Raw genomic sequence first — 144,179 nt, forward strand, 5'->3', positions numbered from 1 at the left:
AACAGTAACACTGGAAATGAGAGCTATCTGAATACGTTTGCAGATGATGCAAAAATACAAAGGAGAATTACTAACACAGACTCTTGTAAAGAGCTACAAGAAGAATTAAATAAACTTCATGAATGGAGTAGTACATGTCAAATGGAATTCAATGTGGACAAGTGTCATGCAATCAAGTTTGGTAAAAGTGGAAAAAGACCTGATTGGGATTATAAGTTAGGAAATAAAACCCTATACACATCAGAAAGAGAGAAAGACCTAGGTGTGATTATCAGTAACAGACTATCTCCGGCTGACCACATCAGCGAGAAGATACGGAGCATGTATACACTGCTTGCAAATATGAGAATAGCATTCACATACATAAATGAAGACATGCTAAGAAGGATAATAACATCATTCATTAGACCAACCCTGGAATATGCATCAGTAGTCTGGAGTCCTCATCTCAAAAAGCACATAGACAAGATTGAAAAAGTTCAAACGGCCGCTACAAGATGGATACCAAGCTTAAGGGACCTAAGCTGCAAAGAAAGACTAAATAAACTGAATCTACCAACACTACAGGAGAGAAGGAAAAGAGGTGACATGATAATGCTATATAAGTGCAAATCAGGGAAGGAGAAAATAGACATAATTGGCTACTTAACATATGGAGAAGCATCAGCAAGAGGACACTGCAAAAAACTGCATAAGAAGAGAGGTGATAAAGACGTAAGGAAATTCAGTTTCCCAAACAGAGCAATTGATCAATGGATTGCACTACCGAATGAAATAGTGTGTGCCAAAACAATTCACAAATTTAAGGATATGTACGATAAATATGGTCTGAGACACGGGACAGTACGAGCTTGACTTATTCCTGTAAAGATACAATTAGGTAAGAACAATTAGGTAAGGTAAGAACAAATACGCAAAGACAGACAGACAGAAAGGCAGACAGAACACACACACACACACACACACTGCTCGCTGGCGCAGTGGTTAACGCTCCTGCCTGCCAATCTGGTAGACGGGAGTTGGAGGCTCGCTCGGATGAAAAAGTTTCACTGAAGAAGCGAGTGGTTGCTGTCTCCTTTGAGCAAGGAGATGGGTGCGTGCGTGTGTGCGGTCTTACGCTTTTAACCGTCGATTATGGGCCAGGCATCTCTCTCCTCTGCTATGCAGATGATTTGGCCCTGGTCTTCACACGCCGAGATTACTTCTCCCAGGCGTACTATGCCCTGTCTCGACTCCGTGCCAAATGCAATGAGCTTGGATTGAAAATCAATCTGGAAAAAACAAAGTGTCTGCCATTCGGCCTCTGTCCCCCAGACTTTCCATTGCTTCTCGGGGGTCATCAGCTTATTCTTGTCACTACACACCAGTATCTGGGGGTCTGGTTTGACCAGGGCCTAACCTTTGCAAGCCACGTCAGATACCTGCGGGAACGTGCTTCCACCCGCCTCGCTGCTCTCCGGTACCTTTCAAAAAGGAGCTTGGGGGCATCGTTTTCTGTCCTCTGCACGTTTTACATTCACTCCATACGATCCCTGGTGGACTACGGAGCAATCTGTTTGACTGGTCTTTCCCCACCTATCTCCAAGTCCTTGGAAGTTCTACAAAACAATGCTCTACGTATCATGCTCGGAGCTCCGCCTTGGACCCGTCTAGTGAATTTGCGTTTGGAGAGTGGGCTGCCATCACTGACGCACCGCATTGCGCTACGCGCAGCAACAATCACACTCCAGCTGGTGCAGCGCCGGCCTGATCTACCTGTCTCAACCCTGCTCAAACAACTTTTGGGCCGTCCACCTGAGGCGCTCCCTCAACGTGACTGGGCCCGAACCACAGCTGCCACCATTCACAATTTGGGAGCTGCTCCAAGCTTGTGCCAAGACCCTGATTCTCCTTTCCCTGGCTTTGAAGATCCACCACCTTGGACTCCACTCCCTTTCCATATCATCAGTCCATCAGAGGCCAAACCTCGTTCTTCTATTCCTGCCATGATTCGTCAGGATGGTCTTAGTCGGGTGGCTGCTTTAGACTCCCCGGGTTCGGCCAGCTACTTTACTGACGGTTCTGTTTCTCCTCATGGCTCTGCTGGATCTGCTTTTGTCGTGGGGAATTTGGTTGAATCATGGCGCCTCTCCCCAGGAGTGTTTGCCTTCCAAGCAGAGCTTGCAGCCATTTTGGGTGCATTGCGCCATGCTCATCACCACTATTATAGACGTGCCATTATCCATACGGACTGTCTTTCCTCCCTTCAACGGCTACGCTCTTTCTCCCTCCATGATAATGTGTTCCTCCTAACAGCAATTTACACGGTTGCAACTCTTCTTGTCCACAGGGGAGCCACTATCATACTTCACTGGCTCCCAGGTCATGTCGGGATTACTGGCAATGAAAGAGCTGATGACACGGCACGCGCTGCCTGCTCTCATCCAGAGATAACATTCCCCCTCTGCCCCAGCCCCTCATACATTCTTGGAGCACTAAGGGCAACCATAGGCAGGCTGTCCCGGGAGGAATACCAACTCTGCATCTCGGGGGGCTCTAGCTCTGCAGACTGGTATGCCACTGCTACATCATACTCTCCCCTCCTGCCTCCTAAGGGCCTGCCTAATTATTTAGTAGTGAGAATACGGAGATTGCGCCTGGGGTTCCCCTGCTTCAAACAGATCGCTGGTACGGAGCCTGATCCGTGTCCTCATTGCTTGGCCAGGTCCGATGTGCCTCTCGTACATTACCTCCTTCACTGCCCCGCTACATCTCTGCTAAGGTCTTGCCCCGATGGTGGCCATGCCCGATCAGGCGATGAATTTAGGGATGCTGCTGGCATTGTTGCCAGGGCACCTTTTAATGTTTTACTTAACATGGTTAGGGACTACCCTCCACCACATTAATTTCGGAATGAGCACTATATGTGCATCTGTGACGGGCTCTTTGTTTGCCCGTGTCCCAGTTCAACTGGGACGAATATCTCCCCCCCCCCCAAAAAAAAAGCGGTCTTACAGCCTTACCCTTAGATCGGACAAAGTGAGCTATGAGCTCTCTTCCGCGTGGATGAAAGCTGACGATCATTCTCCAATCACGTGATCCTGACCGACCCGGTGAATTATATACACACACACACACACACACACACACACACACACACACACACGTATGCATGCACACGCACACACGGAGAAGCATACAGTCAGGCACGCACACAAGCACATGCTCTCTCTCTGTGTTTCTGTGTGTGTATATATATATATATATATATATATATATATATATATATATATATGTGTATGTGTGTGTGTGTGTGTGTGTATGTGTGTGTGTGTGTGTGTGTGTGTGTGTGTGCGTGTTCAAAGCAGTGCGCTCAATGCAGGAGGCCTGGGATGGCCGCTTTTGTTTTGCTGTCAACGTTATAAGCAGAATTACTTGCTGCAGCGTGTTGATAGTTAAGTAATATGTATTTTTACATACCCCAGTGGTTTATGTTTGTGTATTAGTAGTGTTAACTTGGGTGTTAACTATAAGGACAGCATGACATGTTAAGAATGACGTGTGGGGGTTGCGTTGGGGTGGGGTATGGTGAAGGGTTGGGAGCTGGGGAAGAGGTGTTTCGTCCCTCCTCCGCCTCTTCCCTCGCTATACAGGCGTAGGAAGGGGACAGCCCTGAGCAGATTTTAGTGCTCGTGAGTGCAATACGTATGAAAGAGATCCGACTGCAGAGTACCATAACACAAGCGAAATGGAAAAAGCAATAGGTGTTATACTGGCTTCAAATGTAAAATGTTGAAATTTTATCCTTAACATTCAAGATCGCTTGGAATTCTGTCTGGCTGAGAACCATGTCGCTGAATAGAAGACATCTTCAGAGAGGTAAACAGGGAGACAGAAAACTGACAGAAAGACAGGCATATGCCATGGAGAGAGTCGATATTTTTGTTATTTTATTCTCAGTATCAACAAACACATTTACTAACCCAGGATGAATACGAGTATAAACAATTCCGGCAAGGAAAAGCAATCACACAGACAAACACACGCTATATGAGATTCAGGGTGTGTGCTATTTTATTCTTGCTAAAGACAGACGATTACATCTATCTTCGGAACGAAATTGTCACATAAGTAAGATAATCAGACATATAAACAAACAGAGACAGACTTTAGATTATTGATTCATGTCTTATTTCATTTTTGGTTCCACCATATGACATGAGTAAGATTACGTGCTAAAAGACCTATCTCGTAGAGGAAGATGTAAACACACTAGGATAGACGGACAGGGGGAAAGACAAACAAACATAGTTTCTCAGTTATCATTTCACATTGGCTGTTATTGCACTCCTGCTAAAGGCAGACGATTTTACGCACCATAAGTGAGAATAAACTCTCTGTAGATGCAGATGTGATTACAAAAAGGTTGAATAAACAGTATTACAGTGCGGCAGAAAGTTTCCGAAAGATTATATCAACAGTAACTGGAATTATCAGTTTATATTAATTGGTAATGCATTATTGTAACTGCCAGATGAGTTTATTTAGCTTAATGAAACTACGATTCGCCCGACTTCGACGTAAAACATACAGTATGCAGATATACAGAATAACAGACACTCTCCAAACACCGTAGTTCATTCATGAAGTAAACTGCCATTTTATTCCTGCTACTTGCTGACAGTTTTATGTAGCTTAGGGTAGAACACGCCTTGCCTAGGTAGAACACGCCTTACCTGTGACAGAGATATGTCTGCCTACTGACATATTAATGACAATGACGGTCTGAAACACAGACCAGCCGTTATTTATTTATTTATTTTTTTTTTTTTTGGGGGGGGGCATGATTGAGTAAGCTTGTAATGACCAGTCTTCTTTCCTGTTCTTATCATACATTTCTGTGTGTGTGTATGTGTGTTTTTTTTTTTTTCATACCACGAAGGAGGGAGGGGAGGGAGGGGCTTAAAACTATGTCCAAACACCAGACTATTCGTAGATTTCTGGTCACAGCATCGACCAGGCCTGGATACATTCTCTGGATCGCTTGCAATCCAAAGTATGTATCCATGCCTCGACGACGTCTGGGTTGGAGCAGGGCCGAGAATCCGCACGTAATGTCCTCCACTCCCCTGAATATAATAAATACGATCACAGGATCATCGTATCTTATCGGGTTCATGTTATTTGGATACTGTAGGTCATTTCAAACGCTGCTGTTATTAACTACTGTGGTAGTATGTATACACCGCAAAGTGGGCATGTTAAAAAAAGAGTGAGTTTTTATATTAGGTATCCCAACAAGTGGAACTAAGGCAATTATTAACTGTTCGACCGCATTGGAAGCTTAGCTGAGGTAATTTTACTTCTCCAGACCGGGCTACAGCTCATATGGCAGCCACGGAAGGCATCAACAAGGCAGAGATTAAGGTAATACGAGCAGTTTCATTTGTTTATTTCGGATAATAAATTTGATATTCATATGACACCACTGTAGTTAAATGCTTATCAAATACTCGATTATTCAGTGTATACATTGGTTGCTGGCAATGTTTTAAACGATAATAATAATGGTTAAAGCATTAATGTCAACTTATTTATTTCCCAGTTGCACCTGTTCCTTTTAATTTACGTTCTCTTCACTCAACAGGTCTCGCTTGCATAGCCTCCCAGAACGTGCCTTAGCTAGCGCCCACCTAAGTCTACTAATACCAAGTCGGTTCACTTCCTTTTAAAATAGCTCCAAGCGCGCGCAGGGGGCGGAGCATTGGAGTGACGTCGACTGGCTCTGGCACGAAACACTAGCTCAGTTGACTCTTGACCATGATGAAGGGTGGATGTTTGTTCCACTACTCAGACCATGATTTTTTTTTTTTTTTTTTCGGTTCGGTGTAGTGAGGGAAGGTGTGGGGGTGTGATGGAAGGTGTAGGGGTGTGAGGGAAGCACTTCTTCCCCTCCCTCGTTTTCCCTTGTTATAAATGTTTAATTTGAGTCTGCGGTATTATACATTTTTTGTTACTGAAGCCAACTGACGCCCTGCTGGAAAGTGAACCGACTTGGTATTAGTAGACTTAGGTGCCCACCTTCTGGAGTTGTCGTGCCCGTTCATCACTTGCATGAAGTATTTGGTTACGACTAGTATATATTACATAAGTTTATGAGAATTTGCGAGATGGATTTATATTTTACTCGAGTCCAGCAGTCACCTACCCACACCGAAAGCTGAATAGCAACAGATTACACAATGTTTTACTTGATTATGTGTGCGTTGCAGAGAGTGTAGAGGATGCATAAGTTTTATAAGCAGAGGTATAACATGTAATAATTATGTTCATTGATGTCGGGTAGTTTCAGCTGCCAAAATGAAATTAATAAACAATAAAGTGTAGACTTGAAGGTACTACACATTCCCCTTAAAATAACTGAACAACATCGAAGTCTAATACGTTACTTTATTAAGTACTCTTACTAAAATATTCCCTGCGAACATGATTTTCTGCCGTGAAGATAATGATCACCGCAGTACTAAAGAGATGTTTACTTCAAATTACTTGGCTGATGATTTTTCCATTGTTAATACCATATTCCATGTGTCTGGGATCATCCTGAATGAGGAATGTGTATTACAGGAAAGGGAGGACGCGGAAGAGCTCAAGATCGGCCCACAAGCATCGATGCCATTGCCAATAGACCGGAAGTGATATACAGGAGGGCGATGATAGTTGGCTGCTAATTAGTGGGGCAAACCATAAGTGAAATAAGTCACGCTATGGGCATCACCCGGAAAACCGTAAAAGTATGGCTGAAAAGACATGAGGAGGAGGGACACGTCAGAACCAGGCATAGACCAGGATGGCCAAGGGTGACCTCTCCAGAGGATGACAGGAGACTGCTGGGGGCTGCAGCTGGGAACCCACAAACAACGGCTATTACCCTGACGCTGGAGGTGGGAATGCCCCGCCACATTGTTACTACACGAAGACGACTGAAAGAAGGAGGCTTACGTTGTCATGTGCCAGCTGTGAAACAACAGTTAACCGAGGACAATAAATTAGCGCGTCTACAGTTTGCACAATGGTATGTTAATGAAAATGTTGAATTTTGGTGGTGTGTTATCTTCTCAGAAGAGAAAATTTTTACATCTGTGTCTGCAGAAGTGTGTCATTGTTGGCACACCACTTGCATGAGGTTTGACCCTCAACACATCCAGGAACGAGCTAGGAGTGCCCGTGTCAATGTGTCCTTTCACGGGTGGATGTGGGTCGGGGGACCTGGTGAACTAGTAACAATTGAGGGTCATTTAAACAGTGAGGAATATGTGAATATTTTGGAGACCTCTGTTCTACCAGCAGTGCGAATGTATGCCATCCCAGAGCCACTGCTAATCTGGTTTGTTCAGGATCGATCGCCGATTCACACCAGCCACAACGTGAGGGACTGGTTCTCTCACCACCCTGAAATCAGACTGATCAAATGGCCCCCAAAAGCTCCAGATGTCAGCCCTATAGAAAACCTTTCGGGGATTATGATGCAGGAATGGGGAGTGGAGGAGAAGACCCGGGAGGCCATGGACGGGAAGGCAAGAGAGGTGTGGGAGAGGATTCGGCGGCTGCCAGAGATTTGCAGCAAACTGACAGGCTCCATTTCCGAACGGCTAAAGAACGTCATTGCGGCACAGAGGGGGTTGGACTAGGTATTGATTAATGTTTAATGTTACTTATATGCAGTCATATATAGTTCAGTATAAATATTTCCTCAATGTTTTATTGAATTCATATCAGTTACTGTCACTTGTCACAGACTGCTTAGGTTACTGTGACGCATGATACCTTTCTTCTTTGAGGCTATTTGTGGAAGTGGAATGATTTATTGCACATACTTTGTAACTTAATTTTGTCATATCTGTAACGTCAACAAATAAAACTCGTAATTATATCACTCATCACTGGTAACATAATTGCTTCTCCCACCAGCAATAATATATCCGAAAACCCCGTTGCCCAGCACTGCCCCCTCTCATCACTACCTCCAACCATGAATTTTCACTGCTATGCATTATGAAGCATATCAACCATAAACGCCCATCGCAATCACCACACATCGACATTACAACCTGCAAACTACTTTAACCATCAGTACATAAATTCCGTTATCTCTTAACAGTCTATACTTAACTCATGATCTACATAAAGATCTTTATACGTAAACTATACTTCCCGGATACTAACACTCATGCTACATAGATGTTCATTAGCTTCTACTGTATATAACTTCAAAGGAGTGTGTATATCTATCGACAATTCTTTTTTCATGTTCATTACTTCAAATAAAACTGTAATCCCAAATTCAAACAAACATTCACCCAGCAATTGTCTCGAATCTTCTCACTGAGCACTGAGCAACGTTCTACCACTCACGGCACGAATGACTGGGAGAATGAGCCGGGAGGGTGCCGGGGATGGATGGGGGGAGAGGGTAATGTTCGGACGCACAGACCTGCTCGGGCCCCGGCTTTGACAAGTCCTGAATACATATTTTGGAGTACGAGTGTACATTCAGCGTTGTAAACAGCTTCCCTATATATTCAATAATTATGTTCCATTACGATATGATTGAAACCAAACCACTGCAGCTCCATGCAATTGAGATTTGAAGGTGAAGCCTAAGAGATCTCTCCAGGAGCAAATGCACAGCGGCAGGGCAGGGCAGGGCCGTGATGAATTTGTTGAAGTGAAAAACGATGTTAATCGAAAGAGGCTAAGAATGTTGATTCAGTTAACTTCTTTACCATGGTGATCTCAAAATTTAGCTTTTTTTTTTTTTTTTCATATCTTGTGACAGTATTGTTCAATTTAAGAGTGGCCCATCCAGTTTGAATGATTTATTAAACGTTAATTTGTAGACCAATCTAGATTGCTTTAAATACTTGAGAGCATCAAGTCCGTAGTAAATATTTATGAGAACATATGAGCTTCAGTTGACAAACGTAACAGAATCATCATTCTGCTCCTTACAGAACCTCTATATCAGAACATACGTATTATGACATGCCTTTTGGCACCCACTTCCTCTCTGCCTTAGAAATTTTCTGTCACATCTGAGTACAACTAATATATAGCACAACAAAAAATAAAAAGCAGAGATTAAAGATGATTCACTGGTACTTTATTTCAGGCAATGGACTAAGCTATGATAATAAATTTATCAGTATAATACAAGACTAGAATAATAAAAACGGAGCACCCACAGAGTAGAACGTCCGCACCCAGCAATCAATCCAAAGGCGAGACCTTTGATCTTTCTTTGGACTTTGAAGTCTAACTAATTGTCCCCCCAAACTGAATCACTTCAAATTTCCTACCAAACAGATCAAAACCGGATAAAAGTTGAGCTGACCTTGGCTTATGACCTTAGCCTTTGACTTATTTTCAAAATGACATTACTTCTCGAAAACTGATGACTAAGTTTGATTCAGATCATATTTAATGTGAGCTATAATGCCGAACATTTGACCATTGCTAGCGACCATGAATATAGCCCAATTATTTTCAAAATCGAACCATTTCATCATTGCCAGACCCTCAGCCCTTTCATGAGGACTGATTTGCATTTAACATTTAAAGATGACCTTGCTTTGTAAGCTTCACATTTGAAAATTGTTCTGAAAATTCAATTGCATGCTCCTTACTCGATCCTCAATCCTCCCATGAAGTTCGGTCCATATGATGTTAAAACTGTTTTAAACATAATGTTCACATATTCACACAAGCTCATAGCCACACCTACACGCGCTGATCGATGCAGTTTAACCCGCCCCGTCCCGGAGACGTGAATTCATGTCCTCACATGATGTGCACTCATATCCCGGAGACGTAAATTAATGCGGCAACATTGCAAGGTCCCTACTTTGCACAATTTTCAATTTTCGCGAGTGATTTCGCGAGTGATTTTTGGCACGTATACACGGGACACCTTCCTCTATTCCTCTACAAGATGCCAAGCAGGGAAAATGCCTTACACAGCATAACCTCTCCCTCCCCCTTGCACGCCATTGTCTCAGCAATTCACCTGTTACCAGTGACCTGGCCAATAAAGACATTCAGGGCCAGAGTGATTCCCCAATCGATGACAATGTGGAGAACAAAGTTTACACAGCATTAGAGGAAGAAACAGTCAGAAATGATGATCAGGTAATGTGGGAAAAAAAGGTCATGAATGGTGATGAGTTAGTGAGTGAAACAATGCTTATAATGCCTATATTACTGTTTGAAAACCAATATACTCTTGCACTACATATAAATTCGTACCAAGTAAATAAATAAATATTGTTTATGAGTAGATAAAATAGTTACCCTCCCATAGAACTCGTTTTCTTTGGTGCCAGCCTGTTAGAAAACCCAGTCAGGTAAGGAGGTACTCGTACCTGAATCGAGTATGTTAAACCTCAGGTGAGCAATTTCTCTATGAATTTTCAATGTTTCTCACCAAAAGCGAATGTTTGAACTTTAAAAAAAAAGGTCCAAAAATGTCGGGACTGGGGTGTACCACTGCCCAGAAAACGTCAGGATGGGGCGGGTTAAAGGCTGCACTACTGACTACACGGGTGTAAAATGCTTATCGTTTAAAACTGTAACAAGTATCAGGAAATGCTGAGAATGCCGGGGGAAGGAAGATCTGCCTTGCTAAGGAGATGGAAGAGACTGAGTGAGGCACTGGATGGAGAGATTAGATTACGGCGATCGATTACCTGGCCGTGTGTGGGAGCCAGACAGCCTGTTTAACCCAATCTAACAGACTTACCCAAGTTTAATGAATCTAATAGTCTTTCCCAAGTTGTATTACTTCGTCTGAAGGATACTGTAACAAACTGAACCTCTTAACGGCGATTACATAACCAAATGATTTAGTTCATCTGTGATAAAACGTGTAGATGGTGAGGTGTTAACGAATGCCGTGTGTAACCACGGTCATTCAAAATCTCTTCAAAACTAAGTTAAGTCGTTTGCAGCTACCAAGAGTAAACATGAAAGTACGTCACAGGACTGAAAGAGTAGAGTACAAAATTCATCACTGGACTGCAAGAGTGAACTAAATTTATGACACTGGAACCACAACTAAAATAATCACCACCAGCATCACCCCTCCACAAAAATGCACAACTCAACACGCACCAAAAGTGATAGCAACTATCATCACCACTATAAACAAATAGCAACTCACAATCTTCCACCACCGCCTCGTTCATCCACCACCGCAACCACCACCACCATCAATCTCTTTATTGATCTGCATAACTTTTCCAGCCTAATCTAATAACCTGTCTCCCTCCTACACGCAAAAAGAGAAGACTTAGGTTTAATACCAGTCTATTACCAGGGGGTTATTATGACCTTCGATAAAGTTTTACTCTCATAATCTTCCCCTAGAATGCTACAGATAAAATTAGATTTTTGTCCAGTTCCACAGGAAATGTGGATGAGTAAGAACAAGGGATACAGGGAAAACAAGCAGTGTCCAATAGTCTGACCGGACCAGGAAACGATTATGAATTGTTCATTTGTGGGCTGAATGTGCTAACCATTACACCACTGGGTCCTCCTACACCCACAGTGATAGACTCAGTTTGGCTACCCTTCTCCACCCAGCAGTACAAATGAGGGTCTCGAAGGAATTTCAGATGAGTGGATGGTGCTCACCCTTTCCTGCTCCTATAGTTATCTGCCTTTATGACATTATTCAGTCAATAGGCGTGAATCCATTTCAAGTAAGTATCTACTGTAAAATATCTTTTAATTCCTTCAGAAACTGTCGTAAACTGGGGGTCTTGTCTTTCCGTTAGTCACAGATTTTTCACACTACAGCCGACATACTCTTATTGAGGAAGTTGAATTCGGCGAACAGAATTCCAACCAACTTTTTCAGACTCTCCAACGATCTACTTTAGTGGAAAACAAGCAAAAAATGGACAAACTGAAAGGCCTCATCGAAATTTTAGACAAAACACAGAAAATACTTAATATTTAAAATGAGACCGTGACCAAGATGTATGGTAAAGTTTTTACCATGAAGTCTGCATATGTAATTCCACTGCAAAGGTAATCGTAAGTATGACTACGTTATTGAGTATTGCAAGTTACGAAGCTCAAGTTTATGCTCTTCACAGTAAATAGTAAGTCTGGGGGGGTGGGAAAGGTTAGACCTATATGAAAGCTACGAATGTGACAAATATAAATGATGAATGGAGTATTAACAAAGTGCTATCCTGGCCAAAAGCTGGCAGATGACGGGAGATCTGAAGACGAGAAATGATCACGTTTATTTTCACTGCTTGCTAGCTATATACTGTTGGCTTGAAAACACAGCCTTTTTTTCCACTGTAGTTTTGGCACTGTTTTGAATACTTTAAATGAAATGCTGCTTGATTCTCGGTTATCGATTTAAATTTTAATTTAGCAGAGTAGATCTAGCGACCTGCCATTATATTTTGGAATGGAAAAAGTGGCTGCCTGGACCTTGCATGATGGGAACTCCAGTGGTGGAGGCAGAGGATGAGTAAGGCTATGCCCTGTCATGTCATTTACTGCTTTGACAGACTGATAACTTGCACTAATTTGTACTTCTTCTTATACGCAATAATCATAGTCACATTTTAGTCAATGAAACCCCTGCTTGGTAAGATAATTGTCTTTTTTTTTCTTTTCTCCGTAATTGCTGGCTACTTTGTAACAATAATTTATTACAAACTTTTCGAATAGTAATCGCAGTAAATTTCACCGCTTTATGGGTGGAATCATAAATGTAATCATGCTCTTCGTAGGTATTGAATTTGTAATAGATTCCATGAATTATGGAATTATAACAAGTCTCATAACATATACATTACACACACACACACACACACACACACACACACACACACACACAGAACAAAAACAAACAAAAACACTAAAACAAACAAAAACACAAACACGTAGAGAGAGAGAGAGAGAGAGAGAGAGAGAGAGAGAGAGAGAGAGAGAGTTCGCATATTCTTAATGTCGTTTGTAAAAAAGTAATTGGTATGCCTTAGTTATTCAGTTGCATTTAACCCCTAAAGTACTGATCTCATCGATCGGGCTTTTTGCGCAACTTCTTAAATGGACGAGCAACACCGATCGTGCAACATCCACAAAAAACTGGCGGCAGCTGGCTCCACCCCAACTGTGACGCAGATGGCTTCTAACCAATCAGAACTAATTGTTGGACACACCGGAGAGGGGACCTAGGCCCTTACCCAGGAGGTGGGGGGTGTACCCCCCACCTCCCTCTCGCCACGTCCCTCTACCCCACTACCTTGTTGCTACCCTACCTCCCACTGCTCTTACCACCACCACCACAACTCCCACACTCTCTTCATGCATCCCCTCCCCTCCAATGTGGATCCCCCCATGACTGGGAGAGGGTATTTCCCCCCTACTCTCCCTCCATGTCCCCGTACTCCACTGGGCCCCTTCCTTTGTGTCTTGTGGAGGTCTCCTCCCATCCCTCCATCCCCATACTCCCCCTCCTGGCCTTACCACCTCCCACCACCACCCCCAACCCCCTACCCCCACCCCAACCCTAACTCCCACCCCCTAGCACGTAGTATCTTTACCTCCCCAGCCTCGAATATTGTGTATTTTTTCCGCTTTATGGCGCGTGTTCTTGAATCATTACCTGTAATTTATTCGTGTCTTTACATACAGATATGGACACCACAATTATTTTAGATGTTATTATTCGAAACCCACTCGAAAAAGACATTTTATTTTATGCCGACGCATGCAAACATATTGGAGCCTTCATAAACGACACGAAACGAAACGAAAACTAGCTAGATTTAACAGCTCGGAGGGGAGGGGAAAGGGGGGAGGGGAGATTAGGCGAGGGGAGGGAAGGGAAGGGAGGACTTCAGACAGTTTATCGAGACAAACAGTTATACATACATATATGTATACAGGTATATCTATATATTACATTATCACCTCAAAAGGATGAGGAGGCTGACTACTCGTCACCCTACTCCGAGATATACTAACATAAAAACATAATGTACTTTTCACCCTGCTCTGAGATATTACATAAGAGCATAATATACTCCTCACCCCACTCAGATATTTTGTTCAGTTACTCTTACATCACAATATAGCAACGTCTACTTAAGTATGTCTTTGATGTTTTTACAATTCAGTATACATCCTATTTTATCGTTATTAAACATCCAAACGGCTTGTTTGGTCACTGAGTCTAAAGCAGGATTTCTAAACTGCGCTAATTTTCAGCAGTGAAGTACATAGTGTTGCAGGGAGAGGGCTCTGGGTTCATTACACAGTCTGCAGCACGTTTTATAATCGGGCGTATCCACACCAAGCTGCCAAAAATATTTATAGCCTAACCTCAGTCTAGTGCACACGGAATCTTTTCACTTATTTCTATATTTTCCATATGTAAAGTGGGTTCTCAGAGCAAGATCAGTATAGCATAGTGATATATAGTTTCTCTATTAGAATGTTGCTGCTCCATTCTCTGATTTTCCTCTTGATCTTGTTTTGTTCTTATTATAGTTTTAATCTGTTTCAAGGTTAGTTGGCATACTACATCTATGTCTTCTTTTTCTGCTGCACTCTTGGCTAGTTCATCAGCTCTTTCGTTACTTGGTATTCCAACATGGGATGGTATCCATGTGAATGATATGCTTCTACCAGACTGCTTGAGCTGATGCAGGACAGCTCTACACTGGAAGACTACATCTGTCAGTGCAGGTGCTGTGCTATTAAGGGACTCCAGTGCTCCTCGGCTGTCAACGAAGAGACACACGTCTCCTTCACCTCCTAAGATCTCCCTGAGGCCGTATAATATTGCATATAGCTCTGCCTCAGTGGAACATACGTTGTTGCTTATTCTAAATTTTATTTCGCTCTGTACACATGCACTGTTTGCTTTATCTAATATTACGATCCCACACCCTGATCTGCCATCCTCTCTGACTGAACCATCGCAATAAACGTAAGCAATGTTTTCATTGTAGAGTTTATATATTTGGTTTTGTCCATGTGTCCTTAACACACCTACAGCATAACATTCCTTCTTTTTCTGTAGTGGAGAGATGCTTACCTTTACCTCTTCCTCTTCCCAGGGTGGAGGCCTAGGTGCCTGCTGTATCTCCTCACAAAAGTTTTGTACCTCGTATTTAAGTACGTTCCTCACAAGCTCTTTCACATAGCCATTCGTGCCTTGCCTCCAGAAGGTTCTGGTTCCGTTAACCCCTTAAGCGCGGACATGTTTTTGCACTCCTTGCACGTCCCGCGAGGATATTCGCGTTCAGACTGTCTTTTTTTTTTAAATATCTGCCAAAAATCAGTTACTAGTCCTAGAATATTATAATTAAATGTGCATATGGCACATACCTTCAGCTTTCTCCTGGGATGTTTGTTGAGCCTTCGTCGAGTACCGTAGGACTTGGGGAGACTTCTGAAGGTGGGTAACGAATTCTCCACTTTACACTTCCCGACACCCCATAATATGATTACCACAGCCTGATATTATCACTAGAAACACTATTCTATGATTTTCAAGTAGTTTGGAATCCACACACCAAAAAAAAAAAAAAAAACACTGTGAAAGCAATGAAAATACGAGCGCGTATGAGCGTCCCACTTGGGCTCATTCCCCGCTGGTATTCTGTCATTTATTATTCATGAACACACTCACACTTTATATTCCTATTACTTTATTACACTTATATATATATATATATATATATATATATATATATATATATATATATATACACTACTTATCAATAAGTTTCCTTCAGTAATAGTAGTTTATTTTCACTCCAGGCCCATTCTCGTTCAGTAAACTAGCTTAGAGAGCAAAGCTTTGACTGTCATAACTCCAAGTATTTGTACTCATATTCTTACATTAGTAATTATTTACATTTCTATTTTATTTACACTATGTTATACACTGTCACTTCCAGCAACTAAGGGCTCCTTTCCCTTGGAGCCAGGATGTACTTGGGACACTGAAGCACTCGTAGTTTATCACCATTTCCTCCACTGGCTCATCACACGATTCACCAGAAAGATTGTAGTCACTGTCCATCATTATTATGGATAAATTAGCCAGTTCACGCTCCACAGCAGCGTCATTTAGTCCTTTACCCCTTCCCACATGAGGTTTAGTAGGGGTAGAGGTCACAGGGCCTTCTAGAAGCGGTGGAAATGGAGGGGCACGAGTGCTACGTGCTTTCATCTCAAGAAACAACGCTGATCTCAATGACGAGGCGGATATGGGGCCGCCAAGGGTTGACAACGTCAACGAGGTGACAGCTGCTAATTTATATGCAGTGAAATGATTGGCAGGAAATTAGGCAATTCCAGATGAATGTAAATATCACTTAGGCTTCTCCCTTCCTTTCTTATATATATTTTTATTACGAGAATAGATAATACGGCATATTTCAAGGGGAACTTACCAAAGAAAATTAGCGAACAAGTGCATGTGGGATGTTGCCTGGTGATAATTAGCCAACTCCTGGTGGATGGCACTATCAGTTACCTTATTTTTTTGGTATATATTATTGTATCCCCCCCCTGTGGTGGGGGGGACACAGTCTGGCCGCACTATGGGTTGGTACTACTACTCTGCGGCCAGGTTGTGTTAAGAAGAATACTGCCACCGTATTCCCTGCGTGTCGTAAAAGGTGACTAAATGGGACGGGGTGAGGGGACTAGGGACACCCCCTCCTCTGTTTTTTAATTCCTAAAAAGAGACAGGCCAGAGAAAGGGATGTGGGATTGAGTTATCCCCGTACCCTGAAGATTGGGTCTATGAATGTGCGTGGATGTAGTACGATTGAGGCTAAAAGGAAGGAGATTGGGAGAAAAGAAAGCTGCATGTGTCAGCTTTGAGTGAAACGAAGATGAAAGGGAAGGGTGAGTCTGTGTTTGGAAGTCTGAATGAAAGATTGTCAAGTGTTGATAGAGGAAGGGATAAGAGAAGGTGTGGCCTTGTTAGTGGGTCCGGAAGTACAGCAGTGTGTGATTGAATGGAAGGAGGTGTCATCGAGTCTGATGTGGGTGAAAGCGAAGTTTGAACATGAGTTGTGGGTGTTTGTGAGTGCATATGGTCCTGGTAGTGAAAGGGATGAAGAAGAGAGGGAGTCTTTCTGGAATGATGTTGATGAGTGACTGCAGAGTTTTAGAGCGAAGGTGAATGTGGTAGAATGCTAGAGTGGGAAATATAGCGGTTGAAGGTGTAGTTGGTATGCATGGTGTGCCTGGAAGAAATGAAAATGGGGAACGAATGATAGCGATGTGTGTTGAGCGAGAGATGGTGATTGGAAATACGCTGTTTGAGAAGAAAGATATTTATAAGTATATATGGGTGAGACAGGAGGGTGGAATGGTTGTGGATAAAGCATTGATGGTCTTATGTGGTTGTGTCTAGAAATGTACTAGGAAGATTGTCGGATGTGAGAGTTCTGAGAGGGGAGGATGGAAGTATGTCTGACCACTACCTGGTGGAGGGAAAGTTAAGAGTAGGTAAGAGATGGGTGAGAGCTAGGAGGGTTAGGTGTGGCAGGGAAGCTTTGAAAACGAGTGTGTTGGATAATAGAGAGAAAATGATAGAGTATCAGATGAAATTGAAAGATGAATGGAACGCAGTGAAAGATCAGGATAATAGCAGTGTGGAGGAGGAATGGCAGTTGTTTAAGAGTGCTGTGGTGGGGCATGCAGAAGAGGTGTGTGGTGTGAGACGTGTGGGTGGTGGTGTATGAAAAGGAAGTGAATGGTGATGTGAGGAAGTAAGTATGGCTGTGGCTGAGAAGAGATGTGCATATGAAGTGTGGCTGCAGAGGAAGGATGAGGTGTCATAGGAGAGGTATAAGGAAAAGAGGAATAGGGCGAGAAGGACAGTGTGTGATGCTAAAGTGGCAGCAGATGACAGGTGGGGTAGGCAGCTGACTGAGAATTTTCAACAGAATAAGAAAATGTTCTGGAAGGAGGTTAAAAGGGTGCGAAAGGAAGAGCGAGCAGAGGATGGAAGGATGTTAACTGAGATTGATGCAGTAAGGAAGAGATGGGCAGAGTATTTTGAAAGATTGTTAAATGTAGAGGAGGAAAGGGTGGCTGAGATTGTGGCAGATGGAAGGGTGCAAGGAATAAATGTGTTGGAAGAGTTGAATGATTCTTTGATCACGAAGGAGGAAGTGGAGAAGGCGGTAAAGGAGATGAAAACAGAGAAAGCTGTAGGTATGGATGGGTATGCTGTGGAATGCCTGAAGGGTGGTGGAGTGACTATTGTTGACTGGTTAGTAAGACTGTTGAATGTGTGCTTTGTGAAAAGTTTTGTGCCAATTGACTGGGCAAGTGCTTGCGTGGTCCCATTGTATAAAGGCAAGGGTGATAAGTATGAATGTACTAGCTTTAGGGGTATAAGTCTCTTGAGTGTTGTAGGTAAGGTGTATGGTAGAGTGTTAATTATGAGAGTTAGAGAGGGTACAGAGGGAGTGATTGGTGATGAGCAGTGTGGCTTTAGGAGAGGGAGGGGATGCGTGGATCAGGTGTTCGATGTGAGACAAGTGTGTGAAAAGTATTTAACGAAAGGCAAGGATGTGTTTTGGGCATTCATGGATTTAGATAAAGTGTATGATAGAATTGATAGGGAGGCTTTGTGGACTGTTTTAAGATTGTATGGACTTGATGGTAGGTTACTAAAAGAGGTGAAGAGTTTTTATGTAAATAGTAGAGCATGTGTAAGAGTGGGAAATGTTGTGAGTGATTGGTTTCCCGTGAGAGTGGGGTTGCAACAGGGATGTGTGATGTCACCTTGGTTGTTTAATATTTATACGGATGGTGTTGTAATGGAGGTGAATCCATGAGTTTTAGGTGGAGGTCTGAGTCTGGTGAATGTTGATGGTGGAGAGTGGAATATGAAGCAGCTGCTGTTTGCAGATGATACTGCACTGGTGGCTGATTCAGAAGAGAGATTGAGACAGTTGGTAGAGGAGTTTGGAAGGGTGTGTGATAGGAGGAAATTGAAAGTAAATGAGAATAAGAGTAAAGTGATGAAGTGTACGAGGTTGGTAGATGGTAGGAGGATGAATATAGTTCTGAATGATGAGTTGCTTGAGGAGGTAGAGTGTTTTAAATATTTAGGGTCACATGTTGCTGTGCATGGAAGAATAGATGCAGAAGTGAAGTTTAGAATGAATGAAGTAGGTAAGATGCTGGGAGGAATGAAAAAAGTGTATAGATGTCATTCGCTTAGAATGGATGTAAAGAGAAGGCTGTATGAGGGTGTTGTGGTACCGACTGTGTTATATGGGGCTGAAACATGGAATATGGGTGTGGCAGAGAGGAAAAGATTGACTGTAATGGAGATGAGGTGTCTGAGGAGTATGTGTGGAGTGACGCGCATGGATCGAATACGAAATGATGAAGTGCGAAGGAGAACTGGAGTTGTTTGGGAGATGGCTGGTAGAGTTGAGCAGAGGGTGTTGTGATAGTTTGGGCATATGGAGAGAATGGATAATGAGCGATTGGTGAAAAAGATTACTAGGTCTGACGTGAGAGATGTCAGGCTGAGAGGGAGACCACGAATAGGATGGATGGACAGTGTGAAGAGAGCACTGGATGCAAGAGGGATGTCTGTTGAGGAAGGAAGAGTGGCTGTGTGTGACAAAAATAAATGGAGAGAAATTGTGAATGAATAAATGATGACGCAGCCCTGAGGGGATATTCTCCCACATTTGATCTGATCAGCTAGTCAGGTTAGGTGCGGGTAAGGGGATGGGTCAATTATGATGTGGCAGGGGTAAACCAGCTCTGCTGTCGGGCCCTGCTGCAGATATCACTGACTGCACCGCATAGTTGACCCGTGTGCAGTGTGGTGTGGTGAGGATCTGTCCCTTCTCCCCTTTGGGGCTAAGATGCAAATGAATGTGTTTGCAAGGATGAGTAAATTGTGAGTGTGTGGTCCTGTCTCGGCTACCTCCCTTTCCTTGGGGGAAGCAGCCTAGGTATATAGATAGATAGATAGAAGAATAGGGCATAGGGCTTATTTCAATGGATGAAATCAGTGGAAAATTCCGGGGAAGATTTGCTTAGCGCAGTGCTGCAGGGCAGGCAAGAGGAGAGGGTAATGGAGGGGATGTAGGGAGGGGAGTCAAGAACAGGGATAAATAGCTAAATTGTCAACAATGGATGGGAGTACAGATGACATTATAGCAGTGCTGACTATTGTTGGACACTGGCAGTACTGATAGATGATACAAGCCACCACTTGAAAGCCTGGGAGAATTGAAACTAACACAGAATCGCAAAAGTGACGCACCGCTGTATGATCCATTGCTCCCGAGCGTCACGAAAGTGACGCCCCGCTATGATCCATTGCTCCCGAGTGTCACGAAAGTGACGCCCCGCGGTTAAGGGGTTAACAACATCTTTAATGCTGTTAAGGAGTCCCAGTCCGCTTTCTGACCGCATGTGTTTTATTGCAGCCACCACATTGCTTCCTGAATTCTATTTTTACACTCTGGAAATTTAGCTCATCTCATGGCATCTATCACGGTGTTCCTTGGGCAGCTAAATATGATCCTCATTGCGGCATTCTGGATTTTTTCAAGTTTTTCCAGCCTTCCTTCACCAAGGCAAGAGAGGACTGGGCTTGCGTACTCTAATACCGATCTGACAGTAGTGAGGTACATCATTTTTAGTACTGGTACACCCACCCCTGCACCACTATAGGCCATTGATCTCAAGGGCTGCAATCGTGCCTTGCATTGCGTTATTATGTGGTTCATCTCAACATCTTTACAGTCTGCTGTGTAGCCGACATACATACCTGGGTACTTGTAACTTCTCACCCTCTCGATGTTTTTGCCATTAATTACTAAACGCTTTTCCCTTAACACATGACACTGGAACTTTGTCTTACCCTCGTTAATTACAAGACCCAGACTTTGATCAGGTTGCCGAACCTGTTCAGTGCAGATTGCATAACATCAAAAGTTTTGGACTGTATCAAGATGTCGTCGGCATAAATTACTGCACTGACCCCGAAACCCAGGTGTTCATGTGCTACTTTGTTTATCAAAATAAATATTGAAGGACTCCTCCCTGTGGTGTACCAAGCTCTAGATGCTTTTCCTGGGAGAGTGTCCCTTGGGTCCACACCTGGGCCTGCCGCCCAGTGTAGCAATCTTCCCTTTACCCCCATGCTAGCTAATTCATATAAAGTTACTTCTCCATTGGCCTTATCGAATGCACCTTTGAGGTCATTGAATACCCTGCAGTAGTCAGTATCTCTAGAAAGGCTCTTAATGATGGCGTCTTTTGTCCCTTTACCTTTCATAAAGCCGTACAGATTCACACTAAGCATGTCACCTATGAGGAATATTATTGTCTCTAGCATGATTCTTTCCATCATTTTTGAAAAGCATGATGTTAGTGAGACTGGTCTGTTTCCTCCAGTCGTTTTGGGGATAGGGATGATAATTCCTTTTTTCCATGCTCTCGGTATTCTGCCCTCCCTGAGACTCATATTGTACAAGTCTAACAGTGGGCCGTCCTCCATGCTGGCCAGGCAGTTAATTATCTCATACATGACTCCATCCTCACCAGGAGCTGTAGACCTTCCATTTTTAACTGCCTGCAGTAACTCATCCCTGGTTATGTCTGTGCTTGTCATGTCTTCAGTGTTTAATGCAATAACAATGAAGCTTCTCCTTTTGTCCTGCCATGCCTCTAATGTCTCCCTCACGTCGTGTGGCAGGCATTCACTGCTTGCTGCAGATGCCCACAACTCCATTAAGTCTTCAGCTAATTTTTCTGGTTGTGGGTGTGCTACGCTTTTCACCTTTCTCCCTCTTACTATGTTAACTTTCCAACTTTCGAGTATGCTCTTACTGTTGCCTATCCTGTTAGTGAAGCGTTCCCAGTACTACCCCCTTAATTCCCTTTTGGCCTGACTGCAAATCTGGGCCAGTTCCTTCATTGCGGCTTTGCTATCGTCACCCCTACCCATTTGCACCCATTTTCTGTGAGCCAGTCTCATCATTTGTGACAGTTGTTTTAATTCTTTATTGTTATAGTATCTGTCTGTATGGTATGAGCAGTTTTTCTTCATGCGCCATTTATGATCGAGTAATTCGTTATTAACCTTCACTAGGTCTTCGTAAAACTGGTCTACACTGCTCGGATGATAGCCACTATACCATTCCCGGACACCATCAATAAAGATATCAACTTTATCTTTGGGTAGTGTTAATCGTTTTCTGCTATGTGTGATTTTTCGTTTTCCCAGTGGTATAGTGATAGCAAGGGAGAAGTGATCACTTAGCAAGTCTGGTGCAATTTCATATTTTCCCTCTAACCCCCTGACCATTTAGAATCACAGCATAGTCTAATCTCCCTCCCTTGATATGTGTCGCCTCCTGTGTCCCCAGTATTTTGGATTCAGGGTAATCTAATATAAACTGTCTAAATCTCACGCCGTTCGTACTGGTCTTTCACTCTGTCTCCATATCTTTGTGACGAGCTTTAAGGTCCCCAGCTACTAAGGTCACTTCACTAAAACCAGTATCAGGCAGAGAGCTAATAGCAAAGCAATTTTTAGAAACATACAGGTTAATTACGTTCAGCACACCCTTACTCAGATATATTTTGACGGAAACTGACTCCACACCTTCACTCCTGTGGGGACACTCTAACAGCTCCAATGGAATGGAATTTCTTACATATGTAGATACACCCCATATACCATAACCCCCCATAAGTTGATATTTTGTATATCTACCGAGTTTACACAGATTGCCATCCCTATCCCCCGTCTCCTGAAGGAGTATTACATCTATACAATGATTTGAAATATAATAGTGAAGGTGTGTAATTCAATTTTTCAATCCATTCACGTTCCAGTATTTTACCCTAAGTTCGCAGGGACCCATATTCCATAGGTGTCTCTAATACCATATTTGATATTTCCTCTAATTCCTTGGAGAACTTGTCCATATGTTTATGCAGTTCCAGCCAACCTTTAAACACCTTACACTTTTCCTCATCACCCTGGCACATTTCCAAAACTCTTCCTATACCTGCAACACCACTGGTCAGAACCTTGTGAGTTTTGAGTGTTTTCTCTTTTACAATTTTACGCTCTGAAGACTTTTTGGCGTGTTCACTCTCACTGTTGCTGTTCACTATGTTGTCTGTGCTCTCACTATTGTATTCAGCATTTTCTGTCAGGTTCATAAGTTTTTTTTCTAGTGCTTCTAGTTTTCTGCCCAGTTCTTTTACGTATATGATTAACTCACTAATTTCCCTGCTGAGTGTTGTTGTTAGGTTGTGGTGTTGTGAGGGATGGGGTGACCACGTGACTAGGATGTGGGAGCGAGGTGTGACCTGCGCTGCTGGCAGGTGGGGCTATCATGGCTATGTCGCCATGACACAGCTCGTTCCTGGGACCCCTCGAGGCATTCCCTAGGGGCGGCCAAGCTGCCTCACCACCTTCCCCATACACGTGAGGCCCTCCCACCCACGCCTGCCCCCTGGTGCAACCTGAACTGGACGGACTATTTCACGTGGCCAACACCTTCATCCATTGATTCTCTCCCTCCCCTTGCCCTCTGCTTTGCTGTCCTTTCTTCCTGCCCTTTGGACCCTCGCGCCAGATAATTTGGTCTTTTCGGACACAGAGGAGACCTGGCATTGTGATTTCCACCACAGTTACAGCACCGAGGTTCGACACGTGTCCCCATCTTGAATTTTTGTCCGCATTCGCTGGAGGAAAGAGGAGGGGAGGGAAGAGAAGGGGAGAGAGGGGACTGGAGGTATGGGGAGGGGAGGATAATTTTTACTATTTATCATATTTTTATTGGGAGGTTCATGACCATTTTCCCTAGCTAGATTTGACAGCTCAGCTGGGAGGGGAGGGGTGATGTGAAGTTAGGCGAGGGGAGGGGAGGAAAGAGGAGGGGAAGAAAGGGAAGGGGAGGGAGGGGATTGGAGGTATGGGGAGGGGAGGGGAGGGGAGGATTATTTTTACTATTTATCATATTTATTTGAGGGGGTTTGTCACCATTTTATTTTCCTCTAAGCACATTACAATGGTTTATAACATCAATACATACCAAAAAAAAATATGATTTTGGTGATTTTTTGCGTATTTTTGTGAAGAAAACAGGTATGAGTGGCGTATTTTCTTTCTCGCCGGGGCCGTGACGGGTAACTATTATAAACTTTGACGGGCCATAGCTCGGTAACTATTGGTTCTAGGAGGGTGGGGTTTGCGTTTTCAGGTGTGTAAATTCAAGCTCAGTAAATCGGGCATAAAACTTTTAACCTTTGAGAAAGTCGAAAAATAGACCTGTTTTTGCATCCTGGGGGGCAGTTGAGGTTGGAGACTTGCGTACCCTAGGGGTTAAGCTTTGTTTTAGGGGAATTATAGTGTTAAGAGCAGATTATCTTTATCAGAGACATGAAACATTTTCAGTATTTTAGACCATGCAGCTAATTTGCTTCCGAGATGATGCTTTGCCAGTGAGAACATGTCTAGGTGTCTTAGCCTTTTCCATAGAATATGATTTTGATAGTGGACGGTAGTTCTGTTTTTCTATGCTGATCAGAGTGTAATATCATTCCTTAAATGCGCAGCAAAGTCCGACTAAGGTCGGGAACGCTAATCATGTCGAGTTATTATATTTTTACCATGTTTAAGAAGTTTTGGCTATTCAGTTCTAGGATTCCTGTTTTCCCCTTAGCTGGTTCATTGCACTGTTGAAATTTTTTTTTTATCATGGGAAGCAATCAGTCAGGGTTCCTGTAACCCGGGGAAAAAAAAATAGCTGTTTTCGGTGGCAACCATAAAACTAAACGGATTAAGCTCTCCCTGTGTCCTCTGATAGTAATATTGTTCGATCTCACCCTTCTGCGCCAGCTATCTACATTTACTCTGCTCATTGCAGTTACATTTTTAAGTTAGTGGGTACATCATTTGTCAGTGAGAATGAAATCTGTGTTTTACTCAGTGGTCCTTTCGCAGACCATTTCATACTACGTTACTTTTTTAATCAGTTACTCATCACCGAAAAGGCTGTGCCATCTGCATTTTGCATCTCGCATTCAGAACACTTATTGCCAAATCCCATGCTAGACTTCACCTAAAATTTTCTTGCCTCCTTTTGCACTAAATTCTCCCATGACGAATGATTACTGATTTGTGCTTTTATTTTTTTAGAACATCCGAAAATTTTATTTTTTCAATGCCCTCTTTACCATGAGCTAAGATTGAAGCATAACCCTGGATTACCAGTATTTTCCATCTCATAATTTTATTACCTGACATTCTACTGTTTGTTTAAACTAAAGAATTGTTTATTGTTGTCAGTATGTTGCCATTAAAATATCATTATCCACCAAGTATCTCACACCAAATTCCTCATTTTCTTGTTTGATTCCATATAACATTATGATCATCAGATTTAATTTACAAATACCTTACATGAACAGCTTACCAAAGACCTACTTTACAGATTCCAGTTCATCATAAAGAACAGCACAGTTAGCTTCACGGGCAATACTTATGATGCTGCTAACCCCAAGGCTTTGCTTCGAGTGGCGGATGAGATACTCCTAGTGATATCCAGAGATTCTTGGCACGCCATGTGCTGCAGCAGGTTTGACCGCTGCCGTGGCCTGTTGCGCCATTACTGCTGGGAACTAAAGGCCATGGCTTCATACACTTGTCATAATGGTTTAGAAGTGAGTTTGAGTTACTGTATTACCCTGCAAATCCGGTTGAGGCACCTGCAGCGATGGGAACATTCTTCTTATCCCTAGCGAGATAAACCAAGATGTAAATTTTTTACTCGTCGAACTGGGCTGCTGGTGATGATATTGGGTTGGGCAACTCAACCCCTAGTGCAGTGTCTCTCAGCTTCAAGTAGATGGTCAGTGTTTACCCAAGAGGATCGTTGACTCATTTGAATAATCCACGGAGACCCATCTCACTGCCCACACCTCTGCCACTTCAACCTACTCTGCCTCAATAGGCTGTATTTGGTTAATGTCTGTCCTTCTGTCTGTTTAATCTGTCTGAAATAAAATGCTATGTACATATATGAGAATCAAAGGTTTAGAAACAAGTACATGTGCAGTTTCTTCCTGTACATTCAGAGAAAACATGGAAACTGTATATCCAGTCCTGGGATATGCATGCCAATTTGAAAAAATTACGGACTAATACTATCGCGCCATAAATGATGCAAGTATCCCAATGTAAAAGCTAAATAAACTCATTGGTGGCATATGTGAAGGAGTAACACCCCAGGATACACTCTGTAGTAGTAGTAGTAGTAGTAGTAGTAATAGTAGTAGTAGTAATAGTAGTAGTATTACTAGTACTAGTACTAGTAATAGTAATAGTAGTAGTAATAGTAGTAGTAGTAGTAGTGGTGATGGTAATGGTAGTGGTAGTAGTAGTAGTAGTAGTAGTAGTAGTAGCAGCACCAGCACCAGCACCAGCGGTAGTTGTAGTAGTGGTAGTAGTAGTAGTAGTATTAACAGTAGTATAAACAGCAGTATTATTAGTAGTATAAACAGCAGTATTAGTAGTATTAGCAATAGTGTCAGTAGTAGCACATTATTCCAGGACACAGCAAGGGATTCTCTCTTGTGACCCTATGTGCATTCGTCCACTTTAATACATCAAACTTTCTCCACCCTAGTACTGCTAATAGTATAAGTGGTGGCGGTGGTAGTAGTAGTAGTAGTGGAGGCGGTAGATGTAGTAGTAGCAGTAGTAGCAGTAGTAGTAGTAGGAACCAGCAGACCTCTACATTGTGGGTAAGACAGCTGCTCACGATGTGGGTGTAATCCAATCCACAGAAGGAACTACCCAGGGGGACCCCGTTGCCTTGGCTATGTATGCCCTGGCGATTACAGCGCTGCAACAACAGATCAAATACGAGGCCACCAATGTAAAACAGGTAGCCTATGTAGATGATCTCACGGATGCTGGCAAGGTGGAGGATGTGAGGAAATGGTGGGACCTTGTAACATCTCATGTCCCTGAAATAGGTTACTACCCTAATGCAAGTAAGCCTATCTTGATCGTGAAACCAGCTTACTATCAAGATGAACAGGAAGCCTTTAGGGGCACAAACATGATAGTGACCAAGGAAGGTCAGTGACATCTAGGTGCTGTGATTGGAACTAAGGAATTCAATGACCAATATGTGAGTGATACAATAAAGACATGGGTAGAAGAAATTCATATATTATCCAGCCACGCAAAAACAGAACCCCATGCAGCATACACTGCATTTACCTATGGTGTAAAGCACAAATGAACCTTCGTGATGAGGACCATACCAGACATCGTTTTTTTTTTTTTTTTTTTTTTTTTTATGTGACCGACTCTGGGCATAGGCTTCAAAGCCTGCTTTCAAGGCCCAGTAGTCCTCCTACGTACCGCACACCTCTACATGTCACCACTTCGGCGCTAACACCCACCGTCCATACTGAATACATGCTAGGGCTGTCTCATACAGGACTGGTGTATTGGTATTAGCGGGGGTATTTTTACGACATGTCGGCGGGCCTTCTGGTAGATGAGTAAAGTCTGATTTTATGAAATTCAAATCCTTAAACTGTTCCCTGCCTCAGCGGGATTTGAACCTGGGTCCGTTAGGACTGCAGGCCAACTCTTTACCGATCGAGCCACCGCCTCCCCCTGCTGCTACAACCACTCGAGGATGCTATTAGGGATTCAATCCCCCCATCTCTAACCAATGGCCACATCCCCACACCAGAAGAGAGGGACCTTCTAGCACTACCACCCAGGATGGAAGGCCTTGTCATTATAAATCCAGCAGCTGTAGCAAGCTACGAACACAGAAATTCACTCAGGCTCACCGAATCCTTGTCACAGAAGATTTGCGCCTAGGTTGAGACGAGTGAAATCGACCACCAAAGGCAGAAAGACATAAAGACAGAGATAAGCAAGGAGCGAGCAGCAAGACAGAAGGATCAGCTGCAGCACATAATCGAACATCTAACACCAAACCAATGCAGAAGAGCTGAATTTGCACAGGAGGTTGGGGCATTGAATTGGCTCACAACACTGCCTCTCGAGGCGAAAGGCTTCCACTTCAACAAACAAGATTTTATTGATGCCATAGCCTTGAGATATGGATGGCCAATAGAGAACCTACCTCAACAATGTGCCTGTGGCACTGCCTTTGATGCAAACCATGCAATGGTATGCAAGAAGGGAGACTTTGTTTGCAGCCGACATAATGAAGTACGTGACCTCACAGCCAAAATGCTGCAGGAAATATGCCATGGTGTCACGACTGAGCCATCTCTGCTACCCCTGGACGGTGAGCACTTCACCCACAGAACAGCAAACACATCAAATGATGCAAGAATGGAAGTCAGTGCTCGAAGTTTCTGGACACGTGGGCAAAGGGCGTTCTTCAACATCAGGATATTCGATCCCATGGCAGCATGTCATCGTGAACTGTCTCTCGAAGTGGCACACAAAAGGAATGAACAAGAATAAAATAGAAACTTTCAAGAAAGGATCCAACATGTGGACCACGCCCGATTCAGTCCCCTTTTGTTCACAACATCAGGTGGGATGGGTCCAGAGGAGGCGAGATTCTATTCGAGATTGGCAGAGGTTCTTTCTGAGAAGAAACATCAAACGCACAGTTCTGTTATGGCATGGATGAGATGTCGACTGTCATTCTCCCTCATGAGGTCTGCACTGCTATGTCTCAGGGGCACAAGATCATCAGCCCTCAGGCCTGTCTTTCTGGCGGGTATGGATTACGAAGCTACAGTGGTCAAGAGTCGCATAGACTCCAATAGTTTAATGTCTTTATTACACTGTATTATCAATAAATGTAAAATAAAATGATAATAGTAGTAATAGATGGTTCGTAACCACAGCCGTTGGTGTGTTTGGGGCCAACGGATTGTAATATGAGGGTTAGTGTTAACCTTCACATTACAACTCCATATAGTGAACTGTATTAGGAAGGTTGGTTTTGATCTTCACAATTCCCCAATGGATGGAGGTGATTTATAAAAAAAAAAAAATGGTAGTAGTAGTAGTAGCAGTAACAGTTGTTGTTGTTACCAACCGTAATAGCAAAGCTGGTTTTGTTTTCAGTTTGTCAGTCTGTCTGCACGTGAGTTTGTGTGTCTGTTAGCACGATAACTTCGCAACCGCTCAAGATATCATCACAAAATTTTACAGATGTGTAGTAGGGATGAAATTCTCGGACGAGTTCGATACTGGTGAGAATAGGTCAAGGTCAAGGTCATATTCCGAGCCGCGCTAGATATGCATAAGCTAGCGAATGGTGTGATTTCCCCCTTGGGGGGCCTCTAGTTGTTGCTGTTGCTGTAGTAGTAGTAGTAGTAGTAGTAGTAGTAGGAGGAGGAGGAGGAGGAGGAGGAGGAGGAAGAGTATGCTACCAGCAGCTTTAGGAGACAAGAGTCCATTCTAGAACATGTACTAAGATATCAATGCGATATCTGCCCTCCTAGCCCTACTGTGCATCCTTTTATGTCTTGGATGGTGGGCTGACCCCCATAAAAATCATGGTTGGAAAACTGTATAGAATGCAACACCATCAGAGTAACCAAACGAACTCAGCTGGGAAATTTCATTCAGATCTATCATACAGCCTAGATGAGTTAAGGCAGAGGCAGACAGACAGAGAGACAGACAGAAAGACAGGCAGACCAGACAGATAGAACAGACAGAAAAGAACAGACAGAACAGACAGACTGGACTGACGGACAGGATAGACACAGACAAAAATGCAGGACAGACACGATATGACAGACAGACAGACAGACAGGACAGACACGGTAAGACAGGCAGACAGACAGACACGATAAGACAGACAAACACAAAACAAACACATATGACAACGAGAGACACGACAAAACCCAGACACGACAAACAGAGACAGACACGACTAGACACAGACACGACAGACAGACCCGAAAGATAGACAGACGAGAGACAGACACGACAAGACAGACAGACATATACAACAGATAGACGGACACGACAGACAGACAGACATATACAACAGATAGACGGACACGACAGACAGACAGACGCGGCAGACTTGACAGACAGACACAGCAGACACTCAGAAACAGAGACAGACATGACAGACAGACATGACAGACACAGACATGACAGACAGACACACGACAGACAGACAGACAGACATGACAGACAGACATGACAAACAGACAGACGACAGACAGACACGACACACAGGATAGACAGACAGACAAGACAGACAGATAGACATGACAGACAGACGACAGACAGACAGACACGACAGACAGGATAGACAGACAGACAAACAGAGACAAACACAGACAGACAAGACACAGACAGACGGACTGGACAGACAGACAGACTGACGGACAGACAGATAGACAGGCAGGCAGGCAGACAGGCAGAAACCGACTAACAAGCAGAGAGGCAGACATATACTGACAGACAGACAGGAAAACATAGACTAAGAAAGACAGACAGACAGACAGGATGGACAGACAGACAGACAGGTCAGAAAGACAGAAAGGAAAGACTAAGGACAGACAGAAAGGGCAGACAAATGAGGGAGAGAAAGTAAAAACAGAAATACAGACAGGACATAGAAAGACAGACAAGACAAACAAGACAGAAGGGACAGACAGAGAAGACAGACAGACTGGACAAACAGACAGGACAGACAGATAGAACACACGCACGCACGCACAAACGCACGCACGCACGCACACACACACACACACACACACACACACACACACACACACACACACACCATTGGGATAATCTGTTGTTCGAGAACCACATGTAAAAAGGTCAAGAACAAAATGCAATGGTCAAAGATTTACCTGAGAAGGACAGGGCAAGCATTTTTTTTTTCTTTTTGGTTATTTAGACCAAACTTCGAAGGTCTGAGCGTAAACCAACATTTAAAATGCTTAACTAATGGTCAAGATCACAAGGCGGACATAACCCGTTTGTCTTTAGGTGAACAAAATAACACTTATGCTTTTATTTGGACAACACTTAGAAAGGTTGACAGTCTGTAAAGGGGCTGACCAGTAATCTTTGAACAAAGGATCATAGGCCAAGGTCAGATGGCAGAGTCAACACAAACAGTTATTATCTGATGTAAACCAAACACTGTGGAAGGACTGAGGGTCAGACAAAAAGGAAAGTATTTCCTATTGGGAACAACTAAAAGTTTAAGGTCTCAAGGGAAGGTCAAACTTGGATTCGTGTGTCTGTGTGTGAAAAAAAAAAAAAATACCTAGAACACTTTTGGTGTAATTTCTACCAAATTTGGATGAACGACGAGGATCAGCCAGGGGGTTTCCTATAGTTCTCGAAAACAACAGATCAAGGATCAAGGGTCAAGGTTAGCTTAAAAGTTTTTAACCAATTTAGACTAAGCTTTGCGGTAAGGTTCAAGCTAAGACGAGAATATAAGGAATTCTATTTGAAAACAACCAGTTAAATGACTCGGCCACAGAGAAAAGTAAAATGTGAAGGTCACATGGCAAAGACGACTGACAGTTTTCATCTGGTTTAAACCAAACTCAGGGTTCAGGAGGGCTCAGTGTTAAACAAGGATAAACGGATTTGGTTTTGAGACCTGCTGGTAAACGATCAAGGGCACAGTGCAAAGTCGAATGTTTGAGCCTAAACAAAATGCTGGGCACACAGGTATTATACTCTAGGAGTGCTACTTGTTGTTCTTGATTTTGCCTCATTTTTTATATTAGTAGTGTCCTTTCGTCACTGAAAGGTAAATGCAACCGCCAACTCTTTGCCGACGGCTGAAAACAATAATTATTATATTTTCTCACTACCAGGTGATTTTATTCGTACTGAAGAGGTAATGAAGGCCATACCTAACTCCCCAGTTCATGAAGTCTCTCCTGAACTAAATGCAATAGTTGGAAGTAACAAGACCACTATGAAAAGGACGTTATCATACTGTAGAGTAATAACAATGCCCTCGCTAATACCATCACACCAGCACTAAAAGATACAGCCGAAGCATGTATTCATTATGGATAGTGGGCATTAGTGCAAAATAAGTGACACGTGAAGATGTAAGCGGCATCAGTTTCACGTAAAGGATTACTAGGCTTCAGGGAACGGTTTGTCTAGTTAGAGATGGGTATGTGATTCATTACACGCTCATCCTTATCTACATAAGCACATGCAAACACACACACACACACACACTCATGCACACACACTCATGCACACAAACAAAAGGGTATGCAGGCACACATGCAAACACACAATGTAAACAAGAGAATGCACACGCACACTCGTACTTGTACACAGGCACATGCGGGCATTTGCATATTGCCCCTCCCCCCCACACATGCTCAGTTGCGCACACACTCACACGAAAAACATAAGCACCGCAAGAACATATGTGGTAACACATACACGTAGCTTACTCAAACTAACATACACACAAGCGCACACAAACAGTCAGAGGCACATCCATACATACATACAAATACATACACAAACACGTAAACATGCACAAATACACACAGTACAGACATGCTCATGGTCAGTCAGTAAGTCTCTGTCTGTCTGTCTCTCTGTCTATCTGCATCTGTGTCTGTCTCTCTGTCTGTTTCTGTCTGTCTGTCTCTCTCTCTCAGTCGCTCTCTGTATGTCTCTGTCTCTGTCTGTTTGTCTGTCTATCTGTCTGTCTGTCTGCCTGTCTGTGTGTGTGTGTGTGTGTGTGTGTGTGTGTGTGTGTGTGTGTGTGTGTGTGTGTGTGTGTGTGTGTGAACAATAAAACTGTCCAGTATATATTTTATGTTCCTGATAACAGTATTTAGGTCAGAAAACAACTAGAGTCACTTCCTCCTCCTCCCGACTCTCTCGCTCTCTCTCCCTCTCACTCTTAATCTCATTCTCACTCAGCCTTACTCTCATTCTCACTCACTCTCATTCTCACTCTCTCTCTCACTCATTCTCAGTCTCACTGTCATTCTCACTCACTCATTACTGACTCATTACTCACTCACCCTCTCACTCATTCACTCTCTCTTACTGTTACTCTCACTCTTTCAGTCTAACTCTCACTCTCAGTTTCACTCTCACTCTCTCAGTCTCTCACTCGCAGTTTCACTCTTACTCTCTCAGACGCTCTTTCACTCCCTCAGTTTCACTCTCAATTTATTACTCTCTCTCTCTCTCTCTCTCTCTCTCTCTCTCTCATTCATTCATTCATTCATTCATTCTCCCCCTCCTCCTCCCCTTCTTCTTTTTTCTCCTTCCATGTCCCTCTGTTTCTCTCCCTTCCTTCTTTTCTCTTTTCCTCTTCCTCTACCCCTGTCTTACCTCTTCTCTTCTTTTTCCACACCTCCCATCTTCCCTCCACCTCTCACTCACTCCACAAATCCTCTCCACCAACAATCTTCTTTTCCTCCCTCAATCTCTTCTTGCCCTCATTTCTTCCTCTTTTTCTTCCTCGCCACACACCAGGTCGTAAGCTTCTTATTCTTCAGGTTTCCCTTTCACTGTTAGGCTGACTAGGTGGAAGTAATTTTCTCTCAGTTTCTGTCTCGAATCTTGGTGCTTCGAGTCTTGCCACTTAGGGCCTCGATGCTTCAGGTCTCGCTACTTCGGATCTTGAAGCTTCGGATCTCTGTGCTTCGGGTCTCCCCACTTCGGGTTCTCGCTACTTTGGGTCTAGGAGTCTCGGTCTCGTCTCAGTTATGGGGTATTTTTCTCGATGTCCAAGAATCAGCTTGTTTCGATGCCTGTCTTGGTGTTTCGGTCTCTGTGTTTCGGTCTCTGTGTCTCAATCCCTTATCTTGATCCCATATCCAGTCCTAAGATGGGATTTTATAACTTATTTATAATTAGTTTTCTGTCGTGATTTGGATTTGTTTTTGCAGGGAGAAGTGAAGACATATATTCTGCACTTCCCTTTACTTCTCCTTTCTGCTACTAAACGAAAATTAATGATAATTATAATCTAGCTCTGGTGATAAATTGTCTCTGTCTCCGTGTCTGTGTCTGTCTTTCTGTCTGTGTCTGTCCTTCTCCTTCCCTTTCTTCTTCCTCCGTCTCACTCTCCACTTCTCTCCCTCTCCTCTCTTCATTTTTTCTCTTCCACTTCTCCTGCCTTCTTACCTCCCCTTTCTTTTTCTTCGTCCTCTCTCTTCTTTCCCCTCTACCTCGCCTCTGATAATCTTTTCCTCTCTCATTTTCATCTTGTCCTCCTATCTTCCTCTTTCTTCCTTTTCTCTTCCTTCCTCCTCTTCCACCTCACTAAACACAAGATGGTAAGCTTCGTAAGTTTCCAACTTCTCTCTTGACTTTGTTTTCGGTAGGAGGAAGTATTTTCTCTGTCTCTGTCTTGGGTCTCGGTGCTTCGAGTTCTGGTGTCTCGGTCTCATCTCAGTGTCTCGGCGTCTCGATTTTGGCACATCCTAATTGTCGTCCTCTCATCGGTTTTGATCTCTGTCCCGGTCCTCTCTCTCTCTCTCTCTCTCTCTCTCTCACACACACACACACACACACACACACACACACACACACACACACACATTAACACACACACACAAACACAAACACACACACACACACACACAAACACACACACACAAACACAAACACACACACATTAACACACACAGACACACACACACACATTAACACACACACACACACACACACACACACACATACACACACACACACACATTGACACACACAGAAACAGACAAACACAGACACAGAGAAACACAGACACACACACAGACAAACACAGACACAAACACAGACACAAACACAAAAAAAAGACACAAACACAAACAACCACAGACACAACTACAGACACAAACACAGACGAACAGAGACAAACACAGACACGAACACAGACAGCACACACAGAAAAACAAACACACACAGAAACACAAACACACACAAACATAAACACACTCACACACACACACACAGAAATACACACACATACACACTGTCTCAAAGGTTAGTCGCCTCTCATAACAATCACCCGTGTCAGTTTTTTATCAATATTCCAGCATTCAATCAACCCGCTTCAACACACGAGCAAGTCTCAATGAAACACTGCTCCTTTCAAACAGGTCTTCATCAAACGAGGAACTAAGCCACGACACCTTTCCATCGAGCATCCTTGTACCAAACTTTTTTTTTTTTTTTCATCTGTTGGGTCTCATAACCTAGTAAAGGCAAAAGAAAACCTTTTGGTGCGAGTCAAAGCGTTTTTCCTGTCTTTCTTTTACCACCCTTGAGGCCTCAATCCGTAGTTAACTAGTTTAGGATGCTGTATATACCTTACAAAATGTGCTGAAACGCGCAAGCGCTGAAACGTCAATGACAATAACTTATATCCGAGCACTTTTCGGCGCGTCGATGTAATCTTATCGTTAAGAAAGTTAGTCATCAGACGTAAAAAAAGTCTTAATTTCCTCATCAGTACATCTAAATCTGAGTAGGATGATCAATCCAATTTATTTTCACGAGTGTAAGTCATCACCGGACAGTGCCGGTAACTTATCATCCTCGTTGAACTGCCAATGATTGATGAATTAAAAAAAAAAAAAGAGGGGGGTATGGATGGAAGTAACAAATGTCTAGTAGCATCATTACTGTTAATAATAAGTGAAATATATCCAATAGCTTCGGAGCTGAATGTGTTAAGAGAAGTATCCATGTTGCAAACTGAATGTTTAACTCTGATTTCACACCCAATTTTAACTTACAGAGTATTGAAAAACGTTTTCTAAAATGAAATGGAATCGGTCTTTAAGAAGAGAGTAAAACTATCTATCTGTAGATATTATAATTAGAACCAAAGATATTTTCTTACAGTCACAGAGGATGGTGGATGAGAAGTTTCTCGCTCAGAATTCGGTGACCGCAGCGTGCCAATTCTCACATTCGCCGTACTGACGGTAATTGAGTTTATCTTTTATGGATGTAGAATAAAAGGAAAAAGAAGTATGTAGGAGCCAAATGGAACAGTAACGTTAAATAAACTCAATAATCCAGGAATTCTATGAGTTTTTGTAGAAATATCTAAACTGAGATGGGCAAAAATTTGTATTTATCGCTACTGTATTCACAGCGGGTTTTACCCTAAAGTATTGAAAATTATTTATTTCTAAACAAGACTCGTACAGCAAAAGTCTTCCTGAAGGGAATACTGTGGCCTCAGTGTTGATAAGAATCAGAGACAGATAACCTTTTACTGCTACTGAGAACTGTGGTCGAGAAGTTTCTCAATCAGCTCAGCAGTGTTTTCCGGCGTTTTCAGAACGGTCTCGTGTCCTCAATAAATTTTTTTTTTTTATCCCGATATATACAGCATACGAAGTATGGATCATGCTTAACACGCAAATGCAAAAGAAAGTATTGCAAGTGGAGAAAGTGGATGTTTGATTCGTGTGAACATAGGATTTTCAAGGTAGATTAAGGCTGTGTTTTCCGGACTTTTTTTTCGCTCCCATTGACAGTGGTAAATACCTGGTGCACTTCATAAACATAAACCTGTCAGACGCTGGCGTGCCTTATATGGAAGTGAGGCCATGTTTCTGTAGTTTGGTCGGATGGGCTCAAAGTCAGCTTCTAAATAAACATCTAAACAGCATTAAATAGAATTTTACTTATTGACCTGCATTTCTCCTGGGCTTCACGCCACCAGTGCATCTGTACCCACCGATATAGCACACAAAATGCCAATAATTATGCAATTTATTTTCACAAGTGGTATTACAACTCGTGCACAATTGCCAAAAAAACAGTAATGACCCACCTCACCACACACACACACACACACACACACACACACACACACACACACACACACACACACACACACACACACACACACACACACACACACATACACATTCACACTCACACACATTCATATTCACATTCACATTCACACTTCACACACACACATTCACATTCACACTCACACACACTCACATTCACACTCACACACACTCACATTCACATTCACACACACACTCACACTCACACTCACACCCACACCCACATCCACACCCACACCCACACCCACACTCACACTCACATTCTTACTCACACCCACACCCACACCCACACTCGCACTCACACTTATACTCACACACATTCACACTCACACCCACACCCATACTCACACCCACATTCACACCCACACTCACAATCACAATCCCACTGACACTGACACTCACACTCACACACACTCACACTCACACACATTGACATTCACGTTCACGTCCACGTTCACATTCACACTCATACTCACACTCATACTCACACACATTCACATTCACATTCACATTCACGCTCATACTCTCACTCACACCCACACCCACACCCACACACACACACACACTCACACTCACACCCACACACACACTCATACTCATACTTATACTCACACATATTCATACTCACACTCACACCCACACCCATACTCACACCCACATTCACACTCACAATCACAATCACACTGACACTGACACTGACACTGATACTCACACACACTCACACTCACACACATTGACATTCACGTTCACGTTCACGTTCACACTCATACTCACACACATTCACATTCACATTCACGCTCATACTCACACTCACACTCACACCCACACCCATACTTGCACCCACACTCACACTCACACTCACACGGACACACACATTCACATTCACACTCACACTCACACATTCACATTCACGTTCACACTCAGACACTTTCACATTCATATTCAAATTTACATTCACACTCACACTCACATTCACACACATTCCCATTGACATTCACACCCACACCCACACCCACACTCACACCCACACCCACACCCACACTGATACTGACACTCACGCTCACACTCACATCAGCACCCGCACCCACACTTGCAGTCGCACTCTCGCACACACACACACACACACACACACACACACACACACACACACACACACACACACACAATGTCTGCATGTGTCTCAAAGGTCTGTTGCTTTTCTTAACAATCACCCGTGTCAGTTTTTGATCAAGTTTGTAGCATTCAGTCAACCTTCTTCAACACATGAGCAAGTCTCAGTGAAACACTGCTCCTTTCAAACAGGTCTTCATCAAACGAGGAACTGCGCCACGACTCCTTTCCATCGCGCGTCCTTGTGTCAGCCTTTAATTAGTTTTTTTTTTTTTTTTTTCGTCTGTTGGGTCTCATAACCTACTGAAGAAAAAGGAAAAACTCCTCTTTCTTTTACCACCCTTGAGGCCTCCCTTCCATATTTTATCTAGTTTAAGATGTTGTACTTTAGAAAACATGCTGAATCGCACGGTCGCTTAAACATAAATCACATTAAGTAACTTATTGTCGAGTACTTTTTGGCGCGGAAATGTTTTCGTATCATTATGAAACTTAAGTCATCAGACGTTAACAAGTCTACAAATTTCCTCATCAATACATCCAACTCTGAGTAGGATGATGAATACACTTACTTTTCTCGAGTATAAGTCATCACTGGACAGTGCCGGCCACTTCTCATCCTTGCTGTAATGCCGCTGGATGCGGAATAAAAAATAAAAATAAATGTATAGATGGAAAGGACAAATGTCTAGTAGCATAATTACACTCAATAATAAGAAGTGAAATAAATCCAATAGCTTCGGAGCTGAATGTTGTAAAAAGAAGTAACCAAGTTGCAAGCTGAATGTTTAATCACTGATTCCACATTCAGTTTAACCCACAGAGTATTGAGAAGTTTTGTAAAATAAAAAGGAATCGGTCTTTACGAAGAGAGTAAGACTATCTATCTGAAGATAATATAATTAGAACCAAAGATATTTTCTTACAGTCACTGAGGATGGTGGATGAGATGTTTCTCGTCCAGAATGCCGTGACAATAGCGAACCAATTCTCACATTCGCAATACTGCCGCTAATTGAGTTTATTTTATATGGGTGTAGGATAAAAAAAAAATGTTTGTAGGAGCCATAGGCAACGATAACGTGAAATAAACCCAAAAGTCCAGGAGATAGATGAGTTTTAATAGAAATATCCTAACTGCGATGGATAGTCGTTTGTATTTATAGGCACTGTATTCACAGCCGGTTTTAACCTAAAGAATAAAAAGTGCTGATTTCTATAGCAGAATAGTATAGTAACAGTCTTCAAAAAGGGAACAATGTGGCCAGAATGTAGGTGAGAATCAGAGACAGATAATCTTTTACAGCTACTGAGAACTGTGGATGAGGAGTTTCTTACTCAGCTCAGCATTGTTTTCGGGCATTTTGAAAACGGTCTCACATGTCCACTATATATATATATACATTATTTTGTATTATACCGATATGTACAATATATCATGAGTATTGATCGAGCTTAACACGCAAAAACCAAAGAAAGTATCGTAAGTGGGAGAAAGTGGATGTTTGATCGGCGTGAACATAGGATTTTCAAGATAGATGATGGTTGTGTTTTCCAGACCTTCTTTTTCCCCCCCCCCCCACTGACAGTGCTAAATATCAGGTATACTTCTGTAATATTAAACTCTTCAAAGGCTGGGGTGCCTTATCTGGAAGTGAGGTCATGTTTCTAGAGTTTGGTCGTATGGGCTCAAAGTCAGCTTCTAATAAAGATGAAAGGCCCTGTCTTCAGCCTTACTATTTTTTAAGTCAGCCTACACCCCACTGACTGAGCTAATGTATGGCCCGGCCTGCACTATAGGTGCAGGAAATCTCTAAACAACAATAACAAGAACAGAACTTTCTACTTATTCGCCTGTATTTCTCCTAGGCTCCACGCCACCAGTGCATGCTGTACCCACCGATATAGCTCATAGAATACCAGTATTTGTCCATTTTATTTCAAAAATTAGTATTACAACTCGTACACAATTGCCTAATAACTGATCTACATTACACACACACACACACACACACACACACACACACACACACATTCAATACCTTTAGAAAAAAAAAAAGTAGACATAAAGGAATACATAACCTACGGGGAAGCATCAGCATGAGGACACTGCAAAAAACTACATAAAAAGAGAGGCGATAAAGACGTAAGGAAATCCAGTTTCCCAAATAAGGCAATTGCTCAGTGGAATGCACTACCGAACGCAATAGTGTGTGATAAAAACTGTTCTTAAATTTAAGGACATGTATGATAAAAATGGTTTAATACACGGGACAGTACTCATTCCTGTAAAGATACAGTTAAGAATAAATAGGTAAAGTAAGAACACACACACACACACACACACACACACACACACACACACACACACACACACACATCCATCCATACACTACAAAGACATACACAAACACGTACATATGCACAAATACAAACAGTACACACATGCACATGGTCAGTCTATGTGTGTGTGTGTGTGTGTGTGTGTGTGTGTGTGTGTGTGTGAAAAAAACTGTGTCAAGTATATATTTTATGTTCCTGATAACAGTATTTCAGACAGAAAACAACTCGAGTCATTTCCCCCTCTTCCCGACTCTCTCGCTTGTTCTCTTCCTCACTGAATCTCATTCTCATACAGCCTCACTCTTATTCTCACTCACTTTCATTCCCACTCTCCCACTCTCAGTCTCACTTTCATTCTGACTCTCTCACTCCCACTCTTAGCCTCACTGTCATTCTCACTCACTCGTCAGTCTCACTCACTCACCTTCTCTCTCTCTCTCTCTCTCTCTCTCTCTCTCTCTCTCTCTCTCTCTCTCTCTCTCTCAATATAACCCTCACACTCAAGTTTCACTCTCTTTCAATCTAACTTTCACTCGCAGTTTCACTCTCACTCTCTCAGTCTCACTCTCATTCTCTCAATCGCACTTTCACTCTCTAAATCTCTTACTCGCACTTTCACACTCATTCCCTCAAATTCACTTTCACTCTCTCAGTTTCACTCTCAGAGGTGGCCTGCAGCCCTACCGGACCCAGGTTCAAATAACAGGGAACAGTTTAAGGATTTGAATTTAATTTAAAAAAAAAAAAGCAGACCTTACTAATCTAAAGACCCACCGACATGTCGTTAACATACCCCTGCTAATACCAGTACACCAGTCCTATATGAGACAGCCCTAGCAGGTATTCAATATGGATGGTGGGTGTTAGCGCCGAAGTGGTGATATGTGGAGGTGTATGGTATGTAGGACTACTGGGCCTTGGGAGCAGGCTGTGAAGCCTATGCCCATTGTCGGACACATTAAAAAAAACCACTCACTCTATTACTTTCACTCACTCACTCACTCATATTCCTCCTCCTCCTCCTCATCTTCCATGTCCCTCTATTTCTCTCCCTCCCTTCTTTTCTCTTTTCCTCTTCCTCTACCCTTGTCCTACCTCTCCTCTTCTTTTTCCACACCTATCATCTTTCCCCCTCTCGCTCACTCTACAGTACATATACTCTCCATCGACAATCTTCTTTTCCTCTCACAATCTCCTCCTCCCCTCATTTCTTCCTCTTTTTCTTCCTCTTCCTCGCCACAAACCAGATCGTAAGCTTCTTATTCTTCAGACTTCCTATTCACAGTTTAGGCGACAAGGAGGAAGTAATTTTCTCTCAGTTTCTGTCTCGGACCATGGTGTATCGGGTGTCGCCACTTCGGGTCTCGGTGTTTCGGGTCTCGCCACTTCGGGTCTCGGTGTTTTTGGTCTCGCCACTTCGGGTCTCGGTGTTTTTGGTCTCGCCACTTCGGGTCTCGGTGCTTCGGGTCTCGTCACTTTGGGTCTAGGTCTCTAGGTCTCGTCTCAGTCATGAGGTTTTCCTCATGATGTCCAAGAATCAGCGTGTTTCGATGTCTGTCTCGGTGTTTCGGTCTCTGTGCCTCAGTCCCTTATCCCGATCCCATATTCAGTCCAAAGATGGAATTCTATAACTTATTTACAAGCAATTCTATGTCGTGACTTGGATTTGTTTTTGTAGGGAGAAGTGAAGACATTTCTCCTGCACTTCCCTTTACTTGTCCTTCCTGCTATTAAAAAAATAAAAAATAATGATAAATTGTCTCTGTGTCTGCGTCTGTCTTTCTCTCTGTGTCTGTCCGACTGTCTGTCTCCTTCCCTTTCTTCATCTTCTTCCGTCTCACTCACTCCACTTTCCTCCGTCCAATCCCTCTTCATTTTTTTCTCTTTCTCTCCTCATGCTTCCTTACCTCTCCTCTTGGTTTTCGTCATCCTCCTTCTTCTTTCCCCTCTACATCTCCTGTCCCCTGATAATCTTTTCCTCTCTCATTTTCATCTTGCTCTCCTATCTGCCTGTTCTCTCTCTCTCTCTCTCTCTCTCTCTCTCTCTCTCTCTCTCTCTCTCTTCTCCTCCTTCCTCCTCTTCCACCTCACTAAACACAAGATGGTAAACTTCGTAAGTATCCAACTTCCCCCTTGACTTTGTTTTCGCTGGCAGGAAGGATTTGCTCTCGGTCTCTGTCTCGGGTCTCGGTGCTTTGGGTTCTGGTGTCTCGGTCTCATCTCACTGTCTCGGCATCTAGATATCGGCACATTCTAATTGTCATCTTCTCATCGGTTTTGGTCTCTGTCTCGATCCTCTCTCTCTCTCTCTCTCTCTCACACACACACACACACACACACACACACACACACACACAGTCTGTCTACCTGTCTGTCTCAAAGGTCTGTTACCTCTCTTAATAATCACCGGTTTCACTTTTTGATCAATTTTCCAGCATTCAGTCAACCCGCTTCAACACACGAGCAAGTCTCAAAGAAACACTGCTCCTTTCAAACGGGTCCTGATCAAACGTGGAACTGAGCCACGATACCCTTCCATCGCGCGTCCTTGTACCAGCCTTTAATTAGTTTTCTTTCCTTCTGTTGGGTCTCATAACCTACTGAAGCCAAAGGAAAAACTTTTGGTGAGAGTCAAAGCGCTTTTCCTGTCTTTCTTTTACCACCGTTGTGGCCCCAATCCATAATTTATCTAGTTTAGGATGCTATACTTTACAAAACGTGCTGAATCGAGTGTTCGCTTAAACATCAGTCACAGTAACTTATTCCCAAGTACTTTTTGGCACATTAATGTTTTCGCATCTGAAACTTAAGTCATGAGACGTAAACAAGTCTATAATTTTCCTCATCAATACATACAAATCTGAGTAGGATGATTACAATTAATCAACTCGAGTGTAAGTCATCACTGGACAGTGCCGGCCATTTCTCATCCTCGCTGTACAGCGGCTGGTTGATGAATTAAAAAAAAAAAAATGGTATGGATAGAAAGGACAAATGTGTAGTAGCATAATTACTGTCAATAACCAGAAATGAACTAAATCCAATAGCTTCGGAGCTGAATGTGTATTAAGTATCCAAGTTGCAAACTGAATGTTTAAACATTGATTTCACAACCAAATTTATCCTACAGAGTATTGAGAAGTGTTTTGTAAAATAAGGAATCTGTCTTTACGAAGACAGTAAAACCATTTATCTGTTGATAATATAATTAGAACCAAAAATATTTTCTTACCGTTACTGAGGGTGGTGGATGAGACGTTTCTCTCCCAGAATGCCGTGACCGTAGCATGCCAATTCTCACATTCACCGTACTGCTGCTAATTGAGTTTATCTTTTATGGATGTAGGATAAAAGGAAAAAAGTATGTAGGAGCCAAATGGAACAGTAACATGCAATAAATCCAATAATACAGGAGTTAAATGGTTTTTAATGGAAATATCCAAATTGCAATGAGCAATCATATGTATTTATCGCTACTGTATCCACTGCGGGTTTTAACCTATAGTATTGAGAAGTATGTATTTTTACTATAGATTCATACAGTAACAGTCTTAATGAATGGAATACTGTGGCCTGAATGTAGATGAGAACTAGAGACAGATAACCTTGTACTGCTACTGAGAACTGTGGTCGAGACGTTGCTCACTTAGCTCAGCAGTGTTTTCGGGCATTTTCAAAACGGTCTCACATGTCCTCTACATATTTGCTTTATTTTTTTTTTTATTCCGAAATGTACAGCATATGAAGTATGGATCATGCTTAATCCCTTAACTGCGGGTCATCACTTTCTGATGCTCGGGAGCAAGGGATCATACCGCGGGGCGTCATATTTGTGATTCTGTGTTATTTTGAATTCGCCCGGACTTTCAAGTGGTGGCTTGTATCATCTATCAGTACTACCAGTATCCAGCTATACTCAGTTCTGCTAATGTCACCTGTACTCCCATCCATTGTTGACAATTTAGCAATTTTTCTCCTGTCCTTGACTCCCCTCCTCCTTACCTCCCCTCCATTACTCTCTCCTCCCACTTGACCAGCTGCGCTGCACTACACAAATGCTGGACGGATTTTTCCACTCATTTTATCCATTGAAAAGTGCCCTTTGCCCTATTCTTATACAAAATAATATATAAAAGAAAGAGAAAAGGTAATAGATACCGCAATACATCTGGAATGGGCTAATTATCACCTGGCAACACCTCACGGCACTCGTTCCCTAGTTTTCCCTGTTTATTTCCCCTTAAAATATGCCATATGACTTGTTCTCATAATAAAAATATATATAAGAAAGGAAGGGAGAAGGCTAAGTGATATTTACATTCACCTGGAACTACCAAATTTATTATGTATTGTCTAGATTTCCTGCCAATCATTTCATAGCGTATATATTAGCAGCTGTCACCACGCTGACATTGGCAGCCCTTCACTGTCCCTAGGCAACAGCATTCAGTTTACTGTCGTCTTTCAAGGTGAAACCACGTCGGATTCGCGCCTGTCCAATTCCGTCGCTTTTTAGCCCCATGCAAAGGGCCCTGTGACCTCTACCCCTACTAAACCTCGTGTGGAAAAGGGTAAAGGGCTAAGTGACTGCTGTGGAACGTGAACTGGCTAATTTATCAATGATAATGATGGACAGTGACTAGGATCTTTCTGGTGATTCTAAAACAGTGCAAGTGGAAATGTAAATAATGTGTAAATAGCAAGTGAAAGCAATGAATGTAAATATAACTGTACGATGGAAAATAGTTTTATGAGTTGCTGCAAGTGACAGTGCATAACATTAGTGTATATAAAACAGAAATGTAAATAATGTAAATAAACTAGAGAACGTAAATAGAAATGTAAATAAGTACTAATATAAGAATATGAATATATATACTATGAGTAATGAAAGTGAAAGTTTCACTCTAGCATGTATGATTACTGGGAGTTATGAAAGTGAAAGTGACAGATTCATTCTCCACGGTAGTATACAGGACGAGAAAGTGAATGTTACGTATTTTACTGAAAGAGAAATTGAATGCCTACAGTGACAATAAACTACTATTACTGAAGGACACCTATGGATAAAGATTGCAGATATATATGTGTCATATAGTAATAGGAATATAAAGTGTGAGTGTTTATATGAATAATAAATGACAGAATACCAGCGGGGAACGAGCGCAAATGGGAAGCTCGTATGCGCTCGTAATTTTCATTGCTTTCACGGTGTCTTTTTTTTTTTTAGTATGGATTCCAAACTATTTGAAATTCATAGAATAGTGTTTCTAGTGATAATATCAGGCTGTGGTAATCATATTACGGGTTGTCGGGAAGTGTAAAGTGGAGACTTCATTACCCAACTTCAGAAGTCTCCACAAGTCCTAAGGTACTCGATGAAGGCTCAATAAACTTTCCAGGAGGAAGCTGAAGGTATGTGCCATAGGCATATTTAATTACAATATTCTAGGGCTAATAACTGATTTTTGGCAAATATTTTTACAAAGTCTGTCGGAGCGCGAATATCCTAGTGGGACATGCAAGGAGCGCCAAAACAACCCTGCGGTTTAGGGGTTAACACACAAATACAAAAGAAAGTATTGCAAGCGGGAGAAAGTGGATGTTTGATTGGTGTGAACATAGCATTTTCAAGATAGATGAAGGTTGTTTTCCAGACCTTTTTTTTTTTTTTTTTTTCCATTGTCAATGGTCAACATCAGGCACTGTACAATGAGCTTTGTGCGTTCCAAACGTTCCTAAATTCTTGACAATTTGCGCACGTCATACCGATATCCAAACAGGCTGGTCGCCTCCTGAATCCCACTTCATTTCCTCCTGTTGTGTTGGCTTCTTGTCTATAAGGTCATGGAACTAATGGTTAATAATAGGCTTCCTTTTGTTTTAGAGTCGAGAAATTTGTTAAATGATCGACAATGTGGTTTCTGTAAATACAAAAGGTCATTAGATCATTTAATGTATTTAGAACATTGTATTTCGGAGGCATTTGCCAATAAATAATTCATGATAGGGGTGTTCTTGGACATCCATAAAGCTTATGACATGGCATTGCTGCAAGGTATACAAATGAAACCCTATACACATGGTTTAAGTGGTAATCTGCCTCTTTATTTCAAACATATTAAGGGACAGGATTGTCTCTCTCGAACTACCTTGTGACGTATCATCGGGTATATTTATCCAAGAAAACGGAGTGCCTCAGGGAAGCGTGCTTAGTCCCACCTTGTTTATTGTGATCAATGATATTCTGTTATCAGCTACCATCCTGAGGAATCTTAATTACCTTCTCTATGCTGACGATCGTGCAATATGGAGCTTTTCTCTTAATGCATAATTTTCAACTGGGCGGATTCAAGCAGCCATATTCCGTCCGCCAGTGGGCCTTGCAGTGGGGATTTAAGTTTTCCGACCCCAAGTGTGCCGTGTAGTCTTCACCACTCGTAACGTCCCTACTTTGCACTTGACTTTGGTTAATCAAGTGGTACCTTTTCAAAAATTCTGTAAAGTTTTTGGGCCTCCATTTTGACTGTAGAATGAAATTTAAATATCATGCTAATAATTTGCCTGCTCCTCGTGATGAACCATCAAATGTCCTTCAGTTTCGGATATATCAGACAGAAACACCTCAACCACCAGCAAGGTGGTGTCATGCTCTCAGCATCTGGTGACACTGAGAATAATGGATCTTCACCAGGTTTCGTTCGATCGCTAGGACGAACAGAACACAGTGATCATTGCCGCTGTGCGCAGTTATTGGTGGTAATATAATACATATGGAATGCTCCGCCAGAAAATATACTGATAATAGCATGTCATGACTACTGTAAGTTTTTAAAATGTCACACACAACACCTTCTATATAATGGCAGTTATTATGAATGACATGGATTTCATGTGTGGTTTATTTCCGAGTCATGAACCATACGAGAGTTAACAATTCATCATATGTCATAGTCGTCAGCTTCTCCACAACAATCAATGAACAGAGAATTATCGTGACGCCCATCCTTCCTACCGGGAATCTGACATTGGTAGACCTCTGAAATCGAAGCACTTTCTCTACATACAGGAAGTGGCGCCATAGGAGGCGGCAGAGTGTGGTAGGGGACATGGGAGACAGAAGTAAAGTGGGTGAGGAAGGGGGCAATAATGGACGAACTGGGGGGCTAGAGGAGATGGGTGATGGGGTAGGGGACAGTGAACTTTGGTAGACGACAGGAGCTACAGTGGGAGGGATAGACTACAAGGTGATGACTAGGCCAAATCATTGTTCCATAGAGAATATGGAATTTTTCAGTCAGGCCATGAAGCATTATGTTGACTTTGCCACATGTTGTAATTGACCATCATGGTTTGTAACAATTCACGACACACTTTCCACTTGTTAGCTCAGTACCCCTGTATTATGAGTATGGTGACTATTTGTTAATGTGCAAATATATGACACCATTTCAGTTTGTCAGATACTACAGTTACTGTCGTAGTAACTGGGGATTACTCCTGTAACCTAACGTAATATCATCATGGATGACTACTGATACCACAAACAGAACAGGGATAGGCATAGGTAGATTTCTCCTTTATCAACAATAAATATGAACTGCCTGATAGGAATGATCGTCCCTATGGTTCTCATTAAATATCTGTATGGCACTGATGTAAAATTTAGGTGGATTTACTTAACCCAGGTTTATGTTACTGTTTTCTGGATGCCGTGTTTGGCTGTTCATTTTATACTTCGCCAGTGGTTATTAGTTATAATTAAGTTCAAACTGAACAACTCACGTATGTTCCAAACATTCCTTCACATTAATCCTGGAGCCAATAATGGTGAAACAAGGTTGTAATGTCTGCAGTTATCCAGTATGAGCACGTGCATATTTCATCAACTGTGTCATTAGTTACAGAAATCACCTGTATTAAATGAAACACACACATTGTCTGCAGAGTGACTTGTTAAACAACCGAGTAGCGTTCACACTGTACGAAATTGACAGGATAAAGCTAAATACTGTGCAAGAACTGGTGCCAACTCAGCTTTTATGATACAGGCGTCCACGTTAGACTGTCTCAGGTGAAGGATGCATAATGACGAGCATCATGCGAAACCTCAAAAAAACATTGAAATGTAATTAATCCAAGTGCCGCAAATAAAATACTTATATGTTTCTGGAAACCGAGGCAAGACAACACGCATGCGGCAGCAGACGATGACAACCGTGGCCTGCGTTCTGCATAAATTTCTGACTTTTGTAACACTCTGCAACCCCTTATAAAATTATATATCAAAACACACACACAATATATATATATATATATATATATATATTGTTACATAGCCTATGATTTCATCATTCTTTGTATAATTCTAACGTACAGGATGCTGCATGTTTGATCATGATTCGCCTCGTGGCTTCCATAGTGACCAGGCTTGCGTGTTCTACCTCACTCCCCCCCTTCTCCCCCTTATAGTAGAGTAAGTCGTTCTTTCTGTTGTTCAGAGCAAGAGTGTCAACTCTTCGTCGTATATGCCCTCATCTGCGCGTCCTTCTTGTATTGTTGAATCAAGCTCTGCCAGTCCCTTATATAATGAGCTCAGAGTCTGCATTATTGCCACTTAGATCTACTCCTCATTTTGTTCATATCTCTGTCCTCCCCTGTACAATGTATTATTATTTTTGTGAGTGCTCAGTAAGTCTCCAACCATCTAGCTGCTGTATAATTTGAGTATAAGTGTTGTTACCATTTTTCTTGTACTGTATGGCCTAAGGTGTTAATTCGTAGGCCTGGTAAGGTCTTTGTGATTCGTGTGGAGTTTTTGATGTCAGCCATTATTAATAATATTTTGTATCTGTAATAATATATCTTGCATTAACTGAGCATTATTCGGTTTTCTCATTTTATCAGGGCTGACTTAGATAAATTTGTTCTTGCTAAATTCGTGTTAATAGAGGCTATTGCAGTTAACCACATATGTAACCTCTTTTGCCATTACATTATTCTTATGAGTCCTGAATGTTTAGTTGTTAGTTTGAGCATTAAACTTTAACTTGTAATTTTACCTAACTCTTTTGTTTTGAACCTGGAACTTTGCGGGACAGTAGTGATTTTAGTATTCTCACTTGAAGTGTTCATTATCTCTCTCTGTTCCGTAACATAAATTTGGCGACCTCTTATCAGGATATTCAGGATATTATCATAAGGATATTGCTTGATATTTTGTGACTGTGATTTATTCTTGATGTCGACTATTACTACTCTTGAAGCCAAAGATTTTTTGTCAAATGTGCAAACAGTGTGTGATGTGGAAAACAGAACAAAGAATGAACTTAAGCTTGTTGCTCAACAATTGGGAATTGCTGTTCGCTCTCATCATTCTAAAGATCAAATTGTTGACATGATTAATAAAAGCTTGTTTAATGTAACTCCTCCAGATGAGCAAACGCAGATTGAAATAGCTAAGTTACAGCTAGCCCAGCAGGAGGCTCGTGCTAAGGAGGCTGAGTTTCAGGCTCGTGCTAAGGAGGCTGAGTCTCAGGCTTGTATTCAGGAGGCACAGGCACAGGCTGAGTCTCAGGCTCGTATTCAGGAGGCACAGGCACAGGCTGAGTCTCAGGCTCGTATTCAGGAGGGACAAATTGAACTTGCTAGGATTCAGGCAGACCATGAGTATCGCATGAAACAAGGTGGAACTGGATCATATAGCTCTAATGATTTTGATGTGGCTAAAAATGTTCAACTTGTCCCTCCTTTTAATGAATATGATTTAACAAAGTATTTTCAGTTGTTTGAGCGGGTAGCTACAGGTTTTAATTGGCCCAAAAAGTATTGGCCAGTACTCCTTCAAACTGTTCTCACCAGTAAAGCTCAAGTAACTTATACATCTTTGCCTCAGGATCAATCTGATAATTATGATGTAGTTAAGAGCTTGATTCTTAAGGCCTATGAGCTTCTTCCTGAAGCCTATAGAGTAAAATTTAGGACAACTTATAAGCAAGATAAGCAATCTCATGTTGAGTATGCAAAAATCAAAGAAGATCTGTTAGAGCAGTGGTTAAATTCTAAGAATGTAAATTCTGATTTTGATAAATTTAAGCAGATGATTTTGCTAGAGGACTTCAAAAGATGTATTAATAAAGATGTAAGCCTATATCTTGATGAGAGAAGAATAGATAATTTGTCTGATGCCGCAGTTTTAGCTGATGAATATGTTCTCACTCACAAGAGATATTCCAGAGAAAAAAGGAAAGCTGAGAGTAAGTACGTTGCCTCTACTCAGAGTACAGGTAACAGGAAAGAGAATAAAGATGATGTTTCTCAGGAAGTAAATACCAGCTCCACCTCTAGATTTCAGAAAAGTAAATGTACTTATTGTAGTAAGCTTGGTCATACTACGGAGAAATGTTTCAGGAGACAGCGTGATGTGAACAAAAAGGAGTCTTTAAATATTCAGTCAATTGGTCTAGTGTCCACCCTTGAGAGTTCCCAGAATTCTTTAACTGAGTTAACTGAACCTGCTTTGAGGGGTAAATTAAATTCTCATGATGAAGCTCCTCTTTTGAGCAGTAACGTGGGTGACACTCTCAAGAGTTCATGTGCTAATTTCCTGTCTGATGGTTTTGTCAGTCCTCTGGACAGTAATGACAGGAAATCAGTTAAAATATATCGTGATACAGGTGCTTGCCAATCCCTTATGCTGACCAGTGTTCTAGGCTCTAATGTTAATTCCTCTGATGAAACTGTAATCTTACAAGGTGTAGGGAATAATTACTTCTCTGTCCCTCTGTGCAGAGTGAATTTAGAGTCTGGTTTTGTTAATGGTTCCGTTATGGTTGGGTTGGTTGAGACACTCCCAATGTCAGGTGTAACTTTCTTACTTAGAAATGATATTGGTGGAAGTCAAGTGTGTCCAGCTCCTCAGTTGTCTAGTGAATCTGTGACAGTGACTGCGACCCAGGATTGTGATATCCCTGATGTGTTCTCTGCATGTGCTGTCACTAGGGCTAAGTCTAAAGTTACTGGTGACTTAGAGGATAATGATGATGATGATGATGTTATCCTAGCTGACACTTTTCTTGCTAATTTGGACCACTCACCAGATGAGGCAGTACCCCATAGTGTTGATAATTTGTCTCGTCAAGAGTTGGTTGAGTTGCAGGTTGCTGACCCTGAGTTGAAAGGTCTAGCTAACTCTGCTTGCAGTGAGGAAGAGTCAGCTGGTGCTTCTACTTGTTATTATATAAAGTCAGGAGTACTTATGAGAAAGTGGAGACCCCCAACAGCATCAGCCGACTGTGAATGGGAGGTTGTACATCAAGTTGTCATCCCTCGTGTTTGTAGGCAGGGTATCATTAGAGTGGCTCATGATTCCAGTTTGGCAGGACACCTTGGTGTGAGGAAGACTGTGGCACGCATTTTGAAACACTTCTACTGGCCAGGTATCTTCAGAGATGTTTCCTGGTTTTGTAAGTCTTGTCACACCTGTCAAGTTGTGGGGAAGTGTAATCAGACCGAAAAGGTTGCACCTCTAGTTCCCATTCCTCCTTTTGAGGCGCCATTCACCCGTGTGTTGGTGGATATTGTGGGCCCTCTTCCTAAGACTTCTTCAGGATTTTCTTATGTGTTGACCCTGATTGATATGGCTACTCGTTATCCTGAAGCCATTCCACTTAGAAATATCTCAGCAAAGAACGTGGTTAAGGAAATGCTAGGGTTCTTCACAAAGTTTGGTCTGCCCAAGGAGGTACAGTCAGACCGGGGAAGTAATTTCATGTCAAATGTTTTCAAGCAGTCTCTGAAAGAGTTGGGCATCACCCAGATCACGTCTTCAGCTTACCATCCACAGACCCAAGGAGCGTTGGAGAGGTAGCATCAAACACTCAAATCGATGCTCAAGAAATACTGTTTGGAACATCAGAAAGATTGGGATAAATGTCCTCCATTCGTTGTATTTGCCGCAAGAGAATCTCCAAATGAATCACTGGGCTTCGCACCCTTTGAACTACTGTTTGGCCATGGAGTAAGAGGACCCCTTAAGCTACTCCAGGAATGCTGGTTGTCGGAGGAAGATGACGTCAACCTGCTGGAGTATGTGATGAAGTTCAAAGAACGGCTGTCCACTGCTTTACAGCTGGCGAGAGAGAATTTAGGAGCTGCTCAGGAGAAGATGAAGACTTGGTATGATAAGAAGTCCAGGTTACGCCACTTTCAGCCAGGAGATCAGGTTTTGATTCTGCTACCAGTGCATGGGCAACCTCTTCAAGCCAAGTTTAGTGGTCCTTATTTCGTGGAGAAGAAACTCAGTGATGTCAACTATGTCATCGCCACACCAGATTGTAGAAAGAACAAGCAACTTTGTCACATCAACATGCTAAAGTTATATCACAGGCAGGACAAAAATAACCCAGTCTGCACTGTAGCTGTTCCACCCGAGTCTGCAAGTGAAGCTCTCCCATGCAGTAAGAGCCTGAGTGATAGTTTGGGGAAGAATCCTGATATCATGAATGATCTCCAGACTAAGCTTTCTCATCTAGCTCCCGAGGAAAGGCAGGAGTTTTCAACATTACTGCAGGAGTACCCGCAAGTGTTCCGTGCCACTCCAGGAAGAACCACTATGTTGATGCATGATGTCGATGTTGGAGACGCAAAACCGATTAAACTGCCTCCTTACCGTGTGAACCCAGTGAAAGTTCCTCTCATCGAGAAGGAGCTTGGCTACCTGTTGGACCACAAGATGATTGAGCCCTGTCAGAGCGAGTGGAGTTCTCCTGTCACTCTAGTCCCTAAGCCAGGTGGGTCACAGCAGCTTTGCATCGACTACAGACGTGTTAATCAGATAACCAAAACAGACACTTACTCTCTCCCTCACGTGGAAGATTGCATAGACAAGATCGGAAAGGCTAGGTACATAAGGAAGTTTGATTTGTTAAAGGGATACTGGCAAGTACCTATGACTGAACGTGCTAGGGACATCTCATGTTTTGTAACACTAGGAAAGACTTTTGCATGTTCTTTAATGCCATATGGTATGGAGAATGCACCAGCCACTTTTCAGAAGCTCATGAATGTTGTAACAGAGGGTTTGGCAGGGTGTGTTGTTTATATTGATGATGTATTAATCTTCAGTGACAACTGGAAAGATCACCTATGCCATGTCAGTAAATTTCTTGAGCGTTTGGTTCAGGCTAATCTTGTAGCTAATTTATCAAAGTGTGAGTTTGGTCAAGCTAAAGTTCAGTACCTTGGGTACGTAATTTGTGATAGACACGTTGCACCACCAGCAGCTAAGGTTCAGGTTATAAGTGATCTTCCCAGACCTAAAAGTAGGAAAGAGCTACAAAGATTTTTGGGAATGGTTACAGGAGATTTGTTCTAAACTTTTCAATTCTTGTATCACCACTTACAGGCCTACTGAAAAAGGGAGTTAAATTTGTCTGGACCGATAACTGTGAATCCTCTTTCAGCAAACTTAAAGCTATCCTATTGAGTCAGCCAGTGCTCGCTACTCCAAATTTTGCTAAGCCTTTTAAAAAAAAGATGGCTGTTGACGCAAGTGATACAGGAGCTGGGGCTGTTTTGCTGCAAGAGGATGATCAGGGTATTGAACACCCTGTATCTTATTACAGTAAGAAGTTCACTCCACCTCAAAAGAACTACTCAACTATTGAGAAAGAGCTTTTAGCCTCGATTTTGGGTTTACAGCATTTTTCATTTTATTTGTGTTCTGGTTTTGACCCCATAGTCATTTATACTGATCATAACCCACTGAAATTCCTTAGTAAGTTTAAAGATAAAAATCAGAGATTGACAAGATGGAGTCTACTTCTTCAGGAGTATTCATTAGACATACAACATGTCAAGGGGAAAGAAATGTTATTGCAGATTGCTTATCTAGACTTTAGACAGATTGTTTTAGAGTAATAAGAAATTTCCTTTGTAAATTTCTTTTTCTTTGTGGGGAGGTGTTACATAGCCTATGATTTCATCAACCTTTGTATAATTCTAACGTACAGTATGCTGCATGTTTGATCACGATTCGCCTCGTGGCTTCCATAGTGACCAGGCTTGCGTGTTCTACCTCACTCCCCCCTTCTCCCCCTTATAGTAGAGTAAGTCGTTCTTTCTGTTGTTCAGAGCAGGAGTGTCAACTCTTCGTCCTCTGCGCCCTCATTTGCGCATCCTTCTTGGAAGTTGAATCAAGCTCCGCCGGCCCCCTGTATAATGAGCTCAGTCTCTGCATTATTGCCACTTAGATCTACTCCTCATTTTGTTCACATCTCTGTCCTCCCCTGTATAGTGTATTATTATTTTTGTGAGTGCTCAGGAAGTCTCCAACCATCTAGCTGCTGTATAATTTGAGTATAAGTGTTTTTACCATTATTCTTGTACTGTATGGCCTAAGGTGTTAATTCGTAGGCCTGGTAAGGTCTTTGTGATTCGTGTGGAGTTTTTGATGTCAGCCATTATAAATAATATATTGTATCTGTAATAATATATCTTGCATTAACTGAGCATTATCCAGTTTTCTCATTTTATCAGGGCTGACTTAGATAAATTTGTTCTTGCTAAATTCGTGTTAATAGAGGCTATTGCAGTTAACCATATATGTAACCTGTTTTGCCATTACATTATCCTTATGAGTCCTGAATGTTTAGTTGTTAGTTTGAGCATTAAACTTTAACTTGTAATTTTACCTAACTCTTTTGTTTTGAGCCTGGAACTTTGCGGGACAGTAGTGATTTTAGTATTCTCACTTTAAGTCTTCATTATCTCTCTCTGTTCTGTAATATATATATATATATATATATATATATATATATATATATATATATATATATATATATATATATATACCGGTAATACTGCGAAATTGTATGGACAAATGAGTGAAGTGGTGAGCAGAGAGTAGATAGATTTTATTTCTCAGTTCCACCAACGGTCCAGAGTAGACGCTGAAATCTTAAGTGGAGACGAGAATGAGAGACCAGCAACCTAATATACTGTAATAACCTCACAGTGTTCACTATACCGTGACACCAAGCCGCCCAGACACTAACTCACCTGCAGACAGCTGTTTGAAGTCATTTTGGCAAATGTTAGGTATTGATCAGACATATTTAACAAACAGATATGATACTGCTTATAATACTGATTAACTTATTCCAGTTTACATAGTAACATTTCATTTAAACGCAAATCGTATTAAAATACACAAATGCGTATTAACGTGTTTATGAATTACATAGGAAGAAATTTTGGAACGTTTGCTGGTAGAGCACAAAATCACCTTGAAACCTCACTGTCCGGGCGTTTGGGTAATCAGACGGGAACACACGCACAAGCCAACTCTGCATCATAGTCACTAGAGGATATTTCTATTGTATATTATACCCACTATTAATACATTGAAAAAGACAGGTGAATTAGTGTCGTTGATGTATAAACTTGTGATCCGCTGCTCATGGTACAGCAGTCATTACGGCTACCTCCTCTCCCTGTCAGCAACCAAGTCTGAGTGCACGCTCTTGTAGGGAAGTGACAGGGACGGACGGTGAGCTGAATACTGAGGTTGTGAAACAGATTGCTTAACAGTTACACGTCCTTCATACCACGAATAAATTTACTCTATCAGTAATCCAACATAAAGATCATGTAATCCAGCTGGTAAGACATTTCTCTACCCACCAGTCGAGCAGGGTGGTATTCCAAAGGTGGAAGGAAAGCTGATGACAGGGAGAGCTGGACCTCCCGTTTCATCAGCCCTCAGGACTAGGTCCCGACCATCCCTCTTTGCTGAACTTTTTCAGTGTCTCAGTAACACAGAGAGTAGGTCAGCATGCTCTCCAATACAAGCTTCTCTAACTATCAACACCAAACTACGTGCACAGTACGCACTACACTTCCTTTTCCAAAATTTAAAAAAAAAATCATAGCGTGCAACACGTGGCCTCGGAGTCCCCCGGGAGGGGGGACCATAAATGCCCCCACCTTCCGGCCCTCTCCCGGTGACGAATCGAGCTGCCTAGAACCACTGTCTGATTCTCTTCATCTTCATTTCTGCAACATTCGCAGCCTCTCCTCTAACTATTGCTCTGTTGAGCACCACCTCTCCTTCTCTAACCTCACATTCTTTTTCTAACTAACACTCAGCTGCCTGAGACAACTGACAGCAAACCCTTTTCTGTATCCTCCTACTTTCTCTATACTCATTTCAAAGCGAAAGGTGGGTGTTGTGTATATATACGCAACGACTTATTTTGCTCTCGTGCTCCTGAACTCAATTCTTCTGAATTCTCTACACTCTGGCTTCGGCTTTCCTGTCAATCTCTGACTAAATATATCTGCAATGTTTACTTAACTCCTAATTCTATTATCAAAACTTCTTTGACTATCTTACTTCTACGATGGAACACATTCTATCCATTTCTCCTCTCTCTGAAATCTCCGTTCTAGTAGATTTCAATGTCCACTACCACCTTTAACTCTCCGCTCCTTTCACTGATCCACCTGGTGAACAAGCCTACACCTTTTCTATCGTTAATGACCTAGAGCAGCTTGTACAGCACCCTACCCGTATCCCTGACCGCCTTGGAGAGAGCTCCAACATACTTGACCTCATCTTTACAACTAATCCTTCTGCTTACACTGTTAATCTTTTCTCTCCATTGGGCTCTTCCGATCACAACCTTATCACCTTATCGTGTCCTATTGCTCTGGTACGGCCTGTGGACCCTTCAAAGAAATGTCGTCTGTGGCACTTTGGAGCTGCAGATTGGGAGGCCCTCAGGCAGTATTTCTTTGATTTTCCATGGAATGATTATTATTTCCATGACCGGGAGGCATCTGAGTGTGCCCTGTGCATTACGAAGGTTATTTTCGCGGGCATGGAAGCATACATTCCTTTCTCATTTCCTTTGATTAATGCAAAAAAGCCTTGATTTAATCACGCTTGTTCTAATGCTGTCCGCAACAAGGAGAGGGCCTATAAAAGGTACTGGAGCCAACCCACCCTTGAATCACATCTTTTATACATTTCTGCCCGGAATCGTGCTAAGTCTGTTCTTCGCTCTGCTAAAAATAATTTCATCCGTACTAAATGTTCTCAACTCTCCAACTCGAATTCTTCCCGCTCCTGCTGGCACCTTGCCAAAAACCTTTCTAACAACTATACCTCATCATCCTTCCCTCTCTTTTCTACTCTGATGACTCTGTAGCTACTTTATCTACTGATAAAGCAGACCTCTTTGCTCAGACTTTCTACTCCAATTCCACCTGAGACGATTCTGGTGCTGTTCCTCCATCACTTCCCCCCTCTGACTTCCTCATGGCTGACATTAAAATTTCCTCAGCTGATGTATTTTCTGCCATCACAGGCTTCAGTACTAATAAGGCATATGGGCCTGATGAAGTCCCTCCTGTTGTTCTCAAGAACTGTGCTTCTGTGCTTACACCCTGCCTAGGCAAATTCTTTCGCCTTTGTCTATCAACTTGTACCTTTCCTTCTTGTTGAAAGTTTGCTCTTATTCAGCCAGCCCAAAGAAGGGTGGCCATTCCCAACCCTCTAACTGTCGTCCAATTGATTTAACATCCTGTATCTCAAAAGTTTTCGAGTCAATTCTTAACAGAAAAATTTTAAAGCATCTTTCCTATCACAACCTTCTTTCTGATCATCAGTATGGGTTCTGTCAGGGACGCTCTACTGGCGATCTTCTCACCTACCTTTCAGACTTCTGGTCATCCTCCTTTCGGGACTTCGATGAAAGCATTGTCATTGCACTTGACATCTCTAAGGCTTTCGATCGAGTCTGACATAAATCTTTAATTTCCAAACTGCCCTCTTACGGTTTCAATCCTTCTATAGCTGCTGTTGTAGACGGCCATCGTTCTCCTCCTTGATCGATCAACAGTGGTCATCCTCAGGGCTCTGTCCTATCACCAACTCTCTTCCTTTTATTCATCAATGACCTTCTAAGCTGTACATCTAACCGTATCCACTCATACGCTGATGACTCCAACCTTCACCTTTCCATTCGGTTCCCGCAACGTCCACCTCAGCATTTACTTCAACAAACAAGGGATGAGGCTATGGCACACCTAATGTCTGACTTGGCTAGTATCTCTGACTGGGGTAAAAATAATCTTGTTGTTCTTAATGCATCAAAGATAGTTTTTACACCTATCAACCCGACAAAATCTTCCACAGGTATACCCACTAACGTTTGATAATATTCAGCTTAATCCTGCATCATCCTTGAACATGCATCAGGTTTCATTTACTCGGGACTTATCTTGGAAAAATCATAATTCTTGTAAAATTTACCTCCAAGAGATTAGGTGTGCTAAGCCGACTCCGTTCCTTCTTTACCCCTGCACAATTGTTGACTCTATACAGGGGTTTTGTCTGCCCCTGTATGGAGTACAACTCTCATGTGTGGGGAGGCTCCCCATATACAGCTCTTCTCAATAGGGTGGAGTCAAAGGCTTTTTGTCTCATCAACTCTCCTCCTCTTAATGATTCCCTTCAACCTCTGTCTCTTCGCTGCACTGTTGCATCTTTATCTCTTTTCTATCGCTACTTCAATGGTCACTGCTCTTCTGAATTGTCTGCATGCATTCTTCCACCTCTATGACGGGCGCGTATCACCCGTCTAGCAGCAATCTCTCATCCCATTTCTGTCCAACTCTCTAATGCAAGAGTTAACCGTTACCCCCAGTCCTTCATTTATACAACAGGTCAACTCTGGAACTGTCTCCCTCTTTCCGTATTTCCTGCACCCTATGATCTCCCGTCTTTCAAACGCCGTGTGTCCAGACATCCCGAAATGATTGGATCTTGAATTTGGCTTTCTCTTGTATTTTGTTTTTCTCTTGGAAGGATCAATAATAGCCCACGGCCTTTGGTTCCTTCTTCCTTGCATTAAAAAAAAAAAAAAACAGCCCACCCGTTAACCACCTACAGTATGTGCTGGGACCCAGTCCACACCAACCCCTGGTATTTTCGTTTACATAGGTGCCAGGCATATATTAATTAGACCCATAGGCATGAGTCACTACTGGTACCTAACTATTATTTACTGTGACGAGAGACTATTTCTCCCTCCCCCTCCTGTGCTTTCGAAATCACAGTCCTCATCCATGATGTTAATACGAAAACTCATCAAGAATTGCTCCCAGTTTCTATGACAACAGGTGTGACATCAGACAAACGTTCTAGGGTAGTTTCATATATCACTATGTGATGACATAGTCTTCACCATACGCTAATAATGAAGGATTTGTATGATGAGCCATTCCGTGGGCTGTAGGTCGTCGTATAGACCATATAACAAAACATGATGGTAGACTGTGTAACGTGCCAAAGTCTACATAACGTTTAACGGCCTGACTATCAGATTCCATAATCAACGTTAAACTATAACTGATTTGGCACCATGTCATCAACGTATCATTTACCCACCCCATTCTATCTTCCTGCCACAGTCCACTCTCTCCTACCCCATCATTCGTCTCCTGTAGAGCCCCGCCTCCCATCAACCTGACCACTATTGTCCCCTGCTAACCCACCTCCCTCCTCCTGTCTCCCAGGCACCCCACTCCGCCTGCTCCTGTGGCGCCACCTCTTATGAAATTGCGTCGATTAAAAAGATCTACCAATATCAGGTTCACGGTCAGGAAGGAGGGGATAACGGTAATTTTCTAATTATTATGATAGGTATGGGAATTAAGATAATGTTATAATGGCTTATATGCTGGCCGTTGGTAATTGTTGAATGGTTCGTGATGTTTGTCGAAAGTCACACCTACGAAACCTGTGTTTCATGTGAATAAAATGCGAATATGTACGGCATGAAATTATTTCGCTACCATATTCACAAAACGTTGTTATTTTCAGTATACTGTCAGGTGGGACATTGTTTATATACCGCCAGTAACTGCGCACAGCGGCAGTGATCACCACGTTCGGTTCGTCCTACCGACCGAATGAAACCTGTAAAGTTACATATCCATCAGTGTTATCAGATGCGGAGAGCATTACACCACCTCGCTGGTGGACGGGGTGATTCTGTTTGATATGTCTGGAACTGTACAGTGCAATGCTATCAGCTTAATCAGGTTGTCCTGATTAAGATACTGGATCATACCGTACGTAATAGTGTCTGGTCCAGGTCTGGTGTCTTTACAGGATTTAAGGACAAGAAGCAGTTCACTGCTAGTAAACTCTTGGTTGTAAGGGAACTTTACGTCATCTGTGGCCAAGTCTAATATTTGTAGCTCAGCCGTGCGATTATGATGTTGAAAACGCTGATCGTAATTGGCTGAGCTACTCACATGCGAAATACTCCTGGTAAGGATGTTAGCTACGTCCCTGGGATCTTCACATGTGGTATTATTCACCTGCTGGGTGGTTTCAGGAATGTTAGGGTGTTTATTATTCAATATTTTAATAGTGGATCAGACTTCACTTAATGGAGTAAAACGATTCACCGTCGACACAAAAGACCACCAGGAGTCGCATTTAGCTCCTCTTATTATTCGTCTTGCTTCAGCCCTTGCCTGTTTGAATACAATAAAGTTTTCCTTAGCAGGCTGACTGTGAAAAATCCCGTATCTCTTACTGTGTTTCCTTAATGCTTATCAACAATCCAGCATCCTCCAATAAGCACTAAGTTTCGCGTGAAGTGTAGAAGTCTTGGGAATAATAATCTCAGCCCCAAGTAATATGGAATTAGAAAAATTTTCGACTTTTACATCTGTAGTCTTCCCAGATATATTTAAATTGGCGATCCCTGAGAAGGATCTCAAATCTGCTTTGAAACAGCTAAATTTTGGAGGTGGTGAGTCCGAAATAATGCCGCGTATATAAGAAAGAAAGATGGCGAAATAATCACTTCGCAAGGAGTGGTCATAACGGTCCCACGAGAAATCTTGATGTATACCTGGGGAGGCCAGAGACAAGTCAATAGCCAAAAACTACCAGTACGATCATCTACACAAGTCGCTCTACCATTGTTCAGAAGACAAAGGTTGGACTGTAGTATTAGCTCGGCTACTTGCTCCCCATGACCATCAATCCTCAATCAACCACATTGATAGTTATGGGCGTTAAAGTCGCCCAACACTATTTACAGGAATGTGGTCAAAAAGTGAATGCAAAGCATCTCTATCAATGGGGCAATGTGGTGGACAGTAGAGAGAACAAATGGAAAGATACGTGTTATTATATTTTAATCTGCAAGCAACAGCTTCCAGCGTAGAATTTAGAACACTGTAGTTTGTGGGTATGATATGTGTGTGTGTATATGGCAACCCCGTGACCATAATATCTTCTATACGCGTGGTAGTATTTGAACTGTTGAGGGTCAAGTTGGTCAATCAAGTGCGTCTCCTGTAAACAAATAACGTCTGGCCTGTGAATAGACAGCAAGATAGCTATATTATGTAATTTATTCCCAAGAGTCCTACAGTTCCATTGTAACACAGTGAATGCGACGGTTTAACATATGTGAGCAGGGCCCAGTGTGTTTAGTTTTTTTATGGCACCCGCCAACAGGTGAATAACTACCGGGGAACATGTTCTGGTGCTTGCTGACCGAAACCTCCATATTATCGTCAATTACAAGGCTTCCAGACTCCCCCATGGTAAAGCTGATTCTTCTCTCCCTTGCTGGAGCAGGAGCAGGAAGAACAGGAGGACGTGACGGTTTGGTTAGGATGGTCAAATTAATCTTATCTGACTTGTCAGACTTCCATTTAGGCCGTACTGACTGTAAAGCAGCAGCAGCAGCCTGACAGTGGGAAGTAGCAACATGGATGTCAATAAGAGAGTTGGATGTGTACAGGGGGCTGAAGCAAAGAGGTAGAGTGAGTGGGCATGAGGAATTGGAACAGGATCAGTCTGTATCAACAGAGCACATCACAGGACGGTATATCGCCGTCGAAGTATAGGACATAATGTGTGGGAGTTGCATGCAACGTCTTCATCTTTTTCTTAGCTTCATAGTAAAAGATGTCCTCAGTTGCCTTCATCGTGCAGACCTCTTTCTCCTCCTTCCCCCTGGGACAATCCCTTGAAGAAATGGAGTGAGCACCCTTGCAACAAAAGCAGCTTACAGTCTCTGATGTGGAGTATTTAGCATCGTGACCTTGTGCTGCACACTTGTTGCATACTTATTGAATAGCCTGACAAGTATATCATTGTGCCTATACAACAGACGCCTTAACAACGAAGTGGGTTAGGGATGTATGGCTCGGCACTGACAGTTTCGTAGCCATCTTTGGCATGGGCTGGAAGTGAAACTTTGCCAAAGGTCAGTGTAGCTGTTGCAGTCTTTGTCCTGTTGCCTTCCGAGAATCTACTCATAAAACGAGCGCCAGTTATATCCTGCTGAGTAAGTTCTTCCATTGCCATAATGTCCCTGCAAGTAATAACTCCCGTGCAGGAATTCATGGACTGAGGTATCCTCGGCTCAACATCATAGTAGTGAAACTTATGCAGCTAAAGGAGTTGCGACTGTCTTAACACGGTGGTCTTCGTCTTCAAGTGTTTTTTTTTTTATCTGTTCCACTTCAGCACAGCCATCAATCACATCTTGATAATGAAAGGACTGAGACGTCAAGGAGTAGAACCGACAGCATGTAGCCGAACCAAACACGCATTCTTAACGGAAATTTCAAGTGGCGTGCGAGTCTGAGGCTTGTCAGTCTGTCGATCAGTCTTGGGATCGTCAGGACCCCCTTGTCTTCTGAAGGGGGAGGGGGGAGGCGGCAGAAGCGTCGCCATAGCAACCACGTCTCCCTCACGGGGGAAGTGGGAAGAATGAGAAAAATGAGCAAGGGACAAAGTAACGTGGGAATAGCCTAAACACCCAAGTCTGAGGTTACCCTCTGAAACCACTCTCGGGAGGACGCGTCTGTGTTAACCCAAACCCTGAACGATTGGGGGGAGGGGGATGGATACGCTCCAGAGGCAAGTAAGCAAAGGCAATCTCAGCACAAACGAACAGAGACCTGCGGTTTCAAACAGAGAAGGGAAGTTAATGAGAACCAACCAGTCTATACGTTACAAAGGTGACAATAGAAATCTGATTCTGGTAGGACAGCCATGAAAGCAAGAGGAGTGAGCACACAAGATGTCTGCATCCTCCAAGGTCATTTATTAAAGTTCTCCCAGTCGGTACAACCTTCGTTTCGTTTTCGTTTTAAGATTTATAGAGGGAACCGGGCCATACATTAGCCCGGTCAGTGGGGATGGCTGTTGCCAGGATTATCCCTTGATGAGCAACTCGGTCATCCACCAGGGTCCACTAGTGGGTAACCCAATTGTCCGCCAGGGCAGCCCAGCTGCCCACCAGAAAGCTCGCTGGGCGCAACGAGCAGTGAGTCGGTACAGCATTCGTTCGTTCGTTTACAGACTTCCTGCACCTATATTGCAGGCCGGGCCATTCATTAGCCCGGTCAGTGGGATCTGGGCTGATTAAATAATAGTAAGGGGGAAGGACAGTGCCTGGGGATTGCCCAGCAAATATGCCCTGTCTCCCGGCTGGCTTGTGGTGTACGTTCGTTCGAAGATTTCCTGCACATATAGTGCAGGCCGGGCCATATATTAGCCCGGTCAGTGGGGTATGGGCTGATTAAGAAATAGTAAGTGGGAAGGACAGGACCTGGGGATTGCCCAGCACACACGTCCTGTATCCTGACTGGCTTTGTGGTGTGTGTCTTTTTGTGGTGTACGTTAATATGTAAATATATTTCCTTCAACTGCGAAATACACGGTACTGTGAAATGAAGCCGAAAAAGGACACATTATCACTTTAGCTGGCATGAGAAGGCTCAGAATAAAAAATGCTTATCGATTGCACGGGGGTATCCAATATATATATATATATATATATATATATATATATATATATATATATATATATATATATATATATATATATATATATATATATATCCCATCTTCCCATACTGCGTGGCCCGTGATAGTAGATGCTACATCTCAGGTCTCCAAATGTACTTCTTGGTGAACACAAACAAAGGGAAAACCATCTTCCTCTTATGTGAATCACAGACTAGAAAAGCGCCCTCGGTTCCTTCCACTAATATACACCACTTGCATCCCTCTCGGTGTGTAGGCATATTAACGTCTATTCTTCCATTTGATAATTCCTACCACTGAAATCATGACACGAAGGACAGAGGACTGGGTCAGTGCCTCAGGAGCCAGTAGTGACAGGAGGGAAGGACTGAGAGGTGGTAGTAATTTTCGTATAAGTGTTCTTGAAATTACTGCCCAATTTCATCGTAACTACCATCTCTTGCAAAGAAATCAAGCTGTGCTATCATAAGGAAGGACATTAATGGTTATATTCCAGCAAAAAAAAAAAAAAAAAAAAACTGTAGCTCAACATTAAGCTCAATTTCTAGAGCACACACACACACACACACACACACACACACACACACCACATACGCACAGACATGCACCCACCCACCCGCACACACACATTCAAGTTAAAACTCTATTTCGCGCGGATACACAACGAAGTAGCTGGCAGACCTGCACTACTGTCTGAACATTTGCAACCTGCATTGTAATATGCCAAACATCTACACTTCCGCATTTACGTATGTGATCTTCTCTCATTATCGATTTTATAGTCAGTCCAATGGGTTTCCAGCCTTCCTTCATGCCAAGTACTTTGACATGTCGCTACTTTGGCCCAGATACATAGCGAACATACTGAATAATGTAGCTGTCTCAATCAGGACTGGTTTAATACTATTGGCAGGAATGTTGTTATGTCCAATCGGTGGGTCTTGTGGGAGATAAATAAAGTATGTTGTTTAGAAATCAAATAATGAGGCTCTTCTATGCTCTAGTGTGTCATCAAACTCTGGTCCTTTCAGAACTCAGGTCACTTGTCTAACTGCTTACTCAGTAAGTTCTCAAATTTCCATATACAGTATATATATATATATATATATATATATATATATATATATATATATATATATATATATATATATATATATATATATATCAACTTGCTCATCATATCGTCATTGTCTTAGAATTTAGATTGTTTTGGGGGAGGGCCTATCGACCATTGGTACCAAAGCCCCTGGTCATATATATATATATATATATATATATATATATATATATATATATATATATATATATATATAATGATGTTTTCACATTACGACTATATAATATATAGTACTTAAGATTGTAAGGTTATTTCACCAATATGAGCAATGCAAAACACGAGAGGAAGAGTTGGCAAGGCATGATATTCCAGGCCACACCATTATACAGTGATTACCATTAACACCCAGAGGATGGCCAAGGACTGCCACTGGCTGAAGTTCACTGTAATTGCTATCACATAATCCATGGCAAACTTTGGTCATTTGGTAAAGAATCTCTCTCTCTCTCTCTCTCTCTCTCTCTCTCTCTCTCTCTCTCTCTCTCTCTCTCGAACCACACACTCCAGTGACACTTATTTTCTCCTAATCGCCAAGATTATGAGGAACATTTACCTCTCAACACGAGAACCTTCTAAATCCCTGGGATCACACGAGTGCATATTAATCATCCTGGACCCTCAATGTGAATGGGGTAGTTTATGGTAGACATCAATGGGTATGGCTGTGGCGAGTGAGACAGTCTAGTGTTCAGTAAATTAATATAAAAGAAATTTAGAGCAAACTTTAATCAGTAACATAATTTTAAACTTTTAGCCAATTTTGAGGGGAATTCAATATGCTAGTATAATGAATGGCATGTTCATAAGCTTAGCATGAATTCAGCATTAATGTACTGTAGTACGTTTGGCGAAAATACAAAATATTTTGAGAAAATTGAGAACTAACAGTTGAATGTGAAGGTAGTAACTGAAATCCAATCGAATCATGTTTTTATGACAGCAGCTAATATTCTATGTTGCACAGTCAGTTGTGTATAGTGTGTAGCTTTAAGAAATTTCAGTAGGGAAAAAAATTAGTCTTGTTTATGAGTTGCTACTTAGCTGTGATCTTGGGCTAATACCTCTTAATCAGACACCTTTATTAGCTAATAGCAGAAATTTTTAGACTTAATCACTTGAAGTGGAGTAACTAACTGCAGTGATATATATATATATATATATATATATATATATATATATATATATATATATATAATTCAAATGCCGGTAGCTAATTGTCATAGCAAAATATTACGTAGAAAGTAGAAGGATTGTGATACCGATCTCATCTCTGTGACGAAAATGTTTAGCCTTGTTTAATGTTACAGCTGAAAGTCAACTTTGTTTCTTACTCAGTATTATCTCTGATAACGTCTGTTTATATTTCTATGTGCAGTGCAGTTGATCTGTGTTAACTGTTACATTTGCTTAAGGGCTGCATAATCGTTTACTGTGAAAGTACACTAACTCTGAAAGTTAGCATAAAGTTGGCATAATTTTGTCACCCCAATTGTATGATTTTGGAGGTTTCAGCATACTGTTAGATGGAGTATAGGATAATTTGGCAATGGAGATCTGCTAACACTGCTTCAAGACTTAATCACTACTCTTCGTTTTGGTTTCTGGATTGCGAGGTGGACCTGTAGGCAGGATTTGCTTAGCTCCGGTTTGTTCGTACTTTGACTTGAAAGAGTAATCTGGATGTAAATCGACATAAATATGCTTGTCAATTCGGCGGAATGTGTAGGTAATTTCCTCGTCAGTTACTCAAACGTCTGAATATTATTATTTGATGTAGAAGTGTCAATGGGTATATCTGAAGTAAATAAAATCGTCCTGCATGCTGGGACTGATAGCAATAGAGAATGTGTGTGGTTAGGATAGAGCAAAATCTTATGGAGTGCTGGGGGAAGTGGGTGTGAGTGGATTGGTGAAGGAGTGTATCTTACTCCACCGTGAAATCATCTTGTGTGAAGGGATTGATTGCAGACGTAAATGGGTGTTGGTTGTGGTCATGATTGAGAGACCTACGGGTTAGCTCACTTCGCAGCTATAACGTGACCACTCATGCACATGATGTCACAGGGCCCCCTCTGCCCGTGTGAACTGCACTTTAGTAAACATTTGATTTGGTCTCCACTGGGAATAGTTACAGTGAAGTATGCCGAGTAATTGTGTAGTGTTTGGCTGTAACTTCAGTTACAAAAAAATAAAGAAGCCATTACTTTCCACATTTTCCAAAAACTGATGATACGAGAAGCAAGTGGGTTCATCTCTGCAAGAAAGGTGACAGAACTGATCCAAGCACGGCACGGATATGCAGTCTACACCTCGAAGATTCTGCATTTCAGAGAAATCTTCAGTATGAGCTGCTCGGCCTTCCACTACCAAAAGGCCGTGTAAGGTTAAAGGATGATATAGTTCCAACCCTTCTGCCACAAACTGTCAAATCACGGTAAGCCTACTTGATGTCCCTGACTGTTTTTTGTTAGCCTACCGGTATATTGGTTAGCCTATCGGTGTATTTGTCTACAGGTATTTTAGGTAGCCTAACAGTATATTAGCTAGCCTACCAGGGCAAGGTTCATGAGAATATTGTGATATGAAGACTGTATTAGTGGAAAAGGTGTTGAAGTAAGGTATTGTTGATGGGCAGTGAGTTATCCTGGGTACTACAATTTTTTTTTTTTTTTATGTGAATAAGAACGAACCAAAAGCTAGAAGCCTGCAAAATATTTCTTCCAAGAAAAATACAAAAAACAATACAAAAGTGAGCCAAATTCAAGATCTGTTCATTTCTAGATGTCTGGACACACTGCGTTTGAAAGACTGGATATCAGAGGAAGTAGGAAATACAGAAAGAGGGAGACAGTTCCAGAGGTGTCCCATTGCAAAAATGGAGGACTAGGAATAACGGTTAACTCTTGCATTAGAGAGCTGGAGAGAAAAGGGATAAGATTTTGTTGCTAGACGGGTGATACGTGCCTGTCATAGAGGCGGAGGGATGCGAGCAGACAGTTCAGAGGAGCAGTGACCATGAAAGTAGCAATAGAAGAGAGATAAAGGGGCAACAGTGTGACAGAGACAAAGGTTGAAGGGAGTCAGTAAGAGGAGGAGAGTTAATGAGACGAAAAGCCTTTGACTCCACCCTATTGAGAAGAGCTCTATGTGGGGAGCCTCCCCACACAAGAGAGTTGTACTCTACACAGGGGCAAATAAAACCCGTGTATAAAGTCAACAACTTGGCAGGGGTAAAGAAGGTACGGAGTTGGCTTAGCACACCTAATCTCTTGGAAGCAGATTTTACAAGAGGTGTAATATGATCTTTCCAAGATAAATGCCGAGTGAATGAAACACGAAGCATGTTCAAGTGTCATAAAAGACTTTGTGGTTCCTTTGTGGTTGAGTTATATATATATTAGACTTGTGGACGAGCGGATATTATACTGGAGTAGCTTGTAGTAGATAATCTTCTTTCCCATTTGTCATGTAATGACAGGAGAGGTAAAGAATAGTATGGGACTATTTTTATTTGTCTTGGAAATATTAACAAGTCTCTCACACAGAGCGAAGTATAGAGACCAGTCCCGCTAGCTATCTCTCTGTCTTGCTCTCACTGTCTCTCTCTCAAGTTGCCAAGCCCTTCTCCCTGCGACCTGTCTCTTGTATGGCTTGTCTCCTTCTGAGCTCTCTTTCCTAACTTCTGGTGAAACAGGAGACGTATCACGTGTATTCCTTGTGGATGGAAAGTTTAAGAAGCCTGTATGTGAGTATGTGTGTATGTGTGTGTATGGTCACTAGGGCTTTGTTCACGGGTGGATTGCTGACAACTAACTGCATCATCTCCTTACTGGCCACTGTCGTCAGCTTTCCTCAGTGTAATTTGCAAGCTCATTTCCTATTCCCAGGCTCGCATAGAGCTGTCTATCTATCTATTTATCTATCTATCTATTATGATTTGTAATTATAATATGGAGTTCTGATATCTGCTCGGTCACGCGAAAATGACGTACCATCGACAGTCAATAGTCCTAACATATTAATACACATTATATACACATTATAATGAACTTATAAGCTAATTAAGTGAAATACATAATATTGTAAAAGTAACATAATTGTATGAATATTGTATACATATATTATTCATAGTAAATAGTGATTATTCAGTAATATTACATTTTAAACAAGTTGTATACATATTTGAATAAATGCATTAAAGTAAATTATTGAACTGTAATACAGTATGTACTTGGGTTATTGTAGTGAAATGTATACGTGCAAGAAAAAAAATAGTTTAAAATTAAGATTATGGTAAGAGTTATTAATATTTCATTTGAAGATAATGGTACTGGTCTGCCATACATGGGTCATTCTTCTTTGTATTTCTTTATATATATATATATATATATATATATATATATATATATATATATATATATATATATATATATATATATATATAAATAATACTATATTCACAATATATACACTTCATTCAGGGTGGTTAACTTTGGTGTTAACTCTCCCCCCACTAAATAATGACTCCAAATTAGCAATTCTTGCATGCATTCTGTGCACTGCGAACAGCAGTACTGCAACTACAATGCAGACGATTATAAAGACAGTAGGTGCTGGGCTATACACATAATATGGGTTGAACATACTCAAACTCAAATCTTCCCAGGGCTTCATTGTTTCATTGATCAGCTGCATAGTTTCAAACTTAGGTGAAGTCAGCTTAATACTTGTGCTCATGTTTAAGTTCATATCAGGCAGTGGGTGGAAATGTTTGTGTGTATGATTGAGAATGGCGTAGTGATTGATGGTGGATAAAGTAGACATGGCTGGTGTAAATACCGCACAGTAGTCTGGTGCTATGTATAATCCTGATGCTGATGTATGAGATGGTGGTATATCTGGACAGACTATGTAAACTGATGTGTTATGAGGGAAATAAAAAAACTGTGAGTGTCCAATGCGTTGATGGTGTACAAGTTTATCTGGAGCAAAAGTGAAGTTGCAATGATGATGAATATTGTCATTTCTGATGATAGCCATTTCACAAGGGACTGTATCAGTAGGCTGAAACGTGAAAATGTACGCAGGACAAAGATGAACAGCATGTAAGGATGTGCGGCACTTTCGTTCAATCGTTGATTCACTTGCGAAAGTGACAGTGTCCCGTCTCTTGGAGACCATGATGAGTTCGGTGTCTGTGTTGATGTTGATGATGACCAAAGTGTTGTTATTTTTATAGGGGAAGGGGTGTATTTGGTATACTGTGAACAGGTCTTCAGTGATGAATGGTACATGAACTACCACTGATGTTGGTGTTAGTGTTGCTTCTAAATACGGGTAATATTGCATAAATTCCCTACTGCGGAACAACGGCTTCAATTTATGTTTATGTATGCCTTGACTAACTATCTGACGTAGCTCATGAACTGGGAGTAAGTCAATTGTGATCTTGCCATCACCAGCATTCGAAATTCCTTGCATAAGTGCCCTGAAACGATCTCTAGTGTTCTCTAATTGTAGTAGAATCGTGTCAATATGTTCTGTGATGATGGAGAAGTGTTGGAAAAGTGTAACGTTTCCCTCCAATTCATTTATTTTATCTACACTCTCGAGAGCTACGTTTTCTGCTTGTTTCAGATTTTTCACAATTGTCTTCATTGCTGAGTTCTGTCCTGTGATGAATTTATCTTGGTATGTTAGTACCTGAGCTATCTTATTAAATTCGTTGTTTATTTCTTTAAGGTCATCCTCTGTAGCCAATCCAAAGATGTTCCCAAGAACTGCGCCGCCCAGGTCGAACAAACCGCGCTTTTGGCGAGTACGGGTGATGTTGTTCCTGTCGCTCAGTACCTCCGTTCCATAAGATGGGAGATCTTGGATCATGACGAGCATAGTTGACTTCGCCTGTTCTAGTTTCCATTTCGCTAACTTTACCATTTCATTCACTTCCTTGGTGTTATGTGCTTGTGAAACATAATTTCCTATCATGAAGTCCAGAGTTCGCATCGGCGTCGCAAGTCTGTCTAGATAAGTAGGTAAGTCATACAAGTAATCCAGACTTATTTCAGTACTCATGACGTCCTTAACGATTGTAGTCGTGGCCGTTGGAGCTATGAGGCATCCTTGTCGTACTATATGTTTGGGGGTCTAAGTGCGCATATCCTCTTGCTATGTAGAGGAGAATCCATAGCATAAGTCCCTTCATCGTAACCTACCGAAAAAAAAAATCTATTAATTTCCTATAATGCTGTGGTCGATGATAGTAATGATGTGCGTTACTGTTGATTGTTATTTCATTTATAGAAGGAGTTTAAATCGATATTTAATTCTCGTAAATGATGTACTGTACATTTGATTGGAGCAGTTGCACCTATGTTCGATTGTTTGGTATATGACCTTAATTTCTTTTTGTAATCATTGTTGTGTTCTTGCTTGGTTTCTTGAGGTACGTTCACCTGTCCGGTTGTATCCGAGGCTGAATATTTGTGTGATAATTCCCTTCAAACTCGTTTTAAATGGTCAATATGAACTTGTTTCTCCTCGCCACTTGAAAGTGACTTAATTAAAACTTCGTTTGCTTTTATGTTAATTACTCTGTATGGGCCCTCAAATTTTGGGGATAATTTATTGTCTCTTGTATGAATGACACCGTAAACAATGTCTCCTAAGCTGATAGGTGAATCTTTTGCCTTCTTGTTAAATGCCTCCGTCATTTCTTCCTTGGACATCGTTAATTGTTTTTTGACTCTTTTGTGAATGTCCTGGAATTCACGTAATCGGAGTTTAGAGTAATCATCGTAATTGTATATAGGCATGCTGTCACCTTCTAGGAGCTCATATGGTAATTTTTTATCTGTGTCATATATAATGAAATGTGGTGTGTCACCGATGGATTTATTTATAGACCCATTAATTGAGGCTTCTACTCTGGGAATCCAATCATCCCAGCTTGCATAATTTTCACTGAGAATGTGTCGTAGCACATCTAATACCTTTTTATTTTGTCTCTCTACCAACCCATTCGATACTGGGTGATAGGCCAAAACGTTAACCTTTTTGATGTTGTATTGTTTACATATTTCTTGTAAGATCTCAGAATTAAATTCTCCTCCATTATCACTTATTAGTACCTTTGGGGTAGTAAAGCGACATATTACATTATCTGTTATTGCCTTTGCTACTGTCTCTGCTGTCTTATCTTTAATTGGAGCAAGAATGACATAACGGGAAAAATGATCCGTTGCTACGAATAAGTATAGGTTATTATTGTATGATAATGGCATCTTGAGTAAATCAACAACGACAACGTCCCATGGTTGATGTGGTACAGGGTAATTACCCATCGGTGCAGGTGTGATTGGGTATCCTTTGTGTTTCGCACATGATTCGCATCTGTCTATATGATTGTTTATATCTTTTCGTAATGAAGGCCAGTAATATAATAGCTGGGCTTGGTTGAATGTCTTATCCTTTCCAGGATGTCCTGCATGTGGGCTGTCGTGTATCAATCGTAATACTTGGGGTATCATGTCATTAGGTACTACCAACTGGTTAGTATTTCTTTGGCGTTTTGGTTGTTTAAAGTTAATTTTGTATAATGTATTATTGACCATTGTGAATTGTTCAAGTGGGACATGCAGTTTGGGTAATTGTATGTCATCTCCACTTTCTAACTTGTATATTACTTTAGACCATATTGGGTCAAGTCTTTGTGCCTTTGCGATATCCTTGTGGTTTGGGATATTTCCTTTGAGATCTAACGCCGCGACCTGAATTGTGTTCGGGTTCCTAGATAATGCGTCAGCTACTATGTTCATTTTACCTTGTATATAATAAATTTGTACAATGTAGTTTTCAACTGTACATTTCTATCTTGCTCTCCTCCCAGAAAGGAGTTTTTCTTTAAACATACCCACCAGTGGTTTATGGTCGGTGAATAAGTGGATTTCGTAACCATATACCAAATCTCGAAACTTTTGTAATGCAAAAACCACTGCAAGTGCCTCTAAGTCTGTAGTGCAATAATTTTTCTCCACACCTCTTGTTTGTCTGCTGGCAAATGCAATTGGTTGATTCTTTCCTCTTTTATCTTCCTGCATCAGTACAGCCCCTAATCCTTTAACTGATGCGTCTGTACAAATAAGAAATGATTTTGTGTAATCTGGATATGCTAAACAAGGTGCATTTGTTAGTTTAATTTTTAGATTGTTAAATGCCCTTTTTTGTTCTTCTTCCCATTGGAATACAGCATCTTTTTTGAGTAGTTGGAATAGAGGAAAGGCTATATGAGAGAACTGTGGTACGAATGACCTATAGTACCCAGCCAGACCTAAAAATTGTCTAACTTCGTCAGTCGTAGTGGGTTCAGGAAAATCTCTCACTGCCTGTATTTTGTCATCAGTGGTGTGAATACCATCAGAACTTAATTTGTGGCCTAAGAAATTTATTTCTTTAAAGCAAAATTTGCATTTAGAAAGTTTAATTTTTAATCCAGCATCACTGAGCTTTTGTAAGAGTAAGTCTAATTTCCTGAGATGATCCTTAATATTCTTCGTTGCGATTATAATATCAAGATAAACAAATATTCCCTGTCCTAAAATTCCGGACAATACGTAATTCATAAGACGCTGGAATGTGCCTGGGGCTGTCCTCAGTCCCATTGGCCTTCTTGTATATTGATAATGGCCTCTGTTTGTTGAAAAGGCAGTGTATTTACGTGACTCCTTAGATACAGGAATCTGATAGTAGCCGTTTAGGAGATCGATGGTCGAGAATATATTATTCTCAGGACCAATATTCTGTAGAACATCGCTTAGCAATGGCATGGGATTGTGTGATTATTTAGTTTACGGTAATCTACTACCGCACGCATTTCTCCATTTCGTTTGGGCACGAAGAATAAGGGGGCATTCCACGGGGAGACTGAAGGCTCAATAATTCCAAGTTTTTACATTTCATCGACATACTGATTTGCAAGTGTACGTTGGGAGTGTGGTATGCGGTAAGCTGGTACGAAAATTGGTGGTGTTTCTGGGTGCACATTAATCATGTGATTAATCAAGTTAGTACACCCTAATTGTTCTCCGGACAATGCTACGCTGTCCCTGTGTGTTTCCAGCAGGGTTAACAAATCATTTTCTTCATCAAATTCACCTGAGTGAATTAAATTCTCTTTTATTCTTTCTCTATCCGTAGATTTTATCTCACTTGTTACTCCAGCTATAACTATTTCCTTCACAGGGGCGGGACATTTTTCAGTATTAACTATGCAAGTTCCCTTTTTCAACTGAACTTCCCCATTCATGTGATTAATTATGAATATCTGAGTTTGCCCTTCGTCGTTCGTATGACATAATGCGTTTTCTACTGACAATCCCTTTACTTTACATAATTCTTCTAAGACAAGAACAGTACTATTCCGTAATTTGCTCTTTATGGTAACCTTCATGTATGAATTAGGTGGTATAACTAAATCATTAGTGAGATGGGCTGGAAAAATTGATAAATCTGTACTGTTATCTGGGTCACTAATTCTGGAGGATGTGGTTGGTGGTGGGAGTGGATCTATACACTCATCTGTTTGTGTATGTTTGTTAAAGCTTTTAATATTACCAATTCTTTTTGGCTCTCTTCTACCAATCGGTGAGGGCTCTGAAGTTATTTCCTCTATGAATTCATTATCAAAGTCTATTCCATTCATTTGTGGGAGTATAGTTATGTTCTCAGCTCTCATGGATCTTAAGCCCAGTAACATATGAGCTTTAATTGCTAAGTTTTCAACGATATAGAAAAATGCAGAGAATGGTCTTGTAGTTTCTGTGAAACTGAGATTTAATCTTATCATACCCTTCACTGTAATGTCTTGTCCATCTACTGTGTATAAATCTAAATCAGCTTCATCCAGAAAGGTTACTTTCTTTTTATTTTTAAGAATTCTATTTAGTTCTTCATGTGTTATTAAGTTCACTGGAGAGCCTGTATCTAAAAATAAGGAAACGTTTTGATCCTCACATACAGCTGGTATCAAGATACACTCATTTCCCAACATGCCTCCTATGTGAAGTTTAGCCTTGTTCTTCTTTACGTTTGTTCGTTTTTTGTCATGACTTGGTCTTCCCCCGATTTGAACATAGACACAATTTTTTCTACTGTTTTGCAATCACTAGTCCAGTGCCCTTGGTATCTGTGATGCCTACAGTAAGGACCAATTCCTTGTGTCTTTTGTTTGTCCTCTTTTGCCTTGATAAAGCATTCATACCTTGTGTGTCCTGGTTTTGCACAATAATGACATAGAATGGACCTATCCCTTGACTGTGACCTACGAGGTGATTTCCCATAAGAAGTGTTGTTTATGGCGCGAGACCTGCTCGGGCTGCGCAAAAACTTATGAAACTGCCTGTAGGAAGGCGTCTGGGAACGAGGCCTTGGCGCGTTTGCTTGTTTGGCCTGTCTGATTTCTGGTCGCGATCGATTTTGTTCTCTGTTTGGGGTCGGTGTAGATGTTTTCACAGCTGATACTGTCTCAGGTACCCTGATTCTACCAGAATGTGCATGTGTGTCGACCACACCTGCTTTACTGCACTGCATCTCTACCTCGTTCATTAAGTCTAGCAAGCACATTCCTGGGATGTACGCGATCGTCTTGGCGATCTTAAGGGTCCTATCAGGTAATTTACACAAGGCAGCTACATAACCAATGATGTCCACGACGAGGTCTGGGGACATCTTTCCATCATCTGTTATCCAATTAGAATTTTCCAATGTAGCTAATAAAGTTCTCTTGATTGTGGAGACATCAGCAGTTATTACACTGAGCACATGGTTTGTAGTGTGCTCCCTTACAAGATCTACAATTTTATGTAATTCTGGAATTATACCTGGCAAGAAGTTCATACCTCCAGAAAATTTCTTCAGAAATTCAGTTTTAAATTCATCATATGTCCTAGCACGATGGAGCTTATCTGAGCGCAATAAATTGCTTGCTGGACATCTTTCCTGGCTTATGCAAGATGAAAAAAATAGCAATTTTCTCTTGTTCATCTAGTATGTGGCGCTTGATGAACATTTGTTCGCACTGACTGACTAATGAAATGACATCAATGCGATCTTTGTCTGTGCCAGAGAATTTTGGGGCAGTTTTATCCTCGTGATACACAAACACGTAAGGTGTGGTTGTTAGATCAGCGGTATTTGTTTCTTGAACCATTTTTACTGTTTGCCCTGTTAATTCAACTTGGACGTGTTTATCGTTGTGTGAGGGAATGGTGGAATATGTACGACCGGACCGGTGAACCCTGTTAAGTGTATTGGCATACGTGTGCAAGGCAGCGGCAAAGTCCGCACTTCCTACATCAGAGGTGGTTTCCCACTCATCATCTGAAACTGCCGTATTTGTTTCTCAATATTCAGTGTGTGGTGAGGTTTGTACAAGGGGTAGGCTGCCTTGAGGCTCTCTTAATTGTGAGTCTGATGTTGTGGCAATTTGTGTGTCATCTGGTGTGTTGCCTTGGGGCTCTCTTAATTGCGAGTCTGTTGTTGTGGCAAATTGTGCGTCATCTGGTATTAACGTGGGTGGTGGCGAAAATATTCCTGTCATTAAGATATGGTGTTATGAAATACGCCTCTTGTTTATTTATGTCCTAGCAAAATAGATGAGTAAATAAGTTGAATATAGCTAATTTTAGCACTGAGAAGAAATGAGTAAGTATAATTTTACCCACTTGATACAGATCGTAGAGGTGTGTCGATACAAAAGTCGATCTCGGAAGAAAAATACAGGTTTGATTGAAGATCTCTTGATAATTCTAGTGGTGTGTTGATGGACGATATTACTCAGGAAATTCCATGGCCTGGTGCTTGTGGTGGTTAATAGCTGTCCCAGGCAAATCTCAGCATAGCACGTCGAATTTCCAACTTAACTGTGAAAATAAATGAGTATGAGCAGGAGCTATGTGAATAATGAGTAATGAGTAGTGAGTAAGAAGTGCCTGGTGTCAGTCACACGTTGCTTGGCATGGCAGACTCGCGTTGTGATGTCATCTCAGCACATGGTGACGTCGGCTTCCCACACTGGTAGCTGTGATGAGTGAATGAGTAGCGATGAGTAACTTGAGTGAAGACGGGTGAGTAAGATGAGTTGTGAATATGGACTTGGTGTTTGCTTCGTCGTCTTGACCTCTGCGTCAGCGATGGAAGTAGGCGGGAGAGAGTGGTGGGGGTTTGTGTGCTTGTTGCTTTGGTCTTTCCTCTTCTTTACTTGCTTTGTTTTATATTCTTCTTGTTGCTGCTTGAAGTTACGTGAAGATTATAGAGTTGTTTTGTAGACTTGTAGGCTCATAGGCTTGTAGGCTGTATTTTGTAGGAATTCAATGTAGAACTGAAGCTAATCTTGTAGAGTCTCGCCTGCTTTTGTAGAAATTTGCTTTTGATTCGGAGACGATGTCCGTAGATTCGCTGCTACCAAATGTCATAAAAGACTTTGTGGTTCCTTTGTGGTTGAGTTATATATATATTAGACTTGTGGACGAGCGGTTATTATACTGGAGTAGCTTGTAGTAGATAATCTTCTTTCCCATTTGTCATGTAGTGACAGGAGAGGTAAAGAATAGTATGGGACTATTTTTATTTGTCTTGGAAATATTAACAAGTCTCTCACACAGCGAAGTATAGAGTCCAGTCCCGCTAGCTATCTCTCTGTCTCGCTCTCTCTGTCTCTCTCTCTCTCAAGTTGCCAAGCCCTTCTCCCTGCGACCTGTCTCTTGTATGGCTTGTCTCCTTCTGAGCTCTCTTTCCTAAATTCTGGTGAAACAGGAGACGTATCACGTGTGTTCCTTGTGGATGGAAAGTTTAAGAAGCCTGTATGTGAGTATGTGTGTATGTGTGTGTATGGTCACTAGGGCTTTGTTCACGGGTGGATTGCTGAGAACTAACTGCATCATCTCCTTACTGGCCACTGTCGTCAGCTTTCCTCAGTGTAATTTGCAAGCTCATTTCCTATTCCCAGGCTCACATAGAGCTGTCTATCTATCTATTTATCTATCTATCTATTATGATTTGTAATTATAATATGGAGTTCTGATACAAGGATGATGCAGGCTTGAGCTGGATGTTATTAAACACTAGTGGGTACTCCTGTCGAAGATTCTGTCGGGTTGATAGGTGTAAAACTGAGTCTTTGATGCATTAAAAACAAGATTATTTTTACCCAAGTCAGAGATACGAACCAAGTCAATCATTAGGTGTGCCATAGCCTCGTTCCTTGTCTGCTGAAGTAACTGATGGGATGGACGTTGCAGAAACTGAATGGAAAGGTGAAGGGTGGAATGATCAGCGTACGAATGAATAAGGTTAGATGTGCAGCTTAGAAGATCATTGATGAATAAAAGGAAGAGAGTTGGTGATAGGACAGAGCCCTGAGATACACCACTGTTGATAGATCTAGGAGAAGTACGATGGCCGTCTACAACTGCGGCTATAGAACGACCAGAAAGGAAGCTGTATTTGAAGGCACAGATAGAAGGATAGAAACTGTAAGAGGGCAGTTTGGAAATGAAAGATTTATGCCAGACTCGACCGAAAGCCTTTGAGATGTCAAGTGCGATGGCAAAGCTTTCGCCAAAGCCCCGAAAGGAGGATGACCAGAAATCTGAAAGGTAGGCGAGAAGATCGCCAGTGGAGCATCCAAGACGGAACCCATACTGGTGATCAGAAAGAAGGTTGTGATAGGAAAGATGCTTCAAAATTTTTTGTTAAGAACAGATTCGATAACTTTTGAGACACAGGATGTTAAAGCAACTGGAAGATATTAATAGGGTTAGGAATGGTTCTCCTTAGCTTGGCAAAGCTAAGCTCTCCACTTAATGAAGGGATGATTGAAGACTGTAACTAATCCGTCAAGTTTGAAAAGTCTCTCATGTGAACGACTACAGAAATGGAATAGAAGATATGCTACTGTAGTGAAGAGGTTAAAGGAGAAGCAATGTATTCTTCAATAGACAGGGAGAGGTGAGCTGTGTGAATGATGATACTGTACATGTAGCTCAAAACTGAAATTGGTTTACTGTTTAGCAAAAACAAAACAAAAAAAACTGCATTTTGTTAGTAAAGGTAAGTTATTTCAGAGAGTATACAACATTACAGCTCAGATTTAAAGAATTTCATTTACTGTCTCTGTCTTTCAGCTTTAAATTTTTAAAACTGATTTACTGAACACTTCCTTGCTGTGTCATCAAAGTAAACTGATAGTCTTGGTAGCTTTTCACAACACTGAAAAAGTACCAACGCACATTTCACTTAAAATAATCTGACACTACAGGTAATGAAAAATGGCATGATACTACAACCTTACATTTGCTGCTCATCTTTCATGAGAATGTAATATTCCTAGCTCTTAACTTTACTGTAATCCCATTGTATGCAGTACAGTACACTCTTCATAATTGTTATTACTACATAGGTATGCATTTTCACATAAATACTGATCAATCTTCTTGAGGGCAGTCGAATTATTTGTATTCCCGATCATATTTTACCACGAAATAGTTGGATTTTTGGATTCGTTTTTATACTGTTAGAAAGCTGAGACTATAGAACACGATGAAAGGTAAATGTGAAAGTGATATTCCATAAAAATAAAATTATCCTGACAAGTAAGAATTAAAAAAGCACATTAGTGCACTCGAGTCTTTTACTTTCTTGATCATATTTCACCAGGAAATATTTGTATTTTCAGAGTTATTCTTATGCTGTTATAAAGGGGAGACTTTGTAGAACATGATAAAAGAAAAGAGAAAGTGATATTGCATAAAATAAAAGTTTCGGCAATTATAATTTTAAAGAGGGCTTAAGAGTCCATCCTCACGCACGATTTGTCTCCTTTCTTTTCATTTTTTAATCACGAAATAATTTTTTTTTTTTTAAATCATGAGAGGGCTGAGATTTTGTAGAATACAATGCAAGGAACTCGAAAGTCATATCGCATAAAGTAAAAAACTTCTTATTAAGAGTCACTCACACAAACCTAACGGAATGGCCACGGTGAGGGGGCTCTGTGACGTCATCACAGCCCAGCAGGATGCGTGCGAGTTAACCTGTAGGTCTCTCAACCTTGGCTGCGGTGATTTTAACAATATAATGTTGAGATGTAAAGGAGTGCAGAGGGATGGGGGTTTATCTTAGCTATTTAAAATCATCTAATATGAATGATTTGATACTGTCTTAAGTGGATATGGTTGGAATAAACTAAATCGTCTAATTTGGGGGACTGAGTGAGGCCAGGCGGGCTGATGGTAGGTTGTTAAGGAGTATATTTAATCTGGATAAAATCGTCCACTGTAGAGGCATAAGATGATGTAGAAGATTAATAAACCGACCAGTGAGGAGGTGTAACTAATTGTAGGTGTGCTATACATAGATTGTAATGGATTTTTTCTAAACTTTGGACTTGGTATCGTGCATTTTATTGTAACCTGACAAAAGACCTCTTACTCATTTCAGGTCAGATTGTGACCAAATGGATGAGTCTGGAGGGTTGATCTGAATAGTAACCGAGGAAAATCAGTTGAAGTAGCTGTTTACTTTCTTACAGCAAGGATTTTTATCAATTTACTATCATCTGGTTTTATGCGAATGTCCATTAGGCTACAGTGTGGGACAGCAATTCACCTACTATGGGTTTCAGAGGAAGTGGAACACCGGTTTTCGGCAATAACTTGTTATCAAAGCATTGAATTACGATATTTTACTGGAGTATGTTTCAGACCCCGACCTACCTAGCGTCGGTATGGATTATTACCAATTGTGGAGACTTAAGGAACTTAGGGTAAAATAAGCATGCGAGGCGACAGAATGAGCCATCCTCGTGGGCGAGGTAACCACGTAAACACTGACTTTTCTTGACAATTCATATGCATGTAACCTTATTAAATACGTGTCTCCTTACTCTTTGCTGAACTATATATTCCACTGTGACGGTAACAGGCAACATGTCATTTGTGCAAGTAAGGCTATCATGTTACTTATATATGACACGTTTCGTCACTTACACATTTGTAATGTTGTAAGTGTACTTCAATCAGGGGATATAGGGAGTTGTACACCTCAAGTGGATGGTATTTCCATAGATGATGATAACATTACAATAATTCACATCCCTGCGTTAAAAATGGATAACTTCCTTATAGGCCTATACGAAAATACTAGGCTTATTTTTCAAATATAGGCAACATTTTCCGTCTACCAAAGCAGACACCTACCCTTGCCAATATTTCACCCATACGATGATTAGGGGCCGGTGTCTATATAGACAACGTCAAAGTGATGTCACGATATGAGTGAGGGGGCGGGGCATTGCCCTTCTAGCCTCGCTCCAGCAATGGGTAAAACAGTCGCCTCGCATGCTTATTTTCCTCTTATACGTGCCTTAAGTCTCCACATTTGGTAATAAACCATACAGACGCCAGTTAGGTCGGGGTCTGAAACATACCCTGGTAAAATATCGTCGTAATCCAACGCTTTGATAAAAAGTTATTGCCGAAAGACACTGTTCCACTGCCTCTGAAATCCATAGTAATATTGCATTTCTTCATCTTTTCACTTTTCACTGTCGTCAGATAATCCGGTGCTGAAAGATGTTTGGATTGTTCCTAACATTTCACCTCTTCTGCTTTTCCACATCCCTCCACTAGCAAATACTCCTAAGCTGGGAGATACTTGGCATGTTCATAATATTTCACATCTTATGCGTCTCACTGCTCTCTGCCGGCTAATATTTGAAAGCTGAGAGGGACTTGATAAATTTCTCTGCCCATAAATAATGCCCATCATGTTCACTCTGATGCATCATATAAAAGAACATGCCCTAGAAGGGAAGCGGGCGCAGTGGAATATTAGGCAAAATCTTGCTCCATACAGAACCTATAATTGTGAAAGATTACTGCATGTTGCATGGGCCACGTTTTGGTATTCTGGAGTTTATTATTACCATGCACAAAAGAGGAAACGTGGCAGTTTTTTACCTGCACCAAATACTATGATTCATTTCCTGCCAAATAAAATTTTGGCACGCTGTTTTATGAGAGTTTCATGGACGGTGTGTCTTATTTTTTTTTTCTTTTTATTGTCGGATCTTATTTATATCGATATAAACTAAATTCTTGTTGACAGTTTATAAGACAGTATTAAAGCAGATGATTATAGTTAGCTCAGCAGTGGTATTTCTAAGTGGAGATGATTAAATATGAATTGATTTTCATCTTGGTTATGACAGATCATTCAATGGTTTAATAAACGTATGTTACGTAAGAGAGAGAGAGAGAGAGAGAGAGAGAGAGAGAGAGAGAGAGAGAGAGAGAGAGAGAGAAATGATGATCTCGGGTTGAAAGAGGTATGGCACTTTAAACCTAAATAACCAGGTAAAGTACAGGTGCCTGGAGACCGTCCTAAGCTTACGAGATCCTTGCCCTTAATGAGCTTTTCCTTATTTTTATGCGGTGAACTTAAGGGTGGGGAGGCCTTAAGAAGAGGTGCAGCAGACTGTGTTAAAGTCTGCTTAACATCAAAGCCTCACTCCACCCCAGCAGCCACTTGTTATCTCTCTGATACACACACACTCGCCAACGCATTTACTCACCAGCTCACTTTCACTAGCTAACTCGCCATCTCGCCCACTCACCAACTAGCTCATTTGCCAACTCACCAATCTCCCACTCGCCAACTCCCTAATTCACCAACTCTCCCACTCACCAAGTCGTTCACTCGCCATTCTCTCTCTCTCTCTCTCTCTCTCTCTCTCTCTCTCTCTCTCTCTCTCTCTCACACACACACACACACACACACACACACACAAGGGAGTCACGACAGATATAAACAACTAAGCATGAAAACGTTCCTAGCCACGAACCCGGAAACGTTTATCAGCAGTAATAATCAGGGCAAGACAAAAATACACACAGCAGTATAACGCAACAACCCACGATGTCAGGATGCTAAATGTTTGTTAAATTCACTGTGATGACGTCATTTACATCCTATTCCTCCTACCATCAGACGATTTAATGCAGATTACGGGAAGGCATGGAATACTGATGAAGGAAAGGCAAAATTATACGTAATGGTATAACTAGCTGCTATACAGTATTTCAGGAAGGGATGTTGCATGTGTACTGGGTTTGTTATGAAGTATTAGTTAATTTATTATTGCTATCACCTTCCGACTTAATTCTGTTGAGCAGAGACACAGATTAAAAGTCATGGAAGGCAGCAAGGGAGGTTAAACGAGTTAGAAGTAACCCTAATAAGCGTAAGAAAGAAGTTAAACGGTTGAATGTCATAGTCACGCTTGCCACACATAGCCTACTTCAGCAGATACTGTTCTTCCCCATATTTATGGTCCTATTGATTTCCGCACGTAAAGTTATAAATATGTAATCGTTTTCTAAGTGACTTTGGAGATCTTGTGGCACGTCTTTCCCTTCATTTTATCGTTTACACATAAACATCCTCTCAAATTTTGGTAATCCAGACTGTATCGATACAGAACGATCTAAATAACATGTAGGAGAATGGTAAGGTGTGATAAGCATAATAAATAATAAACCCTTGAGCTATAGCTGCTACAAAGCCTCCTATGCCATTCAGAACAAGGCCTATGATCTTCAACCCTGCAGAGCTCAGTGTCAGCCAGGAATAATGGAGTGGTACATTTTCGGAAGTTAACTGAACCATTACTGTCTAATACAGGGGTTCTTAACCTGGGGTCCATGGATGGGATACAGGGGGTCCGTGAAGGTCAGAATAATTGAGAACAATTTAGCGAGATTGCATGATGCCGTTTGGCATCATTAACAAACAAACAAACAAACAAACAAACTCGACGTCTTGAAGAATTCTGGTGTTCGTTGACACAAGCCTACCCTCATCTGGCAAAGCGAGCTATGGGTGCTCTGATTCCTTTTGCAACTACATACCTTTGTGAGTCAAGGATTTCAGCGCTTGTGTCTATCAAACTGAAAAGTCGAAATCAAATGGATGTCAACGATGACATGCGTGTTGCCTAGTCAAAGACAATTCCATAATTTCATCTTATTCAAACCAAACAGCAACAACAACTCTCTCACTGAAATGAACTTTTGAGAAGACTTAAAGTTTTGTTTTGTTTAATTTGCTCAGGTTGGATGTATTTCATTTTTTCGAGTGGCCATTAGTTTTTGCATGAAAAAGAGTGAGACACATAATTCTTTGTAAAGACTGTTTTATACTTTGTGATACACTGCGTGAGATAGTTTTCAATAAAATAATGTATATTCACTGCATGCAAAATGCTGCGTTTGTGCTTATGTGCATTTTTGTAAGGAAGGGGTTCATAGCGTTCACCAGTTTCTCGAAGGGGTCCGTGACATAAAAAAGGTCAAGAACCATTGGCCTAATATTATTGCGAGTGGGGTTTTGCGGGAAGGGAACCTAAAGTACCACTCTCAGCCTACTAACTCAATCCTGAAGGTCGTATTTCCACACCCTGGAGTTCCCCTCTTAATTAACTGTCGAAAATATCCAACATCGTCCTCTACTGAGTCTGCAGACTGCATGGGATGTCAAGGGCCTTCCCAATACTGTTCCACGTGAAGTAACCCCCGGAACAGGAGAGATAAGTTCATAAGATTCATCTTCTCATCTAATGTCCTAAAAAAAAAGAAAAAAAGAAAAAGGAAAGAAATCCTTTTCTAACATTGTCTACCCATAAACGATTCCCACCTCCTCTTACCCTCTCGGCACCATAGTATTGGAGTGCTTCTTTGAAGGAAAAGTCTTAGGATGAATGCCTATCAACAACAAGACGGTCCTTATGGCAGACATTAAATTAATTCTTGCTAATGTCCAACATTTCCTCAGAGTGCGACACGCGCCCACTGAAATTACATTCAGGTCCCCATTTCTACTACGTGGTGAGCAAGAACATGGGAGGAAATAAAGTTTTACAGAGAGTCTGATCTGCCAAGGAATCGAACTCTGAGTCATCCAAATGGGAGCTGGATATGCTACCAATGCACCAGTGACTCCCAGAACTTTCTTACGCCGTTCAAAATTCATGTTGTAATTAACGTTCATACCCAGGCTTCCTATTGACTGGGTTTGGGGTTTTATTAGAACCCCTTCCATTGCGATTTCTTTGCATGTCACACATCAGTGTCCTCTTGAATGTTATTAATGTAATTTATGTATGTAAAAATAATATAAACAACTTACCGGCAAAAGTAAAATCACCAATAAAGAGGTGCTGCAAAGAATATACCACATGTGAAAGGTATGGTGCCAATTGACTGGGCAAGTGCTTTCGTGGTCCCGTTGTATAAAGGCAAGGGTGATAAGTATGAATATACTAGCTTTAGGGGTATAAGTCTGTTGAGTGTTGTAGGTAAGGTGTATGGTAGAGTGTTAATTATGTGAGTTAGAGAGGGTACAGAGGGAGTGATTGGTGATGAGCAGTGTGGCTTTAGGAGAGGGAGGGGATGCGTGGATCAGGTGTTCGCTGTGAGACAAATGTGTGAAAAGTATTTAGCAAAAGACAAGGATGTGTTTGGGGCATTCATGGATTTAGAGAAAGCGTATGATAGAATTGATAGGGAGGCTTTGTGGACTGTTTTAAGATTGTATGGACTTGATGGTAGGTTACTAAAAGGGGTGAAAAGTTTTTATGTAAATAGTAGAGCGTGTGTAAGAGTGGGAAATGCTGTGAGTGATTGGTTTCCCGTGAGAGTGGGGCTGCGACAGGGATGTGTGATGTCGCCTTGGTTGTTTAATATTTATATGGATGGTGTTGTAAGGGAGGTGAATGCAAGAGTTTTAGGTGGAGGTCTGAGTCTGCTGAATGTTGATGGTGGAGAGTGGAATCTGAAGCAGCTGCTGTTTGTAGATGATACTGCACTGGTGGCTGATTCAGATGAGAGATTGAGACAGTTGGTAGAGGAGTTTGGAAAGGTGTGTGATAGGACGAAATTGAAAGTAAATGAGAATAAGAATAAAGTGATGAAGTGTACGAGGTTGGTAGATGGTAGGAGGATGAATATAGTTGTGAATGGTGAGTTGCTTGAGGAGGTAGAGTGTTTTAAATATTTAGGGTCACATGTTGCTGTGGATGGAAGAATAGATGCAGAAGTGAAGTTTAGAATGAATGAAGTAGGTAAGATGCTGGGAGGAATGAAAAAAGTGTTTAGATGTCGTTCGCTTAGAATGGATGTAAAGAGAAGGCTGTATGAGGGTGTTGTGGTACCGACTGCGTTATATGGGGCTGAAACATGGAATATGGGCATAACAGAGAGGAAAAGTTTGAATGTAATGGAGTTGAGGTGTCTGAGGAGTATGCGTGGAGTGACGCGTATGAATTGCGTGCGAAATGATGAAGTCCGAAGGAGAACTGAAGTTGTTCGGGAGATGGCTGGTAGAGTTGACCAGAGGGTGTTGCGATGGTTTGGGCATATGGAGAGAATGGATAATGAGCGATTGGTGAAAAAGATAACTAGATCTGATGTGAGAGGTGTAAGGCTGATAGGGAGACCACGAATAGGATAGATGGACAGTGTGAAGAGAGTGCTGGATGCGAGAGGCATGTCTGTTGAGCAAGGAAGAGTGGCTGTGTGTGACAAAAATAAATGGAGAGAAACTGTGAATGAATAAATGATGACACAGCCCTGAGGGGATATTCTCCCGCATTTGGTCTGATCAGCTAGTCAGGTCAGTTGCGGGTAAGGGGATGGGTCTATTATGATGTGGCAGAGGTAAACAAGCTCTGCTGTCGGGTCCTGCTGTGGATGTCACTGACTGCACTGCGCAGTTGATCCTTGTGTGGTGTGATGCGGTGAGGATCTGTCCCTTCTCCCCTCTGGGGCTAAGATGCGATTGAATGTGTTTGAATGAATGAGTAAATGGGGAGTGTGTCGTCCTGTCTCGGCTACCTCCTTTTCCTTGGGGGAAGCAGCCTACAGTAGTTATATAGATAGATAGATAGACTATGATCCTTAGAGTTTAATTCATAGTCGATAAATGCATCACAGTACAGACTGCATACATGAAAACATAATGCAGTGCTAAGTGTAACCCTTCACTGTTAAAACGTCTTCTATATTTTATTATTCCTAGTTACTAAAGAGGGAAATCTTCATGTGGTGGTACCGATAAAACCGGGTAGTGGAGTTGTCCGGCTATACAAGCTTTCCTCATCTACCTCTCAGTCCCAGGAAAGGAGGATGGTGGACTGCGGGAAGATGACAGCTTTCGTTTCAGTCCACCTACTTCGCGTTGAGAAAAACATGGAGTTCCAGCTACGACCAATACTGTTATTGATATCTCGAGGCGATTGTATTTCGGTCGAGGGACTTTGTCAACTGCAGAGAATGAATACAGCCTTCAGTTAACCATTAACAGTGACATATTTTCCTGAGGCTACATAATTCGGCTGACGGGAGTAAGAATAAATTAACACTCGTATTGAAGGGGTCGTGTGTGTGTATGTATGTATGTGTGTGTGTGTGTGTGTGTGTGTGTGTGTGTGTGTGTGTGTGTGTGTGTGTGTGTGTGTGTGTGTGTGTGTGTGAGAGTGTGTGTGTGTGTGTGTGTGTGTGTGTAAAGAGGTCATGTCCGTCCCCATTCCACATCCAGTTTGTCCTACACACATTCCTGGCTTTCTTAACGACGAGGCAATATGTTGGCAACTCACGCAACAACATACACTGTGGAATTATCTTACACACACACACACAAACACACATACACACACACACACACACACACACACACACACACACACACACGCACGCACGCACGCGCGCGTGCAAATACATATACAAACACATTTACACAGGTAAACACGTTTACAAACTCACTCGTACATAAGTACACACACACACACACACACACACACACACACACACACACACACACACACACACACACACACAATAAAAAAGCAAACCTTAAATAATTAATAATTATCTCTTCCGCATGAATTATTCTGTTTTCATATATTTGTATTTGTTACCCGAATATTAACTTTGTGACAAGTTGCTACGAATATTACCTTTACTTGCTCAGATAATTTTTGTCTACTCTAACTACATCTACAGAACTTATGAGCGTACCGAAGCTGAATTTATTATCATCAGTATCATCATCGTCAACTTTTACCACCGTATACTGAAAAACTTATGCGTGGATGGGAGCAAGCCCCTAATTACTGACTGTCCTTTATTGTACAGCTACAGTTATTTGAGCTCATAATTCGGCATCACAAATTATTCGCGTGTTTTATCGCCATATACTTAAGAAATTATCGTCAAGCGAAATTATCGTAAAACCTGGGAGGGCCGTCTACAATTTCTCACTCTTAGCTTTAATAATACCGCCCTAATTCCCAGTTAAGAGATGGGATAGCAAAGGATTCAGAAATAAAGAAAAACACAGAATTTGGAGAACCTCCAAATAACTTCTCTGGTGAAAAGAGTCGTACATCCATACACGCATCATCCATGCTCCTGAAGTCCTGTCTAAACCTCACGAGCATTACTGTCTGCATGTTTTACTTTTCATGAACACCTAAGGAAAACCATTCTGGAAACTTCCTATCAAAAAATGCAACTGTTTCTTCTCTGCATTTTCATGATATATATTTCATCATTTTATTTTGATACATTGTTAGTTTCTTTGCTTACCTATAATACCTCGCCTTCTCACACACTCATGTTCCTTACATTACCCTTCCATCTTTCTCGTGGTCTACCACACCTTCTACTTTCAGGCTCATTCACGTATTTCCACTTTGGCACCTTAGTTCTATCCTTTCTTGCTACGAGGTTATGCTATTTAATCACCCTCTTTTGTACCTTTTCATTTAGTAGACGTCTTTACTAAACATAAGTTATGCAACTCTTCCTAATGCAGTCTTCGCAGCCGATACAAATTCTCTAATGGTGTCATTTCCACAGCACTCTGAGCTTTTCAAACCCAGGCCTTACCAAAGTCTCACACGCATACATCATTAATGGCACACCTTCATGCAATACCCTTGCAGCCTTTTAATGAGGATATTGAGATAAGGGTCAAGGAAAATGAGGATGCTGCCAGCGATGAATGAAAGGTTTGAATTGCTGAGAATGAGTTTGAGAACTCATTAAGAGAGGGTTAGGAATGCCGAGGACGAAAATTACACGAATCATGGTATGCTAAGGACAATTTTAAGTATCTAAGGAGATTAAAGATTGCATTATATGAATCTAAAAGGAAAAAGAAGCTGCTAACAGAAACTAGGGAAGCTGAAGAAAATCGTATACTAATCTAGGATGGGTGAGTACAGTGTTATAAGAATCTTCTATCTATCTACCTTTTGCCAGACGCCATAATCCCACAAGGAATAGCCATTTGACTTTGCGTTATTTGTTTTACGGGGAGGGGCACTAACCCTCCACCAACCCACTTGTTGACACGTAGGGAGCACGTATAGTTTGGTTATATGGTTACCACCCAGCGTTGTAAATGGTTTCTTGGCTTACAGGAAACCATTTGGCATATCACTCAATGTAAAGTCACCTGTAAAGGAAAGAAAAGCAATAAGAAGTGAGAGGAAAGATGGGAGAAATAGGAAGAGAGGAGGGCTTGCACAGGAAAAGAATGATAAAGACTAAGGAAGAAGTAGGCAGCACTACATGAAGTGTGTGGATGATGGTCGCCACCACCTACCACTATCTTCTGATACTGAATGCAATTATGTGAGGATTTTGGGATGCTGATGGCAGTTTGAGAATTTGTGGATGCTGAATACAATGTCATACGAATCTGTGGATGAAAAATACAGTATCAGAAGTGCAGTTAATAAAAATGTAGGGTTGGTGAGGACAATTTTATAAAGATCTGGGAATAATGAAAAGGATGACAAGAAATCCTGAAATAATAATTTAAAAAAAGGATGAGAGGACAAGAGCTAATTATAATCGTGGAAAAGAGTATATAAACAGTTGAAAATATTGTAACAACACTATGGGAATAATGTAAATGTTAAACAGAGGCACAGGAAAGAGCAAAATGTTGCAACGAGGACAGTGGAATGTTGAACAATGTACAATGCACACGAATTCTGAAAATATTGTTAAGGGTAAAGGAATACCGGGAATTTTGTAAAAAGCGTATAGGAATGCTAAGAGTATTGCAGCAAGTATATAGAAGCTTCTGAAAATGTTTCTGTAATGGATACAGGAATGCTTAGAACATTGTATCAAGAGTGAACGAATATTAAAAATATCGTTAAAAAAAATAGGATTGCTGGGAATAATGTAACAAACTAACGAAACTATTGTAACAAGGTCATAGGAATGTTGAACATACTATAAGAAGGGGATGGGAATACTAAGAATACTGTAACAAGGGAACAGAATGGATATACATTTTTTTTTTTTAAGTGTTAAGGGTTGTAGAGATTATGATAACACGGGTACCGAAACACTCAATATATCAAATTATTGTAGTCGTCTGTTTGTGTATGTAGCACAGCCGGAATCGGAAAAAGAGATTGCGATGAAACTAGGCAGGATGGTTGCACTAGGTCGCAAATGGGCACATTTCAGTTTCTCGTCGATTGAAATATTCAAAAGCAGTTTTACCCTCTAATAAGTGTCCCCATTGGCTTTCCATTTCTTGGAACGTCGATAATGGTTGTCCAGCCATGAAACATCTATTCACTGGTTCTGACCAGCGGGAAGCATGATTGGAAATAAGGCCCTCATTTGGACATTTAAAATATTGCGCAGTATCATGTTTTGTTCAACAAAATGAATATAATTGGCAATGATATATAGTTCTGCATTCAGTGGAGCAAAAGCTATTGCAAGCAGTCGCACAGTTTCTGAGCAGGTCATGTGTATCTGAAACAAGTTCTGGTGGGCAGGGGGGGGAAAACATGAAACCCTTAAAACTGTAATTTTTTTTTAGCACACAAATACGGTATTTGAAATTTAAATATAAAAATAAAATTTAGCACCATTGTCCCAGTGTTATGTTGCACATTCAGCTATGTATACAACTTCCTTATATATTCAGTCATTCTGTTCCTTTACAACATGATTGAAACGAAACCATTGTATCTCCATGCAAATGATATTGAGGGTGAAGCCCAAGAGCCCCCTGCAGGAGCAAATTCACAGCAGCACGGCAGGGCAGGGCCGCGAAGCATTTGTTGAAGTAAAGAACGATGTTACGTTAATCGAAAGAGGTTATGAAAGTGATTTAATTAACTTCTTTACCATGGTGATCTTCCAGTTTAGTGTTTTTCTCCATCAGGTGACAGAATTGTTCAACTTAAGAGTGGCCCATCCAGCCTGAAGGATTTCTTAAACTTTAATTTCTAGATCAGTGTTGGTTGCTTTTAATATTTGAGAGTATCAAGTCTGTCGTAAGTATTTATAAGAACATATGTGCTTCAGTTGACAGACATGTGACAGAATCATCATTCTGCTCTTTTCAGAAGCTCTGTATCAAAACATACATAATATGATATGCTTTTTGCCACACACACCACAAAGCCAGCCAGGAGACAGGGCGTGTGTGCTGGGCAATCCCCAGGCCCTGTCTTCCGCCCTTACTATTTTTTAATCAGCCCATTCCCCACTGACAGGGCTAATGTATCGCCCGGCCTGCATTATAGGTGCAGAAAATCTGTAAACAAACAAACAAACAAACAAACGCCTTTTGCCACCCACTTCCACGCTGCCTTAGAAATTTTCAGTCACTTCTAAGTACAACTAATATATAGTACAACAACAAATAAAAAGAAGAGATTGAATATGACTCACTGGTGCTTAATTCCAATTAATGGACTAAGCTATGATAATACATTTATCAGTATAAAACAAGATTAGAATAATAAAAATGAAGCACTAGGAGAGTAGAACATCTGCACCGTGGAGTCAATCTAAGTGCTAGGCTTTTGATCTTGCTTTGGACTTTCAAGTCTAACCGGCTGTCCTCCCAAACCGAATTATTTCAATTTTCCCACCAAACAAATCCAAACCGGATTAAAGCTGTTCGAGTTGACCTTCCCTTATGAACTTAACCTTTGACTTATTTTCAAAATGACATTACTTCTGGCAGATTGATGACTAAGTTTGATTCAGATATTTAAAGTGGGCTATAAGGCCGAATATTTGACGTTTGCTAGCGACCATGAATATAGCCCAATTATTTTCAAAATCAAACCATTTCGTCATTGCCAGACCTTCAGCCCTTCCATTAGGACTGATTTTCATTTAACATTTTAAGATGGCCTTGCTTTGTAATCTTCACCTTTGAAATTTTTTTCTGAAAATATAGTTGATTGCTCCTTATTTGAGTCTCAATCCTCTCATAAAGTTCAGTCCATATTATGTTAAAACTGTTTAAAACGTACTGTTCACATATATACACAAGCACATAGCCTCACCTGCACGTGCTGATTGATGCAGTTTAAACGCTGCACTACTGGGTACAAGGGTGTAAAATGTCATCGTTTAAAACACTGTAATAAGTATCAAGAAATGCTGAGAATGCCGAGGGGAGGAAGATCCGCCTTACTGAGGAGATGGAAGAGGCTGAGCGAGGCACAGGACAGAGAGATTAGATTACGGCGCGAAGATCGATTACCTGTCTGTGTGTGGGAGCCAGACAGCCGATCTAACTCAGTCTAACAGTCTTTCCCTAGTCGAATTACTTTGTCTGAAGTGTACCCTAACAAAGGGAACCTCTCAATTGCGATTACACCACCAAATGATTTAGTTCAACTGTGGAAAGACGTATAGTTGGTGAGATGTTAATGAAGGCCGTGTGTAACCACGGTCATTCGAAAACTCTTCAAAACTGAGTTACAACTACCGCAAACTGACTTAGGACCTCCCCCCACAAGGTATTAAAAAACACAGAAATCATAGTATATCACAATGTTTGTTCATGAAATGCAGTTCATTAATATGAAATCGTGTTTCCCTTGTTTTTCAGGACTAGTTGAGTGCGTTTTTGGCATGGAATCACTTAGATCTCTAAAGTAATCTAAGGACATTTCTTTGCACCAAACATTTGTCAGCTCAGTCTTGAGGTTGTCCAGATTGGGTGTCTTCTTCTCTGCCATGATTTTCTTCATCTTTGCCCAGCAGTTTTCTATCTGATTTAGATCCGTACTATTGCCAGGCCAGTCGAGGACCTCAATTCAATTATCCTGAAGCCATTTTGTCACCTTTCTTGACTTGTCACATGGAGCTGAATCATGCATGAAAAAGTCGCACCCATGAATAGCAAAAAAGTTTAACAAATGATCTTTCAGAACTTGAATGTACAGACCACCATTCATCATTAAGTTCTTAGGAAGAAAGTAGAGGCCTCCCCTTCCCATTTCACCTGAGAAACACCCCCATACCATTACTGATTGTGGGTGCTTAACAGTCGGCACCGTGTAAGCAGGGTCATATTGACTACGGGAGGCAGGGCGATGAACCTTGGCAGAACGCACCTGGAACACTTGAAATGTGCTTTCATCGGAAAACATAACTTTTCTCCACTCATCCGATGTCCAGTGTGCATACTTTTTGGTAAAAACTGAATGCACTGCTTCTTCAGGCGGTCAGTGAGAAGCTGTTTCTTGGCTGCGGTGCAGCTTGGCAAACCCGGCTCCTTCAGCATACGGTGTTGGATACTAAGTCTACTAATACCAAGTCGGTTCACTTTCCGTCAGTGCGCAGGGAGACGTGGCTTGTGTGACGTCAGCTGGCTTAAATGACAGAAAATGTATAAAAGGGCAGACTCAAATTAAACATTTATGATAAGGGAAAATGAAGAAGGGGAAGAAGTGCGGACTCATTTAACCCTATAATATAGCAGTAGGTTCCCTCACACCCCAACACCTTCCCTCACACATTTCAGTCCCTTCCCTCACTTCTCCGGACTGAAAATGTGTCATGGTCTGATAAGTGGAGCAAGCATACACTCACCGTCATGGTCAGGAGTCAACTGAACACTGGGATTTCGTGCCAGAGCCAGTCGACGTCACTCCGATGCTCCACCCCCTGCGCAAGCTTGGAGCTGTTTTAGAAGGAAATTGATCCGACTTGGTATTAGCAGACTTAGGTTGGATAGTTCAAATTGAGATGTAACAGCAGGGGATCCATTCTCTTCGATTCTGCTGCTGTCAGTCGAGGATTCTTGATTACTTCCCTCTTCAGAAGAGCATCTGTACCTCTGGAAGTCGTCCTCTTCTTTCCACCGCCATGCTTGTGCTCGGGTACGACTTCAAGAGGCAGGCTGCTCGCTGCATAAAGAATTTTCATGATGGTCGACTTTGCTCGTCCAGTACGTTCACTGATCGTGTTGATAGGGACATTATTCTGCATCCATGCAATGATACGGACCCTCTTATCCCCTAAGCAGTACTTTCCAGGCATGGCAACTCGACTCTAAGAAAATAACAGGGCAAACAGTAATGCATACGAAAAAACAGGGAGGTGCAAGCTCGGAGCTACGGGAACATATACTTCCACCCTCGCTTCTAGGCAAGCACTGACGTGCTGAGTGTTTCACCACCTCCCGCCAACACTAGAGGAGTTGCCAGTTACTCCTTGCCCCAGAAATTCACTTGGTAGAGGTGGAAACACCAAGCATGACAGACAACTCTCCCATAGCAATTCTGTGTGTGTAGATGCTAAGTCAATTTGCGGTGGTTTGGAGCTAGCAAGAGTATACTACAAAGTACGTCATAGCACTGAAATGAAGAGTACAAAATGCGTCACTGGACTGCAAGAGTCAACTAGGTTTATACGTCATTGGAATCTGGAAGAAGTAAGAACAACTAAAGTAATCACCACCACCATCACCCCTCCACAAACAAGAACAACTACAACCACCACCACAACCACCATAAGTGATGAGAAGAATCATCACTACTATAAACAGCAACTCACATTCTACCAACACCACCATATTTATCCACTACCGCAACAACAGCCACCACCCCCACTCTCCTTATTGATCTGCTTAACCTTTCCAGCCTAACCCTAATACTGTCTCCCTCCTACACAGAAAAAGAGAAGGCTTTTAGGTATAATGCCACTCGACTACCAGAGTGTCATTAAGACATTCGATAAACTTTTACTCTCATAATCTTCCCCTAGAATGCAACAATTAAAAATTAGATTTTTATCCAGTTCCACAGCCAATGTGGATGAGTAGGAACTAGCGATACAGGGAAAACAAGCAGTGTCCAAGAGTCTAACCGGACCAGGAAACGATTATGAATTGTTCATTTGTGGGCTGGATGTGCTAACCATTACACCACTGGGTTCTCCTACACCTACAGTGATAGACGTAGTTTGTCTACCTTTGTCCACCCAACAGTACGAACGGAGGTCTGGAAGGAATTTCAGATGAGTGGATGGTGCTCACCCTTTCCCACTCCTGTATTCTTATCTGCCTTTATGACATTAGTCAATAGGCATGAATCCATTTCAACTAACTATCTAAAATGTATCTTTTAACTCCGTCAGAACTGTCGTTAACTACTGGGGGTCTTGCCTTTCCGTTAGTCACAAATTTTTCGCAATACGGCCGACATTCTCCTAATAAAGAAGCTGGAATCGGCGAGCTGAACTCCACTTCACTTTCCATACTCTCCATTAATAATCTATGTTAAAGGAAAACAAATAAAAAATGGACGGACAGAACTGCCTTATGGAAATTTTGGACGAGGTGCAGAAAATAATTATTATTTATAATGAGGGCTTGTGGCCAAGATGTAAAATTTATACCCTAAAGTCTGCACAATATATATATATATATATATATATATATATATATATATATATATATATATATATATATATATATATATATATATATTTTTAATGCGAGGAAGAAGGAACCAAAGGCCATGGCCCGCAGTAACAGTTCCCTCCAAGAGAAAAACAAAATACAAGAGAGAGCCAAATTCAAGATCCGATCATTTTGAGATGCCTGGACACACTGCGTTTGAAAGACTGGAGATCATAGGCAGCAGGAAATACAGACAGAGGGAGACAGTTCCAGAGCTGACTTGTTGCATAAATGAAAGACTGGGAGTAACGGTTAACTCTTGCATTAGAGAGTTGGACAGAAAAGGGATGAGAGTTTGCTACCAGACGGGTGCTACGCGCCCGTCGTAGAGGTGGAGGAATGCAAGCAGACAGTTCAGCGGAGCAGTGACCATTAAAGTAGCGATAGAAAAGAGATAAAGATGCAACAGTGCGGCGAAGAGACAGAGGTTGAAGGGAGTCAGTAAGAGGAGGAGAGTTAATGAGACGAAAAGCCTTTGACTCCACCCTATTGAGAAGAGCTGCATGTGGGGAGCCTCCCCACACATGAGAGTTGTACTCCACACAGGGGCGGATAAAACCTCTGTATAGAGTCAACAATTGTGCAGGGGTCAAGAAAGAGCGGAGTCGGCTTAGCACACCCAATCTCTTGGAAGCAGATTTTACAAGAGATGTAATATGGTCTTTCCAAGATAAGTCCCGAGTAAATGAAACCCCAAGCATGTTCAAGGATGATGCAGGATTAAGCTGAATATTATTAAACATTAATGGGTATACCTGTGGAAGATTTTGTCGGGTTGATAGGTGTAAGAACTGAGTCTTAGATGCATTAAAGACAACCATATTATTTTACCTCCGTCAGTGATACGAGCCAAGTCAGACATTAGGTGTGCCATTGCCTCATCCCTTGTTTCTTGAAGTAACTGTTGAGATGGGCGTTGCGGGAACCGAATGGAAAGGTGAAGGGTGGAGTCATCAGCGTATGAGTGGATAGGGTTAGATGTACAGCTTAGAAGATCATTGATGAATAAAAGGAAGAGAGTTGGTGATAGGACAGAGCCCTGAGGAACACCACTGTTGATAGATCTAGGAGAAGAACGATGGCCGTCTACAACAGCGGCTATAGAACGACCAGAAAGGAAGCTAGCGATGAAGGCACAGATAGAAGGATAGAAACCGTAGGAGGGCAGTTTGGAAATTAAAGATTTATGCCAGACTCGATCGAAAGCCTTTGAGATGTCAAGTGCAATGGCAAAGCTTTCGCCAAAGTCCCGAAAGGAGGATGACCAGGAGTCTGAAAGGTAGGTGAGAAGATCGCCAGTGGAGCGTCCCTGACGGAACCCATACTGACGATCGGAAAGAAGGTTGTGATAGGAAAGATGCCTTAAAATTTTTCTATTAAGAATTGACTCGAAAACTTTTGAAATACAGGACGTTAAAGCAATTGGACGATAGTTGGAGGGTTGGGAGTGGTCACCCTTCTTTGGGACTGGCTGAATGAGAGCAAACTTCCAGCAAGAAGGAAAGGTACAAGTTGACAGACAAAGGCGAAAGAGTTTGCCTAGGCAGGGTGTAAGCACAGAAGCACAGTTCTTGAGAACAACAGGAGGGACCCCATCAGGCCCATATATATATATATATATATATATATATATATATATATATATATATATATATATATATATATATATATATATATTAGAAAATCGTAATTGATTAGCTTACCACTGCAGAGGTAGGCCCAATCATAAATATTTCTACGTTACAGAGTTCTCGCAAGTTACGAAGCTCAAGTTTAAGCTTTTCACAGAAAATGGTAAATTTGGGGGAGAAGACGGTTAGACCAATGTTAAGGCTGTGAGTATGACAAATATAAAAGTTACATAAAAGCTCCTATGAATGGTGTATAAACAAAATGTTACCCTGGACAAAAGCTAGCAGATGTTGGGAGATCTAGAGACGAGAACTGATCACGTTCATTTGCACTACTTGCTTGCTAGATACTGCTGGCTTGAAAACATAGCCATCTTTACCGTTGTAGTTTTGGCATTGTTTTGAATACCATTAAGGAAATTCTGCTTATTCTCTGTTATCGAATTTTATTTCAGTTTAAAGTAAATTTAGCGACCTGCTATTATATTTTGGATTGGAAAAAGTGGCTGCCTGGACCTTGCATGATGGGACCCCCAGTGGTGGAGGCGGAGGATGAGTAAGGTTATGCCGTCATGTCATTTACCGCATTGACAGACTGATAACTTGTACTAATTTGTACTTCTTACTATACGTAATATTCATATCACATTTTACTCAATGAAACCCCTGCTTGGTAAGACAATTATGTCTTGTTTTTTCTCCTAAAATGTAGGCTACTTTGTAATTATAATTTATTACAAACCTTTTGAAAAGTCATCGTAATCGATTCCATCGTTTTATGAGTGGAATCGTAAACATATTCATATTCTTCCTAAGCATTGTAATATAATAGTGTCCATGAATAACGGAAGGATAACATGTCTCATCTATACATTACACACACACACACACACACTAACAAAAACAAACACAAAAACACACAAACACTAAAAGAAACACAAAAGCAAACACGTACAGAGAGAGAGAGAGAGAGAGAGAGAGAGAGAGAGAGTTTGCATATATTTCAAAACGTCGTTTGTAACAAGTAATTGATAGTGCCTTAATTAAGCTATGGCAATTATGTTTTGGTTTAGGGGAATTTTAGTGTTAAGGGCAGATAATCTTTAACAGAGACAGTAATCATTTCCAGTACTTTGGATCATTGAGCTAATATGCTTTCGAGGCGATGCTTTGCCAGCGAGAACGCGTCCATAGAATTGGTCTTTGATAGTGGACGGTAGTTGTGTTTTTCCTCGGTGGTCAGATTCTAATTTAATATCATTCCTTCAGTGCACAACAAAGTCCGACTAAGAATGGAAAGGATAATCATGTACAGTTATTATTATATTTTTTAGTTTCAGCTATTCCATTCCAGGATTCCCTTTTTCTCCTTAGCTGCTTCGTTGCACTGTTGAAGATCTTCGAGCATGGGAAGCGATCAGGGTTCTTGCAACCATGGAAAAAAAATAACTGTGTTGGGTGGCAACCGTAAAACTAAACTAATTAAGCTCTCCCTCTCTCCTCTGAGAGTAGTATTGCTCAACCTCTCACCCTTCTGTGGCTGCTTTCTGCATTTACTCTGCTCACTGTAGTTACATTATTCAGTTAACAGGTATATCATTTGTCAGTGAGGACGACATCTGTGTCTTACTCAGTGGTCCCTTCCCAGACCATTTCGTACGATGTTAGTTTTTTTTTAATAAGTTGGTTATCACCGAATAGACTGTTTCTTCTGCATTTTGCATCTCACATATAGAACACGAATTCCCAAGTGTCATGCTAGACTTTTACCTAAAGTTTTCTTGTTTCCTTTTGCACTAAATTCTCCCATGACGAATGATTACTGATTTGTGCTTTTGTTTTTTTAGAGCTTCCGATAATTAATATTTTTCAGTGTCTTCTTTACCATGTGCTGAGGGTGAAGCATAACCATGGATTAACAGTATTTTCCATCTCATTATCATTTTATTTCCTGGCATTCTACCGTTTTTTTATACTAAAGAACTGTCTGTTATTGTCAGTGTATTGCAATTTAAATATGGTTATCCACCAATTAATCACACCAAATTCCTTATTGTATTTACCTCCATATTACATTATGAGCATCTGACTTCCTTGACAAACACCTTACATTACCACCTGACCTAAGACCTACGGTTCCCCAGTTCTCAGATTCCAGTTCATCACACGAGCAATACTTAGGACGCTGCAAACCCCAAGGCTTTGCTTCGAGTGGCGATGACATACTCGTAGTGATAGCTAGGGATTCTTGGCACGCAATGCTCTGTGGCAGGTCTGACCACCGTCGTGGTCTTTTGCTCCATTACTGCTGGGAACTAAAGGCCATGGCTTCATACACTTGTCATAATGGTTTAGAAGTGAGTTTGAGTTACTGTATTACCCTGCAGGCCGGGTAGAGGCACCTGCAGCGATGGGAACATTCTTCTTATCCCTCGCGAGATGAACCACGATGCAAATTTTCTACTTGTCGACCTGGGTTGCTGGTGATGATTTTGGGAGGGCAACTCATCCCCTAGTGCAGTGTCTCTCAGCTTCAAATAGATGGTCAATGTTTACCCAAGAGGATCAATGACTCATCTGAATAATCCCACAATAGTTGGTCGACGGAGACCCACCTCACTGCCCGCAACTCCGCAACTTCATCCTACGCTGCCTCAGTAGGCTGTATTTGGTTAATGTCTTTCCTTATGTCTGTTTATCTGTCTGAAATATAATGCTATGTATATATTATATAACAATAAGAGGCGGTGGCTTAATCGGTAGAGAGGTGGCCTGTAGTCCTAACGGACCCAGGTTCGAATCCCGGCTGGGGCAGGGAACAGTTTAAGGATTTGAATTTCATTAAATCAGGCTTTACTGATCTACCAGAAGACCCGCCGATATGTCGTAAAAATACCCCCGCCAATACCAATACACCAGTCCTGTATGAGACAGCCCTAGCATGTATTCAATATGGACGGTGGGTGTTAGCGCCGAAGTGGTGACACATGTAGAGGTGTATGGTATGTAGGAGGACTGCTGGGCCTTGATAGCAGGCTGTGAAGCCTATGCCCAGAGTCGGACACATAAAAAAAAAAAAAAAAAAAAAAAAAAAAAACATACGCAGTTTCTTCCTGTACATTCAGAGAAAACATGGAAACTGCATACCCAATCCTGCGATATTCATGCCGATTTGAAAGAATTACAAAATAATATTAGCTCGCCATAAATGATGCAAGTATCCCAATGTAAAAGTCACATAAACGCAATGGTGGCGTATGTGAAGGAGTGACACCCCATGATACACTCACTAGTAATAGTACCGTAGTAGTAGTAGTAGTAGTAGTAATGGTAGTAGTAGTGACAACAGTAATGGTAGTAGTAGTAAGAACAACAGTAATGGTAGCAGTAGTATTAACAGTAGTATAAACAGCAGTATTATTAGTAGTATAAACAGCAGTATTATTAGTAGTATTAGCAATAGTGTCAGTAGTAGCAGATTATTCCATGACACAGCATGGGATTCGCTCTTTTGACCATATGTGCATTCCTCCACATTATTATGTCATACTTTCCCAACCCTAGTACTGCTAGTAGTAGACGTGGTGGCGGTGGTAGGAGTAGTACTAGCAGTAGTAGTAATGGAGGTGGTAGATGTAGTATTAGTATTAGTAGTAGTAGCAGCAGCAGCAGCAGCAGTAGCAGTAGTAGTAGTAGTAGTAGTAGTAGTAATAGTAGCAGTTGTTGTTGTTGTTGTTGTTGTTGTTGCTGTTACCAGCCGCGATAGCGAAGCTGGTATTGTTTTCAGTTTGTCAGTCTGTCTCTGTGTGTGTTTGTGTGTCTATTAGGACGAAAACTTGGCAAACGCTTAAGATATTATCAAAAAATGTTACAGGTGTGTAGTTGGGATGAAATTCTCGGACGAGTTCGAAATTGGTGAAAGTAGGTCAAGGTCAGGGTCATATTCCGAGTCACTCTAGATTATGTATCGGCTCGCGGCTGGTGTGATTTCCCCACTGGGGGGGGGTCTCTATTTTTTTTTTTTTTTATTATGTGAGGAAGAACGAACCAAAGGCAACGAGCCTGCAAAACTGTTCTTTCCAAAAGAAAAAACAAAATATAAGAGAGCCAAATTCAAGATCCGATCATTTCGAGATGCCTGGACACACTGCGTTTGAAACACTGGAGATCATAGGAAGCAGGAAATACAGACAGAGGGAGACAGTTCCAGAGTTGGTGTTGTTATTGTTGTTGTTGTAGTAGTAGTAGTAGTAGTAATAGCAGTAGTAGAAGTAGTTGTAGCAGTAGTAGTAGTAGGAGGAGGAGGAGTAGGAGGAGGAGGAGGAGGAGGAGGAGGAGGAGAAGGGGGAGAAGGAGTAGGTGGAGGAGGAGGAGTACCAGCAATAGTAGGGGACGAGAGTCCAATCAACAATATGTACTAAGGCATCAAAGCGATATCCGCCTTCTTAGCACTACTGTGTATCCTTATATGTCTTGGAGATGGGCTGACCCCCAGGAAAACCATGGTTGGAAAACTGTATAGAATGCAAGACCAAACTAACTCACCTGGGAAGTTTCATTCAAATCCATCATATAGCCTAGAGGGGTTAAGGCATATAGCCTAGAGGGGTTAAGGCAAAATCAGACAGACAGACAGACAGAAAGACAGGCACACCAGACAGATAGAACAGACAGACTGGACCGACAGACAGGACAGACACACAGACCCACAGACAGACAGACAGGACAGAAACGACAAGACAGAGACAAGACACACAACAGGACAGACAGTCACACGACAGACAGACAGATATGACAAAGACGGACACGACAGACAGACAGACGACAGACACAAGACAGACACGAAAGATAAACACAGACACGACAATATACAGACACAACAGATAGACAGATATGAAAGACAAACAGACGACAGGTACCCAGTGACTGACAGACAGAAACAAGACAGACAGGCAGACAGACATACTCGACAGATAGACGGACACGGCAGACAGACAGACGCGGCAGACTTGACAGAAAGACAGACAGACAGACAAACATGACAAACAGACAGACGACAGACAGACAGACACGACAGACAAACAAACAAACAAACAGACGGAGAAGACAAAGACAGGCAGACAGACAAGGCACAGACCGACTGACAGGACAGACAGACAGACAGACAGACAGATAGACAGTCAGACAGATAGACAGTCAGACAGAGAGACAGGAAGACACAGTCAGACAGACAGACAGGACACAAATGACAGGACAGACTGGATAGATAGGCAGGACTGGAAGGATACAGACAGAAAGACAGTATCGATAGGACACAGACAGACAGGACAGATAGACACGGGCAAACAGACAGACAGGAGAGAGACAGGCTAACACTGAATGACAGACAGACAGGCAGACACAGACTGACTGACAGACAGACAGACAGACAGGACAGAGACAGACGGACAGGGTAATGACAGAAAGACAGACAGACAGGACGGACAGAAAGAGATACGGACAGACAGAAAGAGATACTGACAGACAGAAAGGAAAGACTAAGGACAGACAGAAAAGATAGACAAATGACGCAGAGACAGAATAAATAGAAATACAGACAGGATATAGAAAAACAGACAAGACAAACAAGACAGACAGCCGAGACAGACGAACTGAACAAAGAGACTGACAGACAGGACAGACACAATACACACACACACACACACACACACACACACACACACAAAATCTTCCACAGGTGTACCCACTAATGTTTAATAATATTCAGCTTAATCCTGCATCATCCTTGAACATGCTTGCGGTTTCATTTACACGGGACAAATCTTGGAAAGATCATATTACATCTCTTGTAAAATCTGCTTCCAAGAGATTAGGTGCGCTAAGCCGACTCCGTTCCTTCTTTACCCCAGCACAATTCCTGACTCTACACAGGGGTTTTATCTGCCCCTGTGTGGAGTACAACTCTCATGTGTGGGGAGGCTCCCCACATACAGCTCTTCTCAATAAGGTGGAGTCAAAGGCTTTTCGTCTAATTAACTCTCCTCCTCTTACTGACTCCCTTCAACCTGTCTCTTCGTCACACTGTTCCATCTTTATCTCTTTTCTATCGCTACTTCAATGGTCACTGCTCCTCTGAACTGTCTGCATGCATTCCTCCACCTCTACGACGGGCGCGTAGCACCCGTCTAGCAGCAAACTCTCATCCCTTTTCTGTCCAACTCTCTAATGCAAGAGTTGACCGTTACTCCCGGTCCTTCATTTATGCAACAGGTCAACTCTGGAACTGTCTCCCTCTGTCTGTATTTCCTGCTTCCTATGATCTCCAGTCTTTCAAACGCAGTGTGTCCATGCAACTCGAAATGATTGGATCTTGAATTTGGTTCTCTCTTGTATTTTGTTTTTCTCTTGGAAGGAACAATAACTGCGGGCTCGCGGCCCTTGGTTCCTTCTTCCTCGCAAAACACACACACACACACACACACACACACACACACGCTGCATCTCCCTCAGTGGTAGAAGGGGTCTAAAATAATCCCATCCTGCTTCCGAAGACTTATAAATCTTCACTAACCATCTGGCGACATCTGGGGAGCCAGTGGTGTTAGTGGGTAGCACATTGATCCTTCACCTGGAAAAAGCCCGAGTTCGGGTCTCGGGTGGGTTTGATTCAAGGATAGTTTGTTTCCCCTGTGTTCGTGTTCAGTGAGTGTACAAATTCATGAGGACCTGAATGTAGGCTTGATTGTTACAGGTCATATTTCTGACTAGGGTTTTCTATCTATCTATTGCCAGACGCCTCAATCCCGTTTGGGGTGGCCACAAACAAATCGCCTCCAAGTCGCCCTGTCCCCCGCCATTTCACTGCCCTGCTCCCAACTCACACACCCCCCCTCTCTCATATACCTCTCCACCCCATCCCTCCATCTCATCCTCGGCCTCCCCCTCCCTCTTCCCCCCTCCACCTCACTCACATACACTCTCTTCGTCAGTCTTTCACCCACCATCCTCTCCACATCGCCAAACCACCTCAGTGTGTTCCTCATAACGCTTCCTATCACATCCATATCCACACCACAACGCTCCTTTATATCCTCATTCGTCAGCCTGTCTCTCCTTTTGACTCCACAGGCTCCTCTTAAATAACTCATTTCCACTGCTCTCAATCCTGACTTGTGTCCTTCCAACAACGTCCAAGCTTCACTTCCATCCGTTAGAGTTGGTATCACAATACTGTCATGTAGTAACTTTTTCACTTCCATGCTCACTTCCCTGTTTCTTATCACTGCTTTCAAAGAATCAGCAACCTTTCTTCTCTGCTGTACTCTTTCAAGCACTTCACCCTCCAAACCTCCATCCTTACTTATCACACTACCCAAGTACTTAAACGTACTCACATTTTCCAATTCCTCACCGCCCAACCTTGCTGTACAGTCACTGACTTCACCTCTTTCAAAGACCATCACTTTACTCTTCCCTACATTCACCTTTAGATTCCGTTTCTTACACACTCTCCCAAACTCATCCACCAAGCCTTGCAGCTTCCCTTCGTCTTCACTCAACAACACAGTATCATCTGCAAACAACAGTACAGGGAGTTTCCAAACACTATCCTCTCTCACCAGGGCCACTCCAACATCCACTACCCTACCTTGTACCTCTTTTATTACCCCAACCATGTACAGACTGAAGAACCATGGCGACATGACACATCCCTGTTTCAACCCAACTTTCAAAGAGAAAAATTCACTTAGTTCACCATCCACACGCACTGCAGCCTTCGCACCATCGTACATACTCTTCACAGCATTCAACAACTTCCCATCTACTCCATATATTCTTAATACTTTCCACAATCCTTATCTATCCACTCTGTCATATGCTTTCTCCAAATCCATGAAAGCCGCATACAACTTCTTTCCTTTCTCTAGAAACTTTTCCACTAAAGATCTACGAATGAATATCTGATCTACACAACCTCTTCCCTTCCTAAAGCCTCCATGTTCTTGTCCAACTAATTTCTCTGTTCTTTCTCTAACTCTGTCAATAAGTATCCTACCATACACTTTTCCTATTATACTAAGAAGACAAATGCCCCTAAGATTACCACACACTTCTCTTTCCCCTTTTCCTTTGTACAAAGGAATAATTACACCTGACTTCCAATCCTCCGGGACTCTACCTTCCTCCCAGGCCAATCTGCACATCTTCCACATCCATTCTACTACTATCTCTCCCCCATGCTTCAGCATTTCACCACACACTCCATCAATTCCTGGGGCTTTCCGCGATTTAACTTTCTTCATTGCTTCCACAACTTCTATCCTACTGATTTCTTCCTGTCTTCTCACCCCCCTTCCTTCTCCCAGCCATTCCCCACCCACTTATACTCGCATTACTTCCATCCTCTATGTTCAGCAATTCCTTAAAGTGTTCTCTCCATCTGCTCATTTTTTCTCCCTTCTCCACTAGTACTCTACCATATTTATATTTCACTCCCCTGCTAACTTCACCTCCACCCTGTCTTACTCTTTTCACCTCCTTCCAGAACATTTTCTTAGTCCCTCCACTTTACACTCAAATTCCTTCCAAATTCCTTATCCACTCTCTTCTTATTCTCTCTTACTAATCTTTTCACCTCTCTTTTTCTTTCTACATATTACACTCTCTTCTGCTTCTCAACTTCTTCCACGCCCCTATTTCTCATCCATTCATTGATTTTGATTTGGGTAAAAAAAAATATTAATGCTTTACTGACTCTCGTGCATTTGATTGGCATTAATCCAAAGCCTGGTGGTCTGGTGATGAACGTCTATGGTATGAAATGGTTATGGCTTAAGCGCTACGGTTCAGCTCCTTGAGGTGACCCTAGGTTTTTCTCACATAAAACTCTACAAGGGGTGGGGGTATGCCGGCCTACTACGCTTATCTTAACTGTCTCGAATAGCTATAGCTACTCTCGGGTTCCTACGTTCCGACAGTGGTAAAATTGGATTCGCAGTTAGTGTTTCTTTTTTTCTTTTTCTTCCCACTGACGACAACGGAAATCATAACCATTTTCATTCCCCCCATTAAGTGAAAGCAGATATTATATTTTACTTGAAGGAGACGCGGGCGCATGTGTGTGTGTGTGTGTGTGTGTGTGTGTGTGTGTGTGTGTGTGTGTGTGTGTGTGTGTGTGAAGGGATGGGGGGTATGAGTGTGAACAAAATAACCCAAATTTCCATCGAATGATAAACACTGGGTTGAAGGTTAACCAAAGGGTTGATCTGTTGTTTGAGAACAAAAGGTAAAAAGGACAAGATCAATGTGCCTTAGTCAAAGATTACATGACAAGGACAGGGTATGCATTTTTCTTTGTTTCTTTAGACCAAACCTGGAAGAGCTGAGCATAAACCAATATTTAAAAAGTTTCACTAAAGGTCAAGATCACAAGGTGGTCAAAACTCGTTTGTCTTTATGTAAACAAAATATCTATCTATCTATCTATTGCCAGACGCCTCAATCCCGTTTGGGGTGGCCACAAACAAATCGCCTCCAAGTCGCCCTGTCCCCCGCCATTTCACTCCCCTGCTCCCAACTCACACCCCCCTCTCTCATATACCTCTCCACCCCATCTCTCCACCTCATCCTCGGCCTCCCCCTCCCTTTTTCCCCCTCCACCTCACTCACATACACTCTCTTGGTCAGTCTTTGACCCTCCATCCTCTCCACATGGCCAAACAAAATATCATTTATGCTTTTATTTGGACAACACTTGGAAGACGGGTTGACAGTCTGTAAAGGGTTTGACCCGTAATCTTGGAATACAAAGGATCATAGGCCAAGGTCAGATGGCAAAGTCAACACAAACAGTTATCATCTGATGTAAACCAAACACTGTGGACGGACTGAGGGTAAGGCAAAAAGGAAATTATTTGCTTTGGGAACAATCAGTCGAAGTTTAAGGTCTCAAGGGAAGGTCAGGCTTGGATTCGTGTGTCTGTGTGAACAAAATAAAACACTTTTGGATTAGTTCGACAAAACTTGGATGGACGACGAGGATCAGCCAGGGGGTTTCCTATACTTCTCGAAAACAATAGATCAAAGATCAAGGGTCGAGGTTAGCGTAAAGTTTTAAACCAATTTAGACTAAGCTTTGTGGAAAGGTTTAGGCTAAGACAATAATATAAGGAATTCGATTTTAAAACAACCAGTTAAATGACTCGGCCACAGAGAAAAGTCAGATGTGAAGGTCACATGGCAAAGACGACTGACAGTTTTCATCTGGTTTAAACTAAACTCAGGGTTCAGGAGGGCTCAGTGTTAAACAAGGATGAAGGGATTTGGTTTTGAGACCAGTTAGTAAACGGTCAAGGGCACAGTGCAAAGTCGAATGCTTGACCTTAAACAAAATGGTGGGCACACAGGTATTATACTCTAGCAGTGCTACTTGTTTTTCTTGATTTTGCTGCATTTTTTCGCTTAGAAGTGTCCTTTCCTCACTGAAAGATAAATGCAACCGCCAACTCTTTGCCGACAGCTGAAAACAATAATGATTATTTTTTTTCGTACTGAAGAGGTAATGAAGGCCATACCTAACTCCCCAGTTCATGAAGTCTCTCCTGAACTAAATGCAATAGTTGGAAGTAACAAGACCACTATGAAAAGGACGTTATCATACCGTAGTGTAATAACAATGCCCTCGCTAATACCATCACACCAGCACTAAAAGATACAGCCGAAGCATGTATTCATTATGGATAGTGGGTATTAGTGCAAAATAAGTGACACGTGAATATGTAAGCGACATCAGTTTCACGTAAAGGATTATTAGGCTTCAGGGAACGGTTTTTTCTAGTTAGAGATGGGTATGTGATTCATTACACGCTCATCGTCATCAACATTAGCACATGCAGACACATACACTGATGCACACACACAAAAGGGTATGCAGGCACACACACACTGATGCACACACACAAAAGGGTATGCTGGCATATACACACTGATGCACACACACAAAAGGGTATGCTGGCACATACACACTCATGCACACACACAAAAGGGTATGCAGCCACACACACTCATGCACACACACAAAAGGGTATGCAGCCACACACACTCATGCACACCCACAAAAGGGTATGCAGCCACACACACTCATGAACACACACAAAAGGGTATGCAGGCACACACACAAACACCCCATGCAAACAAAAGAGCATACACACGCACACTCGTACGTGTACACAGGCCCACGCATGCATTTGCATATCCCCTCCCCCCCACACACACACATGCTCATGTGCACACACACACACACACACAAACGTAAGCCCCACAAGAACATATATGGTAACACATACACGTAGCTTACTCAAACTAACACACAAACGTACAGAAAGTCACAGGCACATCCATACATACATACAAAGACATAGAAACACGTACATATGCACAAATACACATAGTATACACATGCACATGGTCTGTCTGTCTATCTGTGTGTGTGGGTGTGGGTGTGGGTGTCTGTGGGTGGGTGGATGGGTGGGTGGTTGTGGGTTTGGGTGTGTGTGTGTGTGTGTGTGTGTGTGTGTGTGTGTGTGTGTGTGTGTGTGTGTGTGTGTGTGTGTGTGTAACCAAAAAAACTGTGTCCAGTATATATTTTATGTTCTTGATAACAGTATTTAGGTCAGAAAACAACTAGAGTCACTTCCTCCTCTTCCCGACTCTCTCGCTCTCTCTCCTTCTCACTCTGAATCTCATTCTCACTCAGCCTCTCTCTCTTTGTCACTCACTTTCATTCTCACTCCCATTCTCAGTCTCATTCTTACTCTCACTAATTCTGTCTGTCTGTCTGTCTGTCTCTCTCTCTCTCTCTCTCTCTCTCTCTTTCAGTCTCACTGTCATTCTTACTCATCATTCACTCACTCTTACTCTCACTCCCACGCTCTCTCACTCACAGTTTCACTTTCACCCTCTCAATTTCACTCATTCTCTCAATCGCACTTTCAGTCTCTGTTTCAGTCTCACTCTATTACTCTCACTCGCTCTCACTTTCTCTCACTCATTCATTCTCTCCCTCCTCCTCCTCCTCCTCTTCTTCCATGTCCCTCTATTTCTCTCCCTCCCTTCTTTTCTCTTTTCCTCTTCCTCTACCCCTGACTAACCTCTCCTTTTCTTTTTCCTCACCTCCCATCATCTTTCCCCCTCTCACTCACACTAAGTATCCTCTCCACCGACTATCTTCTTTTCCCCTCTCAATCTCTTCTTGCCCCCATTTCTTCCTCTTTCTCTTCCTCTTCCTCGCCACACACCAGATCGTAAGCTTCTTGTTCTTCAGGCTTTCCCTTCATTGTTTAGGACGACTGGTAGGAAGTAATTTTGTCTCAGTCTCTGTCTCGAGTCTTGGTGCCTCGAGCTAGCCACTTCGGGTCTCGGTGCTTCGGGTCTCGCCACTTTCGATCTCGGTGCTTTTGGTCTCGCCACTTCGGGTCCGGGTGCCTCGGGTCTCGTCACTTCGGGTCTCGGTGCTTCGGGTCTCGGTGCTTCGGGTCTCGATGCATTGGGTCTAGGTGTCTCGGTCTCGTCTAGGGTACGGAGTCTTTTTCTCGATTTCCAAGAATCAGCGTGTTTCGATGCCTGTCTCGGTGTTTCGGTTTCTGTCTGTGTCGTAATCCCTTATCCCGATCCCATATTGTCCGAAGATGGGATTCTATAACTTATTTACAATCAATTCTCTGTCGTGACTTGGATTTGTTTTTGCAGGGAGAAGTGAAGACATATTCTGCACTTCCCTTTACTTGTCCTTCCTGCTATTAAAAAAAATAATAATGATAAATATAATAGAGCTCTGGTGATAAAGTGTTTCTGTCCCTCTGTCTGTGTCTGTCCATCCCTTTCTTCTGCTTCCTCCGTCTCACACTTTCCACTTCTCTCCCTCCGTCTCACACTTTCCACTTCTCTCCCTCCCCTCCCTCTTTATTTTTCTCTTCCTCTCCTCCTGCTTTCTTACCTCCCCTCTTGGTTTTCGTCATCCTCTCTTTTCTTTCCCCTCTACATGTCCTCGCCTCTGATAATGATTTCCTCTCTCATTTTCATCTTGCCATCCTATCGTCCTCTGTTCTTCCTTTCTCCTCTTCCCTCCTCTTCCACCTTGGTAAACACAAGATGGTAAGCTTCTTACGTTTCCAGCTTCTTCCTTGACTTGTTTTCCCTGGGAGGAAGTATTTTCTCTCCGTCTCTGTCTTGGGTCTCGGTGCTTCGGGTTCTGGTGTCTCGGTCTCATCTCAGTGTCTCGGCAGCTCGATATCGGCACATACTAATTGTCGTCTTCTCATCGGTTTTGGTCTCTCTCTCTCTCTCTCTCTCTCACACACACACACACACACACACACACACACACACTGTCTGTCTGTCTCAAAGGTCAGCTACCTCTGTTAACAATCACCGGTTTCACTTTTTGATCAATTTTCCAGCATTCAGTCAACCCGCTTCAACACACGAGCAAGTCTCAATGAAACACTGCTCCTTTCAAACGGGTCCTGATCAAACGAGGAACTGAGCCACGACACCTTTCCATCGCGCGTCCTTGTACCAGTCTTTAATTATTTTTTTTTTTTTCCGTCTCTTGGGTCTCATAACCTACTGAAGGAAAAGTAGAAACTTTTGGTGCGAGTCAGTGCGTTTTGCCTGTCTTTCTTTTACCACCCTTCAGGCCCCAATCCGTATTTTATCTAGTTTAAGATTCTGTACTTGACAAAATGTGCTGAATCGCGCGCTCGCGTAAACATAAATCACATTAACTTATTGCCGAACACTTTTTGGCGCGTAAACATTTGTCATCAGACGTAAACACGTCTACAAATTTCCTCATCAATACAACCAAATCTGAGTAGGATGATGAATACAATCAATTTTCTCGATTATAAGTCATCACTGGACAGTGCCGGCAACCTCTCATCCTCGCTGTACTGCCGCTGGATGATGAGAAAAAAAAAAAAAAAAAATGGTATAGATGGAAAGGACAAATATCTAGTACCAGAATTACCGTCAATAATAAGAAGTGAAATAAATCCAATAGTTTCGGAGCTGAATGTTGTTAAAAGAAGTATCCAAGTTGCAAACTGAATGTTTAAACACTGATTTCACACTCAATTTTTACCTACAGAATATTGAGAAGTGTTTTGAAAAATAATCAGGAATCGGTCTTTACGAAGAGTAAAATTATCTATCTGAAGATAATATAATTAGAACCAAAGATATTTTCTTACAGTCACTGAGGATGGTGGATGAGATGTTTCTCGTCCAGAATGCCGTGACAATAGCGAGCCAATTCTCACATTCGCAGTACTGCCGCTAATTGAGTTTATTTTATATGGGTGTAGGATAAAAAAAAAAAAAAAAATGTACGTAGGAGCCATAGGCAACGATTACGTGAAATAAACCCAGAACTCCAGGAGATAGAAGAGTCTTAACAGAAATATCCTAATTGCGCTGGACAGTCGTTTGTATTTATAGGTACTGTATTCACAGCGGGTTTTAACCTAACACAACTGTGGATGAGGAGTTTCTTACTCAGCTCAGCAGTGTTTTCGGGCATTTTCAAAACGGTCTCACATGTCCACTACATATATACATTTTTTTTTTTTTTATACCGATATGTACAGTAAATCATGAGTAAGGTTCGGGCTTAACACGCAAAAACAAAAGAAAGTATTGTAAGCGGGAGAAAGTGGATGATTGATCGGCGTGAACATAGGATTTTCAAGATAGATGAAGGTTGTGTTTTTCAGACCTTTTTTTTTTTTTCTTCTTTTTTTCCCCACTGACAGTTGTAAATATCAGGTATACTTCTGTAACATTAACCTGTTCAAAGGCTGGGGTGCCTTACCTGGAAGTGAGGACATGTTTCTATAGTTTGGTCGTATGGGCTCAATGTCAGCTTCTAATAAAGATGTAAGCAGCACTAAATAGAACTTTTTACTTACTCGCCTGTATTTTTCCTGGGCTCCACGCCACCAGTGCAAGCTGTACCCACCGATATAGCTCACAAAATACCACTTTTTGTCCATTTTATTTCAAAAATTGGTATTACAACTCGTACACAATTCCCTGACAACTAATCTACATCACACACACACACACACACACACACACCTTCAAAACCATTAGGGAATAAAAATAGACATAAATGAATACATAACCTACCGGGAAGCATCAGCATGAGGACACTGAAAATACTACATTAAAAGAGAGGGGATAAAGACGTAAGGAAAATCAGTTTCCCAAATAAGGCAATTGATCAGTGGAATGCACTACCGAACGAAATAGTGTGTGATAAAACTATTCATAAATTTAAGGATATGTATGATAAAAATGGTTTAATACATGAGACAGTACGAGCCTGACTCATTCCTGTAAAGATACAGTTAAGAATAAATAGATAAAGTAAGAACACACACACACACACACACACACACACACACACACACACACACAGATAGAACAAAAGTACCTTATGTAATGATACAATTCATGCCTAGTATGTGTATGTGTGGGAATGTATATGTGTGTGTGTGTGTGTGTGTGTGTTTTGAGAATAGACTGTATATATATGAATATATATATGAAATATATATATATATATATATATATATATATATATATATATATATATATATATATATATATATATATATATATATATATATGTGTGTGTGTGTGTGTGTGTGTGTGTGTGTGTGTGTGTATCTATATGTATGTATGTGTATCTATATGTGTGTATGCGTATGTGCAGTATGTATGTATATGTATGTGTGTATATGTGTATGTGTGTGTGTATGTACACATGTGTATATGTATATGTATATGTATATGTGTATAAGTATGTGTGTGTATTTATATCGATATATAAAAATGTATGTATGTGTCATAAAAAAACTTTGTGGTTACTTGTAGAGAAGTTATATATATTAGACTTGTGGACGAGCGGTTGTTATACTTGAGTAGCTTTGTAAGTAGATAATCTTCTTTCCATTTTGTCATTCAATGACAGGAGAGGTAAAGAATAGTATGGGACTATTTTTATTTGTCTTGGAAATATTAACAAGTCTCTCACACAGAGCGAAGTATAAAGTAGAGTCCCGCTAGCTATCTCCCTATCTCTCTCTCTCTCTCTCTTCCAAGTTGCTAAGCCTTTCTTCCCACTCCCTGCCGCTTCTATGGCCTCTCTCCTTCTGAGCTCTCTTTCCTAAATTCTGGTGAAACAGGAGTCGTGTCACGTGTGTTCACTGTGGTTTGAAAGTTCTAGAAGCCTGTGTGTGGGTATGTGTGTATGTGTGTGTATGGTCAACAAAGCTTTGTTCACCTGGTGTATTGCTGACAACTAACTGCATCATCTCCTGACTGGCTACTTCCTAGTCTGTCGTCAGCTTTTCCTCAATGTAACTTGCAAGATCATTTCCCATTCCCAGGCTTGCATAGAGCTGTCTATCTGTCTATTTATCTATCTATTTATCTATTATGATTTGTAATTATAATATGGACTCATAACATATGCTCGGCCGCGCAGCTGAAGGTCCTCCGACAGCAATTATCATTGGCATATGCTAATCTACGAGTATTAGTACATAATATTGATTATAATATTGTATACATATAATATTTATAGTAAATAGTGATTATTCAGTAATATTACATTTTAAACAAGTTGTATACATATTTGAATAAATGCAATGGTTGTTGTATAACACTTTGTAAGACGTGCATGTACAACAGACGTACGCATATAATTGTGCAATGGCAATACTGCTAGGTTACACATTACATATTGAGTTATCCCTTTAGTTTTTTTTTATTTTTATTTATTTTTTTTTTATGCGAGGAAGAAGGAACCAAAGGCCATGAGCCCGCAGTAACAGTTCCCTCCAATAGAAAAACAAAATACAATAGAGAGCCAAATTCAAGATCCGATCATTTTGAGATGCCTGGATACACTGCGTTTGAAAGACTGGAGATCATAGGCAGCAGGAAATACAGACAGAGGGAGACAGTTCCAGAGCTGACCTGTTGCATGAATGAAAGACTGGGAGTAACGGTTAACTCTTGCATTAGAGAGTTGGACAGAAAAGGGATGAGAGTTTGCTGCCAGACGGGTGCTACGCGCCCGTCGTAGAGGTGGAGGAATGCAAGCAGACAGTTCAGAGGAGCAGTGACCATTAAAGTAGCGATAGAAAAGAGATAAAGATGCAACAGTGCGGCGAAGAGACAGAGGTTGAAGGGAGTCAGTAAGAGGAGGAGAGTTAATGAGACGAAAAGCCTTTGACTCCACCCTATTGAGAAGAGCTGTATGTGAGGAGCCTCCCCACACATGAGAGTTGTACTCCACACAGGGGCGGATAAAACCCCTGTATAGAGTCAACAATTGTGCAGGGGTAAAGAAAGAGCGGAGTCGGCTTAGCACACCCAATCTCTTGGAAGCAGATTTTACAAGAGATGTAATATGATCTTTCCAAGATAAGTCCCGAGTAAATGAAACCCCAAGCATGTTCAAGGATGATGCAGGATTAATCTGAATATTATTAAACATTAGTGGGTATACCTGTAGAAGATTTTGTCGGGTTGATAGGTGTAAGAACTGAGTCTTAGAAGCATTAAAGACAACCATATTATTTTTACCCCAGTCAGAGATATGAGCCAAGTCAGACATTAGGTGTGCCATAGCCTCATCCCTTGTTTCTTGAAGTAACTGTTGAGATGGGCGTTGCGGGAACCGAATGGAAAGGTGAAGGGTGGAGTCATCAGCGTATGAGTGGATAGGGTTAGATGTACAGCTTAGAAGATCATTGATGAATAAAAGGAAGAGAGTTGGTGATAGGACAGAGCCCTGAGGAACACCACTGTTGATAGATCTAGGAGAAGAACGATGGCCGTCTACGACAGCAGCTATAGAACGACCAGAAAGGAAGCTAGCGATGAAGGTACAGATAGAAGGATAGAAACCGTAGGAGGGCAGTTTGGAAATTAAAGATTTGTGCCAGACTCGATCGAAAGCCTTTGAGATGTCAAGTGCAATGGCAAAGCTTTCGCCAAAGTCCCGAAAGGAGGATGACCAGGAGTCTGAAAGGTAGGTGAGAAGATCGCCAGTGGAGCGTCCCTGACGGAACCCATACTGACGATCGGAAAGAAGGTTGTGATAGGAAAGATGCCTTAAAATTTTTTTATTAAGAATTGACTCGAAAACTTTTGAAATACAGGACGTTAAAGCAATTGGACGATAGTTGGAGGGTTGGGAGTGGTCACCCTTCTTTGGGACTGGCTGAATGAGAGCAAACTTCCAGCAAGAAGGAAAGGTACAAGTTGACAGACAAAGGCGAAATAGTTTGCCTAGGCAGGGTGTAAGCACAGAAGCACAGTTTTTGAGAACAACAGGAGGGACCCCATCAGGCCCATATGCCTTGTTAGTACTGAGGCCAGTAATGGCAGAAAATACATCAACTGAAGAAATTTTAATGTCAGCCATGAGGAAGTCAGAGGGGGAAGTGATGGAGGAACAGCACCGGAATCGTCTAAGGTGGAATTGGAGGAGAAAGTCTGTGCGAAGAGATCTGCTTTATCAGTAGAAGAAATAGCTACAGAACCATCAGAGTAGAAAAGAGGAGGGAAGGATGATGAGGTAAAGTTGTTAGAAAGATTTTTGGCAAGGTGCCAGAAGGAGCGGGAAGAATTCGAGTTGGAGAGTTGAGAGCATTTAGTATGGATGAAATTATTTTTAGTAGAGCGAAGAACAGACTTAGCACGATTCCGGGCAGAAACGTAAAGATTATGTGATTCAGGGGTGGGTTGGCTCCAGTACCTTTTGTAGGCCTTCTCCTTGTTGCGGACAGCATTAGAACAAGCGTGATTAAACCAAGGCTTTCTTGCGTTAGTCAAAGGATATGAGAAAGGAATGTATGCTTCCATGCCCGAGAGAATAACCTCCGTAATGCGCAAGGCACACTCAGATGGCTCACGGCCATGGAAGCAATAATCATTCCAGGGAAAATCAAAGAAGTACTGCCTGAGGGCCTCCCAGTCCGCAGCTCCAAAATGCCAGAGACGACGTTTCCCTGGAGGGTCCGCAGGCCGTACTGGAGCGATAGGACAGGTTAAGGTAATAAGGTTGTGATCGGAGGAGCCCAACGGAGAGAAAAGATTAACAGAGTAAGTAGAAGGATTAGTTGTGAGGAAGAGGTCAAGTATGTTGGAGCTCTCTCCAAGGCGGTCAGGGATACGGGTAGGGTGCTGTACAAGCTGCTCTAGGTCATTAAGGATAGAAAAGATGTAGGCTTGTTCACCAGGTGGATCCGTGAAAGGAGAGGAGAGCCAAAGGTGGTGGTGAACATTGAAATCTCCAAGAATGGAGATTTCAGAGAAAGGAGAAATGGACAGAATGTGTTCCATCGTAGAAGTAAGATAGTCGAAGAATTTTTGATAGTCAGTAGAATTAGGGGATAAGTAAACAGCACAGATATATTTAGTCAGAGAATGACAGGAAAGCCGAAGCCAGAGAGTGGAGAATTCAGAAGAATCAAGTTCAGGAACACGAGAGCAAGATAAGTCGTTGCGTATGTATACACAACAGCCACCTTTGGCTTTGAAATGAGTATAGAGAAAGTAGGAGGATACAGAAAAGGGTTTGCTGTCAGTTGCCTCAGACAGCTGAGTCTCTGTTAGAAAAAGAAGGTGAGGTTTAGAGGAGGAGAGGTGGTGCTCAACAGAGCGAAAGTTAGATGAAAGGCCACGAATGTTGCAGAAATGAAGAAGAAGAGAGTCAGACAGTGGTTCCAGGCACCTCGAGTCGTCACCGGGAGAGGGGCAGATGGCGGGGGCATTTATGGTCCCCCCCCCTGGGGACTCCGAGGCTGGGTGAATTGACGCCATTTTGGTAAATTTTGAATAGGAAGTGTAGTGTGTACTGTGCATGTAGTTTGGTGAAGATAGATAGAGAAATTTGTACTGGAGAGCATGCTGGCCTACTCTCTGTGTAACTGAGACACTGAAAAAGTTCAGCAAAGGGGGATGGTCAGGAACTAGTCCTGAGGGCTGATGAAACGGGAGCTCCAGCACTCCCTGTCATCAGCTTTCCATCCACCTCGGGAGTACTGCCCTGCTCGACTGGTGCTACAGTCTACTCCACATGTGTGTATGTCAGAACTACATATTATATAGATAGATAGATAAATAGATAGATAGAAGCAGGGAGTCAGATGATGAGAAGGTGTTGTGTCTGCGAGAATCGAGCAGTGCTAAACATGCTTACACACTCTTAACACTGAGGAAAGCTGACGACAGAGGCCAGTAAGGAGATGATGCAGTTAGCTGTCAGCAGTCCTCTCGTGAACAAAGACCTAGTCCATCCACGAGGAACACACGTGACACACCCCTGCTACACCAGAATTTAGGAAAGAGAGCCCAGATGGAGATTAGCCTTAGAACAGAGAGGTCGAGAGGGAGACAGGCCTCAGAGGAGACAGGTGACGGGAGAAGGGCTTGGCAATTTGAGATAGAGAGACAGATAGCGAGACAGGGAGGTAGCTACCCGGGTCTTATACTCGTTCTGTGTGAGAGACTTGTTAATATTTCCAAGACAAATAAAAATAGTCCCATACTATTCTTTACCTCTCCTGTTATTACATGACATTTGGTGGCAGCGGTGGGATACGAACCTCGTCTACGAATCAACATTAAATTCCTACAAAATATCAAGATTGAAAACAAGAATATCTCTCTCAACCAACAACATAACCAGCTCCTGACGCTTCTCTCCATCCAGCCCCCTCCGTCTCCCAGATCATCATGCTGATGCAGAGGTCAAGAGATCACACGACGCCTTGCAAGTAGTTTAACAAAATATTGATACAATATTGCAATTTCTACGACGAATCAGCGAACTACAACCATCTACAATCAACTACAATTAACAACTCTACGTCGTCTGTATAATCTTCTACACGCACCTACAAGAAGCGGCAGTCTTCATCCTACAACGAGTAAATCACAAGAAAAAAGGACCAAGAATACATCAAGAAAGAAAACAAACAAACAAACAAACAAACGAAGAGTGAGAGACGACTCACAACTCATAACCACCAGACCTCACCCTCCTCTCTCTGCTACATCCACCCAACCCCCACCGCTTACGCAGGTGTGAAGAGGTCAATACACGCAGCAAAACACCAAGTCCATCTTCACAACTCGTCTTACTCACCCGTCTTCACTCAAGTTACTCATCGCTACTCATTCACTCACCACAGCTACCAGTGTGGGAAGCCGACGTCACCATGTGCTGAGACGACAACACGCCAATCAACCCGCGAAGGACAACGCTATCACCACGTGCAACACCACTCACACCATTTCCACCACGGTAAAAATTAGTGAGTTACATAGTTACTTCATTTATACAATACACAGTGATAGACAATAAGCTGGTGTAGCATCAACAAAGTGATAAAGAAAATATACCATCACAGTTACTCAGTGAGCGATTAAAAGAACTGTATTAAACATTTATTAATTAAAGCTACCTAGTGGAAACATATAAATTAAGTTACAAGGTAAACTAGAGAAAAAAAAAATGGCCAACACAAATGCCGTTAGCAAGAGTGAACATCTTCAACACAATCGTGAAGACAATGATTTCCACACAGTGCTGACACACTTATTACTCACGATAGGTACAGGTGAACAACAAATCAGTGTGTATAGTTAATACTGTATATAGTGTATATATTTTTTTATATAAAATAACAAAATATGGGACTATATAATATCATTTTATACTCTCTGTGCAATATAAACTAAACTTTAAAAAAATATCCCAAGGAAATTAGCCAGTAATTATGCAACCATGAACATGGAAAAAGTGTACACAAGCAAAGAGAAACAAACTGTAAAAAAAAAAAAAAAAAGAAAAAAGAAAGAAAAAAGAGAAATAGAGTAAGATCACATAACAAACAAATGAAAATAAGTGTAAGTGTTACTACATATGCCAAAATACCACATAAACTACAAACAAAAAAGCAAATTGTGTCTCCACAAACAAGTGGCATGGCACATCATCACTATCATCGACCGCAGCATATGTTAGGACTGTAGTTATTACAATTATGTTACTCCATATTATAATTATGTAACTACAAACAATATGTACCAATTTATGTGACAGTTACATTAACAAGATGTAATTTTATGTAACTTTAACTACAATAATGTACTTACAAACGATATGTAACAATTATGTAACGACAAACGATTGCATTATGTTACACTTTGCCAATTATGTAACAGTTGCATTAACAAGATGTAACTTTTATGTAACTTTAACTACAATAATGTACTTACAAACGATATGTAACAATTATGTAACGACAAACGATTGCATTATGTTACACTAACTACAATTATGTACCTACAAACGATATGTAACAATTATGTAACGACAAAACAGTTGCATTAACAAGATGTAACTTTTATGTAACTTTAACTACAATTATAAGGCCAAGACACTTATGTAATAGTTGCATTAACAAAATGTAACTACAATTATAAGGCCAACACAATTATGCATTAACACAATATTTTGTAACAATTCATAAAATGTTACAATTATGTAGTACCACGATGTTAGTACAATATTATAAGTCATACAATTATAGCACAATTCTGTATTACCAGTATCATCATACAAGTTAGGTGAAATATTAGACATTACTAAAGTGATAACTCAAATATGTAATGTATAACTTAGCAGTATTACCATTGCACAATTATATGCGTACGTCTGTTGTACATGCACGTCTTACAAAGTGTTATACAACAACCATCGCATTTATTCAAATATGTATACAACTTGTTTAAATGTATTATTACTGAATAATCACTATTTACTATGAATACTATATGTATACAATATTCATACAATTATGTTACTTTTACAATATTATGTATTTCACTTAATTAGATTATAAGTTCATTATAATGTGTATGTAGTATGTATTATGTTATGACTATTAAATGTCGATGGTACGCCATTTTCGCGCGACCGAGCAGATGTCAGAACTACATATTATATAGATAGATAGATAAATAGATGGATAGAAGCAGGGAGTCAGATGATGAGAAGGTGTTGTGTCTGCGAGAATCGAGCAGTGCTAAACATGCTTACACACTCTTAACACTGAGGAAAGCTGACGACAGCGGCCAGTAAGGAGATGATGCAGTTAGCTGTCAGCAGTCCTCTCGTGAACAAAGACCTAGTCTATCCACGAGGAACACACGTGACACACCCCTGCTACACCAGAATTTAGGAAAGAGAGCCCAGACGGAGATTAGCCTTAGAACAGAGAGGTCGAGAGGGAGACAGGCCTCAGAGGAGACAGGTGACGGGAGAAGGGCTTGGCAATTTGAGATAGAGAGACAGATAGCGAGACAGGGAGGTAGCTACCCGGGACTTATACTCGTTCCGTGTGAGAGACTTGTTAATATTTCCAAGACAAATAAAAATAGTCCCATACTATTCTTTACCTCTCCTGTTATTACATGACATAGTAATGTCTAATATTTCACCTAACTTGTAAGATGATTCTGGTAATACAGAATTGTGGTATAATGGTATGACGTTACATAATATTGTAGTAATATTGTGGTAATACATAATTGTAATATTTTATGAATTGTTACATAATATTGTGGTAATGCATAATTGTGTTGGCCTTATAATTGTAGTTACATTTTGTTAATGCAACTGTTACATAAGTGTCTTGGCCTTATAATTGTAGTTAAAGTTACATAAAAGTTACATCTTGTTAATGCAACTGTTACATAAATGGTACATATCGTTTGTAGTTACATAATTGTAGTTAAAGTTACATAAAAGTTACATCTTGTTAATGCAACTGTTATATAAATTGGTACATATTGTTTGTAGTTACATAATTGTAGCAAGTGTAACATAATGCAATCGTTTGTCGTTACATAATTGTTATATATCGTTTGTAGTTACATAATTGTAGCAAGTGTAACATAATGCAATCGTTTGTCGTTACCTAATTATAATATGGAGTTACATAATTGTTACATATCGTTTGTAGTTACATAATTGTAGTTAAAGTTACATAAAAATTACATCTAGTTAACGCAACTGTTACATAAATTGGTACATATTGTTTGTAGTTACATAATTGTAGCAAGTGTAACATAATGCAATCGTTTGTCGTTACCTAATTATAATATGGAGTTACATAATTGTTACATATCGTTTGTAGTTACATAATTGTAGTTAAAGTTACATAAAAATTACATCTAGTTAACGCAACTGTTACATAAATTGGTACATATTGTTTGTAGTTACATAATTGTAGCAAGTGTAACATAATGCAATCGTTTGTCGTTACCTAATTATAATATGGAGTTACATAATTGTTACATATCGTTTGTAGTTACATAATTGTAGTTAAAGTTACATAAAAGTTATATCTTGTTAATGCAACTGTTACATAAATGGTACATATTGTTTGTAGTTACATAATTGTAGCAAGTGTAACATAATGCAATCGTTTGTCGTTACATAATTGTTACATATCGTTTGTAGTAACATAATTGTAATAATTGCAGTCCTGACATATGAATCCGGTCATGCTGCTGGTCGATGATAGTGAAGATGTGCCATGCCACTTGCTTGTGGAGACAACAATTTGCTTTTTTGTTTGTAGTTTATGTGGTATTTTGGCATATGTAGTAACACTTACACTTATTTTCAATTGTTTGTTATGTGATCTTACTCTATTTCTCTCTTTTTTCTTTCTTACTTTTTTTTTTTTGTATGTATTGATTTTCTATAGTTTGTTTTTCTTCGCTTGTGTACGCTTTTTCTATGTTGTTCATGGTTGCATAATTACTGGCTAATTTCCTTGGGATACTTTTTTAAAGTTTAGTTTATATTGCACAGGTATTACTGAAAATGATATTATATAGTCCCATATTTTGTTATTTTATATAAAAAAATATATATACACTATATACAGTATTAACTATATACACTGACATGTTGTTCACTTGTCCCTATCGTGGGCAACATATGTGTCAGCATTGTGTGGAAATCTTTGTCTTCACGATTGTGTTGAAGATGTTCACTCCTGCTAACGTCATTTGTGTTGGCCATTTTTTTTTTTTTTCTGGTTTTCCTTATAACTTAATTTATCTGTTTCCACTAGGTAGCTTTAATTAATAAATGTTTAATACAGTTCTTTTAATCGCTCACTGAGTAACTGTGATGGTATATTTTCTTTATCACTTTGTAGATGTAATAATGTATAGCTGTAAGTATGCAACACGTATTTTATGTAGGTATAAATGGTAACACTCGTTGGTAGTAAATAAATGTTATAATAAATGAATGAATATATACAGTGTAGAATATTTATTGTTGGTGATTATTTAGTGTTTGAGTTATGCAGATAACTGAAGTATGTGTATTTAAGCTGTAACTATACAGCACGTTTTATATGTTGGTGCAGAAGCTTATTGTCTATCACTGTGTATTGTATAAATGAAGTAACTATGTAACTCACTAATTTTTACCGTGGTGGGAATGGTGTTAGTGATGGTGCAGGTGGTGAGTTGACTGACGTGGCGTCTTTTCAGCAAGCAAGCATGATGACGTCGACTTCCCACACTGGTAGCTGTGGTGAGTAAATGAGGAGCGATGAGTAACTTGAGTGAAGATGAGTAAGATGAGTTGTGAATATGGACTTGGTATTTGCTTCGTCGTCTTGACCTCTTCACTCCTGCGTCAGCGGTGGAGGTTGGGTGGATGTAGCAGAGAGAGGAGGGTGAGGTCTGGTGGTTATGAGTTGTGAGTCGTGTCTCACTCTTCTTTTGTTTGTTTTGTTTTCCTCTCTCAAGGTTTTCTCGTTCCTTTTCTCTTGTGATTTGCTCGTTGTGGGATGAAGACTGTCGTTACTTGTAGGTGCGTGTAGAATATACAGACGACTCATGGAGTTGTTACTTGTAGTTGATTGTAGATGGTTGTAGTTCGCTGGTTCGTCGTAGAAATTTCAAGATTGTTTGTATCAGTACTTTGTTAAACTACTTGCAAGGCGTCCTGTGACCTCTTCACCTCTACATCAGCGTGATGATAGGGGAGACGGAGGGGGGGTTGGAGAGAACTGTTAGGAGCTGGTTGTAAGTTGTTGGTTGTGAGAGGTATTTTTTTGTTTTCAATCTTGATATTTTGTAGGAATTCACTGTTGATTCGTAGACGAGGTTCGTATACGTTCGCTGCTACCAAATGTCATAAAAAAAACTTTGTGGTTACTTGTAGAGAAGTTATATATATTAGACTTGTGGACGAGCGGTTGTTATACTTGAGTAGCTTTGTAAGTAGATAATCTTCTTTCCATTTTGTCATTCAATGACAGGAGAGGTAAAGAATAGTATGGGACTATTTTTATTTGTCTTGGAAATATTAACAAGTCTCTCACACAGAGCGAAGTATAAAGTAGAGTCCCGCTAGCTATCTCCCTATCTCTCTCTCTCTCTCTCTCTCTCTCTCTTCCAAGTTGCTAAGCCTTTCTTCCCACTCCCTGCCGCTTCTATGGCCTCTCTCCTTCTGAGCTCTCTTTCCTAAATTCTGGTGAAACAGGAGTCGTGTCACGTGTGTTCACTGTGGTTGGAAAGTTCTAGAAGCCTGTGTGTGAGTATGTGTGTATGTGTGTGTATGGTCAACAAGGCTTTGTTCACCTGGTGTATTGTTGACAACTAACTGCATCATCTCCTGACTGGCTACTTCCTAGTCTGTCGTCAGCTTTTCCTCAGTGTAACTTGCAAGATCATTTCCCATTCCCAGGCTCGCATAGAGCTGTCTATCTGTCTGTTTATCTATCTATTTATCTATTTGTCTATTATGATTTGTAATTATAATATGGACTCACAACATATGAATGTATGTATGTATGTATGAGTGTATGCATGTATATTTTCGATAATCATAAGGCTGTAGTTTGTATTTATATATTATTCTCTTTTCTGATACTCATTCGGTTGTAGTTGGTATATCTAAGGCATCCACAATTCAAATATGGTACTGATAAAAATGTCTGTCAGGGAGCTTAGGCTCGACAGACTGTTGCTTGTTTTATAATGTTCAAATATGTAAATGGATGTATGACTTTAAAGGAATACATATTTACTTACTCACTTACTTACACACACACACACACACACACACACACACACACACACACAGGCACAGCCATCCATACATACAATACAAAGACATACACAAACACGTCCATATGCACAAATACAAAGTACCCACATGCACCTGGTCAGTATGTCTCAGTCTGTGTCTGTCTGTCTCTGCCTCTGAGTGTGTGTGTGTGTGTGTGTGTGTGTGTGTGTGTGTGTAGACAAAAAAACTGTCAAGTATGTATTTTGTGTTCCTGATAACAGCATTTAGGTCAGCATATGACTGGGCACTTCCTCCTCTTCCCGACTCGCTCGCTCTCTCCCTCACTCTGAAATTTCATTCTCACTCAGCCTCACTCTTATTCTCACTCACTTTCATTCTCACTCACTCATTCTCACTCTCATTCTCTCCCACTCTTAGTCTCACTGTCATTCTTACTCACTCGTCACTCTCACCCACTCACCGTCTCACTCACTCTCTTACCCTCACTCTCTCAATCTAACCCTCACACTCAGTTTCACTCTCACTCTGTCAATCTAACTCTCACTCGTAGTTTCACTCTCACTCTCTCAATCTCACTGTCATTCTCTAAATCGCACTTTCACTCTCCCAATTTCAGACTCAGAGGTGGCCTGCAGTCCTACTGGACCCATGTTCAAATCCCCGCTTGGGCAGGAATAGTTTAAGGATTTGAATTTAATAAAAAAGCAGACTTTACTTATCTACCGGAAGACCCGCCGACAAGTAAAAATACCCCCGCTAATACCAGTACACAGTCTATATGAGACAGCCCTAGCATGTATTCAATATGGACGGTGGGTGTTAGCGCCGAAGTGGTGACATGTGGAGGTGTATGGTATGTAGGAGGACTACTGGGCCTTAAGAGCAGGCTGTGAAGCCTATTCCCAGTGTCGGACACATAAAAACAAAAAAACACTATTACTCTCACTCACTCATTCTCCCCCCCCTCCTCCTCCTCCTCTTCCATGTCCCTCTATTTCTTTCCTTCCCTCCTTTTCTTTTTTCCTCTTCCTATACCCCTGTCTTACTCCTCTTCTTTTTCCACACCTCCCATAATCTCACTCACTCCACATATCCTCTCCACAGACAATCTTCTTTTCCTCTCCCAATCTCTTCTTGTCCTCATTTTTTCCTCTTTTTCTTCCTCTTCCTCGCCACACACCAGATCGTAAGCTTCCTATTCTTCAGACTTCCTCTTCACTGTTTAGGCTGACTTGGAGGAAGTATTTTCTCTCAGTTTCGGTCTCGGACCATGGGGTTTCGGGTGTTGCCCCTTCGGGTCTCGGTTTTCGGGTCTCGATGCTTCGGGTCTCGGTGCTTCGGGTCTCGGTGCTTAAGGGTCTCGGTGCTTAAGAGTCTCGGTGCTGAAGGGTCTCACCACTTTGGGTCTAGGTGTCTCGCTCTCGTCTCAGTTATGGGGTCTTTTTCTCGATATTCAAGAATCATCGTGTTTCGATTCCTGTCTTGGTGTTTCTGTCTCTGTCTGTCTCTCAATCTCTTATGCCGATCCCATATTCAGTCCTAAGATGGGATTCTATAACTTATTTACAATCAATTCTCTGTCTTGACTCAGATTTGTTTTTGCAGGGAGAAGTGAAGACATATATTCTGCACTTTCCTTAACTTGTCCCCCCTGCTATTAAAATGGAAAAATGATAATTATAACAGAGCTCTGGTGATAAACTGTCTATGTCTCTGTGTCTGCGTCTTTGTCCGTGTCTGTCGGTCTGTCTGTCTCCTTCCCATTCTGTTTCTTCCTCCGTCTCATTCACTCCACTTCTCTCCCTCTCCCCCTGCTTCATTTTTTCTCTTCCTCTCCTCCTCCTTTCTTACCTCTCTTTTTGATTTTCTTCATCTTCTCTCTTCTTTTCCCTCTACATCTCCTCGCTTCTGATAATCTTTTCCTCTTTCATTTTCATCATGCCCTCCTATTTTCCTCTTTTCATCCTTTTCTCCTCCTTCCTCAATTTCCACCTTGCTAAGCACAAGATGGTAAGCTTCTTAAGTTTCCAACTTCCCTTTGACTTTGTTTTCGCTGGGAGGAAGTATTTTCTTTCGATCTCTGTCTCTGGTCTCGGCGCTTCGGGTTCTGGTGTCTCGGTCTCATCTCAGTGTCTCGGCGTCTAGATATCGGTTATTGTCGTCTTCTCATTGGTTTGGTCTCTGTCTCGGTCCTGACCTTCCTCTCTCTCTCTCTCTCTCTCTCTCTCTCACACACACACACACACACAGTCTATCTGCCTGTCTGTCTCAAAAGTCTGTTACCTCTCCTAACAATCACCGGCTTCACTTTTTGATCAATTTTCCAGCATTCAGTCAACCCGCTTCAACACACGAGCAAGCCTCAATGAAACACTGCTCCTTTCAAAAGGGTCCTGATCAAACGTGGAACTGAGCCACGACACCTTTCCATCGCGCGTCTTTGCGCCAGCCTTTAATTAGTTTTTTTTTTTTTTTTCGTCTGTTGGGTCTCATTGTAATGCAAGAAATTTAGTCACCAGTGTAACGCAAGGAACTTTCAATACCACCACTAATGCCACCAGTGTTATGACGGAATATTTTAGTCATCAACAACTGACCCCAGTGTAATGAAGGAAATAATAGAAAACCACCAGTTTAATGCTGGGAAATTTTAAAGATTATGGAAAATGGGTAGCGTGCTCTTATTACAAGGCTTATAGGAAATGTGGTAGCGTGAACTTCTGGAGAGTGCGTGAGCCGTTAGATATTAAGCACACTTTGTGGGCCACTCAATCTCGTCTGTATCATACCACCCCCTTGAGGTTAGCAAAGTTCAAACTCGTAATGACTTAACCTAAGTTTTACTAAGTACTAAGAACTGAGACAGATCACTCTTCAAACTGGGAATGAACCCAAACGAAGAAAATAATGAGGATCAACACTAGAAGTATGAAACTTTAAAAGCTAAACTAATATTGAAAGAATATTGATACACATAAATATATTAATCCCGTGGTCACAGTTGGTCTCGTGGGAAGACTCAAAGAATATTGATGCACATGAACATAGTAATCCCGTGGTCACAGTTGGACTCGCGGGATGGTTAAAAGAATATTAAGACACTCAGATTAAACTCGCACAATTTCAGAATCATATAAAGTCACAATAATTATAGGAACAGTGATCAAATAAACTGTAATCAAAATGGACTGTAAACAAAATGGACCAGCCGATATATTCGTAATTTAGGCTACATGAACTAGGTAAAAGGGGGAAGGGGTGTGGGTGTGTGAGGTGTTGGCAGTAGCTTGAAACGGACGATCTGCAATGTTGAAGAGAAGCGGCGGTCTCAATTTATCAGTACAAGAGGGATCAGGGGAAAATATGACTTATTTAACTTTCGGATATGAGGACTTATTACACGAGGGAGAAAAAAAGATGGGGGGGGGGGAGGATGAGAGCTCGACACTAACCTGCAATGTCGAAGAGAAGCGGCGGTCTGGCTTTTTTTTTTTTTTCTAGGCCTATCGACCATTGGGGCCAAAGCCCCTTGTCATTAAGGCTATATATATATATATATATATATATATATATATATATATATATGTATACACACACACACACACACATATATATATATATATATATATATATATATATATATATATATATATATATATATATATACGTATACACACACACACACACACACATATATATATATATATATATATATATATATATATATATATATATATATATATACACACTTTCAAGCACACGTGTGTATATATATATATATATATATATATATATATATATATATATATATATATATATATAAATTTTTTAATTTTATTTATTTTTTATTTTTTGACCTTATATTATAAACAAAAATGCATAATCTAAAGGACCTGAAACTAATCACCTAACTGACAAATCGCTAACCTATACTAAATCCTAAAGAGACAAATAGCTAAACTTACACTAATGATAAAAAGACCTCGACCAAGAGAACACCATCGACTGCAGATCTGTAATGCCTTTCTACATTACATACCTGCACTGATCACCTGGTGACCGTCAGTCGAGGCACAACCTAATATAGGGGACATCAATATATGAAAGAGAACCAGACGAGTCAGGAACATTTCCATATACGTCAGCTGTCGGCCCTAATTAGAACAATTTAAACAAGATGGTATAAGGTATTTACATAATATGTACAAAAATTGAAGGACCTCGCCCAACAGACCACCATCGACAGTAAATGCCCAATACCTTTCTATATCGCACACATGCACTCATCTGCTGGTGACTGTCAGGCGAAGAACGGGGTTTAATGTAGGGGACATCAATATTCGAAACTGATCAGTGGGAAGGAGGACCTATTTCAAATATGTCAACTGTCAGCTCCAATTAATAGTAAAATATATACATATTTACAGTCGATAAAAGCCAAAACCATATTGTAAAAAAGTCACATCACTCTGATCAGTCCGGTCTCTCTCAAGTAAGCCATTATTTATCAGTCATAACAATGTTCCCATCACCCAGGATGGTGGAAAGGGTGAAGGGGACGTCTGCTGTGCCGCAGTAATTTATAAGTGAAGCACGTTCACGAATAAATCGCCGACAGCGCAGGATATGACTGATATATAACACCGCATCACAGATGTCACATTGAGGTGGGAATCGTCTTTCCACATAAGGTTTCATGTGTGTTAGGATGGTGACGGTTGGCAGTGTCCCAGTTGCCCAGGTACGGCTTGCATGTTGGAATATTTAGTCTGGTCTACTCACCTTGCCACAGAAGATTTCTTGATTTCTTTCCGAGAGAGAGACTCGACCGTAGATCACGAGGAACGTCCCAAGTGTCCTCGAGCTCTACAGCCGACTTTGCAAGTAAGTCAGCCTGCTCATTGCCGTAGATACGACCGTCTCGTGCCTTTTTATACTAAACCAAGACAGTGTCCGGGAATAGGCAAAAATTTTAACTAATTACTGTGTAATATTTTCGACTCTCTAGGATCTTTAAAGAATGCGAGAGATACGTTTGCCTTGTCATACATAGCAAAATGACTTACGATGCTGTACTTTTCGTGATAAGCGTGCAGGAACTACTATCACAACGAAGCCAAGTCAATTTGGAATTCAAACAGCTTAGTTATATGCCTACGTGACTGAACACGTTTCAGTAACAAGAATTTCGCGCTTCACAAACGACTATCTTCAATACCCTTACTTAAGACATTTTCAATTCACCACTGCATAGTGCAGAAGAGGAAATCTATTAACTTTGGCAGGTAACGGCCATACCACGTTGAGTACACCGCTTCCCGTCCGATCAGCGAAGTTAAGCAACGTTGGGTCTGGTTAGTACTTGGATGGGTGACCACCTGGGAACACCAGATGCGCTGGCATCCCTACGTGTCAAGTGGGGTTGGTGGAGGATTAGTGCCCCTCCCTGTAAAACAATTAACTCTAAGCCATTGGCCACCCCGTCTGGGATACATGGCGTCTGGCAATGGATGGATGGATGGATGGAGAATATAAAAGTATGATATACGCGATTTTTTTTCTCTGCTATAACTTCGCGGTTACACGTTTTTGATGGCAAGCAGCTGGTTCATTACTTGACTTAATACTATCAATATCAGAATCATGTTCATATTATGGATATCAATTAAGACTAGACTTAAATATAGAACTTAACGGTTAAATGAACTGTACAGACTATATTTATAACAATGCCTAGGATTACACTTACAATACTAGCTGATACTAACTTATACTAATACTTAAAATTATGGCACTACATCATAACCTATTGAAGGCAAAGAATTAACTTTTGGTGCAAGTCAAAACGTTTTTCCTGTCTTTCTTTTACCACCCTTGCAGCCCCAGTCCATATTTTAATTAGTTTAACCCGTCACGTCCTGAGGTTTTCCGCACCTCCAACATCCCCCAGTCCCGAGGTATTTTCGAAAAAAAATTTTTTGGCTAAAACCTTCGCTTTTGGTGAGAAACATCGAAAATTCATAGAGAAATCGCTCACCTGAGGTTTAAAGTACCCAATCTAGGTAGGAGTTCCTCCTTACCTGACTGGGTTTTCTAACATGCTGGCACCAAAGAAAACGAGTTCTACGGGAAGGTAACTATTTTATCCACTCATAAACAGTATTTATTTATTTACTTGGTACGAATGTATATGTAGTATGAGAGTATATTGGTTTTCAAGCAGTAATAAAGGCATTATAAGCATTGTTTCACTCACTAACTAATCACCATACCTGACCTTTTTTGCCACATTACCTGATCATTATTTCTGGCTGTTTCTTCTTCTAATGCTATGTAAACATTTTCCTCCACATTGTCATCGATTGGGGAATCACTCTGGCCCTGAATATCTTTACTAGCCAGGTCACTGGTAACAGGTCCTTTGCCAAGACAATGGCGTGAGGGGGGGAGGGGGAAGGTTATGCGGTGCAAGGCATTGTCCCTGCTTGGCATCTTGTAAAGGAATAGAGGAAGGTGTCCTGTGTATACATACGAAAAATGACGTACGAAAATTGAAAATTGTGCAAATTAGGGACCTTGCAATTGCACAACGTACTGGTACGTCGCTGGGACTGGCAAATGCAAATCGTTGCAACGTACCCATACGTCGACGGGACGGGGCGGGTTAAGATTCTGTACTTTACGAAACGTGCTGAATCGCATGTTGGTTTAAACATAAATCACAGTAACTTACTGCTGAGCACTTTTTGGCGCGTTAATGTTTTCGTATCATTATGAAACTTAAGTCATGAGATGTAAACAAGTCTATAAATTTCCTCATCAGTACATACAGATCTGAGTAGGATGATTACAATCAATCTTCTCGAGTATAAATCATCACCGGACAGTGCTGGCCACAGCTGTACTGATGCGGATTATGAATTTTAAAAAATGGTATGGATGGAAAGGACAAATGTCTAGTAGCATAATTACAGTCAATAATCAGAAGTGAAATAAATCCAATGGCTTCAAAGCTGAATGTGTGTTAAGAGACTGATCCAAGTTCCAAACTGAATGTTTAAACACTTATTTCACACCCAGTTTTAACCTACAGGGTATTGACAAGTGTTTTGTAAAATAATAAGGACTCGGTCTTTAAGAAGAGAGCAAAACTCTCTCTCTATAGATAATATAATTAGAACAGAAGATATTTTCTTACAGTCACTGACAATGGTGGATGAGACGTTTCTCGCCCAAAATGCCGTGACCGTAGGGTGCCAGTTCTGACATTCGTTATACTGCAGCTAATCGAGAGTATCTTTTATGGGTGTAGGAAAAAAAAAAAGATGCAGGAGCCAAATGCAACAGTAACATGAAGTAAATCCAAGAATCCAGGAGTTAGATGAGTTTTAATAGAAATCTCCAAACTGCGATGTTCAATTGTTTGTATATATCGCTACTATGTTCACAGCGGGTTTTAACCTAAAGAAATAAAAAATGTTGATTTTAATAGGAGAATCGTATAGTAACAATCTTTAGAAAGAAAATAATGTGGACTGAATGTAGATGAGAACCAGAGACAATCTTTTAAAGCTACTGAGAACTGTGTGATGAGATTGTTGCTCAGCAAGCAGTGTTGTCGGGCCTTTTTAAAAGTTTCAGGTGTCCTAAATAGATTTCATTATCTTTTATCTCGATCTGTACAGTATATCATGAATATGGATCGGGTTTAACACGCAAAAACAAAAGAATGTACTGCAACTTGGAGAAAGTAAAAATTAGATCCGTGTGAACATAGGATTGTCAAGACAGATGAAGGCTGTGTTCTCCAAACCATTTTTTTTCCCCTCCCCCATTGACAGTGGTAAATATCAGGTACATTTTATAAACATTAACTTGTCAAAGGCTGAGGTCCATTATATGGAAGTAAGACCAAGTTTTTATAGTTTGGTCGTATGGGCTCAAAGTCACCTTAATGAACATCTAAGCAGCACTAAAAAGAACTTTTTACTTGTTCGCCTGTATTTCTCCTGGGCTCCACGCCGCCAGCACATACTGTACCCACCGATATAGCTCACAAAATACCAATATTTATGCATTTTATTTCAACAAGTGGTATTACAACTCGTACACAATTGCCTAATAACTGATCTACATCACACACACACACACACACACACAAATACAGTTAGAGAATATAGACATAAATGAAATATAACCTATGGGGAAGCATCAGCAAAGGACACTGCAAAGGACTACATAAAATGAGAGGCGATAAAGACGTAAAGAAATTCAGTTTCCAAAACAGGGCAATTATTCAGTGGAATGAACTGCCAAATGAAACAATTAGATAAGAACACACACACACACACACACACACACACACACACACACAAGCGCTCGCGCAGACTCACAGAAAGACAAAGCCTCGAATTCTGTTTACAGGCTCCCTGGCAATCATGTTAGGTAAAGTTTAACTTTTTTTAATGTTCAGATACAAGTATTGCACTCTGTACATGAGGAACAATGTCAAAATTATCCCCGAAATGCTGTTAATTTCCCATAAATGGGCGTAAAAAACGACAAAATAAATTGCTTTTAGCACATGATAGTTCTAGCTCCCTTTCACCTTCGTGTTACAAATATAAAATCGCTCATAGCAAACATTCCTTCCCAGAATGGGCTTCCATAATAGCAATTGTGCCTTTATGGTTCATTGTACATTTTTTTTTTTTTTTACGTCATTTCATGCACTTTCTGGCCAATACTTCGCATAATTCTTGACAGTTTTCCCAGTACCTAGTAATGGAATTCCGTTTGTGACGAAGTAACTGTCACTAACCACTTCTTTGTACACTGAAGAACACTCAGCTCCAAATATAGCCAGTGCTCTAGGGTACGAATAAATCACCAGCAATAAATCCCCGATGCAGAGTTAGGCGATAAAGATTAGCTAGCGACGCATGGCACAAAGAGTTATATGTCCACATGATGGCAAGAAGGACACTGACTGCATGGGCAGGAAGCAGGCAGTCCTACATTCCTCATGGCGTCAAATTAATTGCAAGGTTGCTAATTACTATTTTATTCGATAGTTGGCGACACGCAACAATATGTAAAAATATTTCAAGGCACTCACCACAGTATGGCCCAGAAATTTTTATCTCACGGGACGGAAGGATATGTTCTGCTACAGTTAGGTTTTTACGCACCACTGTCTCCCGGGCATCTAGGGTATTAATCCGTCCCTTCCCAGAGACGTGAATTCACGTCCTCACATGATGTGCACTCATATCCCGGAGACGTAAATTAACACGGCAACATTGCAAGGTCCCTAATTTGCACAATTTTCAATTTTTGCGAGTGATTTTTGGCACGTATACATGGGACACCTTCCTCTACAAGATGCCAGGCAGGGACAATGCCTTACCCAGCATGACCTCCTCCCCCCCCCTGCATGACCTTTTCTCAGCAATTCACCTGTTATCAGTGACCTGGAAAGTAAAGCCATGTCATGCCACGGTACAAAATTCAGGGCCAGAGTGATTCCCCAATTGATGACAATGTGGAGGACAAACATTAGAGGAAGAAACAGTCAGAAATGATGATCAGGTAATGTGGCAAAAAAAGGTCAGGAATGGTGATGAGTTAGTGAGTGAAACAATGGTTATAATGCCTATATTACCGTTTGAAAACCAATATACTCTCGTACTACATATAAATTCGTACCAAATAAATAAATAAATACCGTTTATGAGTGGTGTAGAATAGTTATCCTCTCATAGAACTCGTTTTCTTTGCAGCCAGCCTGATAGAAAACCCTGTAAGGTAAGGAGGTACTCCTACCTGGATCGAGTATTTTAAATCTCAGGTGAGTGATTTCTCTATGAATTTTCGATGTTTCTCACCAAACGCAGATGTTTGAGCCAAAAAAAAAAAAAAAGGTCCAAAAATGTCGGGACTGGGGGGGTACCACTGCCCAGAAAACGTCGGGATGGGGCGGGTTAAGAGGATATTTGTTTGTCAAAAACGTGTGGCCAACTATATCTGGAAAACACTCTAAAAACCCTTCCTGTAACATGAAATAACAAGCAATATATACCAGACCTAACCAAGTATTTACAACAGTGACATTAATAACGTCGATTATCACCAAGTATAATAGCTCTTACGGTATAGGGTTGGCCAAGGTTCTGATTAAGCCACACACAGTCAAAGATAAGTACTTTCCTAGCGTCGCCCAGAGAAATTTACACCTGGTGGAATACAATGAGAACCCCATCTCTGCTAGTGCGTGTTTCAAATGATTTGTTTTTTAAGCTATATATTCGTCAACATTTGGGAAGATAGTTGTGTCTTTGATTGTACAGTACGTAGACACAGGATCCACAACTCTAAAATGCTTGTAAAGTCTGACTTTATCCATACGGACTAAAATACTTTCACTGTTCAAGTACAGATTCATCAGAAAGCCCCGCCAACCTTCATAGAAGTCGCAAACACAAGTCGCAGAAGTATTTTTTGTTCTTTCTTCTTTTTCATCACCAGCCGTAACCCCAAAACGCCAAGTCATGCCTAAATTTGTTAGACACCAAACGTTTCGTAACAGCTGCAATGTTTTCTACCTATTTAAAGCAGCACAGGAGCTACGGTAGGCGAGTTACAACCTAAAATCATTCTGTAACATTCGATCGTCTTTTCAGATATGTAAACTCCACGGACTCGTATTGTCCCAAAACACTGAAAGCCAATGGTGAGAAAGTTCCATAATGGAACACTGGTCCATGAGTGGAACTATAGGACCATGGGTAGAAATATTGGTCCCTGGGTGAAAAGAAAGGTTCCCGGGTGAAAAGAAAGGTCCCCGGGTGAAAAGAAATGTTCCTGGGTGAAGAGAAAGGTCCCTGGGTGGAGCGAATGGTCCCTGGGTGAAAAGAAAGGTCCCTGGGTGAAAAGAAATGTTCCTGGGTGAAAAGAAAGGTCCCTGGGTGGAGAGAATGGTCCCTGGGTGGAGAGAATGGTCCCTGGGTGAAAAGAAAGGTCCCTGGGTGAAAAGAAAGGTCCCTGGGTGAAAATATAGGTCCCTGGGTGAAAATATAGGTCCCTGGGTGAAAATACAGGTCCCTGGGTGAAAATATTGGCCCCTGCGTGAAAAGAAAGGTCCCTGGGTGAAAAGAAAGGTCCCTGGGTGAAAAGAAAGGTCCCTGGGTGAAAAGAAAGGTCCCTGGGTGAAAAAAATGATTCCTGGGTGAAAATATTGGTCCCTGGGTGAAAATATAGGTCCATGTATGGAATTACAGGTCCATGAGTGAAAGTTAGCTCCATGGAGGAAACATATATCTTCAGGGGGAAAATAGGTCCAGAGGGGAAAAATGGGCCCGTGGGGAAATAGGTTACGGGGGAAAATTGGTTCATGGGGAGAAACAGGTCCAAGGTAAGAAAACGGGTCCAAGAACAGAAAAAAGGTCCAGGGAGAGAACAGGTCCAAGGAAAGAACAGGTCCAAGGAGAGAAAATAGGTCTAAGGGGGACTTAGGTCCAAGGGGGAAAATAGGCTCAGGGGGGAAATTGATCCAAAAGGGAAAATAGACCCAAGGGGAAAATGGGCCCAAGGGGGAAAATAGGTCCAAAGGGAGAAAATAGGTCCAAGGAGAGAAAACAGGTCCAAGGAGAGAAAACACGCCCAAGGAAAGAACAGGTCCAACGAGAGAACAGGTCCAAGGAAAGAACAGGTCCAAGGGGGAAAATTGGCTCAGGGCGGAAAATAGATCAATGGGAAAATGGGCCCAAGGGGGAAATGGGCCCGTGGGGGAAATGGGCCCATGGGGGAAATGGGCCCATGGGGGAAATGGGGCCAAGGGGGTAGTGGGCCCAAGGGGAAAATGGGTCCAAGGGGAAATTTGACCCAAGGGGGAAATGGGCCCGTGGGGGAAATGGGCCCATGGAGGATATGGGCCCAAGAGGGAAATGGGCCCATGGGAGAAACGGGCCCATGGGGGAAACGGGCCCATGGGGAAAAATAGGTCCACGGAGAAGATAGGTTCATGGTGGTGAAAATGTCAAGGCAGGAACAGATTCTTCAGGGGAAACAGGACGGTAAGGAATGGCATCTAGTGGGTGTAGCAGGAGATGAGTTTATGTACCAGCGGTAAATGATGAGTAACTGGGAGCTAGCTTCCATAATATGAACATAACCTAGCAAACAAAAAGCAATAAAATATAAAATAAATGTTAACATGTGGAGATGTTAAAAAAAGTACAGAGGAGTAATAAGCACAGAAGCAAGAGAGTATTGGTGGATTGGCATATGTGGGTTTTATACCCATAACTACCTCGCACCATATCTTTCGTGAGTGGTGTGGAATGCACTAATGGTTATAGAACTCTGAATTTCTTTCCATCCCAAATGATTTCTCGTTTCTATTCAGCCGTACAAGACTAAAATTTTGGAATTTCTAGGTGTGGTTAATGAACGTGAATTTATTTTGAATTGCTTGCGTAAGGTCTGTCCAGAAAGAAACCAAACTTTTTAAATAGCGCACCACCAAGCCAGCATACCGTAATCGTGACTGAAACACTACATAGCGGCGATTTTGAGCTTTTATCTAACACTAGCTAAATCGCACCACGTCACCCAGTCATCGAGGTGCACACACTTGAGTGAACGTGTGTTTGGTGCATTTGGCAAATTGTTGAAAGTTGAAAAATGAAGGGATCTTGAAGAGCAGCCTGTTTGCATGAAATTCAGTTTCAGATTGGGAAAAACTTTAACAGAGACTTTTCAAATGCAGCAAAAGGCTTGTGGGGAGGATTGTTTGACCCATATGCAATGTCACAAGTGGTTCTAGCGGTTCATATCGGGAAGAACATCCACCGAAGACGATCCCAAATCTGAACGGTCTTCCAAGCCATCAGATGATGATCACATTGAGAAAGTGCGTGCTGTGATCCGCGGAAAGTGTTGCCTGACAATCCGTGAAGTTTTCGAAGATTCAGGCATCTGTAAAAGTTCGTGCCACATGATTTTTCTACCGAAAAACTGAAGATACATCATGTTTCCGCAAAATTTGTGCCACATCCGCCAACAGATGAGCAAAAAGAGAATCGTATCACAGTCAGTCAGAAGCTGGTTGACTGTTCGAATGCTGCTGATAACTTTCTGAAGAATGTCATAACAGGTGATGGAACGTGGCTGTACGGCTACGATGTCGAAACAAAAAGGCAGTCGTCCAGTGGGTTGGAACATCGTCACCGCACCCAAAAATATGCACGTCAGAGTCGCTCAAATGTGGTGATGTTGATTTTTTTTTTAATTAGAAAGGCGTCGTTCATCACGGGTTTGTTCCACGTGGTCAGACGGTCAACAATGAGTTTTACTTAAACGTCCTAAACAGTTTGTGGGAGGCAGTGTGAAAGAAGAGGCCTGAGGTGTGGACAAACAAAACGTGGATGCTGCACCATGGCAATGCACTTCCTCACACGTTGCTCTGTATCGGTGACTTTGGTTAAGAACGAGATAACTATCATCCTCCAGCTGCCCTAGTCTCTGGATTTGGCCCAAGCGGACTTTATTTTTTAAATTTCCCACAGTTGAAATTCACCCTGAAAGGGCACAGAGTTCAGATGATAGAGATAGAAGAGAATTCGCTACGTGAACTGTGCACCATCGCTGAAAACGCGTTCCGGGATGCGTTCCAGAACTGGAGAAAACGTTGGAAACGTTGTATGAACAGTGGAAGGGAGAATTTTGAAGAAGACAAATCTGATTAAGTAGTAATGCAATAATTTTGTTTTTTGAAAAGTTAGTTTTGCCGGGCAGACCTCGTTCTATCAGTCTGAACTTCGCTACAGTTTTCGTTGCAGCTGTGGCAATGGAAGGTGTTACATGAAACATTGTGATATGCTGGGATTATAAAGCACACAACAAAAAGAGTGTAAAAAGGAACGACACTCCCTAGCGTTTATGGAGGAATGAGAAATACGTTAGGCATGACGATGCTAGCAAGAGTACTGTCGGTGAACTTTCGTTGTGACAGAACAAGAGTCATCCACCGTTCAGCGTATGCAAGAGTAGCTGATATTCCATGATGCTCGAGCAAAAACATAAAAGAATATCGGAAGAAATAAGGAAATAACCTAGCACAACAACTTAGCCCCTTTGTCCCTGTGACGCATTGAATATTTTGATCTCTATCTATCTATCTATATACCTAGGCTGCTTCCCCCAAGGAAAGGGAGGTAGCCGAGACAGGACGACTCACTCTCCATTTACTCATCCATTCAAACACATTTATTCGCATCTTAGCCCCAAAGGGGAGAACGGACAGATCCTCACCGCATCACACCGCACAAGGGTCAACTGCGCAATGCAATCAGTGACATCCACAGCAGGGCCCGACAGCAGAACTGGTTTACCCCTGCCACATCATAACAGACCCATCCCCTTACCCGCACCTGACCTGACTAGCTGATCAGACCAAATGCGGGAGAATATCCCCTCAGGGCTGCGTCATCACTTATTCATTCACAATTTCTCTCCATTTATTTCTGTCATGCACAGCCACTCTTCCTTGCTCAACAGACATCCCTCTCACATCCAGCGCTCTCTTCACACTGTCCATCCATCCTATTCGTGGTCTTCCTCTCAGTCTTACACCTCTCACATCAGATCTAGTTATCTTTTTCACCAATCGCTCATTATCCATTCTCTCCATATGCCCAAACCATTGCAACACCCTCTGCTCAACTCTACCAGCCATCTCCCGAACAACTCCAGTTCTCCTTCGCACTTCATCATTTCGCACTTGATCCATACGCGTCACTCCACACATACTCCTCAGACATCTCATCTCCATTACATTCAAACTTTTCCTCTCTGCTACACCCATATTCCATGTTTCAGCCCCATATAATGCAGTCGGTACCACAACACCCTCATACAACCTTCTCTTTACATCCATTCTAAGCGAACGACATTTTAAACACTTTTTTAATTCCTCCCAGCACCTTTCCTACTTCATTTATTCTAAACTTCACTTCTGCATCTATTCTTCCATCCACAGCAACATGTGACCCTAGATATTTAAAACAATCTACCTCCTCAAGCAACTCACCATTCAAAACTATATTCATCCCCCTACCATCTATAAACCTCGTACACTTCATCACTTTACTCTTATTCTCATTTACTTTCAATTTCCTCCTTTCACACACCCTTCCAAACTCCTCTACCAACTGTCTCAATCTCTCCTCTGAATCAGTCACCAGTGCAGTATCATCTGCAAACAGCAGCTGCTTCAGATTCCACTCTCCTCCATCAACATTTACCAGACTCAGACCACCTAAAACTCTTGCATTCACCTCCCTTACAACACCATCCATGTAAATATTAAACAACCAAGGCGACATCACACATCCCTGTTGCAGCCCCACTCTCACGGGAAACCAATCACTCACAGCATTTCCCACTCTTACACACGCTCTACTATTTACATAAAAACTTTTCACCCCTTTTAGTAACCTACCATCAAGTCCATACAATCTTAAAACAGTCCACAAAGCCTCCCTATCAATTCTATCATACGCTTTCTCTAAATCCATAAATGCCCAAAACACATCCTTGCCTTTCGCTAAATACTTTTCACACACTTGTCTCACAGCAAACACCTGATCAACGCATCCCCTCCCTCTCCTAAAGCCACACTGCTCATCACTAATCATTCCCTCTGTACCCTCTCTAACTCTCATAATTAACACTCTACCATACACTTTACCTACAACACTCAACAGACTTATACCCCTAAAGCTAGTACATTCATACTTATCACCCTTGCCTTTATACAACGGGACCACACAAGCACTTGCCCAGTCAATTGGCACCATACCTTTCTCAAAGCACACATTCAATAATCTTACTAACCAGTCAACAATAGTCACTCCACCACCCTTCAGGCATTCCACAGCACACCCATCCATACCTGCAGCTTTCCCTGTTTTCATCTCCTTTACTGCCTTCTCCACTTCCTCCTTCGTGATCAAAGAATCATTCAACTCTCCCAACACATTTATTCCTTGCACCCTTCTATCTGCCACAATCTCAGCCACCCTTTCCTCCTCTACATTTAACAATCTTTCAAAATACTCTGCCCATCTCTTCCTTACTGCATCCATCTCAATTAACATCCTTCCATCCTCTGCTTTTACTCGTTCTTCCTTCCCAGACTCTCCCTTTCGCACCCTTTTCACCTCCTTCCAAAACATTTTCTTATTCTGTTGAAAATTCTCTGTCAGCCGCCAACCCCACCTCTCATCTGCTGCCACTTTAGCATCACGCACAGCCCTTCTCGCTCTATTCCTCTTTTCCTTATACCTTTCATATGACATCTCATCCTTTCTCTGCAGCCACACTTCATATGCACGTCTCTTCTCAGCCACAGCCATACTTACTTCCTCGCACCACCATTCACTTCCTTTTCTTACACCACCACCCACACGTCTCACACCACACATCTCTTCTGCATGCCCCACCACAGCACTCTTAAACAACTGCCATTCCTCCTCCACGCTGCCATTTTCCCGATCTTTCACTGCGTTCCACTCATCTCTCAATTTCTCCTGATACTCTATCTTTTTCTCTCTTTTATCCAACTCACTCACTTTCAAAACCTCCCTGCCACACCTAACCCTCCTAGCTCTCACCCATCTCTTACCTACTCTTAACTTTCCCTCCACCAGGTAGTGGTCAGACATACCTCCACCCTCCCCTCTCAGAACTCTCACATTCAACAATCTTCCTATTACATTCCTAGACACAACCACATAGTCCATCAAGGCTCTATCAACAACCCTTCCACCCTCCTGTCTCACCCATGTATACTTATAAATATCTTTCTTCTCAAACAGCGTATTCCCAATCACCATCTCTCGCTCAACACACATCGTTATCATTCGTTCCCCATTTTCATTTCTTCCAGGCACACCATGCATACCAACTACGCCTTCAACTGCTACATTTCCCACTCTAGCATTCAGATCTCCCATCATTACCACATTCACATTCGCTCCAAAACTCTGCAGACACTCATCAACATCATTCCAGAAAGACTCCTCTCTTGTTCATCCCTTTCACTACCAGGCCCATATGCACTCACAAACACCCACAACTCACGTTCAAATTTCGCTTTCACCCACATCAGTCTCGATGACACCTCCTTCCATTCAATCACACACTGCTGTACTTCCGGACTCACTAACAAGGCCACACCTTCTCTTGCCCTTCCTCTATCAACACCTGACAATCTTCCATTCACACTTCCAAACATAGATTCCCCCTTCCCTTTCATCTTCGTTTCACTCAAAGCTAACACATCCAACTTTCTTCTCACAAACATTCTCCCAATCTCCTCCCTTTTAGCCTCAATTGTACTACATCCACGCACATTCATAGACCCAATCTTCAGGGTACGGGGATAACTCCATCCCCCATCCCTTTCTCTGGCCTGTCTCTTTTTAGGAACTAAAAAACAGAGGAGGGGGTCCCTAGTCCCCTCACCCCGCCCCTTTTAGTCGCCTTTTACGACACGCAGGGAATACGGTGGCAGTATTCTTCCTAACACAACCTGGCCGCAGAGTAGTAGTACCACCCCATAGTGCGGCCAGGTTGTGTCCCCCCCGCCACAGGGGGGGTGACGCATTGAATATTTTGATCTCGCTAGCACGAAATGTTTTATTCAGCTTCAGGGATTTTTTTTTTTTTTTGAACTGTAGAGCTTAAACAGCTAAAACCCTCATATGCCCATTCACAACAAAAGGTGGCCCCAAGCTGGATAACATCGCTTGGATGTATCCAAGATTTTAATCGATATATTACATCATCTGAGTGAAGAGGCTTAATTCAAGTAGGTATCAGTGCTCTGTGTATCTTTGCGTGTGCTCTGTGTATTTTTGACAACAATGTGGTTGTGAACCACCTACTTGTATATATATTTCTCTTAAAACCAGGCGAATTAGTGAGGCAATAAGAACCTAGGGTACATGAATTATTAAAGGCTATTACAATTAACGCTTTGACCGAGAATAATGAACTTGCAGTCTCATTCCAGCTCACGACAAACGAGTTTATTCAGCTCATAGAAACTCGACGAAGACAAAATGCATAAACTTGGAACCTGACTCTATGACTGCCTACATGTTTTTGAGTTGGATTTAATTTTATGACTAGCAGGAATATACAGTAGTATAAAGTCTGTATATCGCAGACGCTAAGCATGTTCAGATGAAATGCATATAAATTATACCTTCACTCTCATCTTAAATGTTAGGACCAACTGCCTAGCCCTGGGTTCCTACGCTCCTCGTGGGGCAACGTAGGATTGGCTGATGGATGGATAAATTATACCTGTGTACTTATTGCCAGATGCCTTAATACAGAAGGGAGTTGCCACAAACAAATCGCTCACCCATGTCATCCTGTTCATTGCCATCAAGGTGCATTCTCTCTATTTCGCAGCGATCATAATTAATAAACCTCTCCACCTTAACTTCGATCTCCCTTCCCCCTCTACCCCGTTACATCTCACTCATATATGCTCTCCATTGTCAGTCTGTCATTGTATTTACTCTTCACACATCTCAGGGTATTTATTCTAAGACTACTCATCAAATAATGAAACCTTAATACTTGACATGCTGGAAATTAAACTGATTACCAGCTGAATGACTCGTGCAACCTAAATAAAAGTCGTACAGCAGCATTCTAATAGAATTCCAAATATATTCATTTTAGTCATTTCCTGAGACCTGTATTTTGTTTGTGCATTACAAGATACCCTTATGAAATAGTGAGTACTCACCGACTGCAACCGCGCCAGCCAAGAGAGACCATATTTCGTCTAGACTGCCCTAATTGCCCTCTACTGAAATGATTTACACACAGCTGTCAGGAATGGGCTGACACTGCATACTAGTTCCGATCACTTTAACGTAACAATTGTCATGATACTTATTGTTTCCCTGTCACTGTCGTCTCGTCACGAAAACAGTTATCAGAATCTGATCCTTTTTATAATAGCTAGTACTGTATATCCCAGTATTATCACTAGTACCGCACTAAAATTTGTCAAGGGAT

The 144,179-nt window shown here is 41.5% G+C and overlaps 1 non-coding gene and 1 pseudogene across 1 annotated transcript; both read left to right on the forward strand.

The window, feature by feature from the left end:
• Positions 1-23,386: 23,386 nt before the first annotated feature.
• Positions 23,387-110,434, forward strand: LOC145411603 (uncharacterized; annotated as a pseudogene).
• A 19,925-nt stretch (positions 110,435-130,359) lies between these two features.
• On the forward strand, positions 130,360-130,480 carry LOC145411771 (5S ribosomal RNA). Its single transcript, XR_013899472.1, has one exon. It is a non-coding gene; the product is annotated as a 5S ribosomal RNA (ribosomal RNA).
• Positions 130,481-144,179: the final 13,699 nt, after the last annotated feature.

The sequence above is a fragment of the Coenobita brevimanus genome, chromosome 90, assembly GCF_032717465.1.
Source record: "Coenobita brevimanus isolate Jiangsu-jjx chromosome 90, ASM3271746v2, whole genome shotgun sequence".
Lineage (NCBI taxonomy): Eukaryota > Metazoa > Arthropoda > Malacostraca > Decapoda > Coenobitidae > Coenobita > Coenobita brevimanus.